This window comes from Pelecanus crispus, chromosome 6 (genome assembly GCF_030463565.1).
Source record: "Pelecanus crispus isolate bPelCri1 chromosome 6, bPelCri1.pri, whole genome shotgun sequence".
NCBI lineage: Eukaryota > Metazoa > Chordata > Aves > Pelecaniformes > Pelecanidae > Pelecanus > Pelecanus crispus.
Window position 1 is genome coordinate 59706508 of NC_134648.1, and position 123680 is coordinate 59830187.

Consider the following 123680-nt stretch of genomic DNA (forward strand, 5'->3'; position numbering starts at 1 on the left):
AGAATATCAGGGCATTAATTGCTTTCTTCTATCTGGTGGCTTAATGTGCCTCGCGCAGGGTGTGAGAGAGTTGCCCCTCCTGCACTGGTGGAGACATCCCTTCGCGGCTCCCCTGCCCCCTCATCCCCTCCCCACTCTAGGCTATCAGTAACTGCCCTGCCCTGCCCTGCCCTGCCTGCAGTAATCCTGTACCCTAACGGAGCCAGACAGGGACACAAAGCATGTGCTTGACACTAACTTAGCGAGGATGTAGGTGTTCACCTAGGGAAAAAAACCCACTGGTTCCAGCTCTTAGCTCCAACCCCTGCTTAAGTATTTTGCCCTAAGAAATTTTTTCCTGCAGCAAGGCTGGGTACCCATGTCTCCTTTTCCCAGGTAATCTTGTCTGGGATAAAAAAAATCAAGCTCAAATTCCCTCCTTTTTTTTCTTTCTTTCTTTTTTTTTTTTTTTTTTTTTAACCTAGCATCTGATGATTATTCTACAAAATTGTGTAAACACCTTTAACAGGACTGACTGAAGCAGTCCCTCCTGAGGATACCCTGAGAGTCTGTGGGTTCAAATGCTTTTCCATCTCTCCAGAAACTGAACTTGGGTCATCCCCATCCTGGCGGAGCACACTAACCACTGAGCTGTTGCAAAAACTGGGAGTGGTGAGGAAGGAAACAGGTGGTAGCACTTGCACCTCTTCTGATATTTTGTAAGCAAAGGCTGGTGTAGAAATTTAACTCCAGGACTGCTTGTAGTGCCATGATTCCCAGTTGGACTTCAGTGACTTTAAAGTCTGCGCTGTTTAGAATTTGAGTGTTGGTTTGAACTTTGCAGTTTGGGCTTCAGTCTAGCAAGTGCATATTTTAAACAAAGAAAACATTTGGCAAATAGTTGATTCTGCATGCAGGCAATGTCCCTCTGCTCCACACAATTTATTTTTACAAGGGTCTAAGGGAGACACATTTCTCTAAAAATAAAAGGCATCCACATGAGGCTGAATTATTCCTTCCCAAACACAAGCTGATCTTTTGCTTGTTTCCAAGCTATCAAATTATAACAAAGCCGCACTGTACTCCTTAAGTTAATGAGTCTACGACTGCACCTTTCAGCCTTACCCTTTCCAGCCCCAAGACACACGCATTGCTCCTCTGATGCTTTTGTCCATCAGAATTGATATCGTGACCCCTGACCTTTGAAACTACAAGTTATTGATGGCATTTCCTACACACTAGGTAACATGGTAAAGTCAGCAGCTGGTGCAAAAGCAAATGCTTGGAGAAGAGTAAAATACTAAGGATCTCGATCTTTTTTTTTTTTAACTATGGAACTTCTTTTTGCAACAAGCACAGGAAGATGATTTCCTTCAAATCACCCAAGGCCTCTTAGTGTGCGTAGCTTACAGTTTAGCAATGTGCAAGAGAGAAACTCTTGTAGATCTGTGAAAGGGACAAGAGAAACACAACTCAGTTGCCAGCACTAATTTGGTGTTTTTAATAAAGTGCCAAAAAACTTCCAGCATATTTTGAATAAGTGACTCTTCTGTTTACCTGCCCAACACAAAGCAGCACCCCAGTGCTGTAAGCACAAAATCACTCTGCCAGGTTATCTCCCTCCTTCACTCTGAGGGCTGCCCCTCAGGAGGGCACCCACGAATGACCAGCAGAAATTTACGCTTGAGCATCTTGATTCAAAACATGTAGAAAAACAGGTGAAAGAGGATGTAAATGCAAAGTGTGTTTGTCATTGCCCCCCTTTTTTCCAAGGTGTAGAACAATGAGGCCCAGATGTTACAATTGCAGGAATGCTAAAAATTTCATAAGTTATTCTGCAGGGAAGAAAAGCCACAGAAGGTCACGCCAAACAGGCTTAGGGTTTGTGCAGGGAAGGAGCTGTTCAGAATGAGTCTCTTTAGTGTGCAGTATCCATTACCAATTGATGTCAAGAGATCCTCTTATAGATGGATCATCTAATGGCGTTTTCCTACAAGGCTGTCGTGGTTTAGCCCCAGCCAGCAACTCAGCACCACGCAGCCGCTCGCTCACTCTCCCTGCCCCAATGGGATGGGGGAGAGAATCGGAGGAGTGAGAGTGAGAAACACTCCTGGGTTGAGATAAGAACAGTTTAATAATTGAAATAAAGTAAAATAGTAATGCTAATAGTAACAGTATAATAATGATAATAATAATAATGATATACAAAGCAAGTGATGCACAATGCAATTGCTCACCACCCGCTGACCGATACCCAGACAGTTCCTGAGCAGCAATCGCTGCTCCCTGGCCAACCCCCCCCCCCAGTTTCTATACTGCCCATGACGCCGTATGGTATGGAATAGCCCTTTGGTCAGTTTGGATCAACTATCCTGGCTGTGCCCCCTCCCAGTTTCTTGTGCACCTGGCAGAGCATGGGAAGCTGAAAAGTCCTTGACTAGCATAAGCAGTACTCAGCAACAACTAAAAACATCAGCGTGTTATCAACATTCTTCTCCTACTAAATCCAAAACACAGCACTATGCTTGCTACTAGGAAGAAAATTAACTCTATCCCAGCCGAAACCAGGACAAAGGAAAAAAAATATCCATGGCAAAGTTTCATCACATGTATTTGAAGGGAAAGTTGGAGTTATGGAGACAGAACTTCTGTTTTGACCAGCTAAGAATGGCAAGTTCAAGTTTTATCCTGCTGTCTTCCATTCCCATGGTAGGATGATTACTATTAAAAAAAAAGTTGGAAACTTCTATGCTGTGTAAGAAAAATCTTCTGGAGCTCTCTGTTTCTGGATGATAAGTGAACCAACCCTGCTTTCATCTAGTAGCCTGCTGTCAAGTAAGCGGGTTTGAACAGGCTTGGGTTTATTAGTACATGAAGTGCAGCATGTGTCGGTCTCTGTTTCTAGGAGAGAACCACGGTTTAAGTAAAGTTCAAGGTTATACCCAAGGCAGAACCATGTGGATAGTTTGCAAAGAATCACTAGCCCCCAGCAGCTCCCAAAAGCTGCTGGGTTTGCTCAAAACGATAGCCAAACTGCGGGCATACTGCTGTCTCCTGGCTCAAGCAGGAGCTGTGGCTCCTTTGCCAGGATGTTTCCCATATCACAGGGGTTTCCCACATTAACGTGCCTACATGCCAGTGGCTGCAGGGGTGGCTGCAGGAGCTCCTGCTGCCCCAGGCCACATCCGAATCAGAAACTCACCGATGTCCTTGGCTTCAATCCCTCTTGCGGCCTCCCCAGAAAAATTTCCTATCCCTTTTCCCTGACGTCCAGAGCAGTTTTGGGAAAAGACCAAGCAGGCCTGATGGTCTGAGATAGAGATGCTTGCACTCTGGCCTCCTCCAGGAGTGGGAACCTGGACCCACCACAGGGCTTTGGTGGCTCTTCTGCAGCACCCACCACCTCTGCCTTGGCCATCTCACTCACAATGCGGCCACGGGTGGCACATCAGCCCCTGCCCTGGAGGGCGGAGGGACCATACAACCAGGAATTTCCCCAGGGTCCTCCTCTTTAGCGTTGGCACACCTGTAAATGTCCCTTGCTTCCAGCATTGTTTCGCCATTCACAGCTCCCATTTCCAGCCCATCCTGCTCTGCCTATCTGAGGGCCACCCTCACACCCACGTCTCACACTCTCAACTACCCGCTGTCAGAAGAAACTACTGACATAGAGAAGATTAACCAAAGAGCCAACTAATGTCTTGCTCCCATTCAAAAGGAAACAGTGCAGGAGCAGAGGGCTTTTGTCTTGGCTAACTGGGATCATACACTCAGCATTTGCACCATTTACAACCATCCCTGTCTCTTTACCTTTCCTATGGCACCTCTGCACCAAGGGCTGGAAACAGGTTGTTCTCTGCACCAGAAAAGCCAGACTGTGAGCGGAGAAAGGTGAAGTTTCCCCAGTGCAAACACCTTCCCCTGGCTTCAGTACAAGAATATAGCTCTTGCTAATGTGAGCCTTTGCTGGCCACAGCCTTTGGTAGGACCAAAATCAGGGTTTAATTTACTCATGCTTCCTAGGATTTCTCTTTAGTTTGTCCATAATTTCATGTAGACATTAAGCTTTTTTTGCTATATATATCTCAAGCAGAAATCCGTTCAACCAGAATTCCCTTAATAAAGGTTAAAAGATTTGCAGTGAAGAAATGTCAAAATACACTAGCTTATAATTGCCCTCAAATATGCAGTTTTATATATTTACTCCATGGAGAGGAACCTTGGCATATATTTAATTAAAGAAATGGAGCCTGCAGGAGGTCTTGGAATGGAGCTCATTGTATTTTGGTTTGGGGTGAATTTCACAATCTACTCTATAGTTTTATTAATCTCCCTAAGCATGAACAAACTCCAGCTATTTCTGTAGAAAATGGGAAGGAAATAAAACTTAGAAGCCTTTGGAAGTGGTTTTAAACATAGCAGGAGAAATTACGGTATTTAATGTCAGAATCTAGACAATTATTACAGAATAAATGGCTGCATGCAAGAGAAATAAACTTTGAACCAAGACTGCTAATTGATACTTCAACAAAGGAGATATTTTTATGAAATAGAAATTCTGAAACAAACTTTCAGCACTTTTGTCAATTAACCAACAATAAAGGTTACAATTGGCACCAGGAAAGCCTACAATATGATTCCTGTTGACATCATCTTTTTTGATTAAAGCTAGAAAGGTTAACCTGAAGACCTGCAGAACAGGAACCCAAGAGGTGAAGCCGTGGTGAGCTTCCAAACACCAGCTACTGCATCCAGGAAAGAGTGCAGAAGTATGTCACTTAAAACGTTAGTTGGTGGATGATATACAGCCATAGCTTGACACTGCAGAAAATGGTGCCATGCCAATCGGGAGGTGACAAGACTTGTGTACCGCCTTTGGCAAGAGGTGGAAAACCTGATCCTGTGATGCAAATAAAAATGGGAAATGCACACATGCGATGCTATGTGTGCCAGGACTGGGGACATCAGTGTGTGGCGAGCACTGCTGTGAACTTTGAATCTGAAGAGGTGTCACATTGTCAGTGAAAATCACCCTCCCTCCTTCTGAAGGGAGAGAGTTTTAAGACCTCAGTGGGGCCAGCAAGGGATGGGTCTGGGGTGTTTGTGGGGGAATCTGTGACAGGACCATGCTGCTATAACCTTTGACTTGGCTTAGGGAAAAGGGGGACTCTGTCCTGAAACAAAGACTAACACTTCCCTCCTCCTCTTCTTCCTGAAATGCCAGGGCTAAAGGAAGAGTGACCAGAGTGATGAAAACAGTGAAATAAAATGTTACAAAATGTGACTAATTCTGTTTGTCAAGTAGGCTCAGGTGTCAGAGAGCTGCAGGTCTGAAAATCAAGCCCATCCTGTTATTTTTCACTGCTTTACTCCTCCTTGCTTCTACTTTTTCTCATAGGAAAGATAGTGGAGGTTAAAATGTGTTGGAATGGGGGTATTTTCCACTGAAGTAAATGTAATTTAAGTGTAAGAAGGCAGAATATAAATTTCCATGTAAAGTGAAGAATTTAAGAAACATCCCATACAAAACCAACTTGTTAATTAAGAAGAAAAAAACTTCAAGAAATATATTTACCTTTCCCTGACTGGTAACTGAAAAGCTTTTTGATCTATAAAACCAGAGTCATGAACCAGTAGGAGTACAAGCATTATATCTCACCAGCTCCCTTCAAGTCCCATACACATGGAAGAAAGTATAAAGTAGACTGAGTTTAACAGCACAAAGACCTTAAGCATATAATTTTAGCCAAAGGGAACTCCTTACAGAACATCTGAGACAAAGAGCTCTGTATCGTAGGATCACAAGGCTTGATTAATTGTGTGCATGCTTCAGCCAGAAGTACTGCTTTCCTCACTGTTCAACACGCTCATAGTTGAGGTAAAAGGAGATTTCACACCAAAAGAGGAAAACCATGCTGTTGTAATACCTAACTTCCACCTACCCCAGTGCATACTGGAATCCTCAGCCCTGGGTTAGAGACACAGGCATCCCAGGGTGCCAGGTCTAGCGTAGGGGAGAGAGTAAATCTGATACCTCAGGATGAGATTAGAGAAGCTGGAGAGGAAAAAAAGAACCTGCTCAAGCTGACAGATAAGAAATGTCTGCAAGAGGCCCTGTGGTGTGAAGTATTTAGTGGTGAGGCAATTAAGCAGAGGCAGTTACATAGCTACCGCTGGGAGAGAAGGTGGCACCTATCTCCTTTGGGAGTCCTGGCTGTAAATCCTTTCCTGGAGATAAGAAAAATACTAGAAACCAACTTACAGTCATCTCCCCCATATTTTTCCCTTACCCACATAAGAGGTAGGAAATCTGCTTTCAAGTCTTCCTCCTCTCTCCTCGCCCACATGCCTGATTAGAAAGCAGAGATTTGAACCTTGGTCTCCCATTGAGGAGAGTGGCCTCACCACCACCCTCTCAGGTATTTGGGAACAGGAGTTTCTTAATACCCTCTGCTGAATATGATCTACTTTGCCACAGATAATTAAATACCTGCACTCAATTACCAACCAAACCTGACTCTCCCACCTTTCTCTGTAAGGCCAAAGGATGAGGATATTCCCCCAGGATGTGAGAGACTCAAGTTTAAATCACTGCTCCCAAGGAGATGGGCTCAGATGGCTATGAGTTTTGAAAGGACTGGTTCGCAGGAGACCTTAAGGCATTTTCTACTCCACTAAGCGTGTTCAGAGTGTGCCAGGAGGTGATCCCCTGTGCTTTCCTGTACCACTGTAGTATCAACTATACATGGAACATCCCTCGTAGGTGCTCATGTCGCTGGTTCCTAAAATCTCTGGGGATACAGACTCCATGACCTACCCAAGAAATCCACTCCAGTGTTCCCCTTGGGGCAGCTTTGAGCAAGGTGATCTCAGCGACACCTGAACACCGGGCATAAATACGCTTTGTACAACTAACTCCTGGCTCAATCCAAGGTACCCCATTTTCAGAGGTGGCTGTTACCTATTGATGCTCTCAGTGGATGTCTGATGGGTCACATACCTGCCCAGGAAATCTAGCTGCAGTGTTGCTCCTCCTCCTGAATCACTGCAACAGTGAGGGTGCTTGTGCTCATTGCTCCACAATAAGTAACAGTGCTGGAGAAACATTTTGCCAAGGATAGGAAAGACTGGCTGTTCCTCCACCTACTTTCAGTAGCAAGGGGAAGTATTAGAGTCCTCTTAAAGAGGAGAAAATGCATGGACATGAAAATAGGGTGGGAGGATGAAACCTGTCTGCATCAGGCATCCTCCTCCCTCCGGTACTACAGATGCCCTATCAAGAGGAAAAGGTTATGTAATGAAAGAAGTCTGCCTACAAAGCCTGCTGCTACAAGAGTTTGCCAAGAAAAGAGACTCGAGAAACAGTGCGTTACAACAGCCTTAAAGCAAGACGTTGCAGGCTAGAACCTTAAAGCAGGATCTCTGACTAGTAACGTAGAAGGGATTAAAAAGATAGAAAGACCACTAAATCAACCAAAAAAACACATAACGGGGCATCTCTGGAGATTCTCGCTCATTAATGTTACTGCTACTACTAATAATAATACTGGGTTATTTCGGTTACAGTAGAGTGTGGAGGTCCAAGTGACTGGGGCTGGTTGTATCTGGAATTCAACAAGCAAGAAGAGAATTTGGATCTAACAGGATGATAGACAAATTATCACACCAAACTTCTCCAGTGTTCAGTGCCATCTCCTTAGGCCCATCTAACAATTAATACTATGTGACTCATATGACTGATATGACCATGACTCATGTAATAAATATGTTTGATATGACCAATGAACAAAAAGAAATAGTGTTGCTGCCCACTACCTCCATGTTGTCCAGGTAGTTTTGCCTTGGTCTATTTTTGTTTCAATTCTGTTATTCTTGCAGCCAGGACCTAGATATGCATTGGCACGAAGGAAGGAAAATGGAGGTGTTTAAATACTTAGCTGCCTCGTGAACCATGAAATAAAATACTCAGTCCTGGTTGGATTCAAATTTTGGTTAACAGTTTGAGATTGCCAGAGACAGATGTCAGCAAGACTATTACTGTTCCCGAAAGTGGCCAACTTCTGATACTTCACTGATACTTCTGGAACCATTTATCATTTGTACACACATGTATTAGGTATACATTGTTCTCTTCCCTTGAGCGTTGTGATTCACATGCTGATGGTATCAAGAGATCCTCAGTGAGGTGAGGGCCCACGTGGGTTAGGGGGCACTGGTGCACTTGATCTGTCTGTCTGAAAGAAAAGCTAGGAGCTAGAAAGCCCTGTGCCCCCTTTTTACACACAGAGAGCTGAGGTACAAGTGAACAGATTTACTCAAGATGCCACAGGCAATCTATGCTGGGGCTGGGAACCGAATCCAGATTTCCTGTATCCTATCCAGTGTCTTAACCTCAAAAGCGTCCTTTCTCACTAATCAGGTATATCAGACGAGTCATCAGACACCTATATGTATATCTGCTTACCCTCAGATTTGTATACCTCTGTGGTCCTGAAAACTAGTTTGTTCTCTCCTGCCTCGCCTACAGAGGTTTGATAAGGTGGTAAAACCAGCTTAAAGACTTCCTTTGTTCTGACAACAGGCGCTGCAAATAGCAACTCTGCCCCAGCCTCTGACCTTGGTTGTGAGGTCCTGAGAGATGAAACAGCTGTTGGATGGGCTAAATCCATGTGGAAACTTCCTCCCGGTTTGTGCCATTTTAGGTGTCTGTCGGAGTATCGGTGGCCAGACATGTTGTCCTAATGAAGGCAGTGTAGGCAAACTGCTGAAAGAGGCTCATCAGCAGTTCTCCAAAACCACCTTACCTGTAGACAGAAGGTAGGAAGGACATGGTCTGCTAGATAGAAAGTGCACATGTCTCAAAGAGAAGCCAAACAGTCTGGAAGCTGCCAGAAATAACTGCCAACGTCTGCAGCTGAGGATCATGTTACCTTACCCTCAGTAAATCCTACCAGATTAGAGAAGTACAGACTCAAAGAGCCATGTGAAAACTCCAGGTGAATTCGTTAGCCAAGGCTCCATTACTTAGTCAATCTTCATGAGCAGAAGATCTGTCTTTCCATTTCCTTTGAGAGCAGGTGCTGCAGACCTTGTGTCTAGGCGTGATCGAAGTCTGCCGTGTTGAAAAGAAAGTTGACAGAGGTAGCAATAGGCATGACAGGAGCATATGAGACTCCTTAAGCTAATCATTAAAGCCCAGGATCAAGAAAGCAAGTGCTTACATGTGCCTCTGACAGTCTTGTCAAGCCAAGAGAAAAAGAGGAGATGGGGGATGAACTCCTGAAAATGTAACAGCTGAAAAGTGAGGCTGGTGTGATAAGATGGCAATTCCCAAAAAAAGGTGATTCAGGCAGTAATACGTGCTGGTATTAGCTAAAAACATGAAAAGTGCGTAAGGAAAATGTTGTGAACTAGCAAACCTTATGGAATTTAAGAAGAAATCAACAGTTTTGAGAGATTAGCCTATTACCACCGGAAAAACACTTTTACTCTGACTGGAAAAATAAAGAGGGGATAAAGTTTTAGAACTGCTGTTGCTGATAGCAAAACTTCTACAGACCTCAGTGGTGCCAAGACTTCATCCCAGAAGCCTTGTCGTAGGAAAAGAAAACACCACTATTTTGATCAGCTGAAAGTCTTGAGTGGGGAGAGCCTGAGCTTTTCAGCTTTTGCACTGTTCCCACCACCCATGGATTTTCTGAACTGCCCGTAATACCAGCGTCATTCCCAAAGACTAGTATAGCACGTGGGTACAACTGCACTGCACATTATTGTGCTAAGTGAGTTAGCTCCAAAAGAACTAGCTTGAGGACGAGAAGCAATCCAGACTTATTGGCATGGTGCTCTACCCATGTTAATTTATTGTGCTAATGTAGCTATACCACTTCTAGGTATCCCTGAACAACACAGTGTTGTGAGATCCGGATCTGCCAAGAACACAGATGTGTCAGTAGGTTGAATGAGGAAGGTCTGAGACTAGCAGGTTGGTTGGTAATGTGAGGTACACCGAAGGAGGCTATTACTTTGTGCTGCTTTAATGCCTTCTAATTTTTTTAATTAAAGCTCGGTTACAATATCCCGTAGGGAAAAATCCCTTGCTGGCAAAAAGAGTAGGCCAAAAAACCTCACAAGCTCTTTTCTGGCATTAACGTCTATTACTCTAAGCAGCAGTCCAGCCCAAACTTGTAGGAGAATAAAGCTACCACACTCCTACCACAAAGACTGTTGTTCTTTGCCAGTAATTGCTGTTTTTCCATATACAAGGACCAGATCATCTACTTTCATTCAAAATGACTTCTTTTAGATTAAGGGAAAACAGCAGCGAGAAGAGGAAGGGGGAGGGGAATTAAAATAAAATGCAAGGTCTCCAAGAGAGATCAGCGCGCGTTCGCTTCTGTGACAGGCTGGAGCAGGCAAGAGGAAAATGGCTGCTGTCTCTGCACACATGCAGAATTTCTTTGAAATTCCACGTGTTGCTGGCAGGCTTAAATGTTTCCCTTATTACATCGGCCTTTCAGGGCTCCCAGTCATTTGGCTGCACTGATACCAAGTCTCACAAATGGCTGAAGTCCAGTAAGGTAGCAGTGGGATGCATCTGTGCACTTGGGAACAAGGCAGGCACCCGGCTACATAAAGGTTTGGCTCCAGAAGCCCATCTATGCTGATGCCGCCGGTGCCGTCTCCACGAGCACCCTCTGATACGGTTGGGTCTGAACTTCCCCACCTGCCCGTGCCCACGCGCTCTCTCGTGCTGTACTCTGCGACAGTAAATCATATGGGGAAGAAAAGAAGCATTTTGTTAATTCTGTGTTTGTACCCTCTCAGTGGTGGTCTATGGCCAGATCCTATCAGTGTTACTGTAATACAGCACAAATAGCAACAAACCAGAGAAATAATGCAATTGTGGTAAAACTTTTGCTGGAGCTAGTCCAGGGGCGAGCTGGCCCTGGTGAAGGCAGCGGGGCAGGGCTGCCGGCAGCTGCCGGCTCACCGCGCCGGAGGGGGACGGCAGCGCTGCAAGAAGGCGATTGATCTGCGGGGCTCGACACGAGAGCGACAACCTGATTTATGGTTATGTAGCTGCATTAGATAAAGGAGCTGTGGCCTTTTCCTTTCAGCGTAGGTGTGGTCATCACTTAATTATCCCCAAGAAGGTGGAAAGCATTAAAACCTCAGGAAACTCTTGTGTCTGTGAGTGTGAGAGTAAGAGTGTGTTAGGCAGCTAAAATTACCTGCTAAGAATTAATTTTACTTTCTCTGAGGCTCTGCTCTTGTTTCCACCCCACACGCACGTATGCTTCGGCACGCACAGACAAATACATGCACGCAAATACTAAACAAATACATTCACCTTGAGAGCATTATTGACTATTTGATATGGTCGGATTGCTTAAGTTAAAAACTCTCCAAAGAAAAGAGTTTGCAGATTTCTGTCAGCCAGAGATCTATTACTCATGCTCAACCATCTGGTATTTAATGAGAATATGACAAGCTGATTGTTATTTTTTTTTCACATGGCAAATTGAAAAATGCGACTTTTTGATCTGTATTTTAATTACACCCCCTCTGATCTCTCTCCCTTGCACTTTCTTAGTAATATGAATTTGGAGAGTAAACACACTCTGACTTTCCTTATTAGCCCTGCCTCTCAAACGGCTAAAAAAAAATTAATTTCTTTACACTTCTCTGATCCACCTGTGATCTGCGGAGGTTTAAAGAAAACTCTTTTCCTCCCAGCTGAAGAGCCAAGGAAGGGCTTCCGATGAGAGGTGAGACTGCTTGGTTCTGCAACCGCCCTCAGTCCACCGCAGCTCCCTGGCACCCTGCTTTTTCCATGTCATTGCAGCTCTCGTGAAGGGGAGTTATTTCTTGCTACATTTCGTGTTACAGGCATTGCTATTATCAAGCAGGCTCATAGTTTTTCTCGAATGCTGAAAACGTAATTAAAAAAACGCAACAAAACCCTTTTGCCACAGAAAGAGGGGAAGATGTTACATGCCCTAGAAATCAGGATTTTTATCAGACTGACACCACTCAGTTCATGACAAGTTGCTGCCTGCTTAGTTGGGCCTCATGCCTATAGCTGCAGCTAAATCAGACTATATATGAAAGCACGACTTTAAAGGGACCGGACTCAATCACATGACACGTTTTTGTCCAAGTTCCACTATCATGTGACAATCTACAGTAGATTTATGAAATTAAGCACAGATGGCTACTTTGTTTTTGTTCTTTGAACTGACAGCTGCTGGTGTAAAAATAAATTAAATTAAATTTCATATAAGTCAGACTTCGAGATTTTTTTTTTTTGGTTAAATAATCTTTAAGGTCCGTCCCCCCCCCCCCCCCCCCCCCACGCACGCACACACATTTTAATGTTTTACTGGTTTTTGCCTCTCACCCCACGCTCCTGGCAAACCCCTGGGAGCCTTCCCCAGCCGCCCTGGCAGTGACCTCCCTCCTCATCTGGGCACATGCCTCCCAAGGGACACCAGACATCCTGCCCCTGTCCCCTGACAGACACTGAGTGACGGTGGGGACAACCTGTGCCAAGCCTGGCCAGCAGGCATAGCTGAAGGAGGGCCATTTAAAGCCACTTTCCACCAGGAAACCCAGCTAAAAGAAGGGAAAACCCCATGAATTCTCCACCCTTCAAGCCTGCGGGAGAGTATTCCTAGCTCTGAAAGGCTGCATCTGCCAACAAAAGTGGGAGGATTATTATTAACCTAGCTGCTAATAATCCAATATATAGGGAAAAATGAAGGAAGCCACTTCTAGGTAAGGAAAGTAATGGCAGGTGCATAAAAGAGAATGAGCTGACTTTTAAAGAAAATAATGTTTCAGGATTAGCCAAAGGGTTCTCCTGTATTCACAAATCTCCATGGAGCACTTTAAAGTCTTCTGTGTTTGTATCACTTAAAGTGCTGCTATTTTAGGTCAGTGTAAATAAGTCATGTGTGCCGTCAGCCTTGTACAAGTGCTTTCTGCTGCTTAATAATACATGTGCTTGTCCATTATAGGGGCTACATGGGTATGTGCTGGGATCTAGAGGCAGTCATGCAAAGATCCTGTCTTTGGCATGGCTGCTTAATGCTTTGAGTGAGGACATAGGGTATATACTTGTGATGACCTAGAGCAGGGCAGGGGCTAAGCCTAGCTCTGATCACTGCACCCCATAAATAATTCAGAAGAAAGCATCCCATGGTATCACTGCTTTCCTCCCTAGCTATGCCAACAATCCAGCACTATTACCTTTTATTTTATTTATACACATATCAGAGGTTGAGGTAGCAGGGGGTTAATTGACCACATCAGAATTCCACCATTTCAATTGCATTTCAGCAGTTTGCTGGCATTTGGTGGGTGTTTGGAAGTATAATGTCTCAGGTTCCCTCACGGAGGTGCTTGGCAGGAATGATGCTGTTCAGATGCAGCATCCTACAGGACACAGCAAGCAGAGCATCTCAGGCCTGACGTTCCCTTTGAATACATGCAGATGTTGAGCTCCAGTCCCAGCTGTGGTTTGGGCATCCAACAGACTCCCACTCCCATGACAGCTATTCATATGATTGGCCTCAAGTGGGAGCAGGACACTCTGAAGCTGAGATCCACACTGACCTGATTGATATCCACAGCTCCTGTACTGTTCACTCCCTTTTGTGTCCCCACTCCCTCTGGGTCTCTTTTGCCATTTATGTAATGGATTCATCAGTATGGGGACTCTCATTAGGTGCTTATCCAGAAATTAGCACAGTGGGGTCCTGTTCTTCTGGCCCTGTAAGCAGGACAGCAGCAAACACAATTTGTTTCACTAAGGGTCTAAATTTTACAATAGCGTCATGCAACAATCTGAATACAGGACAGAAAGCGTGAACTTTCTAGACCTCAATCATTTGATCATTTTGCAAAGTTACAGTGAAATGTAGAAGTGATGGCGAAAAAGTAGGCCTGTCCATGTTGCATAATTACTGAGTCAGTGCTGAAAAAGCACTCAGGTTTTGGGGACAGTGAAGTCCTGTTAGGAAGCCTCTGTGCCACATTTTCTTCAATCCATCTGCATGTTGCTGCATCTGACCAGGTAGCCATCACCATGAATTAGATGTACGTTCTCATATTCTGAGCCAGTTGCTTTACCTTGGAGTTTCTGGGGAAAAAAATGGGTTGAAGTACCCATTTTTCCTGATGGGCATCTGCAAGAGTTAATCACCAGATATTTGTAAAGGATTTTGCATTGTGCTGCTGTGATTTTGCTCCCTGAGAAGTCAATTCATATTTGCCATTCCTCCAACAGAAGGAAAATTCAACCAATAAAAGAGCAAACTATCGTACTGGAAAAGCCAAATCTCTGAGTCTGACTTGCTGGGAGATAGGTGCCAAAATACCTTTACAAATCTGTGCCTCAGTACCAGTGTCAGGTTTGCGAGGTGCAAACGCTGTGCTTCTGAGAAAAAAATGAAGAGGGTTTTGCTAGCAAAAGGCTTGCCCAATCACACCTCAACAGACCTCCGCAGGCTACTGAAACTGAGCACAATGTCTGTGAAATTAATAGCTGAAGAGTAATTTGGTAAAAGAAAATGGTGAAAAGAAAAAAATAATTTTAGTTTAAAGTGGTACTTTTCTTTCCCCTTCAAATGTTACAGATCTGATTTCTTTGACAGAAAAATAAGTATGTGCGTGCGTCTATACGGTGAGTTTTAAGGAGAGGTTTAGAAACAAGATTTTTAATAGAAAACAAAGGCACGTCAGTTAATAAGCATGCATTAATGTTGAAAAGGCCCCGTGATAGTGTTTCTTGTGCATATGTGGGAGTGAGGGATTGTAAGAACAAGTGGTGGCTGGTTGCCTGGGTTTATCAAAGCCCAGTAGGGCAGGATCACCCCTTTGTCTTTGCTGTGCTCAGAGTCATCAATCCCTCCTGTTCCTTCTGGAGCTGTGAAAATGTCAAGGGAGAAAATCTTCCTCCAACAAAACCCAAGTGCCTTGAGAGCCCCAGCTCCAGGCAAACACCCACCGCGCCGCGCGGCTCGGCGGGGCCTGGGGGAGCCCGGCCGGCCGGGTCCCGCTGGCTCTGCGGGGCCAGGCAGAGCTCCTGCTGCCGGGATCCCACAGCCCCACGGCTCTGCGGGGCAGCGGGGCCAGGCAGAGCTCCTGCTGCCGGGATCCCCACGGCTCTGCGGGGCAGCGGGGCCAGGCAGAGCTCCTGCTGCCGGGATCCCCACGGCTCTGCGGGGCAGCGGGGCCAGGCAGAGCTCCTGCTGCCGGGATCCCACAGCCCCACGGCTCTGCGGGGCAGCGGGGCCAGGCAGAGCTCCTGCTGCCGGGATCCCCACGGCTCTGCGGGGCAGCGGGGCCAGGCAGAGCTCCTGCTGCCGGGATCCCACAGCCCCGCGGCTCTGCGGGGCAGCGGGGCCAGGCAGAGCTCCTGCTGCCGGGATCCCACAGCCCCGCGGCTCTGCTCCCTCCGGGGCCGTGCTCCCTCCGGGGCTCGCAGCCCTCTGCAAAGCAAGTAGGGGCAGGCCTGGCCTGGGTGCCATGGGAAGAAGGGGGACTTTATGTTAGCCCTGAGCAGGGGCTGGCCGCATTTCCATGCCCTGACAGGTCAGTGCTGGAGGCGGTTCTGCTTTATGGTTGAGCTCACACCTGAAACCACAGCTCCCAAACAGCCTCGAGCCTCGAGCACACCCTGCTCCTCGGGGTGCCTGCCCCTTGCTCCCCTTCCCACCACCTCATCCACTCAGTCGCAGACCCCAAAGTCTCCCCCTTTTTAACAAGCAGCCCCCAACCCGCCTACCCTTCCTCCCCAGCCCCCAAACAAAACCCTGCTGGGGGGACACACTGCTGAAATCCAGCTCCCCGAGACTGCTCTAGTGCTCAGAGAGCCCCTGGGGGGTTACAAGCCACCTCAAATACAGCAGGAGGGAAGTGGCCCTTGCTGCCCGCTGGGCACCAACGCCCCGTGGAGAGCTGTAGGTGACGGCCCGGGTCCACCCGCAGAAAGGCACGGTCCCTTAGATGCTTCGGTCGGAGGCAAACAGGGCAGACAGAGAGGAATGCAGACAGGGACAGGGGGTGGCTGGAGGGGTGGCAAGGCAGCGGGAGGGTGGCCGAGGGCAGGAGGGGAGAGGAAAAGCTGGAGGACAGGGAGGAGGGTGGAGAGAGCGATGAGGTGCGGGATGACGTGGGAGATGTAATCTAAGGCAGAGCTGTCCAGAGCCTCCAGGCTGGGAACCAGGTGACTGAACATGATCTGGGGGAAGCAGATGCCTTCACAGCACCTGCGGCACAGCCCCTACCCAGAGGTAACAGAGCTCATTAGCTCGCTGCCAAAGCGCTCTGAACCAATGCAACCCACGTGTGAAAGGCTGAACACCAAAGGAAGAAGTTCGCACAAGCGTTGCTCCATACAGTAGTGCTGACAAGCTGGAATCGGGGACTTTTTCTTCCTTACCTGGCGTGATGCTGGGACAGCAAGGTGGGGTTTATGCTGCTCGTTTCCCCAGCAGGACCGAGGCCTGAGCCGGTGGCTGAGGGGACGCTGGTCCCTTGCCACGGTGTGAATGAGTGGTGGTTTGCAAAGGCACCTGTGCAGCTCTGTGGCCTTCTTCCTGTGTTCAGGTAGGGGCTGTGGGCAGAACAGTGTTTTCCCAAGCGTGCTCAGCCTAAGAGTCAAATAATTCTCTGTCCCCCATCATTTTTTTGCAGAACAATTCTGACAAAAACATCTAGCCCAGGAAGTGATTTCATGAGGAAACAGCCAAAGATGAGAATCTGAACCAGGTAAACCCCCAGATCAGTAGCACAGGATTAAGCACAGGATTTTCCTCAGCTTGGAAGTGCTACTGTGCTTGTAATTAAAAGTCTCTTTTCTTCTGATGGCAAAGATAACCTTTTATGTGTGCTGACCATAATTCAACTCAGTGTCATATACTTAAGCCTGCATATATCCTGGAACAACAAATACCTCTGAGAAAAATATACTATCCTATTGCTGTCAACAAAGCATCATTTCTAGTGGCAACAGTTCACTGTTTAAGTGTTCAGCTGATGTGTTTTCTTTGCTGCTGCTGGACATCACGGCAGACACTGACGGTAACCTTTTCAGTGTGGTGGTGGCTTTGCCAGGAGAGCTCATGATCCTCAAATATTTTAGACCATGTGAGATCATGTGTAAGGGACAGAGAAAAAAGAGATTCTTCTTTCTCTGTAAATTCTATTTCTTAAAATTTCAAAATCTGACATCGCCTCCTACATCCCCTCCACCCCATCCAAAGCAACCAATAGCCCACAGCACTTCTCCTTTTGTCACTATGAGTATTGACAGTATAGCTTAGGAAGAAACAGACAGTATTTACAAAGTAAAATATAAAGTTTCTACAATGGCAAGTGAGGAACCAGGTGGGTTAAATGGATCTCTTGAGGTGCGTCCCACACTAAAGAATGAGGCCATGTCACACTTTTTTCCCAAGGGAAGCTGTTAGATACTGCACCTGCTATGCTCAACATGGCACATCGGTCCTAAAGATCTCGTCTTTGGGAAAAAGATCCATATTACCATATTGCCTTCAGCATTTCCAGGGATAGCAGACAGGGAGCCACTCTGCGGGGCAAGTCAGTAGCTGCCTCACCACACAAGCAGAGACAGGGGAGATAACCTTGGTGGGTGGCTCAACAACAGCAGAACTGGCCCACATCCCTTCTCTCTGCCCCTGTGCATGCTCTTGGCTGCCTCTGTCAGCCCCTGTTTCCTCCTCTTGTGCCAACCACCTCAGAGCAGGCAGGGAAATAGGTCAACCCAGTTTCCTAGAGTAAAGACATACTCCTGCACCACAACTAGCTGCTGCCACCTTTGGGAGTTGTTATCCTCCCTGCACAGGAAAAATGCAGTGAAGGGAAGAGGTTCACATCCCACACAGGTTTAGGAAAGACCTATCTTCTAGTCCAGGGGAGCAGAATGTGAGCCCCACTGTCTCCAATGGCCACTCCAGCTCAAGAAAGCAAAACCTGTAACACTACCGCAGATTTCATTGTCTTCAACAGCTCCTGATAAGCCATTAAAAGCTACTTCAAATAAATCAAACTAAAAAATAGCCCTAGATTGGCTCATGGCTTCAATACACATTAAGAATTTATGCCTGCCAGCCCAAAGTTTGTAGTAAGAAATGTTTCTTAGCGACCTGGGAGTAGGTATGTAAATAGTGAATTAGCAAAATGTCTGGATGACACAGAATTTTTTAGGTTACTTAAGACTATGGGGAGCTACAATGTGTTCCAGAAAGACTTGACCAGACAGCATGATGGAAGATGAAATTCAGTGTAGACATGTGCAAGCTAATGCACATTGCAGGAAATAATTTAAGCTTTCATACATGCCAAGGGACTGTGAATTAGTGATGAGAGGCATTATGGTGGACACACAATGCCTTCAGTGAAGCTGGCTGCTCCAAGTATAGCCCAGGTCAGAAAATGAATGAGGGAAAATTCAGCTATCTAAAGATGAGTGGGCTGGTACTTACACTGGAGAAACCTTCTGGGTCAGGCTGGAACATAATTTAAATCTACCTGGGAATGAGGCAGCTCTGGAATCAATTCTCTCTCTTTGCCTCAGCCAGGTCTTCCAGGGCTCACGTTTTACTCATCGAGAAGGTCAGAATTAGTTGTCAAGCCTTGTAAAAGATCTGGACCTCACTGAATTCTTTATCCATCTATGAAGTCCTTGAAAAGTGATAGATATCCTGAAAAAGGCTCAAGCTTGGCAATTAAATGCCCATGAGCTGGAATTAGAAAAGGTGTCCCACTTACATGAATAGATCACATAAATTGTATTTGGAGATAGTTTCAACAAGACGGGTTCCCTGGGTTTTGCTGTGAATGAGCTAAATGCCTCTACAGCTTAAGGCACTATTGCAGTATCACCAAAACCAAATCCCCGTTACAGTGTGGAGTGGGAAATAGAAGATCTTTTTTTTTTTTTTTTCCTTTAAGACAAGGGGCATAAAACAATGGCTGGGAATGAAAGCCCTTTAAATTAATTTGTATTATAATTTCTGCAACACCTTTGTATATAAATGGAAGTTATGTACATAATTTATGGAGGATGGAATATGTGAATTGGAGTCTCAAACCCCCTCAAACACACTCGTTCAAGCATGATGTGTAGAACACTAACACTCTCAGACAGTGTGCAGATTGCAATAGTAAAAAAAAATCACTCTAATACTGTGTGTTACAATAATAAATGCAGGAATTAGAGGGTTTTACCTCTCTGTAAATAAATTATGCATATGTAGTTTTAAATTAACCAAATTAAATGATTAAAGACACTCCATTCCTTCATAAACTTGTCTCTGGAGTAAGGAATGCAGCATACAAGCATAGGTCTCTGGTTCCTCTGAGCCTTGCTGTTTCATTTGATGCAATCTTAGATGTACTTCCCTTTCCTTCCAGCTTTGCAATGATAGAAGGTGTTTTATTTTCCCTTCAGCTAATTATTTGCAGATAAATGCAAGTGTTGAGATTAGAAGCACCACTTTTGTTTGCATGCCTTCGGTGGGGTGTTGCTGGTGCTGGAGAAGTACCGCATGGCTCCTCAGAAGTCAGCTTGCCCACAACCACTGGTTCTAACATTTCTGCCTCTGAATTTAACCAAGGGAGTCAAATAGGCTCAGCTCTTCAGGACTGGGCTGGTGGTACAAGTGAATGACCTTCCTGAAATGCAAGTCCCTAGTGCCTTCTCTGCACGAAGTACTGTTGTGGTATTTTGTCAGTGATGACGTGATTTGTGATGGTAATTGGCACCATGGTACGTGGTACCGTGATTCACACTTGGCTACAAACATTGTTGCCCATTTTAATGTGGGAGGGAGTTTAGGCCACCGCTCAACAGACTCATTTCTTACTCATTTCATGAAATGGCACTGTGGCCTAAACTCACCAGTCGCAAGGAGAAGAAGCTGCAGAGATTTGAAGAGTGTTTCTTTCCCAGTATTACCACTGCTGTCCTACCACCGTATTACCAAACAGGGTTTGACGCTGCTACATTCCAGATACCAAATTAGCTTGGTTCTTCCAGGGAATCTCTGGATGGTATCTATTACTCTCCCAGCGCTTAGCTGAAAATGCTGATTTTTTTATAGGTAGAGAAGCAGGCACAGAAAAACACAGCACCTTTCTCAAGGTCACAGGACAGGGCAGTGGAAGAGCTGGGACACTTGACTCTCAGTGTGCATCCTACCCCTGGGCAGCACCACCTCCGCACGCTGCAGACATTCATTCGCTGAGCCACTGCAAGATGTTGTTTAAACTTTGCTCAACAACCCCGAGTAACTTGGTTCCTAGACAGCTCAAGCATTCACAGATGTTAAAACTTCCCAAGGCTGTATTACAAGAAAGGTCTGCTGAAATCTACACGTTAAAAAAAAATCAGGAATGTCCACATAATATAGCTTTCAACTGGATTTTACACATCTCTGCTAGAGAAGAGTATACAAGCTTGTCACTGTGTGTATTTTAGTGCAACTCCCTCCACACAAATCAGCTCAAATGAGGATGCTTTAAGCAGTGTGAAAGCAGAAGGAGTTTAAGTGAAGGCAGTGCAGGTGCGTCACAGTTCACAGAGCTTGCTAATATTTCTTCTTTAATGGCACCTGTAACCAAAGTGTGCTGATATATGCTCTCATTCACTGCATTTTGACTGTGTTTTCCCTTCTTGCTATAAAACCAGCCTCAGCCTTCATGAATTGCATGTAAGACAGCAATATCTCTTGAACCATTCTTGGTGTTTTGGAGAAGAACCCCGTTTTCAACAGCAGAAGAAACTGACTCTTCACATCCACATCAACAGGGCTGCAGGAAGCAACTCCTAAGTACAGGCAGTGGGATCAAAAACGCAACTGGTTTTAAACTGTAACTTTATGAGGTTTTGAATGGGATTATAGATAAATATGAAAACCTGTAGCTTCAGGGAACCAGACTTATTAATACAGAGGTTTCTGGCTGTCCTTGGTACAGTAAGCATGCCACCCATCTTGGGAATTAGGGTAGCTGTTCCAAGGTAACTAAATACTAAGACTTCTATGTTTCAGACACAAGGTAGTTACAATGGACTCAAGTCAAGTTATTTTGAACTTTTTTTTTTTTAAATGTATTTATTCATTTGGTTTAAGCTTTGGAGGAAAGTAGGGAGCAATTTTCCTCTCAGAGTGCCAATAATGATTCTGCTTGATCCTAAGCAAATTAGGTTCAAACTTCTTCAAAGATATTTTTTAAATGCTATATAAATCTGTCATTGAGATTTTTACTGCAAGTTTCTGAGTACAAATACAGCCTCATGGTGAAATGAAGATTATTAGTTCATTTTGTTCATAGCATGAACCAGGGTTTTTGGATATTAATGAGGCATACACACTGGAAAGAGTTATGGTCTTTCATTTAGAAATTTTCTCTTCCAGAGCTTTACACCTCTCACTAGCTAACTTGTCATTAGGATTTGGAACAGCGGAATGTAACGTTCACACAAAACAATGACAGGCCATTAGGCTATGAGCTCTTTGAAATTTGTTTCCACTGTGAAGGGTCACCAATCTGCCTGTGGCATCCAGCATTAGTACAGTACAAATAATTAGCATTACATTTTCCTTTTCCCAGCTGTTTGCAAAACTTACCAGTATGCATTTTCAACATCACAAGAAGATGCTACAAGCTGACACCCATGTGCGCACGCCAAAATGTGAATCGCATGGTTGTAAAAACCAGGAAATACTCCACACTTAAATCACCTAGGTTCTTGGTTTTGTGTTTGGATTCTGTGTGTGAAGGACATATATGAAGGACAAAGACTACAGCATCTGTGATGGCCGGTACACAATTGGGTGGCTGGGAGAAAACACAGGAGGAACTGAGAAAAAATTGGCTGAAAAACAGAGGACATGAAAAGCATGGCCTAGGATGGAGAGGGGTGGCAGGCCTGCACCTCTGCTCCACGCATGTGTGGTTTGACGGTACCCAACTCAGACCACATCCCACTCTTACTTGCACGACTTCAGGTCACTCATGGCCATGGTCTTTTCTGCAGGTGAGCTTCAATACAGCAACTCAGGCAATAACACAGGGGTTGTCTATTGGAGTTAAAGAGGAACTAAATGTGTATGGGCTGAGCTTAACCATCACCTTTAGTGGGAGCTGGACAGGGCCTAATCCCACTTTTTGTGTCACTTCACACCGTGTTAGGAAGCACTGGAAATTGATAGCTGAGGCAAGGTAGATAATAATCCAGGCCAAGCTACTTTCAGCAAACACATACAAGAAAATATTTATTTAAAATTAATCTAAATATTCTATAACATGATAGAAAACAGAGAATTTAAACACTTTCCTCACTCATCAGAGCATTCCCATTCTCCTTTGCCTGGTCTCTACCCATTTCCCACTCCCCAGGAGCACTTCTGCAGTGCAACCTCAGTCCTTAACTCCAGAAACCGCTTTAGGTGAGCAGCTCCTACTGCCCTTCCAGAAGTTCCCAGTTGTTAAAATGAGATCTGACTTAGCCTTCCTCTGTCACCACAGGCCTGACACCCACTAGTCCTTCATGCAAGCATTTTTAAAACCTGCATACATTTTGAGACTTGTAAGCCAATTTGAAGGTGCAATTTGTCTTTGTGAGTCCCATCTCTCTTCTCTGTTGTGAAGGCTTGCGCAGTCCCTGGTGAGGAACCATACAGCTCTGACACAGCTTGCGAACATCTCTGCCCTGACACAACCTGACTGAGTAGAGGCATTTCTTTCAGACCATTTCTAGGAGATGCCTGCCTCAAGAATCGCCTAGTGCAGATAATCCGTGTTCTTCCTTACTGAATGACTGTAAAAACTAACTGCTGAGCATGAACATATTTAACAAGAGCCATAAACAGCCATGCTGTACAGTCCTCATTCACAATAAAAAATGAAGGTACCTGGATAGACAAGCTCTAACTCAACCCACTATTGGGAAAACTGAATTTGGAGCTGATCTTCACAAACTTTGCAAGCAGTTCTGTACTGCTTTTTTTCTAAAATTATGACTAAATGTGAAAAGTGTGGAGTTTAGCAATCTCTGTTCCAAAAAAATGTACTGGAGAACATGTCCCTATTTTTATCTACATAAGTAAAAATATTCCAGAAGACATTAAACTTGACTATAGAGCTTTTTGTCAGAACATGGCATGCAGCACACGAACTTAGGAAGATTTAAAAAACCCCAACCCTGGACTTACAGAAATAACAAAATTCATCTGAAAAAAGAATTGAAGAACACATAATAATTTCAGCCACAATGAGTGAAGATAATCATGGAGCTCTTACTTTCTTGTCCAATTGCTAAAATGGGATAATGAAACTTGAGAACTTTTTAATGCACCTGAATTCAAGCCAGATGTCTAGAAATCAGAATACAGGCTCCACCTGCAAATTGTGGAAACTGTATCATTGATAGCAGTGATTCAAACGATGAGCAAGGAACTCAATGGGAGCTTCAAAGAAGCACTAAGACAAAGACGACTACTGAAACACTTTGATATTTGACCAGGCAAAATGGCAATTAAAAACATAAATAGCACCATAAACAGCCTTGGTGTTACTAGTACCAGCATATATTCCACTGGAGGAAGCTTTGAAGAATGGTGAAAAATCGGAGGAACACAGAGGGGACACCCCACAATGACACTCAGGCTTGAGGGTACAGCTTACAATGGGAGGCTTTCTTTGCCTATTTCATCAAAGGAAGAAGCCTGGGAGGTAAACTTGATTATTCCATACAAGTATATTCACAGAGGGAAATTTCCAGGGACTAGAAAGAGAGCTTTTGCATCCAGCAAAACAAAGCAGTACAAAATCTACCATTAGGACCTGAAGCAATAGGAAAATATTTTTTTTTTTTTGAAAGTGAGAGTGATCAAACGTTGAAACAAGCTGCCAAAAATAGCAATGGAATCACCATCTTTTCCTGTCTTTGTATCAACATTGGATACCTTTGTCTTAGCCAAATGCGCGTTATGGACATGTACCATATGTATGGATGCAATTGAGGAGGTCAGAGTCAGTGATCTAGTCGACCCTTCCAGCCTCAGGGTATAAATCTAGAGTTGGAGTGGTCACTCCTAGTGCATTCTGGAAAGGGTATAATAGCTTCTGCTTGTGCTTCAGGGGTTTCATCAATCTCTTTAAAGGATCGGGATAAAGATCTTCACAGAAGCAGTTTCCCAAATCTGCAGGTTCCTGAGCTATTTGTCCTACATTTCCATTAAGCATCAGTAGTGTAGATCCTGCTTCCTTGTGCTTCATATGTCTTTTTCATGGTCTTTTTGGCTACCTGGACCATGCCTCTTCAGACATGTCCCTAGCTGATAGCAACTCACTGGGTTATGCGTGCAAGACCTCATTCCTACAAAATTATCCAAGATTCACACAGTTCAGCTTGTTTCTATAGGTGTTCCTCTGCAGTCCAGGGTTAGCTAATGAACACCTCGATTACAGCATTCGTGAGAGATGATTTACATTTTTTCATTAAAAAATGTCACTGGAAGTCCAGTCTTCGCATGCTACAATATTTGAAGCCAATGCCACAGCATACACGGCTGATATTAATTAAAGTAGAAGATGACAGCACTTGGAAAATGAACACTTTTCTCTGCTCAGATAAATGACCTTTAACGAGTGCTTGTTCTTTAGTTAGACTAGGCCATTACTAGAGATTACCAAGCATTTTCAATAAAACTGGAATCTCTGACTCATCTTCGGCTTTAAATTTGAATACTGAAAAGTGATGGAGACTCTTCTCCATGTGGTACACAGTGTTGTCTGCCACAGTCACTAGCCTGCCCCACTGCAACAGACAGCTAGTAATCCCTGAGTATCATTTTGCTCTGAGCAGCAGAAGGGAAGTGGTGAGCTTCATTCTCTCTCTCACAAGTAAAGTCTTTCCTTTGCTGTGCAGAATCAAGCTTGGGAAGATTGAAGACAACTATTCCCTGACAGTTCCTTTTATTGTCAATGCACAGGTTGTGGAAAATGGAAGAAAAGTAAGCTTGCAGTCTGTGTTGTCACAGGTTGCATCCGTGTCCAAAATACAGGCAGAGTAAACTTCCAATAGCTGCACTGCTGCACCTAATCCCTGGGTAGTACCTTCTCTTCACCATGGCTTCACTCTGGGGCAGTGAAACTGCAGTTGGTTGGAATCTGAGCTCCTGATGCCATGGTTCTTCCTGGTTTCTTCTAGGGTGCCATCCTCCTTACAACAACGGAGTTTCAGAGTGCTCTGCTGGAAAATTTAGAGAGACTCTCTGTGCTCGTATCTCAGTTGCACACAAGATCTAATTGAACTGAGGACAAGGCTGCAAGCATGACACACACCGTGCAGAAGAAAGGGCAGTCAGTCTGTTCCAGTACTTCTGGACAAGGTGGGGCGAGGGAAACAAAAATCTCCCACCCAATCTCCTTGTTTAGAGAGGAGGGCTTCCCACCACACTCCACAGCTAGTGGGCTCTGTCAAATCCTGCAACTTGCTCCTTTCTGTGCGAGACATTAAATGGAGGCTCTGGGCATACACCGTGCTGAGAAATTATGCTGCAGTTTAAGACAGTCAGAACAGAGGGCCTGCTTAGGAAGCAGTTTGAAATTATTGAGAGCAGCACTTCACATTTCCACAGCAGAAGCCTTTATAGGCTGGAAGTCTCAAACCTTGATCACTTCCAATTGAACCACTTATAAAAAATGTGCACTGCTGGAATATTTTAAATGACTGTGTGCAATGTGTACTGACTGAACATTAGGGGCTTCAATTAAATAACAGTTCAGAACATAATGAACTGAAAAATTTCACACTCTCTAAAGTGAGATAAGTATGAAATGAAGGAGAGGGAATTAAGAAATAGTGCTCTGAATGTGGCACCAGCCACAGCCTGATGAGATTCAGCCAGAAACATAACAGAAGAGGTTGTGATTTTTTTTTTTTTTTTTACCAGACCCTTCAGAGGGCACAGGTCAGGTCTTTTTTTTAAAAAAAGGGTGACACTACTTGTGCTGAAATCAGGGATGCACCTACCCTGTGAGTTTGGCTCAGTCATGTCTGAAGTTAGGTACTTCTGGATGCACATTTCGTCAGCTGTTCCCTGCTGTGGGATGAACGGATGATCTGGAGCCCATGTCTAAGCTTCTGGCCTGAGAGTCAGCTAACACTGAGTCTTTCTGCAGTTCTTACATTTACTAATGAAATAATCCTATGACCCATCTGAAGCAGACAGAAGTAGTATAACGTCTGAAACTCTGCTTACAGGTATGGAGAATGGTGCAACAAAGACTGGCCGTGCTGCAGTTTTCTCTGCATGTTAATGAAAGGACAAAGAGGGACAGCAAAGGTAGAGATCCTGCACCACAGCATGAGGTGCTTGCTCCAGAATAGTGCAGCATGCTTTACAAAGGAAAAAACGGGCAACATACTGCATTTTGGTAGCCACTGACTTCAAACAAGGGCTACTCTCCCTTTGTTCCATGGCTGGTTTGTTAGCTTTGGAGGTAAATCCCTTGACAGACTTCCCATGCTCTCTAAAGCACACTTATTTGGTTTGAAATGGAACAAAAATGAGATCTCATCCCAGTAAGTACCGTATTTATCCTTTTACCAGAGAGGGCATGGGTGTCTTTAGAGATCTTGCAAATACGGAAGATGTTAAAAAAAGCCCCAAGAAACCTAAACAAACAGGAGAATTGGCACACTTCAGTTTTTTAGGCTTATTAGGCTTAACATTTCTGTGTTTGAGGTTATGTTTTCAACTGACTCATTACTACTGCTCTAACTGTATCATTTCATCCCAGCCTTTTCAGCCACCTCAGTGGCACCTGCTCTATGCACATTCTCCTCCTTCATATTAGTAACTGGCGAGGTCCTATAGCCAAATGCCAGCTGACCAAAGCAGCTGTACTTTTCAGGAGCCTGTGAAAGCTGAAGATGACGGACAGCCGTATGAACCTCTACTGATGCTAGTATACCACTTACATGCGCTGTTTTGATTTCTAACAAGACCAAAAAGGTCAGAAAAGTGACAAGCATGTGGACCCTATTTAGTGGCTATTTCAAATGGTAGAGAGTTAACTCAATTTGCCAGCAAGTGTTGATGGGGTTATCAAGAATCAGGTGGGAGTCAGGAGCCTGGATTTATTCCAGTTTACCCGATATAAACCCAGCATACGAAAAAAACGAAGCAGACTACAAAAGCCATTTATAAGCATATGCGGTAAGTTTAATGATTTAGGAGTTCTATAAAAATTGTAAGTATGCTCTGATCTTCAAAAAAAGGTTGTCAAATAAAATAAAATGGGACAGAAACTTATGCACACTTCCTCAAGCCCCATATTGCCAAACTGATGAGTCTGTTATCAAAGACTCAGTCTGACTGGTCTTTCAAGGAATGTAGGAAATCCAGCTCAGACCACTGAACTTCCATTCTGTCATGCATAGAAAAAGCATCAAAAGCAATGCAAAACCCTTTCTCCTTAGACAACTGCGTAATTACCTGCCCATGGGATAAGTTTCTACCTTCCCCCCTCAATTTGAATCTGCTTGTAATCTTAGGGCTGAGGGCTAATTATCTTCTTAATTTTGTCTATTTCCTTTAACAGAAATCTGAAGCATTAAGACCAGTGCTTTGCCTTTTCAAACTCCTCCTGAGTGGTGGGTTTCTTGTTTTGTTTGCCATAGCATGCAGTGTCAGTGGTCAGCTATGTTTTGTTAGGTCAGTTTGAGGTTCCCTGCCCTTCAGACTTAGAGAAGGATGAATGGGGCTGGACCAAAAAGCAACTTTTCAATCCAGATCCAGGTTTATTCTTCAATTTGCAGCAAAATTCATTCTTGACCATTTGCAGCGAAGGACAAAAAGTTATTAAGCTATTGATCACTTTGAATCTTTTGCTTCAACATTTCAAAGAAATGGGTTGAAGTCTTTAAATCATACTAGCTTTCACTCTTAAATAAAAGGTCATTTCAAACCCAAATCAGAGGTTTCAAATTTAAGTGGCTTTTGTGAACGAGGCGTGGTTTTCTTCTGGCTCTCATGGTTGACCATGAACTGTGATTGGGGCTGTCTCCACGTGGTTTTTCGGTAGGCTAACAACATAGGAGTTTGTGAGGCGGGTCTGTCCCTAATACAGGGCACTACCTGGCTGGTGATTTTCATGGGACTCAGCAATCTCTGAGATTTCCACCATTTTGTCAAATTTGAAGCTGAGCAACAAATTCTTAGCACTTAAGTAACTTAGGAAACAAGTAACATGTAGGGAAATGCAAATAGATCATGTCACTGCCCAGGTTTTGTTTCTTTCACAAATCAGCCTTGAAACATCAAAATAGGGATGCTTTGACAGATTCAGTCTTTTCAGAAGTATTCTACATGAGGAAGACATGCTAGATCTCACCCTTTCCTGCAGATGTGTGCAGTTTAGACCAATACCTTCCTGAGAAGACATTTTGTCACTAAATCAACCAGATATGCCTTTCCCTACAGCACCTTTCAGTGCTTCGTGTATCTGTATCACAACTACTCTTTACCGTAAACAGCCTTCAGAGGCTCTCTCATATAGAAGCTCCACCTTGACTTTGTTGTCCATATTTGTCTCTTTATATCTGCTTGGAAATAGGATGACCAGACCATATCATTATGTGTTCTTCAGTGCTTTGCAAGCTAACACTTTATTTGCATTTACCATCACTAAACCCAGAGAAGAAGTCTCAATCAGAACAGGTACAATTACACCTGTGAATACCAGTCTGTCCTTGGGGGAGGCTTAGCACTGCTGTTACAGCATTACTTTCTTCCCCCAATTCATGGCTAGGGAGAAGAAAAAAACCCAAGGCTTAATGATCTTCTATTCCTAAAGACTAACTGCTTATTTTAGTAAACATTTGTTCTAAACAAGTAGCAGGCACATCATTTTTTCTCTTTCTAGAAAAAATCTTGTAGTTTGTTCACAGAACTATTTCACGTGATCCCAAAAACATTTAACAAAGGCATCTCTTGTGACCAGAACCACAGATTCAGGTTCTGCCACCCTACTGTAGCCCCTTCTTAATCTCAGAAAAGTACTGCAAAAATTCCTCTTTGTGAGAGCTGCGAGGCATTTGGAAACCATTGGGAGAAAACGTGCCATGAAAGTGAATGTCTTCACTGTGTGATGCAAATATATGTTAAGCAATAAAATCCTTGTTCCTAAATAGGTTTGTCTTGTTTTGATATTCAAGGATATGAAAAAAGGCACACATATTTCTCATTTAATCCTGCCAAGATATAAAACTTGCCTATTTTTATATAGTTGCCCAATATGGACAACAAAAATAGCTTTCTTAATAAAGAGAAAGAGGAGGAAAAGGCTAGCTAATTTCTTGTGATGCAAAATCGTGAGGTCCACCTCAAGTCTGCACATCATTTTTAGGCTGAAGTCCTACCTGTTGAACCTCATTTCACTGAGGAAAAATGCTGCTGCTTCTTGAAACTCAGCTTAAGATGACTGAACTGTTCTGTCAGAGAATATTACTACTCCCAAAAGTAAAATCTGAGGGAAAGATTAATATACTTTGCTGAGAGTAAGCTTGATAACTATCATTGTGCTGCGTATTTGCTTCTCGTGGCAGATGATATTTGATCATTTGAAATGATTACTTAGCTTTAGCTGAAAATCTTTTGAATCAAGTGGCTATAAATCATCTATCCCACAAGTATTGCTACTAACTAGCGAGCATTTAGACAGCATTAGCACGGGCTAATAACGCCTCTCAAAGGGAGAAGGGGCAGAGAGTTCCTCAAGTGTGCGTGTGCGTGTGTGTAAAAACCTCTGGGGACAATGCAGGAGTTTTTAAAGCAACGGCTAAACCTCTCCCATGAACAATAAGCCACATCAGTGCCAAACTGTACTGCAGTATTTTAAACTCAAAAGCCACACTTCTTTTCCAGGGGGGAAATAATTTCATCTTATCTTGAGTGATGATATTAGAATATGAATGTTGTGCAATTACATTGGTGCACGTGTTGGCAGTGGCAGATACTTCATCGCCCTGTACTTGAAGCGAGCCTGTTCAGAAGCCCAGAGCTGCAGCTTCCACAAAACAGGACTGAGAATTTGTGACAACATCTCCATTTCTAAGGCTTGGGTAATAGTACTTGTACTACTTCATGAAAAAGTTATACAGGAAACACTATTATCTTCAACACACAGCTTTTTATTCTTTGAAAGATTTGTGTATCATTCCTGCATTGAAGTGTTTGGCATCAGCCTATAAAACTGCTGCAATATTACTCCAGAAGGACTCACAATCTTAGCTGATACCTAAAAACTATGCAAAAATGTATGTGAAAAATAGGTTTCCAAAAATCACTCAACACTGACATTATACTAAAGGTGCAATGATTTTATTAACGTAGAAAATGACTGCTTCTGATTCATCTGCAAACACTTCTTCAATGGATGATGCAATTTAAAATTAATAAATATGCTTTTTGATGGATACTTTTCAGAGGTTTCAAAAATGACAACACGCTTCAGTTCTAATTTTTAATTGACAGCTTAAGGGACCCAACATACCAATGTATCCTTTAGGAACTGATGCCACAGAACCAAGGGTTTATTTTTCTGATCTCGTGGCTCATTGATACCCAGGTGTTCTTAAAATGCCATATAACTAGGCTTTGGTCATCTGAAAACACCACCACCATTTCCTTATTCACTCAGCTTGTTTATACCTTTCAGCTGTGGTTAGAGGCTGCTTTTGAGCTGTGGGAAAAATCACATGTATACATGAAAAAAATTAAAGGGACAAATTATGGATTTGCATAATTAGAAGCTAAAGTAGAGTAAGTTAACAGGGACGTTAGTGGAAATGAGTTTAAACAGCTTACTGTGATCTATACTTTTCCTGTAGTCTGTTTTACGCTATTCCTTGTACTTCAAATCCATAGCAGTTCTGGTCCTTTTGTTACTAACCGCTCAATAGTATCTTGACAGCAGAACTACATCTTCGTTCTCATTTAATAACTATTTATCATTCTGTATCTGCCCATTTTCAAGAAGGAATAAAGTTAAGTGTTCCAGAAATTGGAAAAAATTGAAACTTGACCTTTATTAAGTGGGTTAATTGTCACAATCTCAGCGTGTATGAAATTAATGACCAAAAAGTGGAACTTCAGAGTTTCAGAAGACTAGGTTAATGTCCAAAAAAGTCTAAACTCTGACCTTCTTGACATATGCCAAAAGAAACAGCCACCTTAATAAATTACTACCTGTGTGCAATTATAATAAACCATTCCTAGCATCCAATCACTTGAATTAATTGCTGCAAGGCAGTAGGGCTTTCTTACAGATATTCAAGTTAATCTAAAAATTCCTTTGCAGTTCATAGGAGGCTGTTGGTGCATGCCTGTTTCAGTATGGAGATTCAGTTTTAATATTTCATGCCTTTACACCACAAATCTGTATACAAACCCACTTATTAGTGCTGAAATTAGGGACCTTGGCTGAGTTACTAGCAGCACAGAAAGTGGTGAACCAGCATGGAATAAAGCAAAACGAAATGAATTTGCCTTAACCCACAGCATAAAGCAATTGCTGGATGCAGGACACCTACACAGTTCCCAAATTTCAGCCTGACAGAGGAGAAACAGACAACTTTTGTAAATACGAAAACAAACTGCAGAATATTTAAATCAAACAGCATTCACAAAAAGAAAGTAAACAAAAAAAACCCAACGCCTCCATTTGCACGGAACCAAGTCCGCAGTACAACGCAAAACCTGCTGACGTCCACACCTCCGTGTCAAACACGGATGAATTGGCCAGGAGGATGGCCAGTATTTCTCCTACGGATAGCAAATGCATCTAGGGAGTGGGTAGGTGGTCCCAGCTGGACACAAAGCAAGAGGTTACCTGGCCGGTAACATCTGGAAGTGAAACAAGGCACCATGCTGGAATTAGGCTACTGTTGGTCTAGCCACATAGAGGAAGAGCAGTGGGATGCTACAAGGAAACTTGGGGTTTGCCCCTGTTGATTCTATTTGGAGGGCAAATGACTTGTGTGATCAGGGCTGTTAAGTTGACCCAGTTTTCAAAAACAATCTATGCTTAATATTAAATAAAATCCTATTTCATTATCTACTTATCTAATTATCAGTTCAATTGAATCAATTCAACGGATTAATTATCAGTTCAATTATCTAATTCTGCTAGTATCTGAATCTGTGCATAAGCAATGGTGATTCAGTTGGGAAAACAACATTCCTCACACACGCAAGATTTTATTCCCTATCCTCATGCAGATTTTAAACACCTTTCTGAAGAAGCAAAGCCAAGTCTCAAAGGGCTACAGATCTGTTTTATTCCAGTTCACATTAAGCTGCTCAAAGGCACAAGCAGTGGTGGTCAGCATTACCTATTTTGGCATGTCTGAACTGGATTTAATTGGAAAACGTTTGTCTAGTTTCTCCAAATTGGGAAGTTAAAAAACAAATGTGTGTGGACATACTCCAAAATCTTTAAATACTGAAAATCAGAAAAACAGAAATAAAAGGAGTTCAGAGCACAGTCAACAGAAGGAATTACCTGGAAAATGGAAGACTCAGGTTCAAAAGCCTCTTCTCTGCTTGATCATCTTTATATGATAAAATAGTCCTACACACAACAATATTATTTGGACAAAGGCCCCCAAGTCTAGACATACTATGTTTCAGGTGAGTGTCCTGAATACAGCACTATCTTCTATTTTCATATTGCTCTGTGGCTTTGTCCAGTCCTTCCATGCTGGATTCATAAAGCCTTTCCTTACCCCCTCAGTGCTGAGTAGTTCTCACACAACGGCAAAGGAGCGAGTTAATGGACAGCAGTGACTCCAACCCAGACTTCACTCAGGTCGTCCCCAGCACCGACAGCAAGGCAAGCAGCCACTTGCACCCGTCCTTCGCTGCCAGTTTAACGCATTACAACAGTTTGTAATTCATACGTTTTCACCTGTTCCTAGGGAAAGTGAAGCCCTTGTCTAATTGTGAAATGTATGGCCTGCTTAAAAATCCACAGTAATTATAGTACCGATTGGAGATACTTTTTTTGAACACTCACTGAAATAATTCCTAAACTTCTTACTCTTCAGGATAGCAACCACTGCCTCCAAGACAAGCTAGCTTGTGTTCAGTTGTCCAGCTTTTATTTTCCACTTAAGGACATCTGCTTGCTTTCCTCCCCCATCAAGCTTAATCTTTCACGATGAAAAATGGCACCAGCTCCAGCTGTTAAGGCTTCCTAGCATGAGAGACTGTGCTGGTTTTGGCTGGAGTAGAGTTAATTTTCTTCACAGTAGCTAGCATGGGGCTGTGTTTTGCCTTTGTGCTGAAAACAGTGTTGATAACACAGGGATGTTTTCGTTATTGCTGAGCAGTGCTTACACAGGGTCAAGGCCTTTTCTGCTCCTCACACCACCCCACCAGCGAGTGGGCTGGGGGTGCACAAGAAGTTGGGAAGGGACACAGCCAGGACAGCTGACCCCAACTACCAAAGGGATATTCCACACCATATGACGTCATGCTCAGCATGTAAAGCTGGGGGAAGAAGGAAGGGTGGGACTTTTGGAGTGATGGTGTTTGTCTTCCCAAGTCACCATTACGTGTGATGGAGCCCTGCTTTCCTGGAGATGGCTGAACAGCTTCCTGCCGATGGGAAGCAGTGAATGAATTCCTTACTTTGCTTTACCTATGAAACTGTCTTTATCTCAACCCACGAGTTTTCTCTCTTTCACCCTTCTTTCCCCCATCCCACCAAAGGGGAGTGAGCGAGTGGCTGTGTGGGGCTTAGTTGTCGGCTGGGCTTAAACGACAAAGGCAGAAGTCAAATGCTTCCTAGTTTCCAACTATTCCAGTAATGACTGTGCAACACTTTCTGGGCAATGCAAACACTGACGACCAACTTGATTGCTTTTGTAAACTGCCAGGTCCAGTTTGTGCTGCTACCAATGTTAAAAAAAAAAAAAAAATTTAATTTGTAAGTGAAGCTTGATGTCTACATACACTGAAAATAAAGATAATTGTTAATGACTAAAGACAACTTAACAAGGCAAAAATCACATTTTGTTAGAAGTACATGAGTAGCCCGTACTACCCAATGTATGCTGCTACACAAACCGGCTTATTCAAGTACATTTCAAAGCCTGTTACTGATAATCTGGGAGTGTAAGTACTAGAGCACTCCATCTTCAGCAAAAGCCTGCAAAAAAAAGGAAAAGAAAAAAAAAAAATGGGTGTTTTTGTTTCTGCTTGGTACCATAGGCTAGGCACTTTGGCATTTGGCAAAATTTCGATTTGTGTTTTTCACTAAACAAATTATCATAGATTTCATTTGTATTCCTAAAGCTCAAGTTTATGTCATTTACACTAACTCTAGAACAGTCATTCATTCAGTTTTGAAATACACTGAATACACCAGTGAACCGAAGGAGGCACAAACCCCAAAAGAATCCAGGACCATTTGTGGCTTTTTTTCTTAAGCATGGATTGAGTTTTATTTATTTTAACTGAAAAATCCTCCACATGGTTTCCAAACTTGTGGCATTCGTTAGGAAATAGATGTAAACCAAGAAATGCTAAGGAAGCTCTTCTAACCATGAGTCACCAATTTACGTGCTGTACTTTGTACAGCAAGCGATGCACTCAAAGAAGGAAGCATGTAGAAGCTATTAAATATAGATGGTAATTATGTGAAAATCATGCGGTTATATCTGACTTCAACAAGGATCAGTTGGAAATCTTCTAGAGAAAAAGGAATGGGTATTGCTTCATCAGATAAATTTGGTAGAGCACTGCTTTTTCTGAACACTCCTGTTTAGCACAGAGTACGAGAAATAGCAAGGACTGACTTTCAGTCCGTAAAATCAGAAAAGAGCAATGGATTTTGGGAGCATCTTTATTGTGTCAGAGTGAAACACTTCAAATTACGTTTCATAATTACTTCACATGTCTTTCTATAAAATAAGGCTGATAGAAGTGGCAGCAGCAGGTATTAAATACTGTTTCTAAACACGTGAACTAGAGATCAGTTTGCATAACCTAAATCTTCCAGTGCACCTTTGAAACATGCAAGTTCCATGACTCCACAATGATCATTCCTCTCTAAAGGCAAATTAGCCTCAAGAATGCAGCTACTGTCGAGCTGTATAGATTTTCTGTACATACCGCCTTTTAACGATGTCCAAAGGAAGGAATACTTATTTTAGACAAGATGCTAGAACACAGCTTATTTTAGCCAAGATCCTAAACCACCTTACTTCCACAGCCAGAAGGCTCTCAGCTCTCGTGTACTCATGACAGCACGTAAGCTAAGGTTGAGTTTATATACTTTACCAGCATTTTTTCCAAGCGGAGGTTGTTGCTCAGTTTTTCTGTTTGCCTTTATCAACAGGGCTGTATGGACATTGTCTTGCAGTACAGAAGAAGTAGTTATATGTTGTTAGGGAAAATATTCCTCGGTAGGTAGGTTCACGCAAAACTCAAAAGGGCTTTTTTTTTTGTTTTGGGAGAACAGTCCGAAAAATCCAAGTGATGTCTTTCTTACAGGAATACTTCAGATAGCTAGCTAAACAGAAGCAAGATTTGGCATTTAGCCTGGGATTAGTGTGAACAGCCTCTTAACCAAACATTATGAAGAAAGTTAACTTTAAAATGCTTTGAAAGGTCTGTTTTCATGACAGATGGTAATAAGGGCTCATCAGTGCCAATTTTTTTTGTTTCCACCTCAGTTTTCAAAAGCTTAAGTTTTAGGTTAGTGCTTCTGAGAAACCACTACATGCGTAGAGGAAAAATGCAAATTACAAAATTAAATTACTCACTATTTTTATTGTGTGCAACACATTTTTCTAAATAACACTAACATATGAAGAGTAAGAATTTGACCATGTGCTTAATAGACCACTTTCCCCTTCTGTTTACTAGAACCCCTCTTTTTTTTTTTTTTTTTTTTTGCCAGCTCTTTGTCCTTTAATCTTTAGCTGTACATCTGGACAGTTATTCCTCTCCCCACAGACCCCAAAAGATACAGCAGTCGGTAGCAGGTAGAGGTTTTGTTTGTATAATACACTCACTAGGGAAGACATGGTAGAACTATATTTTATTCAAGAAAACCCACACATTCTGTCCTGTGGTGACCACAGGCTTTGCTAAGCCATAGATATCAGCAAATACTGGAACAAAATACAGTGTATCAGATTGAATCAAAGCATTTAAATTCGGAATTACAGTTATAATTTTCAGGGAAGGCTAGTTTCAGAATTGCATCATAGTATCTAGTACAATGTTGTGCAATGTAAGTGGCAGAAACAGAAATGGAATATTGGTCCTAATAAAAACTGAAATGTAATGACTTTTGCATGACATTTAAACTGTCAAGACAACAATCATAACATTCTACCAAAGGCAGCATATAGTTACAAAAATACTGGTCCAGCATCTTGTTAGTGGTGAAGCAATATCCAAGGTGCAATGGCAACGTGCCATTCTTAGTGAAATATTTTTTAAAAAACTATTTTTTCTATTTTCCCCACACTGATACTAGCTGAACACCAAAACAACTATGAAAGAAAGTCACTACTTATTATGTGTATTGCACCAAAGATTTATGCAAAAACACATTTTCCAAGTTGCAGTATAAAAGCAGCAAAATCTAATAAAACTATGAACCTGCCAAAAGACATTTTACTGCAACTGATCTTGGATGAGCAGGCTGCAACATCTATTGAGCTTTAAACAACTGTCCAAGCTTGTCTGTTCTATCCATTATCTTGAACTTAATGATATGAAGGTAAAAGACAAAGTCCTTAATATTGAGAACAGAATTAAATCACTTTATACTCCTCTCCATTCACGCACAAAATAAAAATATTCCACCCTCCTCTCCTCCCAATACCCAGGTAATTTCAAAGTCAAGCCTTGGAATTACTCTTATTCTGATATTGCACTGTGCTAGGATTGTATTGTTTCCACCTAGAAGTTAAAACATACAGTATGAGGGTGACCAAAATTGCTGGAGACAGTAGACCTGCTTAGCTTGTGGAGGTATCCCAAGAAATGTGCATAAGACAGAGACACAATCTAAATGGCAAAGCATACTGCAGGCTTGGCTGTGGTCTGGTCTTGGGCCAGAAATACATTAGCCTGCCTGCCATTTCCTTCAAGAAAACAGCATCAGTATCTTAACCAAAAGACGAAGTTGAGTAAGATCAGGTAACCATGTTACATTCAATGTTACATCGAACAACACAGAAATGAAGGAGTAGCAGACAGGAATATTAATCATATTTTCCTTTTAATAATGGTTTAGTCAAAAGTGTAGCTTTGAAAAATCTCTAGCTAGTTGTGAAAACCTGAAGAAGCTGGGAAGCGATCTCACTTTGAACAGTACAGTTTAAAGCTGTGGCTTGGCCTATCTGCTCTCAAACTTTCCAGTAGCACTGCCAACCTTGTAAATAAAAGGTACCACCTGGATATAAAAAGAAGTCAGCCTTTAAAAATTGGTGAATGTTGTATTGTAGCAGCCTAACTCTGACTGAAGAAGAAAGATGAGATATTTTTATACAGTAAACAAAAGACAAAGTAAACTGAAATCTTCAGAGATCACTTTAAGTGTATACAATTTGGATTCTCATTAACATTTAAAACTACCAATCATAAGGTTGCCACCTTACCTTTTTCTGGACTGGTATACCTGATTTTAAACAGGTTTTCCTCCAGTCTCCCAAGTTTCTGATCCTCTTATCCAGTTTTCTGCTGTACTGCTCTCCCACCTTCATGCTGAATACCGAGTCAGTCCTGCCTTCTGCTTTTCTTGGCAGGAGGCAGAGCAAGCTTTTAATTTCGGTAGTCAGAGTGACAGAACAACAAAAGCACAGCAGATAGAAGAGCTTAATTCTTCCCCAGGAAGAAAATACATTTGGTTCAACAAAGGGCTGCAAAATCTTCCAAAGGCACCTCTTTCCCCAGTTTTTGCCTGAAAGCAAGATGGCAATCTTAATTGAAAAGGGATGCTAAATCTTTTAAATAACTTAAAAATTCATTTTTATATAAAGCAGCAAAAACATTTTTCTCTGCAGAAAGAGAAATGCTAACAAAGAAACACACCAACATAAACGCACTGTTCATAAACTTCAGCTAATTTAATTTCACAAGAAAGTAAAATTTTAGGATTATTCTTTAACTTCATCAGTACTTTCTGAAGAAGATTCTTTGGCATCTTCAGTGTCTCTGTCGCTTTTCTCTTTATTTAGATTTTCACTTTCTGATTTGGTCCCATTAAATAGAGAGTTTTCACCATTTACAAACCCATTCTCTGTGACTTCAGCATGAATAGCTTCATCAATCTTTAAGTCCCCTTGCTCTTCCACATCTTCTAGGTTTCTCAAGACAATAGGGAGTCTAGAGTCTGCCACAGTGTTCTCCAGCAAGGCAATATTGCTCTCTTCATATTTAGGAAGAGGAGCTCCATCTGCCATTTGTTTCGTATAATACTCTCGGCTAGCAGCTGCACTCTTTACTGCTTTCTCCAAGATCTCTTTTTCACCTAAGCGCAGTTTGATAGCCATTATCGCATGTGAAGTAAGGTCATGGGTCTCCAAGAAGGACTTATCATCCTGTTAGGAAAAAAAAAGCAAGTTTGTTAGTAACAACCAATACAATAAAAAAAATCCCTCAATTTTTCTCTCTATGCGTTAACAATAAGTGACGTTAGGTTCTTCAGGCTGAGTCAAACAGACATATATGAATGAGGGGGTCTGCATGGAGTCCCAGGTGAAATTTGTCAAGAATTCATAAACCAGCCAAAAATTTCTCCACATAGATCAGCCTGCACAACAAGTGAAGTCAGGAGACTTCACAAATATATGAAACATGGAGGTTTATTAATACGCTCGCAATAGGAGCACATTTCTTTGCAGTCTGGAGAATGCAATAGACAAGTTCAAACTGATTCCCCATTTTACTTGCAGAGAAAAAGCAGGCAGCCTCTATTTGGAGAATCAAAGAAAAAATACATTAACAAAATTACGTTAACAAAATTTTCTTTTTTGAGATCTTATTTGATTTTCCTTAGATAATGCAAATCTGTTTCTACACTTTAAAAAGTATAGAATGAATTATGTACTAACATTCAGATTGAAGTTTATAAAGACAAGATTGGGGGACAAAATATCTTTTGCTACAGTCATAACACAAAACATATCAGACATTTAAATTACATATAATGATAATTTTACCTCCACAGTGGTTTTATAGGTTTTCAAAAGAAGGGATGCTCTGGCTTCTAGGAATGTCCAAAGTTTAACTTCATTGTCCCAGCTAACGGGAAACTCAGAGTTCCCCAGAGTGAAGATTTTGTCAATGGCATGCTCGCCTATCAAGTGTTCCTTCAGTTCTTCTGCAATAAGTATAAAACCAATCTGTTAAAAACCGTCTTATCATTCACTTTGTCAGTTGACAAACTGTAGAAAGATTTATTTTCAATAGTACAGCTTTGAGCAGCTAACAAAAAAAAAAGCTCTCCTCAAATAAGAATTATCAGATATACTAGCTATTTTTAGGATTCTCCTCAAAGAAGCAACTGGAGGTCTTGAGGTTAGCAGAAAATGGACCTTCTGCTCCACTCTGAAATAAAGATTATTTATATATCATTGCCTCTCATACACAGCATAACTTTGTGACAGCGAGATGGAACATTTTGTATAATACTTGATAAACACAAGGGAGTAATTCTTTTAAAGGGTTCAGCGAACTTTTTGATAATAAAAGGAACAGGCCAAAGAGTATGCAAATAGCAATGGAATTATTTTTCCTGTGGTTTTGGTAATCTTTTTCAGTAGCAGAAACTCCCTACAGTTGGTCAGAAAAGACATCCATCAAACAAACCTCACACAGAGTAGAAAATGTTTAATCAGCTCCTTGCCATTACACAAATTACATTAATCTTTCAATTACCAAATTTCACTCCTGCAAAGCAGCTATCACAAACTTCACAAACCACTTGCATGTAGTTTCTCAATAAACAGTTTTCTTACACAGTATTTAAGACATATGAATAATCTGAGCAGAATCATATATCAGAGTAATGCAATTAAAATGTTTACTAGCTATATTTTCTTCTCTGAGCCAAAATTCACCCCCTCATTGGCATCCTAAAATTTTCTTTACTTGAATTTACTTCTCTAAAGTGGTCAGGCAGTTGGACTAGATGATCGCTGTAGGTCCCTTCCAACTGAACTATTCTATTCTGTTTTCTTAAGTTCTAGAAGATGGATGACAGGATGCAGTGAAGGCATGACACTAAATAAGTTAGGTTGTTTTTATTAAAGAAAGCAAATAGAGCACATGCAAAAACTTAACAACTTCAGCATTCCTACTGGTATGAAAATCTATAACATCCGCACAGCATCCCTAACTGCAAGGGAATTCTCTCACTGTCATGAAAAACTGTCACATCTATAACCTCCAAAACTGCATCTAACCATCAAGCAGCTATTACAAACTTTTAATCAGAAGTTTCACATGCACAAATTAGGTGAATATTTATTAATTGTACATATATTTTCCCCATAAACCCCCCCGAACATAAGAGAAGCACTACAAAGACAGCTGGCAAATATGTAAGTTGGTTTTAGATTATGAATCACCAAAATCTTGAAAATACTCAACTTTGAAATGTCTCTTCCATATTTCTCCTACAGAACAGGATATTCCAATTCCATACCTAAATGATTCTAGCAGTGATGGCTAATATGCTATAATTTTAGGCATGTAAACCCCTAGTTCTCATATGATCTTGTTCTGTGAACCATTTTTAAACCTAAGAACTAAAGATCAAGCTCCAAAGCTCACTCATTCACAACAGCCTGGGAGATTTTTTAAAAAAAAAAAAGCATCACCTCATGCTTTTTGAGTTCCAGAAAGGCCTACATTACTGAAATAATCCCTCAGACAACATGGCCAAAGACTGGGTTTCTCACTAGCTTATAGATCCCTTTTTAACCTCAACTCCTCATCTCTTCCAATCTTCCAGCTCAGTGTTTTATATAAAAGTCTATCACATTCCTGCATTAAAAAAAAAAAAATTCTTACCTTCACTCATACAAAACACTCGAAGGAAAGCCAAAAGCTGGGCAGAGATTGGAGGCTCAGTGGAGTGCAAGGCAAAAACACTAGAACTAATAAAAGAAACAATCAAACAGCAACAGTAAATGCAAGTTCTATTGTCATACCTTTGAACTTATTTCAGCATAAAAGACCTTAAAGTATACAGCAAATACACTGTTACAAAAGCAACTTTTAAAAAATTAGGTAATACTAGTTCAAACTGAAGAAAAGCTTCCCTAACCTGTATCTGAAAAGAACAATTATTTCTATAATTTTACACTTAAAATTATTTTTATATGGCTTTCATAATAAATTCATGAAAATGCAATGTTTCACGTCTGCTTCTCCTAACAGTACCCTCCGGACTGAAAAGACTAAAGGAAAATGCTGTGGTTCACATACTGAGCATCGCAGTATGTCTGCAAGGGATAAGAAAGAACGAACAAACACAGATTGCTTCAAATTAATCCTTGCTCTGTTTTTGTTCAAATGGTTATTAAAGCAAAGGCTTTTTTCCTCATATATGGCCCAAATTAGATAATATAGCTCAGAGAACATCTGTAAATATTATTACAATAACTTTAATTTGCTATACAAACAGGAGAAATGTTACAGCTAAGAAAACTATCATAGAACAGCTTTATATATAGTGTCCAGTAGAGCATATACTTTGGAAATATTTTAAAAACCCATGGCATTGTGTTTTACTTACGTTGGGATACCAGCACGAGCTAAGACCTCTGCCTTCATAGCATACAGCCTGTCACTTTTACTCACGCCAAGCTTTATTTTCACTCTGTCATGTGAATTATTATCAAAGAAAAAACCACTGTGGATCACAAATTCAGCGTTTGACCGAGTGCCATAAAAAATGTAAATCTAGAAGGATGAAAAGAGAAGTGAAGGGACAGGAAAAAAGCTTAAGATCAGCTCACAAAACTGACATAATTTGAAAGTTATTTCCTGAAAGAGTTACTATGCTGAGTACAAGGTATATTTGGTTATATAAAGAAACATGCTTTGTTTTCTGGTATCAATTCAAACACTGTATACAGTGTGGCAATATACTTTAGAGGTAGATGTAAACATATCCATGTAACAGAGACTTTGAAAGGAGAGAAGAGGTTCTTATTCTATACTTTAAAATAAAACTGCTTTGTTTTCCCACACTGTCATAAAATATCAGTATATGGAAATAAGCTTTCAAAGATCCTATGCCTTTTAAAGGCTAAAAAAATCTGAGACAAGGAGGGCCCATTAAAACAAACTGTGTTTCTGGGGTCATTTTTCCCCCATATGTCCAAAAGGGTAACCTACACTGCTGATGGATCAACTTTGCTTTTGTTTTAACGTTACCTTAAGGCATGGATATACCAAAGTATATCAATAGAAAGAGATCTGATCTGTGTTCAGCCAGTATTTATTTTTTTGTGTTATACTCTGAACTCTTTAGATAAAGCAAATAGTTCACTTGAATTCACATTAAAAAAAGCAGTTCCTAAATATAACCTGCAACAAGTGTTTAATTCAGGGCTAGGCTGTATGAATTACATGGCATAAGAGGTCAGAGTAGCAATTGTCTTCTCCCACATCAAGAGGATATTTTCCCTTTTCGTCTGATAACAGAATTGTCAATCAGAAAAAAAAGTTTCAACAGTTACAGAACTCCCTTCTTAACCTTAGGGTACAGCAATGCTCTGGATACCTGTAAGCTTCCACTCCTCTCTAGCTGACAGAGAAAGGCACAGTGTTCTCTTAGAGCTCAATAACACTAACGATGCCATTTACTAATCTAAAATTGAAAACAAAGGAAGAACTATTTATCCTAAGCACTAAATGCTTAATATTAAATTATACTAAACATTATACTGTAACACACTTGTATAATGAACAAGTGACCTGCCTAGGTACGTTAAGGCAGTGGTTAAGGAGAGAGCTGCTAACCCTCTCAAGTTTTAAAACTACTGTGATACATCTCCTATTAAACTAAAAGTCACATGCCATGTGTAGATTATACAGTATGCTCTTACACTCTAAGACTGTTTTACAAAAAAGCCAATTAAACAGAATGAGAAAGTTGCTTTATTCAAGGACAGTGTTTGATAGATTCTGTGGACTTCTGCTGCCTCACAGTAGGAAAAGCAAGGATCATACATTCTTCCCGCTGAAACTGTAAGAAATAGCATCTGCACAGTATATTAAAAGATTGAAGCATTGTATAATAGAAGTGCTTTAATGATGTTGATAACAGTTAAAGTTTGCACAGAAATTTAAAAAAAAAGCCTGCTAAATAGCAAAGTGAAACTACTAAAATAAAATTGAAATAGAGGAAGCCTCTATAATTGAAATGGAGAGAGCAGCCAGAACAGCTATATGACACATCCATTGCCAGCTGTGGAAAATTATAAATTGGATCACTTCTGGAAAAACGGTGGACCCCTTTTAACTCGTCATACTGGTATTGGGAAAAAACAGCAAATATTTGACTACCATAACAAATTCTAAGAGCAACACAAAAAATATACAATCACTGTAAACCCTACCATAGCAATAAGGATAAATATACCTTTGGAAAGACATACTTAAAAAAATTTTTCAGACACATCTTTGTTAAAAAATAAGGTAACAATACATAAGAAAAATGAAAATAAAAATATTATTAAGCGTAAGACTGGCAAAATAATACACTAAAGGTAATAACTCAGAGACTGAATTACAAAACATTTCAGGACGTTTCATAGTCTTTTTCTGGCCATGCTGACTACAGTTGCACAAGCAGTAGGAAAAACTGAGTGTTACTACACTTGAGGGCTTAGGCTGGCTGCTGACACAGCACAGGAACCCTCCTACCAGAGTTTTCCTACACTGCTGGAACCACTGTCTTCAATGCATTGCTGGTTTTAACACTCATTTTTGTTTCTTAGCAGTTCTGAATAAAATACTGGATTCTGAACTGTTCCATGCATCTTTGCAAGATTCGCCCTTTGGTACTTTCAGGATGAAGGGATGTGTACACATGCGCATGCCTGTGTGAAAGGGAGGAATTTTATTTTTAGGTCCTTTCTCTTTTTCACTATGCATGGGAATGGCAACATGGGTAAAATGACTGGCAACTATACCGCATTTAACCTCTTGTTAAATGAAGACTAATACGAAACATAAACCAACAACGTTTTTAAGAAAGACTCTACAGTCTGCTATTGCAGACAAAGTGATACCCCAAACCTAAAATACATTTATCTTTGGTCCTTTGGATATGGCCTTTTATTAATCTCATCCAGAATACCAAACTCGGTGTCTGTGTATGCGCATTAACCTGGGATTAAACATTTCAACTAGTTCTCTAAAATACAAGGAATCAAAACTCTCCTAAAGTTGGGCTCTATAAAGAAAATATTTTACTCTGAAAAGTGTGCACTTAGTTTGGTAGTATTTTCACACAAAATTAGCTCAGCATAATAAAATTCAAACGTAGCAGGGCTTAATCCACACCACTCTGCTACTAAAAATTTGTAGGGAGTTACCAAGTGTCCACAAAACTTAATTAAAGAACAATTATGTAGATAATTGTTCACACTACCTGTTCTCCAGCCTTGAAATCTTGAAGCGCTACACATTCACACCGGTCATCTTCTAAATTGTAGCCTGTAGTGATCTATCCAAGGAAAGAGTAACAAAAGCACCTTTAGCATTTTATATCTATCTCCCCCACCATTGACAAAACACTGAAAATAGGTATTAACAATAGCAACTGCATACATTTCTTTCTCTGCACAATATAATATAGCTGGTAGTAACTGTTTTATGATTCCTGAGCAATCTCTTTTTAAAGAAAAATCTCTGCATTAAAGAAATCTAAGGGAAGAACGAAGTTACCTGAAGTGAATGGAAGGCTCTGAGGAAAGTACCCTCCATAGACCACAGACAGTCCTGTGCTAAAGCTGGCAGCTTGTTATAAAGTTCTGGAGTTTTCAGTCACTCCCATGAGGCCCAAGGGAGCAAGGCACTGACAGCTTTATATGTTGTGCTTATCCTTCAACTGCCAGCACATTTTTGATCTCTCAATGAAAAAGGATTAGATAACTGTGGATCTTTAGGGGATACAATCTTCAGAGAATTATAATTTACTTGCAAATAATCCCTTTATCTAAAGTTAAGTAATACTCTTAAAATGCTAAAAGGATTTTTTTTGATGGTAGCAGGCAATGGAAGAGGATACATTATCTTAATAAACCTGTACTTCTCCGAAAAAAAATTCAAAACTGTAAAGTGGTCACACTAACAAGTAAAGCTATCCTAGAAATGTAATACTTTTTTAAAGTGACAAACAGCATGTTCTTGAATAGTATGACCAAAGATGCAGGCACAGATGCAGCCACAGGATGGACCATAAGCTGCTGAACAATCAGGAAGCAACTTTTATGGCAGGTGTTCTGAATTCAGTACTGACAGAGCTAACTTACAGAAAAATATGCTCTGGGCCTGGGGAAAAACCCAGAAGAAGCCAAAGATTCTCTCTTAGCCTTTGTAAATGAAAACATACTTGTTTATGAGCTGACTTACATGCGAGTTGCGGTATACCCCGATTCCCATCTTGGATGCAGTTTGCCCAAAGACAGAACTTGGTGGATTATTTTGAAAGCTTGGTTGATGGTTTATACGTTAAGAGTTTTACACTGCTTGCATCGTCAAGTGTGCATTCGTCAGCCAAAACAGTGCTTTTAAAGTGAGCACGGGGAACTTGTCTACAATGCAGCAAATCCAAAATGGCAGCCACAAGCACGGCAGCTTGGTCCTGCGGCGGCTTGCAGATCTGCTCTGCATGCAGATGCCATCACTTCAGGTCTATTAATGGGTTTGTGGTACGTTAAGATCAGAAGAGAACATGAGAGTCATGCAATACGGCCTACTGCAAAACACAGGCTGTAGTACTTGAACACAGAAATTCCTGTACATTCACATTTAACAATTTTTAATTAAGATCTCTCGTTTAGAAGATTATCTAATCCTGAATTGCAGGTTGCAAGTGCTAGAGGATTGACCTTCACTATGACAAATGTACCTTCTAAGATCAAATACAGTAATCTTGGGAAAAACTGTAACTTCCATTCAAAAAAGGGAACTCTTGACAGCACTTGACCTATCCTGAAATTTTCTTAGTGAGTAAACTCAATGAAATACTTCTGAATGTGAAAACTCCATTCCAGTTTCTTGAAATGCCTGTGGAATAGGAGGCTTTCAAGGACTGGGGAAATTCCAATACGTGAAGAAAAGGATTCTGTCAGTTTAAGCATGCTTCGTTAGACTACTGCTCATTTTGGGGATTGGTTTTTATTTAACCCCCCCAAAAAAACCCAAACCAGCAGCGCTTCTGAAAGGCTTTTCTATAAAGCATAATGGAGTGCTAGACTCTTTATTTCCTCTTTCTTTTAATAGCAGTCATGTAAGAGAATTAACAGCATGTTTACTTCTCTTCCCACATGATAGCTGACAAATTGCATCCCTTCAGTTTTATTTCTGAAGCAGACTGATACATGAATTTCAAGTTGTGTATAAAGCATGCAATAGTCTGCTTGGTCAGTGATGAAGGATGGACCCAGCCCAACAGGCAGAATGTAGCTTATTTAAAGCTCTGGCAGAACTGGTAATCAACCTCTGACTGTCAAAATACAATCCCATTGAAGAATAACAATGAGAAATGCATGAAGACAACCATTTTGATATAGTTCTTAGAGGCAGGTTGATCTAATTAATAGTGTCAGAAGCAAGAAAAAGCTGGATGGACCTAGCTCCAGTTAAAACCCAAAGAGCATTTTATTATCTAGCTCATGGAAAAGGGCCCTGTGGAATAAAGCAAGATCAGGGATCTATAGCAGCTGATTGACTCAAGTATTTCAGCCCTACATTTGGAATAGACTAGACAGGGGCGCATAGAAGGCCATCTTTTGTTTCTTACTTTAGTGCAATGACGAACAATTCCCTTTATGTATTTTAAAGGGATGCACTATGATCAGAGCAGAACCCAGCCTCATCTTGCTCTACAATAATATAAACTACAATACAGACAGCTTACAGTTATCTTAGTAGCTTACAGTTTTCTTAGCAGTTTTTCCCTGTTTCTAATAGCACAAGAAAACTAACACACAACAGAAATAGGTTTAGTAGCTTTTCTTAGCCCATTATCAATATTACTGTTGTCTTATTCTTCCTAAATCTATAAATGTCTAAACTAGTTTCTGTAGAAATATGAAACGAGTAAAGGCTGTATATACACACGAAATATTTAAGTTCAGCACACACACACACCTCCCCCCTGCCCTTTAGGATACACTTCAGCACAAAAAAATGCTTCCAACCCTGATATACTACTGCACTAGCAGGTTTGGCTCCAGAGGCTGGCTCCATATCAAACCCATTGTTAAAGAGCATAATAAAAATAAAAATTACTTTATCAATTTAAATAGAAGTTTGAATGATTAAAACAACATAACTAGCTGCTCTTTTAATATAGCCTACTTAATTTTTTCCCTCCCAGAACCTTAATTCTCTTCCTCTTTCCTCTAATCCCAACTTTGAAGGCATTCATTAAGAGTTGCCTAATGAATACAGACAAGTCTCTGCAAAAGCATCTGAAAGAGATGCCCAGCAGGAAAAGGGTACAGGAAGTACTGATACTTGCAGCTAAGACTTATATTACAAAAATATACATTCCTGAATTTTAAGCAATTTTCTTTACATTAGAGACTCTCATACAAGCTTTATTGCTAAATCAAAGTTACGAGTTTGCATAACAAATAGTAAAAGGCAAGAAACACTGTTAAAGAACAACATGTAATCACCCTTTAATAGGGAAAAATAAATAAATAAAAAACCCAAACACTTGCAACTTTGTAGCCTAGCCTACCATGCTGTATTTGGTACAGTCATAGTAACAATAAATTAGCTAAATGTCAAATGAAAAACAACTTGCTTTACAATTTGTTCATTTAAACCAGGCTTTTCTTATACCAATACTAATGCATGCTGCTGTCCTAACACTCAGGTCAACTCTCCCACAAAAGAACCAGATTACTTGAATAGTATGGTCATATTCACTGCTTACAATAAATAATACTATCTACTGGAGACACAATTAGAGGGTATGAATTTTGAAGTGTACATGAGACTGGCTAAATGACACTGATAAACCATCCTCTTATGGGTTTCCATTGCCTCACTTCAACATTAACTAGCCTGTTAATGAAATCAAGACCTCATCTTCTGAACTAGCTCACATAAGCCAAAATGTCAGCAGGTCTGACTTTCTAGATACATATGTCACCTTTTAAATGTTTAATATGCCCTAAAGTAGTATTTTTGCATTTTGTTTCTTTGATGTAGTAACAGATGTACTGTTTTTGTTGAACTAGGCTTTGTTCTTGTTGTTGCTGTCTCCACAAACAAGGCTCTCTGGGCATGGTTAGGAGAGCAGGCAGTATTTCTTAGTTGCAAATTTCTAACCACTTTCCCTAGTGGTAGCTACAAGTGGCAACCTCCATCATTGTCTGCTTTCCTGTTCTCAGAACAAATCTGTCCAGTATTGTGAATCTTTTTCAGCCCATCAGAAACAAAACTCCACGTCAGAAGAATATTCAAACTTGGCTGGGAAAAAAGGTATCATGTAGCTGAAAACTTTTAAAGGCACATTCTACATATATGAGACATAACCGTATGCGAGTATGCAATCACTTCTAAAGTTGAAGTGAAGGTGAAGAAAGTTCTCCCTGAAAAGCTACCGTAAGACCTTTAAGAAACTTACAAATCTTTCTATTAGTTTTTTAGGGTCCCTTAGGAAGATAAAATACCTGTGTTAAGAAGCATAATGAAAAATGTTGTTAAACTGTTCTACAGCAGTTGAAAGGCTTAATACTTAAGCCCTAAAGCCTTTCAGCAATGCTGAAGAAATCCTTACCAGTCCATTAGTATGATTACACATGTCCCATAAAGGTATTAGAGCCAATGTAACTCTGGAACCATCTTCTGTTGGAATCTGGTTCTGCCGTGTCATAACAGAGGAAACCGCCCATCTACAAAAATGAAAAACATTAGATGGTCAATGTTCAAAACGTCAATATGTGATTGGCTGTAGTCCAACCTGAAGCAATCGTTTAGGCTAGGGGTTTCCAGACTTAGTTTTCTTAAAGATCACACTGACTACAGTAACAGTAGAAGGCAATACCACTTGCAGGAGAAGCAGCAGCTCCTAGGTTTCCAAGACATGCACATAGACCAATGCCCAAATCAGGATTGCAATCCCACCCCTCTTCTGCACTCTCTGCAACAGAATCTTCATACCTTCCATTACCTCAACCAGGACCCATTCCCATGTCACATTCTGCTTCCCCAACCCTTCACTGCACACATACCTCTCACTACACATCCCAAACCTGGGGTCAGCTATTCCTGCAGGCTTCAGAGCAGTTCACAGTTACTGCTTGGCAGCAGTAGCTCTCATCTATGTGCAGACTCTTGTAAGAGCCAGGAGGTATTTTTCCCCTCGCTCCCTAAAAAGCTTATGAACTTATTAAAAAAAAAAAAAAAAAGAAACCTTATGAACTAAAAAGCTTATGAACTGAAAACCAGTGTCATCACCTGATACACGCATGATATTTTGGTAAGCGCTCCTCTTCAGTTTGTGAACTTTTGCCTTAGATCAGTATTGCTAAATTTTCTGCTTAACAGAATAAAGGGGAAAAAAGCCCCAATACCCCAAACAGATATCCAGGTAAAAAGAATGAAGTAAGCATAACAGAGTTTATCACACAGATATAATTCAAAACCCTTCTAACTCAGGTTAAGCAAAGGAAATGCCAGCTACCTATTCAAACTTACGAATCTTCAGAAAAGCTTACCATTTCAGTATTTTCTAAAACTTCATTTTTGTTTCAGACAAAAATAAATATTAAATACCAGAGGGAAAAGAATAATCTTAGTTTCACTATGTTCTGGCCTTAATACATACATTTGTTGTGGGGTTTTTGGGGGGGCGGGGTGGGGAACCACCACCAGGAGAAGGTCAAAATAATTTTAACACCCACTGACTCCACTACTAACAGGTTTTAATACACAGAATTAGACTTTGAGAAGGACTAGAGATTGCTTAGAAAGATACCATCAAATTGAAATCTATTTAATTTCTAAAAAAAGCAAGTAAAAATTGTAGATAATTCTGATATACAAACACTGTATGAAACATCACAATAAAAATGTTTCTTTTTAATTGTTGTACTTTATCTGCAAAATTTTACACCATTTCACATGGAAGTTGGCGTGTTCCTCTGTGACCCTGTAAGTGAAGGTGGCATGCTTTGGAAATCCCACTTTCATAGACTTATCCAGAAGAACAACTAGGCTAAAAAAAAAAAAAATCCCTGTAAGACCTCATGAATGCCTTTTATTTATGCTATTTTAATCACTTAATAGAATTAAAGCTCTCGTTATCTTAATTATTCTTATTTTTATCTTATGTCACCCCCTATAGCACCTCCAAGTGACACCCATGCTTCACTTGTACAGCTTAAGTTCTCCAGCTCTCCTGTTCAACAGCCACTGTAAATACTAGTTTTTACTACTATGTGCTAGTAAAGCCTTTTATAAAAAAAAAAAAAATAAAAAATCCCCAAATCCAAAACCCAAACTCCTGCAACGTCACCTGAATTATTTTCTTAAGAAACAATGAATTACCTTACTAATCTCAGACCATGTGTGCCAGTTGGCTGAATTAACCGCTCATAATGACTATTCCTTTGTAACAATTAAAATATGCATATTTATTTTACTTACTTCTTCATTAAGAAAGTGTATTAGTATCAAATCCTACATTTAACATTTCAATAACAATAGGGCTTTCCCACCAATGAAGCATTTCCAGGGTCCCACAGTTTACTATATTAAGGAAAAAAAAAAAAAAAAAAAAAAGAGACAGACCAACCTGTAGTCATCATAAGTGAAAGAATCCTTTAAGGGCAGTTTGCTGGCATTAGGATGGGTCTGGGAAATGCAAGTTTCAGAAAAAGGTGAAAAGAGAAAGAAAAGAGAAATCAGAAATCAGTCAGCAGAATTTCATTATTTAGCTGCCTAACAGATCCTAACAAGAGCCAAATGAAGCAGGAGGCGTCCAGCCGCGCTACAGAGGGATCATCATGCTATTATGCTCTCATACATCACTGTCAACTTAATTTGTTGTGCCCAGCAGCCGCCATAAATCTGTTTCTTCATATTTCAAGACTGGAACCCACAGACATCGTACAAAAATAAAAAATTTAAGGTGGACTGAGTATGTGAAGGTAAAATAAAATCCAGCCTGTGGTGCAGGGTGGGGGAAAGAAATCAGACAATAAACACATTAGGTTTCACCAACTTCCACATTTTTCCTTTTCTTTGGGATATCTGTAAGGTTTTTCACAAATGCAAGTAAAAATTATACAGACAAGATTTTCAATTCTTCCTCGATACCTGTAAAGGTTCTGTTCAGTACAAGATGCACTACACCTCTGAAGTAAAACAGATTAAAATATTTAAATAGTTTTGGTGACAAACGTCGATTAGATAGTACCTACGTTACGCCATCTACACATACTCCCATCGAAAAGTGGAGCAATGCCATTTGAGAACGCATACTGTCATTGTCATTAACAAGCACAATATTTAGATTTTAAAAAGGCTTTAAGGAGCTGTAATACCTGTTACTTTTCTGATCAATTAACTTATTAAAGTTTCCAAAATACAGGTACCTTTAAGCCCACACTCACACACTTTCAGAACTTTGTCCCAATCCACAAATGGAAAGCCATAATAGCATAAATTTTAATCTTCAGGTTCAATTAGGTCTCAGAGACGAATTGAAGGGAATGATCAAATGGTTATTTCAGAAGATACAAATGATTTTTTGCATAGCTCTATCTTTGCGACACTCTTAATGCATGAAGCTGCATGTAGTATGCAGTTTTTTACTCTTGATGCATTAGCATCACAAGTGCATGGTAATTTATCATTTCTCACTGTAATGTACTTGCTGGCACTGTGTGCAGGACAGTAGGGGATGAGGTAAAAGTGGCTCAAACCGTAAATCAATTAGAAAACAAAAGCTTGTGCTCGGTGCGCAATTTTAGGCAAATTATATATTACAAAAGACTGCCAGTTGGGTGTTAGGTCCCAGGTGCCTGTTCTCCCTCGGCCCCTCCAGTTAACCCTTTGGATGGGCTTTCTCTGAAACACGACAGAAGTCCGCAATTCCAGCGACTGCTGCCCCTCTCCCTCTTTTTTTTCTTTTTTTTTTTCTTTTTAAAGCACTCCACATTTCCATATGCTTTTCATTCACATCGATGATACGGTCATTGCCGAACAAACTCCCTCGCGTCTAATTGTAGCAACACATCGTTTTTCCTTTTCACAAAACCATTCAGTACAAAACCAGAACTGAAACCCAAACCAATGGATTTCGGGAGGTATCGTCGCTGCCGTAGAACAGTTCAGACTCGATTCCAGAAATGAACGTAGAAACTTCGCCTTCAACTGGAAATACGATCCTTAAACCCAAACACCACCCTGAATTACTCCTTCATGACAACTGGATTTCAACTTTTACCGCTGGTGTTATTGAGCTGTTTTACGGTAGCTCGAGATAACGAACTAAGCCGGGAAAGTCGACACCAACAGCGAGACATACACGCCTATCCGTTTCACTTGGAAAATATTACATTATTTTTGGCCGTTACATTTCTATTGGTCGTGAAAATCCGCACCTCAAGTTTTTCAAGAGGAGGGTGTTTTACAGGAACAGAGGAGTTCGGATCCCTTAAAAACGCGTACCGCCACCGTCCCGTCCCTTCGCAGACCCCGCGCTTAACTTGCGCAGAAGGGAGCCCTGCCCCCCCCGCCCCGCGCCTTTCCCGCCCCCGGCCCCGGCGGCCCCGCGCGGCCCCGCACTGCCCCCTGCCGGCGCCGCCGCGGCCCCGCGCCGCCGCCCGGCCCCAGCCCCGGCCCCGGCCCGGGAGGGCAGGGAACACGACGCTGAGGTGAAACTCCTCCGGAGCGGCCCCTCGACATTATTCGAACGCTCCGAAATGGTGGTTCCGGGTCACCTCCCCTCGGCGGACACAAATGCTGACTGCCTTCAGGCGCAGGGCTGACGGGTGCATGGCAGAGGGAGCCCAGGTGTGCACACGGGTGACCCCTGCTTTCCTCTCTGCCCTTTTCTGCTCTCCCTCTTCCCAGACAAAAACTTTCAACGGAATAAATTATTTTGCAAACGGCAATAACTGCTATGGTCGTGACGCACGACAAGTAAAAAGGCTTTTTGTCAGCTGAGAGGTGGTGTCTTCAGGTACTTCAGCCCTCGCTGCGAGCAAGTGCCTACAGGAGACAAGATACATAGGTGCCGCCATCGTCCTCTGTGAGCAGAGCGATCGGTAGGAAACCAGCAGATTGCCGGAAGGTTCCTTGTTCATTTGACACGAGTAGCCCCTCTGTAACGAGTCCACTTGAACACGTAACCCATGGGCAAAGATTCTGGATGCCACCAAATGCTCATTTGTAAATCTGTGGAGCTTAGGGACTGCCCCTACGTGGAGACCATCCAGACGTAATTCACATAAAACCACTAGTAAATTACAATAAAGGACAAAATATATGGTCTTAAAAGACACAAGGCAGAATAAAACCCCAGTGTACATAATTACCGTATTTCTAATATTCTGTGGTACAATATTCTACTAGCTATTTTAAAGTTAAGATACGTCAGCATATTTGATCATCTTAGATTTCTGACTTGGACTATTTTGCTGCCTAACTTAAAAACCCTATAGACTACAAGAATCTGAAGACACACACAAAAAAGAACAATATTCTAATTAAAAAATTGATTTAGCATCCAGCTTCTCTTTATAGTCCCTTGGTAAAAATGAAATCTCCCTAACAAACACTTAATAAAAGCTGTCAATATATCTAGAAAGAAAAATGACACAAATGCATTAAGTATTAAACACCCTTGAAAAAAGTCACATATTCCATGAATTTTTGATGTACTATCTTGACATTAATGTAAAACCTTGATATTTATAATTGACAGATATTTAATAAAGTATAGAAGATGACTGCTGCATAGCATGCAAATTGCTCAGGCTGATCAAAAAAGACACAGACATATTTAAACTAAACAAACACTTAATACGTAAAAAAAAAATCATATCTAGCTTTTATAGGTTCACACAGCTAGGTGTCTACAGATTAGCTTTGAAATGTGACATTATCTACTACATGAACCCTAATTTTAACTTACCAAGTCTGTATGAAGTAGTTTCAGAAAGTTAGGAGGGGAAGCTTTAAACAAAAAATGGGAACTGGAAAATGTGAATATATTCATTTAGATGCAGGTCCTGACATTCTACTGAAAGAGTTATTATAAAGAACAAATACCATCTATTTAGTTACCCTTTCTGTGAAAATATTGTCAGAGCTGGCAATCAGGGTGATGACCACTGCAAAAACAAATAGTGGCATGCTGAATTTCATTTTCCTCCTGATGCTGCTATTCCTAAAAAAAAAAAAAAAATTTAAAAAAAAAATTGCTTCTTCCCCTTCAGCGTTCCAAGCCTTCTTTGAGACATTTGGAGGATATCTCAAAATAACCAGAAATATTAAAAAGTAACAGTGATCGCTGCCAGATTGTCTGCAGCCACTGCGGAAAGAGACAGACTGTTATTCTAGTCACCTAAAACACTATCAGACTAGAAGCCAGTTACTCAGTATGGCAACCAGAGAAAAGGGGGGGTGGGGGGAGGGAAAAAAGAGGAAGAGACACTTTCAGACATTTTTCTCATTCTGGGAAGCAGTAATATCCAGTGGTTTGTGTCTCATGTTCAGTGTTTCACAAGAAAGCGCAACTTCCGACGCCCGCATAGGGGCCTTTGCGCTGATCATTTCTCCATCGCATTTTTGGATGGACATCACAAAATAATGATTCTCAAGTCTTACAAACTAGATGCTAGAGGACTCCTCCACTTTTGAGAAGGCTTGTTTTGATTTGGACAGCATGAGGGCTTCAATGTAGAAAGGGTGGGTGCCTTTCCAGATGAGAAGCCATCCTAACCTTCACTTCTGCTATCCAGCCTACCAGGGCATTAACCTCCTGTAAAAGATTGGTCAGACTGTCAGACGGAGTAACCCCTTACCCCACTCAATCACAAAATGCCAAAGCTCATTTATCAGAGCTCCTAATCTTGACAAGGAATTTCCATTAAAATTAGCTTAATATTTGCTTGTTTACCAAGTGATGCAAAGTACAAGTCCTATTACTGTAACATGCAATAAAATGCCCGAGTAAAATTTACAAAAGTTTACACAGTGTTAAATTTCATATCTATGCTACTAGGTGTCTTGAAAAGAATTGATGTATTTTGGTGTGAAGTCATATTGGACAGTACATTCCTTTGTACCATTTGCCCTTGTATAGTCCGAGTAAGAAAAAATTAATTGAATCACTGGATGTGATTGAAGTTAGTGGGGTTTTTTTTGAAGAGACACCACCTCTCAGCTGACATAAGCTGACCATCGAAGTCATCTACTACTCCACTGTAATATGTAACTGTCCTGGTTTCAGCTGGGATAGTTAATTTTCTTCCTAGTAGCAGGCATAGTGCTGTGTTTTGGATTTAGTAGGAGAAGAATGTTGATAACACACTGATGTTTTAGTTGTTGCTAAGTACTGCTTATGCTAGTCAAGGACTTTTCAGCTTCCCATGCTCTGCCAGGTACACAGGAAACTGGGAGGGGACACAGCCAGAATAGTTGATCCAAACTGACCAAAGGGCTATTCCATACCATATGACGTCATGCTCAGTATAGAAACTGGGGGGGGTTGGCCGGGGAGCAGCGATCGCTGCTCGGGAACTGTCTGGGTATCGGTCAGCAGGTGGTGAGCAATGGCATTGTGCATCACTTGCTTTGTATATCATTATTATCATTATTATATTGTTGTTATTATTATTATTATTTTACCTTATTTCAATTATTAAACTGTTCTTATCTCACCCCAGGAATATTTTTTTCACTCTTACTCCTCCAATTCTCTCCCCCATGCCATCGGGGTAGGGGGAGTGAGCGAGCAGCTGCGTGGTGCTTAATTGCTGGCTGGGGCTAAACCACGACAGTAACTTAAAGGAAAAAAAAAAAAAAAATATCCTTGTTTTTGTTGGTTTCCTGAGTTTGTAGACACAGAGATGGTTGGATTTCTGTGAAGAATATTTCAAGTACTCACAAGTCCAAGGCAAAGTTGTGGGCAATCACTGCATCAATATTACTAAATCAGATTTCAATATTCTCAAAAACCTCTTGTGTGCCATTGAAGTAGAGACAGCTCCATTTCTGTCTCAGGAAAGCATCATACAAAATGTTGAGATTATACTGAGGCCATCACTCCGCCCCGCTCCTAGCCCCCAGAACTCTAAGGGTACTTGAAACAGTTAAAGCCAAAACCAGTTTAAGCTTCCACCTTGTTAACTTTCATTCCTTTGAACATAAAGCCCAAGGGTTCGTTCCTTTTGACCAAACAATTTTTTCCTCCCCTTCTTTGCAGATTCTTCCCTCTTTCCAAGGTACTCATTAACATGGGGAGATTTCGTTATGAGCCTTGTTGGATGCTACTTGATGGTTTCAGGCCAATGTGTAGGTGTACAAAAACACAAACACACACCACACATACACACAATTTCAGGGCCAGAAGCAGGAAGATCTGTCAGCATTTTCTGGTTACTGTCCCTTTCCCAGCTCTGGAAATCCTTTGAAGCAGCAGCAGCCTTGAAGAGAAACTCCTCTCTGTGGAGCTGCTGAGGCTTTAACTGCCCTAAAGCTAAGTAAAATAAAGAATTCAGAATGGAGGATCCTAGCGATCTACAGGGAAACAAGAATTCGCTTTTTCCATTGGACACATGCTGCCTAACCTAATGAGGGAAAGCCAGTTCACTGTACGGGACAGGAGAAAAAGCCAAAGATTATTTTACTTTGTAATAACAGTTTATAACTACAGAGGCATGCTCTGGAATTTTCAAACAGCCCAATTCACAAAGCGCTAGGAATTACATCCACAAACCTGTGCTGTTATATGACTTTTCTAATGGACGAAAGATCATCCTACTCTCCAAAACCTAATAGAATGAATCTTAAGATTAAAAAGGTACCACAGGATCGAAACTTATTAAATCTAAATAACATTCTTGCTTATTCTTTGTCAGCAATTTTTATTTACTTTCACGAATATGCACAAGAAAGCACTGTTCCAGACTATTAGGGGATTCATACAGAGGAAGCATAGTGGAATGACTCCTCCTGGTGCAATGGAATTTAACTGCACAGTCCCTTTTTCTGTACCTTCTACCTGCAAAAACTGCTCTTAGTTAATCAGACAGCAGTGGCATAACAGGCAACTCAAACCATGACATCAGCTACTAACTCAAGGGTCTGAAGGACTGTGACTTCACATGCAGAGTGGACATTAACATTTGGCTGACAGAGTACACAGAAATAATTTTGGACTGACTGCAAACATTTACCCTGCCTACAGTCCTGTGGCATCTCCTTTATTAAATACAGGCAAGACAGTGATGGATTTTTTAACATCCACTTCTTGATCAGTCCATTTACAGAATACTTCTTAACATACAGAATTCTGAAATACTAATCTTTCCCAGAAAAGAAGGCACTCAGACATGACATTTAAATTAGTGACCAAGTTTTCTATACCTTTCCCTGTCCTTTCCCAAAATCAGTTAGGGCTGAATGCAGGCCCACTAAGGGCTGAAGGGATGAAGAGGGAGAGCAAGCTGGGCTGAGACTGGACATGTTTTGCAATGCGACAGCCTCCCCAGTCCCTCCCGACTCCGTTCATGTAACAGACATACTAGGTCCATTACCTCCTGTGGTAAATCTCCTCACGAAATATGTGTTAAGTGCTCATGTTGAGCGTTAGATTGATAGGTTCAGTCTGTAGTACTACATTCACACAGGTACAGTAAGATAGCTACAGTAAAGGGTTTCCTTGCAAAGGTCTATGCCTGTCACTTACTCTTTAGGCTCCTCATGACGTACAAGGTTTACCTTGTTCATTTGGTTTCGTGCAACACACATGCACTATGTTCATGCACAAATTCATCACACAACTCTACCATTAATTCAGTGAATCACAAGCCACAAATAAAGTGCAGTGATGGAAAGCCTGAAGTGAACTGTTTCAAAAGGACAGGGACGATATTTCCTATTCCCAACCACTCCACACCCAAAGAGTTTCCTAGCAAGCATTAATATTATGCAGTATGGCCAAAGTTTCATTACCTGTGAATGCGACTACTCAAGTTTACAGATAAATCGTACCAGGAGCCACTTAGGTGGAAGCTTGAATCACGATCATCTTATAACCAAGGTACCGCGCTGCACAACCGGTGTGGCATGCGGGGCATGGTAAGCCCTGGAACCAGATGTACTGGGACTATGGTGTACACACATCCAAAACTAAAAACTTACCACTTCCTCTTCAACTCACATTCAAACCATAGTACAAGAAAATAAACTTTGGTTTACTTAGCAACATATCAATCTCCTACTGTGCAGAGTATTAGCATTGGGTCTGACTGAAGAGGATAATCCACTTTGTAATTTAGTTAAATTACTAATTTTAACAAAGATAAGTCCCCTGTATAATTTTGCAGTGCTTAAAGAATACATCCTTTGAGTATTCCATTCTAAGAAACATCAGCTTGTTATCATATTTTAAATTTATGGAACATTTGTAACTGCTGTTATGTCAGGAAAAATATTAAATCTGCACAATAAGTACAAACTTTATATGAGAAAGTATACTTGTAAATGCATGATGATCTCCTGATGCCTGCTGAGGCACTCACTTCCACAAAAGACACAGACAACATCTCTGGGGATAAACTCAACTGCCCCAGAAAGTGCAACTCAGTTAAAAAATAAAAATAAAAGCAGCTAACAGAAAAGCAAACAAAAAACCCTCTCTACTCTATTGGCTGTAAAACCAGATGCTTATCTGCATTCTCAACTAGGAGAATGGTTGAGAACCATCTTCCCAAAAAATGCTTTAAAAACCCATAATACTAACAAGAGAATATATTATTCCTCCCAAACGTGGTTTAAACTGTGCAGAAACAAATTTTGTTTAGCACTGGCATATACGCTTTGAAGTACACGTCTGTTTCTCTAGAGGAAAGAGGGCATTCAGGCTAGTATAACAGAATCCAAACCATTCAGAATATAAAATAAATTAAAACCTACTGATTAGATCTTAACAATGAATGTCCAGAGAAAGATAACACCTATATCTAAAATGAAAGATATGTTTTATCCTGCCTGTCCTCCTCCAACTTTAAAATATTCTGACTGTAAGGAATAGCAGACACCAAGTGGGACGTGCCTGTATTTCGATCTAGGCCAGCACGGTCCAACTGGCGCCCATCGGCTGAATCTGGACCACAGGATGCCTCCATATGGCCTGCCACCTTTTCCTTGGAGGAGATAGGGAACAGCTGTTTGAGGAGCAAATGCTGCCCGAACAGCCAAACACCTCCTCCTGTGTCCGGCTGGCTCAAAGCCCAGAGCTGTCACTGTGTTCCTGTGGAAAGCAAGGAAGGAACGGGGGAAGAAGGCAGCAGACCTCCTACCCACACAAGGACTTGAGCTCTTCATTTGTCTGAGACAGACAGACGCAACCCAGCGAAGCCTGTAGCTGCTTCAGCGATGGAGAGGGGCAGCCAGAGGAATGGCCCAACGAAGCCCCAGGATCTGCCATTACTGTCATCATAGCTGGGAGCGGGATATACCAGAAGTGACACAAAAATCAGGAATTTGGCACATGTTAGCAAAGTCTAAACCACCTAACGGTAGATACACTAAGTGGTACAGTACAAGCATACAGTCAATCTTCAGTTTGCTGCCAGCAAAACGGATTAATATAGTATTTTGCCCTCATAGAGAGGAAAAACACAGAAAGGTATAAATATATTCCATTATTAACAGCCTATTGATTTATTATTGATCAAGCAGAACAACTCAGGCATTGAAATTCAGACAAAAAGCAAATTAAACAGCAACACTATTTTACCTTTGTAACTGCCCACTCAATGGAATTTTAAATCTCTCCTTAAGGTGACATGTATAGTAGACAAGTAAACAAAAGGGAAAGATTTTATAGGGTTTACAACTGTGCCAAATTTCTTCCACCCATTTTTTACAGCTTTTTTCAGAAGTGATGTCAGTGACACTATTTGATTGGCATGCCAATGAGTATAAATCAAGTATATGGGAGGGAAACCGAGAACCCTAAGGACCTATCTGGTACATGATCAAAACTGTATTCTGCTTCCAAACACATATGCTTTTGACTGCATATTGGTTGAACTCTTTAGAAGCATTAGAACATTCTCTGTTATATCAACTTAAAAATAATAAACAACTTCCAAACATTTGAATAGAGTGTTTTAAAAGGCAGTATACTTGTCTGCATTCAACTCAAACATTATTTAGCACATGAAATGGTGGTATCTTAAAGCCAAGTACAGAGAGACACCAGACGTTCTACTTCACGCTGACCTGGAAAATCATATGCTTATTGGAATAGGATAGATTAGAAACAGTACAGAAAAATAACGTAAGAGTGGCATAAGTCATATTGAAAGTACCATCACAACTTAAAAAAATTGGTGTCAAAATTAAGCTAGAGATGTGAAATCTCACCTAATATACCCAATATTGAAGAGTCAAATGTGATACCAGATTTTAAAGATGCTATAACGTTATTTTGAGATCTAGAACTTAATGTGTTAAAGCGTCCTAACTAAAATGATATTCCAGTGCCCAACAGCTAATAACTGGATTTTAGAATTTCATTCACACTAAATCAATTAGTCAAATTTTATATGAATAATATATCAAATTTAGTATCTGATCAAACGGGATTACAGCCTCCAGGAAATTAAGTTCTCTGTCCAATAGTGCACACAAACAGATCAAAACATCTGTGGATAGATTACTGCAAGGATTGTATTCACAATGGGACTAGAATAACACTTTCACAAGCACTGTCCAGATGTCAACACACACTAGTCAAAAAACTGGTATGAAAGTGTTCCTGTGGAACACTGGATACAAACCAGACTATAGATACTATCTAAAAGTATTAATGACTTCTACCAAATAGATTCTACTAAAAACAAAACAAAAAAACCCAAACACAAGTGTGATTCATGGGGCAGCTTCTGCCTTTTTGAGTAACAGCTTGACAAGGCAAAGAAAGCATTTGCAAGTATTTGCTCGCTAACTCAGCAAAGAAACATAAAACTGAGTCAAAGAAAATGAAATTTACTTCCTAAAATGTTACTTAAACAGGTGACTGCTTTCTCCATTCAGCTTAATGCTAAAATTCTTACTTGCCAATCTCTCGTACTGGGGAGCCCAGCACTAGACACAGTATTCTGGGTATGGCCTCACCAGCGCTGAGTAGAGGGGAAGGATCACCTCCCTTGACCTGCTGGCAACACTCCTAATGCAGCCCAGGATGCCATTAGCCCTTTTTGCTGCAAGGGCACACTGCTGTCTCATGTTCAACTTGCCCTGCCACGTATTAATGAGATTGTTCCACCCCAGGTACAGGACTTTGCAGTTCTTGTTGAACTTCTTCAACTGTCACCCCATTTCTCCAGCCTGTCAAGGTCCCACTAGATGGCACCTTCCCAGGGACTGAAGTGAGGCTGACAGGCTTGTAGCTCCCTGGGTCCTCCTTTCTGCACTTACTGAGGATAGGAGTGGCATTTGCTTTCCTCCAGTCCTCAGGCACCTCTTCCAATCATCATGATTGCTCAAAGATCACTGAGAGTCATAGAATCATAGAATGCTTTGGGTTGGAAGGGACTTTTAAAGGTCATCTGGTCCAACCCCCCTGCAATAAGCAGGGACATCTTCAACCAGATCAGGTTGCTCACAGCCCTGTCCAACCTGACCTTGAATGTTTCCAGGGATGGGGCATCTACCACCTCCCTGGGCAACCTGTTCAAGGGTTTCACCACCCTCATTGTAAAAAATTTCTTCCTTATATCTAGTCTAAATCTACCCTCTTCTAGTTTAAAACCATTACCCCTTGTCCTATCACAACAGGCCCTGCTAAAAAGTTTGTCCCCATCTTTCTTATAAGCCTCTTGTAAGTACTGAAAAGCCACAATAAGGTCTCCCTGGAGCCTTCTCTTCTCCAGGCTGAACAACCCCAACTCTCTCAGCCTTTCATAGGAGAGGTGTTCCATCCTTCTGCTCATTTTTGTGGCCCTCCTCTGGACCCCCTCCAACAGGTCCATGTCTTTCCTGTGCATAGAGCTCCAGAGCTGGACACAGTACTCCAGGTGGGGTCTCACCAGAGCAGAGTAGAGGAGCAGAATCACCTTCCTTAACCTGCTGGCCATGCTTCTTTTGATGCAGCCCAGGATATGGCTGGCCTTCTGGGCCGCAAGCACACATTGCCGGCTCATGTCCACCTTTTCATCCACCAGCACCCACAAGGCCTTTTCTGCCAGGGTTGCTCTCAATGCCTCCATCTCCCAGCCTGTCTTGATACCAGGGGTTGCCCTGACACAGGTGCAGGACCTTGCACTTGGCCTTGTTGAACCTCATGAGGTTCACATGGGTGCACTTCTTGAGCTTGTCCAGGTCCCTCTAGATTGCATTCTGTCCCGCAGGTGTGTGAGTGACCTCACAATAATATCAGCCAGCTCCCTCAGCACTTGTGGGTGCATCCCATCAGGGCCCATGGGCTTGTGTATGTCTGGTTTGCTTAAGTATTCCCTGACCTGATCCTCTTTCACCAAGGGTACATCTTCCTTGCTCCAGCCTTTCCTCCTGGTGTCTGGGGACCTGGGATTCTTGAAGGCTGGCCTTGCTAGTAAAGAGTGAGGCAAAGGCAGCATCCGGTACCTCAGCCTCTTCTGTGTTCTGTGTCACCAGGTCCCCTGCCCCATTCAGCAGCAGGCCCACATTTTCCCTAGTCTTCCTTTTGTCACCTATGTACTTATAGAAGCCCTTTTAGTTGCCTTAGACATGCCTTGCCAGGTTCAATTCCTGCTGGGCTTTAGCTTTCCTGACCTCATCCCTGGATGATTGGACAATGTCTCTGCATTCCTCCCAGGTTACCTGTCCCTGCTTCTATCCTCTGCATGCTTCCTTTTTGTGTTTGGGTTTTGCCGGGAGCTCCTTGTTCATCCATGCAGGCCCCCTGGTATTTTGCCTGACTTCCTGCTCATTGGGATGGACTGCTCTTGAACTCAGAGGAGGTGATCTTTCAATATTAACCATGTTTTCTTTCTTGGGTCCCTCTTCCCTCCACAGCCTTATCCCATGGGACTCTTCCAAACAGATCTGTGAAGAGGCTGATATTGCTCTCCTGAAGTCCAGCATTGTGATCTTGCTTTCTGCTCTGCTCCCTCGTCTCAGGATCCTGAACACCACAATCTCATGGTCACTGCAGCCAAGGCTGTCTTCAACCTTCACATCCCCAACAAACCCTTTCCTTATTTGTAAGTATGAGGTCCATGAATGCAAGTAGCACCTCTCTTCATTGGCTCCTCTATTGCTTGAGTCAGGAAGTTGTCATCGATGCTCTCCACGAACCTCCTGGATTGCTTATACCCTGCTGTGTTGTCCCTTTAACAGATATCAGGGTGGTTGAAGTCCCCCATGAGGACCAGGGCCTGCAAATGTGAGGCTATTTCCAGCTGTCTGTAGAAGGCTTCATCCCCTCCTTCCTTCCTCCTGATCAGGCAGCCTATAGCAGACACACACTACAACGTCACCCATATTGATTTCCCGCCGCCCCCCCTCCCCAAGACAGCTAGCTTGCTGGTGCCCTTCAGAAAAATCTGCAGTCCCCCCATGGTCCAGAGACTACAGGCTGAAAACACTGTCTAAATCAATGCCAAACTGCCATCCTGGACAGTCGTGCAAAACTGATCCTTTTTGCAGCGCATGAGGGGCAGCTACATACAGATACTACTTACACATAGAGCACCACTGAATGCATACAGCTGGCTACCATGGCAAAAGCTATGGCTAGCTGATGGGCTCTGCTAGTTTCAGACTTACCACTTCAAAGACTAAAAGTTAACTAAAATTATTGTAAAATTATCTTTTAGTAAGGCAAGTAATAAAAGCCTTTACTACACCTTGGGAAAAGATACAACACTGCTTCAGACCCATAGTGTCCAAAATGTAAATAGAGGTTGGGTGCTTCCACCTTCTCTAAGAGCACTCCTTGTCTTGGTGCCTTGTTTTGATTTACAAAACCTTCTCTGTAGTAGACTACAAATGGGCACACAGATGCAACTGAAAGTTGAACACTGAAGACCACTGCATAGTCTTTTAAAAAAGGTTCAAACTTGGTTCTATTTTCTTTAGGAATATAATCTCACTGTGAATGTCTGTAAACTATATGGCTCCCTCTTGTGCCTATTATACCACATTTCAGTGTACAAAAAAAATTTTAACATTAAGCCATAAATATTTGGGCTCTGTTCACCCTTCAGTAGGCATGCAATACCCATAAATGTTAATTGAAGTCACACGCATACCTTACAGGGGAAGAGAAAACCCTGCAGTTTACAAAATTTCTTTCTGGAACAAACTACAAAAACATCTTGCAAACTACAAGTCTGCTGTGATGAAAGTACTCTTTTGACCATTTGCTGTATTTTGATAGCAATGCAGAGGCCAAATACGCCTTTAAAGTACAGCTGTAAGAACTTTTAACTATTGTTTAGTTATCAAATTACATCTGTTTAGTAAGGTGTCACTGTGGTTTATAGAGCCTGGCTAACATGCTCAAGCATTTATTTTTGTCTACTCAACATCCCACCTGTTTCTGCTTATCAAACCAGACTACAGTTGAGCTTGCAACAGCTGTGAAATTCATAAATCTGCTTATTCTTCATGTGTATCCAAACTAAGCACTTGGAGAAAGAGTTAGAACTGCAGTGTTCTGAGAAAGCCACCCTTAAGGAGAAGCTAGGGAAATAAAACAGACCAGCGCTTGTCAAACAATGTTTAAAACTGCACACCTATCAGAAGCCAAATTATTTTAATAACAGTCTAGCAATCCTATTTGGAAAGAAAATGAAACATTTGACTTAATTATTTGTTAACCCCTTTATTCCCCCAGCCATTAGAAACATTTTGCAGACTAAAAATGCTGCAAAGGAATGCAAATATTTTGACTGCACAAAATATTCCCTTTTTCAGTGTTTTCAAATATCAACAAAACAGCTTTTATTTCAAGATGCTACTAGTTTTACTTTCTGCAGTAGAATAGCTATCAAGAAAGTAAATATAAGATTTTTGTATTACAAAAAGTTTATCTGTAAATTTAAAAAAATATTAGTCTTCATACCTGAAGCGATATCAAAATCCTGGTCACACAGGACAGCTTTCATTAAAACACTTATGCTAAAGCAGTAGTAGTACTGAATAAAATGATGGTGTACAAAAATCTAACATTCACTTTCATAAAACTTGCAGAGTACACTGCCTTTAATAGGAAAGTGGTTTTGCTTTGCTTTTTTTTCATTTATATGATGAATTTTTCTCTCCCCACCTCTTCTTCCCTTTTCCATATGCTTATGAATTACCATTAGCACTAGTATTCTGTGGGTCAACTTTGTTCATAAAATGATATGACTGCATGCAAGATGATACTAGAATTCAATTCAGCTTTTCTGAATAATGAAAAAAGGTACTTTGTTTTAGGGAAGAAGCTTTTTTTTTTCTATGAACTTTTTTCCTCTGCCATTTCGTAAATTACAAGCTCTTATTTTTGAGAGCAGAAACAGAAATCAAAAAGTTGTAAAACTTTTCCATGAGTTTTCATCAAAAGCATTAATAATAGATACCCAGTACATTCACTTGGCACTCCTGGAGCCAGCTGAAATTATATGTCTTCCTAATGTGACATTTACTGAATACTAGTAAAGAAACATTCAGCTGAAATTCTGGTTATGTGGCAGTGCTGAAGCATGGCACCAAACAACCAGAACACACCTAAAATTTACCTAGTATTTATTACCACTCATTCTCCAGAGAACAAGTAAATAAAGCAAATGATTCCTACCTGATCTACATTCATGCTCACACTCAACATGAAGCAGCAGCTATATTATACAAGAACATAAAACAAGCAATAAAAGCATTTGAGAATAAAGAAAAAAAAATCTGGTCTAGATTTCTGATCACAAGTGACCAGAACCTACATTTTAACAGTTCATACAAAAGGCAACAGGGCAGTACTAAACACTTTCTTGGGTATACTAACATAAAGCTCAAAGAGAAGATAGCCATTTGTTTAAACACTATTTCCACAAAGGTTTCCCACTGCTGCAGATCAAACCAAACTGAATCAGTCTCAACAATATCAGACCCAGAAGTCTTCCTCCATGAGCTGCCTTATCAGCTTCCACAGAATTGCAAATGTAAAACAGAGAATGTAACAGTGCAGAATATCAAAGGCTTGTTACCATGTACAGCACATCACCATCACTGGGGTTCTAAAGACAGTCTGCCCCTAAAGCCATCTCACATACGTTATTTTCTTTGCTCAAACTGTAGCTTTTCTTACTCTTAACAGTCAACAGCATGGACCTTGATGCGGAATATAAATTATTTTTTAGTGAGACATTACTTTGACCACGTTAGCTTAAATGCTATACAAATGATCTTTGATTAGCTTTAAGAGGCAGTAAGAGAAACAGCATGTTTGCCATCCTAAAACAGATTATGTGCCATGTGAAACTTTCATAAACAAAAAATGTTTTGTCAAACATTTAAGCTGCTTTTCACATAATAGATATCTTGTGCTTCAACTGATGTTACACCACTGCATTTTATATACATTCTTCAGTTGTGCTTGCGTCACTTTGATATCAGTCTACATGTATTCATCAATCACTGAGAAGCAGTTCTGAAATACTGGACACATGGCAGTCAAAATCCAGGGTTTCATTCCAGATCTCATTTCTCTGTAAAACCGTATTTCAGGGTTTTTTTTAATTAATGTTATGACCACATAACCTCTCACATAATACTACTAGTGCAGGATTAGTCAATGAAAATGATGGAACTAGTCATAGTGATAGTTTAGCTATCTGGTTAAGTACTGCAAGAGCATGAATAGCAGTTGGAAGAATTGGATAACATTACATAATATTCTGCTAATAACTCTTTAAAAACAGTAGAACTATTTAGGGGTAAAAAGATATTCTAAAGAAATAAAATTTAGGAGTTCTGTTTGCTCAGGCAGTATATTTTGAGAAAAAAAGTAAACAGCTGGAAGGTCAAGTGTGGACTGGCAGCCTAGAATAGCACATGGCAAGAAAAGAGTTGGCTAAACTATCATTTCCTGAACTGTGACACCTGGAAGGAAGAATTTTGTTCCTTTCCAATACTAAAGCCATTGTTCCTACCCTACTCCTTGCCTCAAAATGAAGTGCACCTTATTTGGTTTTCACCCACTATGTTCAATGACTTTAGTTTTCAAAATGTATCCCTCTGCTCCTCATACTTGGTAAATTGACACTGTGTTTGAAACGTACGAAGTTCTTCAAACACCAAACAGCTACGCAAAATAATTTAACTTTTGTTGACTTAAAACAGTTAATAGAACAGCTTTGGAACTCCAATAATGTTAAAGGAGAGTAGAATCGCTTTATGTGTTCTGACCTCTCCTATGGCCAAAAAAAATGTCTCTAGATCACGCAACTGTGCAAATACAGTACAGAGAGTCATACACTTTTTACACAGATTGCGCCACAAAAAGCTTTGGGTGTTTGGACATTCAGCACTACCTTGACAACAACACATCACTATTCACTTACAACATCAATTATGTCTAGACATCAGAATAACAGTTCTATCTCAAACTCAATTTAAATCATTACTTCAGAACATGATGAAAAGTTCACTCATCTCAAGCCTCCCCATACTCAAATTGTTACCAGATGGATTTATCTTTGTATTTGAAAGCAATCAAAATAATTATGTTAAATAGAATAGAAAAGAACAGTTAATGCACGGTCATTGGAAATACAACATATGCAATGGTTTTATTCTGTGTCAATCAACAATTACAATTTTACTTGTTTACTGCAAACTATACATTTTTCAAAGGGTCATAGAGGCATAGGTTGTAGATCTCTGGGGGTCACCTAGCCCAACTTCTGGAGTTTGGCTACCAGCAGCAAGTTGAAAGCAATAATTGGATCATCCCTTATCTGCTTTTCCCCAGAATAAACAAATCCAGCTCCCTCAGTCTCTCCTTGTATGGATAAAGAGCTGAAGCAAAGGACGTCTTAATAGTCCTCCTCTGATCTCATTCCAGTTTGTCAACATGTCTCTTGTACTGGTGGGCCCAAAACTGTACAGTATTCCAGATGAAGCCTCACCCAGTGCCAAACAAAGGTCAGTAACCACTCCTCTCAACCAACTAAATATGTTCTTATATATTCATAAGCCTACTGAGCTGCAAAATTTTAACAGCAGTTCAAAAAACACCAGGAAATTGCTTTAATGATTCAAACCTTTAAGAGCAATACACTTGCTCTATTATTTAGCATCACTGTTTTCACACCTTTCACAATAATCGTCATGAGAACATATACTATATATTACATTTAAGATGCTTACCTGAATAACTTTGTAGAAATAGGCATACTGTCGAGCTGTATTTTTATATTGGCTAAAAACATCATGTATGGCCTGAGTTGACTGAAGATACTGCACTTCATCTTCTTCAAAATAGAGAGGAGTGTCATATTCCCTGGGAAGTGTCTGGATGTAGGGCAGCCAGAAAGAGTTGGGGTTGGCTCGCTCACAAAGAAGATGGAATGCCAATGTTATATTGCCCATGGCTTGAAGAATTCGATCTTGAGAATACAGGGATCCTGAATTAACGCAGAAAGGTGAGGCACTAAATTAATTGTCCATGGAAAATATAATCTTAGATTTACTTGAAATGAATATGATGAGATAACATGTAAGAATTTTCAACAACAACAACAAAAAAAAAGCACTTTTCAGGTTTATAAAATATTTAGCTGCCCACATTGTATTATGCTGCAAGTTATCTGAGACAGTAAATGCCTCGTACAATTGCATGACAGAAGACAAAGAAACTAGAACAATACTCCCAGTACCTCAGAACATTTTATCTCCAAGTTTTGCATAAGCTACATGATATGTGTTCAAAATAACACACACACACACTTCTGGAAGATATCCAGCGTGCTCAGCCAGAAACAAAGAGGAAAATGAAATTCCTTCCACTGACACTTCAAGCTTCTAGGTATTCCAAACTTGATGGTCAGCATGATAAGCAAGTCCTGTAATAAGGAGGATCAGCTAAAAAAAGAAAGTCTCCTATTGAATGATCCCATACATATCAACTTCTTGCTTAAGAACTTCCTTAAGCTCTTACCTAATACTGAACTTTTAGCCGACTCAACTGTCATCAACAGTTTTCTAGGAACCCACAGAAACAATTCTTCAGCCTACAGAAGGGAAAAAAATGCATAGAGGGACAGTTAGCATTATATGATACGCCAAGTGTCTCAAATATACGTTGTCTTTCAATTACAGGTTGTTTTCAATTTTTTTTTTTTTAAAATCAAAATTATTCTGAATCAAAATTCTTCCTTCTCTTCCACTGCAAATTAAACAAACATGCTATATTTCATATTGTGGTAACCAAATGTTCCAACCTGCATTACACAAAGCTTAAAACAAAGACACTTTACAAAATAAAGTGCTTCAGTTTGGAACTGCTAACATGTACATTGCCCACACAACCTCAAAGCTACCAGATACATTATACTGCTATTAATTACGTGATCAAACATTTTTTCCCAGTAGAGGTTCTTTCACATTGCCCATTCTTATTTTAGAAGAACTGTTCAGGATTTTTATCAACCAGTAGTGCTAGCGTTATTAACTATGTGCTACTAAAGCCCTAAAATGAATATAATATACTAGTTTTCTAATATTCTTTCTACAACAGATGATTGTTCTTCAAAGCTGTTTCCCATCTGTAAAATGGGAATGGAAAAAGGCAATCTTAAATGCTTTCCTTTTAACAGTTAGCTAACTGTGACTGTCTATATTCCTTACCTGATGATCAAAATATATTCTTTACAATTATCAGGTAATTTTGTTTTTTTCATTTTCACTGGAAAATAAGTATTGCAAATACCTCTTTCTGAGGCAAAAAGTCCAGTGCTTTAAAAGAAGGAACATGAAAGAAGAGAAGAGACTAACTAAGCAGTCAGAAAACATGGAAAAGAAGGATACATCAATGGCTAAAGGGCTCTGGTGATTAGGTAAAGAGTAAAGGCAACATAAAGAAAAAAAAAAAAGACTGATTAAAAATTCACAGTACTATCCAATAGTCATAAAAAATACACAATTTTATCAATAATTTTATTTCTCAAGTACACAGAGTTGAGAGCGTTTCAGAACAGCAGTTTCATAAGCAGTCAAAAGGGGAAAGGGAAGGTGATGAGTGTTTCAGAGCTCTGCAGCTACATTCCAAACATGATTTTCTAATCTATGTCAAATGTTCACATGCTCACCTTTATCTCTCTTGTTGCTTTCAAACCAAACCCCTCCTCTTCAAAGTTAGCTATTTCAAAACCCTCTGTGGATGCTCCATTTTCAGTTGCCCACTTTATCAATTCAGGGAAATAGTCATCTCTTTTTCCATCAAAGACAACAGACAAACCTATATACACAATTTATTAAAAACAAATACAGAAATAAGAGGACTAGGAAGATAAAGAAGTTCAATATAAAAGCACATGTAAAAGGTATCTACTATCCCACCGCAGTTCTACTTTGAAGTAGCTGAGTCAAAACTGGTCTTTGTTAAGTGTTACTCAATAGTATACAAATGTCATACCCAATTTTCATCAACTTAAATATTCTGCCAAACTGGGTTATCAGTCATCTTAAAAACCACCCAAACTGAGCTGTGATGAAATATGAAGCTCCCCTCCTCTTTCCCTTTTAAATAACCTGATCAAAAATATTTCCCAGCTTAATATTCATGAAAAATGTAATCACCACAACATGTTAATACACACACAAGGAGAAATTTGAGAGGCAAGCTGCAGTTTCATTAATTCAGCACTGGAAATGATGATAAGCAGATCTCAAGCTCCTTCTCTCACATACAAGGCAGTTAGCTTTTTCCTGTAGCATACAGATCCACTGAAATAACTAAAGACTAATCACCCTCCTGACATCACGGAGCTCATCCCAAATTTTACACTTGGCTTCTCCAACAGGCACGTGGTCCACCAGTGAAACCGCAACTCTCATTCATTTCCTCCGCTTTCCCCTTAACCTTCATCTGATTTGAACTTATGCATTACGGTTCCCAGCTATACTCTGCCAGATTTTTCTGTACCTCTTTGCCTCTGTGTTCTCTTCAACCCAAACTGTAGTGTCAGATCACATTAAAAGTGTCCAAATGCCCCTGAAATGCTCAGGCCATTTTGTGAGTGACAAAATGTCATCAGCAAGTTGCTTATATCCAAAGATATTTTGGTTAAGCACAGGTGATAAATACGTCTTTAGATTAAAAGGATTTTAAGAAATTAGCATTAGTGTACTTGAAATCTTCCCCCCACTCCGAATCACGCATTTCAAGTCCCAGAACCAATCAAATCTGCAGTTAACATAAAAGTGCAAGTATCATCTAAAACTATAGCCTTTGATGATGCAGTATAAAAACCCAATATTGATAAAGTATTTTTTTGAATGCAATGAGAAGGTCGTGCACAGTGTTTTGGCTTGCTTTTCTTTTTAAAAGCTGGCATTTCTCCTCCATTTCATTCTCCCTTCAGTATGCTATTTTCTGTGTGTTATATTTAGAGCTAAGGCTTCGCAAATCTAGTAAGACTAGTTGCATAGCTCTTACAGAACTTGATAGGTGTTTATACTGTCCAGGACTTTGCTCTTTTGATTTCCAGCATTGACTACTGTATAAGGCTACTGGAAGCTTTTAACATCCAGCTTGTATTTGGAACCATTCTGTAAGCATCTCTGAAATTCTACTTCTGTTCCTTATATCTGATGTGATCCAATACTTGCCACATATTTCCAAATTAAAGAGAAGAGCAGCTCCTTTAAATTACAAGCACTATTGGGGAACAGTTTATTTCTATACTGAACAAAATACAGCTATACTGGTGAAAATATGTATTGAAAAATTAGCTTCATTGAAAATTTTGCTAATGAGTCAAACAAGGAAAAGTTTTAGAAAGAAAAAAATACGCAGTTTTCAAATTAAGAGGTTTCTTAATCTTTAGATAACCTTAAAAGGTTATCTAAATCAAGGTAGTTTTAGTTCACATTCTGCAACCCAGTGTTCTATTCAAGAAAAGCACTAAGTATGACACTTTAGGCAATATATATTCATTTGTACATCTTAGAGTTCCCAAAAGCAATTTATATTTCCTTTGCTAATTGTTTAAAGCTTTTATTAAGCTAGAAAACTGTGTAGTATAAATTACTACGTTCCATTAAAAAATAGTTTTGAAAGACACTATACTATTAATACTCACTATGTATGTAAAAATGTTACATTAAAAACCATTTGTATGTCAACAGTGCTGTGGTTAGTAGGTTTTGCATCTTTCAGGAAAAAAATATGTCCTATTAACATAATACTGTTATATTAATTCTACCACTTCTGCCAGCAGCCATTTTCCCCATGAATGTTTCAATCTTTCTGGCACAGCAGAAAGATATAGTGAACAGCCCAACCCCAACTCCAACTCTGTTCTTGTTAACCTGAACTATGTTTTACCATAACACATGTATTACATCCTAAAAACCAGGACATGTACCATACATTTATAGAAATCACAGAACAGCAAAACAATGAATCAAGTTCACCTCTACAGAGCTACAGGATGCAGTCACTCAAACAGTATCATCTATTCTTCCATAAGCCCTCTGCCAATAACTGATGTTTAGAGGTTTAAAACTCCTTTCATAAAGTAAGATTCTTATGTGTTAGTCAAAATTATTAAAAACAGGTGTGAAAAGGACGTGTCAAGTGTCTAAGTACAGTCTTCTGCTTTTTCAAGCAAGTACATGAACCACTCAAGCTCCATTTTAAATGTAGTCTGGCTTTTTTGCCATCACCATATAAATATCAGAGAAGAACGAATTGTTATTTCTTTGCCATTAAAATACAACAGTCATAAAAAAAGGTTAATTTTACTAAAATTACAAGAAAAGCGTATTTTAGAGTATACCTCCAAATAAAAACAAAGCTAATGTGAAAATAAATTATCAACAACAGTGAGCTGTTGCAGAATATACCAGAAGAAAACTGTTCTAGTCTGAAAAATAAGCATATCTTAAACTTAGGAAAATTGGCAATAAAACTCCATATTAACTGTGGCACCATAAGCATTTCTTTATTTTAATTATGTGCTTGATTTATAGCAGTTAGATTTATTAGCTGATGTATTTTGTGCATTTATATATTTTTAATTTGTCATAATTTAATGTCATGATGTTGAATTGCTGAAACTGTTTCCATGTCCAGTAAAGTGTTCAGGTTAAAATAAAATAGTTATAAAGTTAAATTAGAAATGTTCAGATTTATAGAGGCAGAGGGGCAGACTATGCAGTCAGGAATCGAAGAGGCCTATTCTCAAAGGATTTTTACTTCTAGTCCTTCAGATTGTCATCTCATCAAAATCTCAAGCTCTTTTTTTCTACTTATCAAACAGAACTATCACAGGATCACCGGTCTGTGATATTCACTCAGAATTGTAAGTATTAAAATGGTTAATGCCAGTGGTCATGGCCACCAGAGTATTTCAGAAACACTTGCAAGTGTAAAAAGCAACTGCATGTCAGAGAATTAAGATTTTTATTCCAAAATAATAGGATTGCATAATACTTATATAATAACAACAACAAAAAACGTTCCTTTTAGCTGTCAACAGACAATTCTTTAGGCAAATCAATACTCTGAGCCACCCTTATCTCACAGTCTTCCACATATACCTTTTTGCTTTTTGCGAATTTTCTCAACAAGTGAACGAATCTGTACATATTCTTCCCATTCCTTACCAGGACCCGGGGTAGGACTGCTGCATTCTGGAAATAAAAATACCAAATGAAAATGTTTTCTTTAATGAAGTGTGTGTGTGTATATATTTTTTTTTTAACATCAGAGAAAAGGTCATGGTTTCACAGCAACTTTAACTGAACTGTAGTACCACTTGTCCTTCTAACATGTTTACATGGTAAACACTATAATCTCCATTGTTATAAATATCCCATTCTTTGAAATGTAATCAATAGACACTTTTAAATTTTTCACAGTATAACTTGCCTCAAGTTATTTTCTTTTCTTTTTTTTTAATATTCTTCCAGATTTAAGAAATATCAAATGTTTAAAAAGCTAGGAAGAAGAAAAGGTAAACAACCAGACCACTAAGTAGATAGTCTCTCAGATAAACAAACAAACAAAAAGTCTCTTTTCAATAATGCAAGCAAAACACTCTGTTTACATTAGCTTGCTTGCAATCGTTCGTACTGTAATGAAAGCAGATGATAATAGCACAGAGCTTACCTTAAGTAATTGAGAAATTTGCTGGTACATACATTTGACCTGCCTAGTCAATACTGTTTTCATAGATGCATGTGTACTGGAAGGACAAGCAAAGGAACACTTAGCCAAGCTTTAGCTTTACATTATATCCACAGTGTCTCTGACAATATTCTAAATGCCAGTGTGTGGATTTCTTGATCCAAGCCACATAAATCCAAGTGGACAGCTGAAGATTACCTTGCTCAACTGATTTGAAAAATCTTTGCGTTGAATAAAATATGGAAGCTTGACAAAAAGAACAGCTGATATTCGCCTTTGCTTAGAAATTAGATCTATGTTTTATTTTTGGTAGCAAAGCAGAGGCCAATTGTAGCATAAGCATCAAACTGCTTTGCCAACTCCTTGTCTCCTCTTTGTAAGCAACGCTAAGAAAAATTCTAATTTTTCTAAGGCAACATTTAGATGTGTCCAGGAAATTTGGATTTCTGTTTCAACAAGAAGTATAGCTCAGCACAGTTACTAATGACAGTAGAAAAGATTGAACAGTATTTTAGCATCATTGTATGAAATTATGCTCTGCTTTTCATATTTACTAGAAACAATGGATGAGTTCCAAGTTCTTCAACAACTGAAACAACCTTTGGTCTACAAGCACTACAAAAAGTTTCCAATCAACAACAACAAAAATTTTATTTAAGCAACAAAAGTATCAGCACAGTTGAACTGAGTAGTATTGCTGCTTTCCACAGCTAGTTTCTCTACTCTGATATCAGTTCAAAGTACTGTTCAAATGATAAACAGAAACAGTGCAATTTTTGAGGTTTACAAGAAAAACATTTTTGACAAAACTTCAATGTCAAGTTCTCTAAAGTAGGTTTTAATCTGATCTCCCCCATGCTTGTGTTGAGATGTAAAGCCAAAAGCTGCCAGAAATATGGTATGTTCAATACATACACATATAAATAAGACAATAATGGTGTATACTAACAGAGATACATACTATACTATCTTAAGCAGGCTCAAATAGCAAGCTTGGCCACTTACAGAAAATTAATAGAATTCACTGGCTTCAACAAGAGAATGTTTTTGAGTGGTCTGCACACCATCCCTTTTCCCAGAGAGGCATAAAACCAAAACTTACTTTGCAATAACTCACTAATTAGATTCAACATTTCCTTTGGAGATACTGTCGCTGTGGCTCCTGTACCTGACTTCTGAGTTTTTACTCGGCTCTTCTTCCCCATCTTCCAACTAAAACAGATTAAGACACACACTATCACCAATTACTAAGAAACAAAATACAATAATGATGAATGGACAAGATCTTAATAGTCACTTTAAAAAAAAAAAAAAAAAGGCGGGGGGGTGAGGAGTTGTTTCTGGCACATATATACATGCAAGTATTATTTGCATGGCCTGAGTGTAAGACAACCACATAGTGCAATCTGAAGCAATATTTCATGTAGTTGCACATTAATTACCTCAGGGTAATTAGGAACGAGAAATCTTAGAGGAAAAAAAATTTCAGATCACTTACAAATTCATTAGTTGTGAACAAATATTATGGACACCAAAGTACCTATGCTATATAAAACCAGGTTATTTTACCTCATCAGCTGCACTGCGGACATCAGCTGAATTAGCATTTGTGACTGCACTAAAATAGCTCAAAATGAATTGAAAATTAGTATTCCATTTCAAAATAAAAATCAAAATATCATATGCTTATCTTCAGAGCAGTTTCTTGTGATTCAAGACAACTAGTTAAGGAAAATTCTTCAGTTACCACAATAAATGGAACATCATCCTAGGCTGGTTTTCCAGTATTCAGAGCCCCTTGTTCTCATGGAGGACTTAAATCATGCAACATCTACTGGAAGGGCAGCATAGCAGGGTGTGAAATATCCAGGGAATTTCTTGCATGCACTAGGAGCAATTTTTGACACTGGCGCTGAACAGGCTGCTAGGGACGGGGTTGTGCAGCACCTGGTACTCATGAATAAGGAAGCAGTTGCTCATGCATATGATGGCCAACAGCAGCCTTGGATGCAGTAATTGTGAAATGGTAGTGTAAGATCTTGAGGAAAGAAAGGAAGGAAAGCAGCAGACTAAAGACTCTGGACTCACAACAGTAGAGCTGGGGCTTGCTCAGGGAATGGTAAACAGCATGCCCTGGGAAGCCCATGTCAGCCAGCCATCTTCCTGAACTCTCGGAGCACAAAAACAAGCCTTCCCAACATGGGAGAAAATCAGCAGGCACAGCAGGAAGCCAGCTGACTGTACATGGGACTCCTCACTGTCTCAGCTCAAACGAAGCAGAAACATATGTAACATGGAAGTGGGGACAGGCAACCAGAGGAAAATACAGATGCACTATCTGGGCAAGCAGAGACTAAATTCGGGAGGCCAAAGCTTGTCTGGAGTTGATATTAAAGAGGGATGTGAAAGGCAAGACAAAATGGTTCTACCGGTACACCATTAGCAAAAGACAGATCGGGGAAAGTATAATTCAGCTGCTAAATTGGGAAGCAACCTAGTGATGAAAGGTACAGAAAAAGCTGAGGTACCCAACATTTTGGGCATGGTCTCTACCAGCAAGGTCTGCTATTAGGCTTCCCAGGTTTCTACATCTAGTAGCAAAGCTTAAGGGAGAAAAGATATCAACTTAAAGACTATTTAGGTAAGCTGGACCTACACAAGTATGTAGGGCCAGATGGGAAACATCCAAGGTACTGAGAAAGCCAGCTGATGTTGCTGCAAGGCTGCTGGCTATCACCTTTGAAAAGTCAAGGTGATTGCCTATGACAGGAAACAGGTAACTTACAAACAAACAAAACCCAACAGAAAAGCAAGGTGGGGGCAGGAGAGGATAGAGGATCCAGGGAACTAGAGAGTAGTCAGTCTCACCTCATTTGCTGTACAAAACATAGAGCAAGTCCTAAAGGGAAGCTATTTCCAGGCACGATGGACACGGATCTGACTGGGATCAGACAACAGACTTCTAAAGGCAACCCAAATACAACTAACCTGACTACCTTCTGAAGAAATAAGTGGCTCTGTGGACCAGGGAGAATTGGTGGTTGCCAGTTGCTTTGACTTAAGCAAGGCTTTTAACACTGTTTTCCATAGCATCCTGGTTGTCAAACTGAGGAGACATGGACTGAATAGGCAGGCAACAACATGGACAAAAAATTCCTTGGACCATGAGGTTCAAAGAGTTGTGGTCAATAATTGTATAATAATAATAACTGCCAACTGGTTAGACACAGTATTCCTCAGTGGTCAATATTGGTCAACACCTTCATCAGATTTGGATGCTAGGACAGAAAGCATCCTCAGCAAATTTACAGATGATATAAAACAGGGAAAGCAGTCAACATGTTGGGAGGGCAGGGCCACCATTTAGAGGGACCTCAACAAAGTGGAAGTGGCGGCTATAAAGTTGAAGACAAATGTAAAGTGTCCTGCATTTGGGAAGGAAAAAAACCCTATACGACATTACAGCTGCAGACTGGACAGACAGCAGCTCTGCAGAAAAGGACTTGGAGATTCTAGTGGATAGCAAGTTGAACATAAGCCAGCAGTGCACCCTTAAAGCAATGAAAACTAACTGCAGTTTGAGCTGCATAAGCAAGAGCATAAACAGGAGGTCAAGGGAATTAATTATTCCCTTCTGCTTGGCACTGGTGAGGCCACATCTGGAGTCCTCTACAGTTCTGGGCCATGCAGCACAGAAGGTACTGGCAAACCGGAGCACGTCCAGAGGAAGGCCACTAACATAGTGAAAGGGCTGACACATGAGATTAAAGACATGAAGGAGGGAGCTGGGTTTGTTCAGTCCAGAGAAGAAAAGGAGCCCACTAGTGCCTTCACCTATGTAACAGGGAGTTAGTTACACAGAGAGTGGAGGCACATTCTTCTCAGGCAGGCACTGCAAAAGGTCAACAGGCAACAGTCACATGACACTGCAAGGGAAATTCCAAATAGACATAAGGGAACTCCTCACCATGAGAGTAGTTAAGCACTGAAATAAGATGGAGATTTAACAGCATCTCTAAGCAACCTCGGAGAATTTAAAAATTTGACTTTGCAAGGCCCTAAGCAACCTGATTTAACTTTGAAGTTAAAGCCAAAAATCGAGCCTCTCAATCTCCAGAGGTCCCTTCCAATCTACATTTTTCTATGATTCTACATGTTACTGTAACGATGTTTTCACCTCTATATGGACAGCCTACGTAGTCTATATGGTATAGAATATCTTCCTGTACAGTACAGAAGATTCTATGTCCAGTTACTTCGCAGTGAGAGGGGAGTCAGACACATTCAGGTAACTTTGGATGTATGAGAGACTTCAACTGCCTGAGTCATCAAGATCACCTCAGCCATAGCAGCTTTAAGTTATCACACACTGCACAGTAAAATCCATAAAAATGCTAAAAAATCACTGTACAGTAGTACTACTTTGGATTTCAGGTCTTCTGAGCACTCTGTATATATAAAAGGGATCCTTTTATCCTTGGTCAGTGTGGCTAGCTTACGCAAAATGAAATGTTTCCTCTCATACTCTATCAAAAAGTTTTGTTCTTTGGCAGCTGGTATTAATACTGGAACGTGTTGACCAGCAGCTGAAAAGCTGCTTCTCCGCACTGACCAAAGCTGAAACAATTGCAATCCGTATGTTAAGTAACTGTACAGGGCAGATCTTTTAAATACAAATGCTCTATGTTAGAAAACTTCTAGTGGGAAAGGTACATAATCTGGCTGCTTTCATTTTCCCTTAAGATTAGAGTGCACAAGAAACTGCCAAGCCCAAGGCTTTTTATTAAATACTAACTTTGATGAGGAAGCAAATTAAGGTTAACAGTGTTAACTTATTAACTCAAAGGAGCCCAAAACTGACTGGAAAGGCATCATCTTACAACAAAAGGGAAAAAAAAAATCTAGGGCAAAACTATAAGGTGTTTTCAAAAAGGCAGGCAAACAAACCAAATTCTTTCATCATATGACACTAAACATAGTGCAAGGAACAAGACTATCCCTGAGTACATAGAGACTGTGAAGTCCTGGGGCATAAACCCCCCTCTCCTCAATTTTAGCTCTCTCTAGCAGATATCACAGGCTCAAACAACCCATTTACGTGTCTTAATTTTATCAGTCCCCCTTGAGTTGCATAACTTACTTTCCCAATACAGCTGCTACCATGAAAAGCCCTCATATGCAGGCTGGTAAGGAGAGGTCCCACAGCTTCAATGTAATCACAGTGGCTGGTCACACCCCTTGAAGTTTGTAAATTAACAATGGACATCCTCTTGAAACACGCTGCTCTACCACAAGCAATTACATTTGATACGAGATTTGATAACATTCTTCAGCTCATATGAAGCAGGGAGTAATGGTCATTATTAGATCCATGTTGAATTTATAATAGTACCACTTGGAAATAAGATCAATATAAACGGCCAGCCTGCCATAATAAGGGTAAGACAAAGCCATAGAAGAACAGTATCAACAAAAAAAGAACTTTGAGAAGTTTATTTTCATGGTCTTCCCATTACACACTTTTTCCTTCTTTTTTTTCTAGTAATGCTGTCATACTTGTAAAAAGATAAACAGAGCTCTTGGTACAGGAGGCCACCTTCACAAAGACTTTATTTGCACATCACCTATTCACTTGAGTGTTCCACTCCCCCCTATGCCATCCTGTTACATTTATTTTAGACTCTTCTGCTCTTAAGAGAAATCAAGTCAGACAGGTCTGTAATGGATCCAACAGCAGGTTTGAGGACAGAGTCCAAAATCTTCAGGGCAAGAACAATGCAATTCTGTGGTGATTCATATAAATGGTTTTCTACATTCCCTCTAAGCACGATCCCCTGCATCTTTAGAATCATCAGAAAATTAAAGCACTCACACGGTGCATTCCATGTTACAAGTTATAAATTACGATGACATATAGTTTGTATCAATCAAGATGCTCGTAAATATTAAGATAAGTTGAACAACTGAAATTATTTTGAAGGATTTTGGTTTCTCATTTCTTAGAACAAAGTGTGCTTATCAACCAATAAATTGAGGAAAAGCAGTCTAAGTAAATGTTTTATATACATAACTACCAAAATACTGCAGGCTATTGTTTTTTTTTTTTTGAGTTGTATTTAGAGGAAGGATCTGCTTGGAATATAAACATCCATCAGTAGATTTTATAAGAAAACACCCAAAGACAACCGTGCACACATTATACATGGAGACATGAAAAGTGCCACCATACAATCAGAACAATAATACACCAATATATGAAGCTGTATGAATATGGTACACGGTCAGCACTACATTTTGATATTTTCCCCATATGAAACATGTTAGTAGTGAGAATCTATTTTTGCAGTGAAAGCATTGACAAGGGTTACATCTAAAGATAAAGCTGATCATAGAGTATGTGAACTTCAGCGTCCCAAACATCACAAAAAGAAAAATTTGAACAACACTAAAGTATTTGCATTACTTTCATAGGTGAATATTGTTTTAGAGGCCAAAAAAATATTCTCTAGCTAAAATCTGCTCTATGCAAGTAAGAAATTCAAGGCTAATACAAGATCTGTCTCAGCTCCTACTGCTCAGTTAATATGCCGCAAACATCTCGTAGGAAAAACCAAGTTCGGGGAACACAACTCATTAGATTGATGGCACCGTAATCAGAAACGCATTTTTTCAGTAGGATGCTACCAGTATACAAACATGAAATAAGCTCTGGAAGTATCTTCACTCTCTCCTTTGATGCATGTATCTTGTCTAAACTACTGCTTCTTAGTCATCAGAATTTCTATAGAGAAAATATTCTGCATGCATGATTAAATCAGCAAGTCTATCTCAATCTCACACAAAAAAGCACAACCAGCAGACTGATATCTTGAGGTATCTTGTTATGGAAGTATCTCCTTCTACGGAATCATCTGTCTTGATCGAAACTGTACTTTGTTATCTAATTACCAATCAAAAAAATAGGTCTCCACTTCCTACATTACTTATCTCCATTTACTGCTCAGTTACATCAAACACATATAACTATTTAAAATCTAATGCATCTGACATGTATTCTTTAGTAAAAGCCCGTCATTTGAAAGGAATTGCTGCTATACATGGTTGTCCAGAAAACATTCCAAATACCAATCTAACGGAGCAGCATAGTATTAAGCACACCCCCTCCCCAATATATAAAAATATATTATGAAATTTTTTTCAAAATTTCTGGAAACACATAACAATCGGATTTCACACTTGGCAAGAAGCAGTTTTAGTTGAGCAATGCTCTCTGCCACATTTAACCAGCAAGTGATGAGTTATACTGATAACATGAGACCAAATATGGAGAAAGTAAGTGTGGTTCCTTTGTGAAACTATTTTTGTAATTAAAATTAACATTAACAAAATTAGTTAACGAAACAGATTTTAGAGATTTCAATTCTACATAAATCCCTGAAATTCCAAAAAGATTTTTACCTTCAGAAAAAACAGTATTTTACATTTGAAATAAAATTTCAGATATGAAGCATCTTTTTTTTGCAAGTGACTAAAACCATTGTTTAGAAAGAAATAAAGTATGAGCCTGCTTCCCAATACCGCAATGAAAGGGCAGGCTGTTTGCCAGTACATGCATAACAACAGAAGCAGCAATATAAAATATAGTTGCATGACATGCAGAGAAAAACAAAAAAATCCTTCAAGACTGAGATGAACTGCAGAATTCATAAATATCTGAAGAAGCAGCAATAGGCATTTCAGTGGAAAAGTGGCTTGGGCTTTTTTTTTTTTTTTTTTTTTGCAAGTTTGCTTTTCTGATTGTCTTCTGGTGAATATTTTTAAGTACTATGCCATGTTTCCTTTCAAATGAACGTTGTTGAAAATTCCTGAAAGCATTCTGCAAAGAGAGAGTACACTGACAGCAATGATGAACAAGCTTGGTAACACACAACACAGCCACATTTCCAAATATAGTGTATCGGCTGGCTTGGCAAAAAGAATCATGCCAAAACTGCCAGGGAGGGGTGTAAATGACCCATCTCCCCCCTCTAATGCTGCTGTCAAAGAGCAGTTGTGTTGTGTCAGACATTGAACTTGTTTCCACATCACACACAAATAATATTTTAATGAGCTGTAAAATATTCCCCCCCCTTGACTTACAGCTTTAAAAAGTGAGCATGTTCATCTAGCAGTTTTAGAAGGTAACCATGAGAAGTCTGTACAAAAATCCCTAAAGAAATACTAAAGAATTGCTACAAAGTGTGTGTGTTTGGGTTTTTAACGAAAAAAAAAAAAACCCAAAAAACCCATGACTGCTTAAACATTTTATTTAAGAAAGCTATTACTTATGGTATTAGAGAACTTGATGACATCACAGGGCCACATTTCCATATGGGAGCAACTCCAAGCTTGGATAATAAAATATGGATTTTCCCGAACAATACTTCAGAAAAAAAAAATCAATTTAATCATTAACAAACCTCCCCAACTTTTAACATTTGTATGAGCACCAAGAAGTTCATCGCAGCACTACGCAGAGCTGCAGTTAAGTTTGACAGGAAAAAAAAAAATCAAATCCATCATAAGGAACTATAAAGATACCCACTTCTCACTCACTGGGTAAAAATACAAGCTTGCAACCTTTGTCACAACACTGTGAATATAATCATTGTGCTAAGCAAACACCATATTAATTTTTAAGTATTTAACTGTATTAGTTTAAAAGAATTTATCATACATGATTGCAGAATATATGAAGTCTGATGTCTTCTGGATGTGCATCTCCCTTTCTTATACACGCCTTTTCCAATGGTCCCAGAATGCCTGCAGTGTTCCCAGCTACCCTCCTCATCTCTTCTGGGACTCCACACTGCTTTCAGTTCCTTCCCCACATGACCTTACTAGCCCAGCAGCATCTTCTTTTGCAGGTTTTGATGTAAATGCGCATGTTGGGTAAAAACATCAGCACACATGCTGACTAACAGGCCAAGCAAATAAACTGTTCCCAATACAGCTTTTTCTCTATCCAGTGGACCAACTTATGTTTTAAGTTCTCCCACTCTGTCAAATTTGATTAAAAACATCCAACAAGTCGATGAGTGAAGTGGGAAGAACTGGCCAGCAGACAGACCTGACATGATCCTATAAGCCTTATTTGCTTCAGCTATAACTTTTTGCTTTAGAGAGTAGTAAACCAGCTTCTCAAAAATGCACTGAGCTTTTACAATAACAACCAAATTAGGAATTCCCACAGCAAGAGTTATCCATTCAAGTTTAACTTTGCTTCAAGGACTCAGTATATTTCCAATGCAGTATCTTAACATTGTATCTTCTGTAATTCAGATCTTTGTAGATGCTAATTACATTATGTTTTCATTACATAACAGTTCCCACCCCACGCAACTTCTTGGCATGTACTAGCACAGAAGGTGAGGGGTGCAGAGCTAGAATCAGTATTAGAAGGACAGATAGGGGTCGACAAGGGCAGACAAGGAGAAGACGAGGGAATTCTCAAGCCGTGCAAAGAGCACAGAGAGGTGAGTATAGTAGGTGGTTGCGGGATATGTTCCTTGGCTGCATCGAGAGGGAGGACAGATGAGTAGGATGTACACAAATCAGGCTTGCAATGTTTTTTCTAGTTTGATTGCCTAGACTAAGTAATTTTTCCATCTACTTCAGAGAGAGAAGTGTATCATCTCTTGTATCAACATATGTTGAGCAGCCAGGGTCTCAAGGGACAAGCTTAATGCTTATAGGCAATTGACAGGAGTTCTCCAATCTGTATGTAGGAGAACATAATTTTACACTTGATATGACCAGGTTTACGGGGAATGTGATCTTTTGCTTCCACTGATCAAGTTTTTTTTCTCCTAAACTTGGATCTTATGACTGCGGGTAAAAAGATAAATACATTTTATAGCAAATAGAAAGCATGAAATCAAGAAGTGTAAGAACAGTGTGGGTGGAGGAAGAGATCTGTGATCTTTAAGAAAAATTCAGTTTATACATTTACAATGAACACTATGTTTGCTTGTGAAAACCACCTACATCATGTCACTTGGAAACCACATTAACACTCTCATCACTCCTAAGGTATTAACCTAGACATTCGCACTAAATAAATGACTAATTAGTTACTGATTCAGCCCCTTTCCACCCAGCTCTCAATCTTTCACCTTTGCTGTACTTCATTCTCTTCTCTTCCTGCTATTAATTCTCCTTTCCCACCATTGCCCTTTCCTTTTTCTTCCGTTTCTTCATTTCCTCTATAAACTTGCCCCAAAAGCTCTACTAAATACAATGTCATTGCAGTTTACCGTGTTTGTGTACTTTCTTTCTCCAGCATGTTTCTGTTCTTCTATTTAAGCTGTGAGGTCTTTTGGAAGTGGGACCTCCTGTGATTATAGAGTGTTTATAACAAGGCAGCTTTTTTTTTTTAAAAAGAACAGAATCTGAAGTATTGCCATAACACTGATGACAATGCTGACAAAAATAACCTATAGAAAACACTAATTAGATTAATGATAGAAGAGCCCATACTGTTTCCACTTAGAACTGCATTCCACTTAAAATCCAATGTAAATTTATGTTTCCCAAGAAATCCCTTAGCCATAACCCACACTATTTTCTCCTTTAAGAGCTAGCTTTGATACACTTCCTCCTTGTGGCAAGATGCTGTACTCGGAAACAGTCCAATGCACAGCCCAGCGAATACAGAGTGCCCTACGTTCTTCTGCTCGTCCAAAACAACTTGCACCCCTCAAATGCAGTTCCTTCCTGCTAGTTAAGAAACTGTGAACTCTCTCCTATATAAAATATAAGGACTGCCATGCTTAGATTTTTCATCTGATCATTAAGTCAAGAATGCAGTCTCCAGCAGCAGCCCACAGCTCCAAACATATTCTGCAGGAAGAGGGAGATCCTGGCACACACATATATTGGTTACACACTGCAGTTTTCTTCCAGTTCCATCTTATGAGAATCTGCTTACCATTCCTCCCTCCTTTTCTAGTGTCTGCTCCCCAGATTCAAGACCCCATAAAGTCACAGGGCTTCTTCCTCAGTCGTCTTGATTAAAAAAGACTTACCACATCCCTTAGTATCTTCCCATCTCTAAAGAACAGCACTGAGCACCATCCACCATCTCCTGGAGGAACAGGGAGAACAGAAGTTGCTCTGCTCTGTTTCTTTTTAAACTCTACAGTTTTCATCCTCATCTTAGTCTTCTTTATTTCTCTTCTCCCCCCACCCTGTCTTTTACCAGAGGAAAAATAACAGGGACAGCAACCAAGAGCAGGAAAAACACCACAGAGGGATTTTCCTCCAGTAGGTTCACCCAGCTTGTTGCAGCCCAAGCTGCAATGTAGTAAGCTTCCCTTCTTCATGAGGTTGTGAAGTCACCCAGGTCAGCTTCTCCTACTTCATACAGAATTTCAGTTTTATTTTCCTTTCAAAGACCTGATTTAGCCACATGGCCCATTTGTAACTCTGCACGTTTCCTCTCTCAGGTAAAGCAAATGAAATAGGTTGTCCCCATCACTTCTTAACAAGAACAGTCTTCCTGAGATAAACTCTCTGCAAGCCTCATGTTTTTTGATTCAGGTATTTCTCCCCACACTTTTTCCTCTTCTTTCACAATCAGTTAACAGATGGATTTTATCCCGTTTAGGTTCCTTTTACCTCTGTCTCCACTCTCTGGGCTACTTGCTTCTCCCAAACATCTATTTTCTTCAAGAAATCTATCAAGCCAGTGGTTGTAAGCTTTGCTATTCCTTAAAGTAGGCACAGTATCATATCAAAACTACAATCATCTAAAATTAACTGATTAAGAATAAAAGTCTTAAACACTGAATGAGCAAAAACAACCAGAGGAAAAGAAAAAAAACCACACCAGTACTGAAAATTTCTCGAGTTTTCACTAATGAAAAGAACCTACTGGCAAAAAAAAAATCACTAGAAATATATGTCTATATTCTTAATGCTTCATTTCTCTTCCTACAGGATGGGTTTGAGTACAATTACAGTATATGCATTTGTCACTACTTTAAAAACAGTTAATGTCAACTAAGTACATCAAAAAACATCGAGACAACATTTTTGCTTTTGTACTTACACAGAAAAATCCAGTTCATGCAAAGCATCTGTTTTTCAACAAGATCCTCCTTTTACTTAATTCTACAGCTGAGCTGTTTACTAAGGCATAAGACAGTCACATGATTGACTTGTGTTTCAATAAACTCAGATGTAAATTACATTTTGATTGTTTGTGAGAACACTGGTTACATGTTTTATGCTGGAAGAGCTGTGTGCTATGACTGTGTAATCCCCAAAGCAACCCTTGCAACATATACAAGAAACTTTAAAAAAGGTTTGGTCCACAAAACGAATGATTTGACAACAACTCATTCACTAAGGAATTAGTTGACAACAACTAATCAGTTATTGTCAAGAGCTACCCTCCCAACGCTCACATAAGAAAATTCCCCCAAACTGTAAAACCATAAATACATAAATGTTAATACTGCCCCAAATTTTTATTAGCCAGTACATCATAGCTATGTAAGACTTATAGTTAGAAAGTTACTTTGGTTTTACCTATTACCCTGTAAACATACATCAGGAAATAACATACTACGAAATGTTTAATTTCAAATGTTCATATGCTAAGACATGAACTAGTAACTGAGTGCTACCTTTGCCTGTACTTAAACTGATTTGTAAAGATCCAAAAATTACATAAATTTCTAAACTAGCTCCTGTGATGGCTTAACACAACCTGATCTACTTTCCATTGCAATGTGCCAACAATGCTCAAAATCACTTTAGTGCATCATTTCAGTGACTTCTTGAACCATGCTAGCATGCTCACAGTGTACTCACTTCACAGGGTAAATACAGGATAGTCACTAAAACTGCTTTTTGTAAACCTTAGTATCAACGATGACTTAGGTGATCATGAACTCGGACCTTTTATGACCATTTCCAGTATTTTGCTTAGAGACAGACTAAGTTTAAACAGTAAGAAAATAAGTCATTCCTGATAACTACAAAGACATGAGTAAGAGTTAAAATTCAGCAATATTATGTTAATAGAGGTGCAACAAAACTATATAGCACTCATTACATTGCTGCAAAGTGAACAACTAAGAGCAGAAGTTCAGTCCCCATTCAAGACAGCTTGTGCTTCGAAATTTTGACAGAGCCTTGGACGCAATTAAAAAACTTTAGGATGATGGTATCTAAGCACACATCATTTCAATGGGAATTGTTTTTTTAACCCAAAATGTACATTTCACATGGATCAGCCCTCACTGCAACTGCTTCTAAGTCACTAAGAATCATAATAATTTTAACCACCAAAAAAGAGGCAGCACCTCTTTAAAGGGGTGGAAAAACTTCTCCTAACAAGAAGTTAACCCATTCCTCCATGTGTTACTGAAAAAAAAAAGTGTGTGTATGTAACATCAGATACATCTTTTGTATGTAAATTCTCTAGGATGCACAGAAAAGACTGGATGCATATTGGATATATATCACTACATAGAATCATAGAATCATTGAATCGTTTAGGTTGGAAAAGACCTTTAAGATCATCCAGTCCAACCATTAACCTACACTACCAAATCCACACTAAACCAATCAAGGGTAGACTAGACTAAACCATGTCCCACAGTGCCACATCTACCCGCTTTTTGAACACTTCCAGGGATGGTGACTCCACCACCTCTCTGGGCAGTCTGTTCCAATGCTTGACCACCCTTTCTGTAAAGAAATTTTTCCTAATTTCCAATCTAAACCTCCCCTGGCGCAGCTTAAGCCCATTTCCTCTCATCCTATCGCTAACTACATGGGAGAAGAGACCACCACCCACCTCACTACACCCTCCTTTCAGGTAGTTGTAGAGAGCGATAAGGTCTCATATTACTGCATCTGCTTCATGTAACAAAGCATAAGAAACTAAGCCTGGCTGAACAGCAAAAAAAATTTCTTGGGTATCACTGCATAGATTTTTTAAGTCCTTTTTTAATTGCATTATAGTCAATGGCATAAATAATACAAAACTAGGCAATTACATATATTCCAATTAACTGGACTGTCTCCAAGGAAGAGATTTAAAGCTGAAGATGCTTAATGCCAAGGACTACTGTTTAATTGCAACAATAATTCCACCTAAGTGGAATGCCCTCAAGCAACCTAGTAGCAATTGGGCTCATGATTATTTCTATGCACTGAAAAATCCTCCTATCAGTTCTTTTTATTTTTTGTCTTAACACCTTTGCCTACCCTCTGCTTCCTACACATATTGCAACTCCAATATGATTTACTATTGCTTGCTAGGCTGCTCCTTTCCAGGCAGATAATTATGTAGAGCTATCATACTGACAACCCACATCTCCAATCACGACATAGGCAGCAGATCACCACAGTTTCTGGGCCCTTCTAATGTAACTAATCCACGTTGAAATTTCTCCTCCAAGCAGCTAGGTGATCTAAATGTAACTGTACATCAGATACACCACATCCCTTTCATTCAAAAGGACTTCCTACCCACAGTCCTTGCAATACTTACATGAAGTGACAAAAAACATCTTGCAAATCTCCCTAACAAAAAGGAGGAAGACCAGATGATATCCACAGCAGAAAACAAGTTTCTACAAGCTTTAAGACCTGTTCTATGCTATGTGGCAGCATTATTCTTGCCCTCAAAATGAGTTTCATTATACATTCATGTCTTGTAACAACTTAAATTGGCTGAATGTTTCAATACCACTGCTGGAACCAAAAAAAAAAAAAAGCTTAAGGACCTATATTTGGACACTGAATTGACACTACCCAGTGTGCACAATTAAATTGTGCCTGAAGTTATAAATATCTGAATTCAGCTACAGTTTTGTGTTGTTTCCTGGAATACCCTGTCCTTACAGAAGAGAATCTAAGCAGTTTTAAAATAACTGCTGTATTTTTCTATAGCTAAGAGTGAAGCACAGCTGTTCCATCAAGCTTCTGCCCACAGCAGATTAACTCCCTAAAGGTGTGCTCAGAGATGGCACTGCTAGCACTTCACCCTGACCAGCAGTGCTTAGGATCACTATCAGACCACAAACAACAAAACACACCTGAACAGTACAGAAGTGTCTATTCAATGCATAACTGATGCCAAGGACTTCCAAGCTGCAGCCAGGAACTGCACTACAAACTGGTGTGAACAAGGAAAATTCTCCACACAAGAGTATGGAGAATTCCAGTGGGCATTCATGTGCATTTTCTTAAGCTTTCTAGGACACGTGGGAATACCTACACCAGTTAATGTGCTTGCTGTTAAATGATGTTGTGTGCCTTGTACAATTCTGAAAGATACCAGACAGCTTATGTTGAAAGAGGACCGAGTTCATGGTAGTAGGGAGGAAAAAGAAGTTTGGAGCAGCACGCCATCTCTGTGAGAGCATGCTGCACTTTTTCACACCCAGATGGTACACCTGCCTGCGTTCCTGCTGTGGGTACAGAGTGACATCAGCTAGATGTATTTAAAAAAAAAAAAAAAAAAAAAATCGCTGGCCATTCTTGGAAATAACAAATCAGCATTACCATCATTCATTCCACATGTACCCATGTGATGTTTGAGGAAAATTGAGCTCTTCGTTTCTACGGTAAGGTCGTGCAGTGGCTGCCAATGTATAAATTGTAGCAGTGCACAGATTTAATGCAATGCAAGTGATAAAAAGAGCACCTCCAAAGTATTTCTTCATAGCTCAAAGGAAAAACTTTCCCAACAAAATTATTACAGACCTGTCCTGTGGCAGGTGCTAATGATTAGGGGCTTTTTTTGCTGGGGAACCCTCACTGAAGACATCACAGCCCTCAAGCCCAGTTACAACTACACTTCAAGAGACTGTAATTTTAGGGTCCTTGGAAAAGACCCATGGCAGACCAAGCACTCAGCATTTCTAAATCCCAAATGAATACTATTTTGACAGTTTGGAGAAGAACTTCTGACAACACTTAAGTGCTATGCACGTTGTGAAAAAAGTATTTAAGAAGTTTCTGCAATGAACGCCTGATAAGTGATGTAATTGAGGGCTTACCACCAGTTGGAAAGCCTTCCAAACCCACTTGCCTTAAGCCCACTCCCTATCTAGTGGTTAAAATGGTGACTGTTCTAGAAAGTGTGACTGGAAGTTTCAGGCAAAATACTGGCAGTTTTCTGACCTTTTTATTCTAGACCTTGAAAATGAAGGAGCAGGTTCTTCCAAACCCCTTTTTAATCTTCTGGCATTCATAGTTGGCAACTTGAGTCCTTAAGAATAAGTTTACTTATTATTTATTATTTACTTATTATTTATTATTTACTTACTCCATGTTTACTCAAACTAGTGACACTGCAGTGGTTTGAAATAAGAAAGCTTTTAACACAGGCATTTACTGGGCTGTCAGGAACAAGAAAGATGCAGCCATATTAAGTATTACTTGGCTTCACCCCCCAAGCTTTCAGATGTTTGGGAAAGTAATACCAAAATGTATACAGACCACAAGGTACTGTAAACTGCCATCAGCATCTCAGAATTTTAATCCTCACAATTCAGAAGAACTATGGCAGAACTGCTTAGTAGCACTTTTTTTTTTTTAATATGTTTGCAGGTGACAAAACAGACCAAAGCAGAAATATTTTGAATATTTATTTTAGCACACACACTACAGTAAATGCATTGCCCCCTCCAGTCGCAGAACACATCCAGGAAGGCCACACCACTTTCTGAACAAAGCCCTCTTCTCTGTGTTAAGGGAAATGATCGAACAGCATCTTTTCACAAGATAGCTGCCTCAAGTATACTAATGCACCGATAACATGGGTGCTGAAAATCAGTTTTCCTACCCTGCCTTATTTTGATGTAAACCACTAGCCATGTCACCAACCAATCCCTCTGATCCCCAGGCAGGCCGTGCACCAAAACCCCGAGTAGGGCTGACCAGACCCTTCAAGCAATATTCTAAAGTGTTCAGATAAGGAGCTGCAACCATATCTGTAGTCCCCGTACAAACCCCTAGGAAGCCTGGGTATCTCTTGCCTCTGACCCCTCCAAACTGGGACTTCAATATTTCTAACTACCTACATCCCTATTTTCCTGGGGCTATATCATTTTTGCACAGCCAGCATAGATAACCCACTTTCCTCAGATTCCAATGGTTTGGACTTTCAACAGTCCCAGGCCTCTGGAGATCCAGCACCTTTCAATCTCATCTTACACCTGCACGGCTTCCTGTGCCGCAGCAAGGAGCCACAGCTCAAGAAGCAGCTTGAAGGCCTGCTGCCACATCTAGAGCCCTGTCTCCTTCACCAGGAATACTGCTGTTTCTTCTTCACCAGTAAAGGACAGTGAACTAGACATTGCATTAACAAGCAAGTCACACCTGAAACACCTGCAAGATGAAATTTATATAGAATCATAGAATCGTTTAGGTTGGAAAAGACCTTTAAGATCATCCAGTCCAACCATTAACCTACACTACCAAGTCTACTCTAAGCCAATCAAGGGTAGACTAGACTAAACCATGTCCCACAGTGCCACATCTACCTCCTTTTTGAACACTTCCAGGGATGGTGACTCCACCACCTCTCTGGGCAGCCTGTTCCAATGCTTGACCACCCTTTCCGTAAAGAAATTTTTCCTAATTTCCAATCTAAACCTCCCCTGGCGCAGCTTAAGCCCATGAATCATCAGCCCAGAATGAAAATTTGTTCCTACTTAATATAATCTCAAGAACAAGAGAAGAAGCAGCAGAATGACTCCTGACAAGAGTGGCTGGTACTGTTAATATTCTGCTTCTCAGTTCTTGTAAGCTAAGTTTCCTGCTTCCACAAATAGAACCACTATCTACTAGTCTGGCAAATTTCTAGATAGAGAGAGATGACTTCCACTCTGACCAATTCTTCGTTACGGAACACCAGGGACCAGAACTGAATACAAACACCATGACTATTATCACAGAGAAGCTGCTCCTGACATCTTGCTGCAGGTGATACTGGTAAATCTCTATCCACCAGAGAAAAATGCATTCTGGGAGAAGCAGTACTTTCCAAAACTAGACTGCTCATGTCCTATGCCTTAGGCCAATGTGTCATATACTGTCAGGGTAGAAGTCTGCAGAAATGTGCTCAAACCAGCTTTTTGTTATTAACCTGATCTGGCATTTTTGAGAGTTTTCTGGAAAAGATAAAGTTGTATCTTTACAGAAGGTAAAATGTTCCTTAAAGTTGCACTTCACAGTTTTGCTTTCTTCAAGTAGAACAGTAAAACCCCAGTAAAACAAATTAAAGCTGCATCACTGCACTAACTTCCCACCTTCAAAGTAGGCATACACTTTACCTTTAAGACACTGACCTTTGTTTACTAGAGTTTGCAAGTTTTTGGCTGCTCATATCTTTATATGAAACTCTGCACTATACCTCCAAACCACTCGCAGAGACCAACTACAAGACACCACAAAATAAAGTGAGCAGTTATCGCATTAGGCTATCGTTTCATTCTAGTCTTCTAAATGCCCAAACTCAAAGTGCAATGGGACAGTTTTTTATATTCAGGCATTGATTCAAAGATTTAATAAGCCAGAGAAACAGGCTGTACAAGCCAGGCATCCTACAGTGACAGAAGGAAATCACAACATTATCTGTCATTGTCCTGAAAGCAGGAATTCTATTTTTTAATAGAGCATTGAGAAATGCAAAAATTGTAACTTCATGAACCCTTACAGAGCTCACTATTATTCCCAAGCATCAGCCAGGAACAAAGTGTGAAATAACTGTTTGAATGCTAACTTTTAGAAAAAGGGGCAGAGAACAGATACCAATCTGAATCTGACAACCACAGGAAAAACCAACAGTTATTTTCTGCAACTCTAAGCTTTACATTTATATCAGCTTATTCACTGTATCAGCACACAAAGCCTCTCAAATTGGCCTGACAACATCCATTTTACTTGCTCCTGACTGACAGAATCAGGTGCAGCATACTCCAGAGGGAATGGATGCTTCTCTATTTTAAGGAGAGTTAATATATTAATATGCTATCAATGCAACTCTGCTTAGCAAAGTGGAAGATGAATGTTGTTGCTGGTCATCCAAAGTAGACAGCCATTTTTCCTTCTTCACCAGCCAACCCTTCCTGCTTTCTGCAAGTCTAAAAATATTATTCCAGCGAGCAAAGTTCCTCAAGGAAAGAAATTCATCCATACACAGCTCAGCTTCCTGCTGAGACCCACTTTATTTGGAGAAGGCAGCTTCCAAAGAAAAGATTATCCAGTTGCAAGATCACAGATATATATATATACACAACTGGCTCCAAACATTAAGACATACCAGGAACATCCAAACCCAGGCAGTATTACTCTCCACAGTGAGCAGTAGTAGTTATAGAAGTGCTGCTGCCTTAGAGAGGTTAGCGATGGAGTACCACAAAAAGACTGTTGAAATGTCTTAGTCTCATCAAGTTCCTGAATCCTAGCAGCTCTAGCCATACCACCTGGAAGCTCAGACCACCAAGATGCCACAGCCTGTACAACAAGGCAATGGAGCATTGACTCAGAAGGTTGTGAGCCTATTTTGAAAAGTCAGTTTGGTTTATGTAAAAAAAACCCTAAAAACTGGACAAATGGGTCACACCAGTAGCTATTTCCTAGTAACATGTTCAACACAAAACAACCTATGCAGATGCATTAAAGAAATGCTTTTGTATCAAGGGTTCAATTGGTAGAACTTAATAAATTAACCTGTAAATAGGAGCAGGGCATCAGTGAAGACTAAAAGATCTAAACATTTTATCGCTGGTTTTGAAGAATTAAGCCCAACTTTGTGAACATTGATATCAACCTCTATTCCATTCCATCAATAGTCAATGGAAGACCATATTGACAACAACTCATTACATCCCAGTGAAAGTCCGGAAAATCAATTTTAAAAACAGAATAAGGTGTCGTGTCTATCAAAGCAGTAAAACAGAACCATTTTGATAAGCACTGAAATGCTGCCTATAACAATATTAAAAATGTAACAAAAGTCATCCATATGCCTAAACACAACACTTTTACCTTTAGACAAAAGTTTTCAAAATGATAGATCATAGTCTGTTGTACTTAAAAAAAAAAAAGTAGCAGCATCAAGTGCTCCAACAAATCTTATATAGCTTCCTGGAACCAGAGATTTGATACAAGAGGATAACTCAGTATTTGCTAACTCGGGCATCTGTTCTTAGTTTCACAAAATACGCTCTAGTGGCCTACTACTTTCACCTCTTCTAAGAGCATGCAATTGAAAACTGAAGGATGGAAAGAAAGCTATTCTGCTACTACTCTATCATTTTTAAGAACTGTAAAGAGGTGATACTTTCAATGATCACTTCTCCAAGCTCAGGAATGGCCCATCCCTATGTGCAGGATGTTAAGCAAAGGTGGCAGGAGTGCATGAATGAACAAGATGCTCCTGAAAAACTCAAACAAAGAAACAGAATAGGTGGAAGCAGGGCCCAGGTGACCTAGGAGGAAGCAACACACTGAGCACGCAGGGATGCGGTTAGGGAAGCCAAAGCCCACTTGGGAGTTGAATCTGGCAAGGACATGAAGTACAAGAAGACAGACAGTAAGAATGGCTTCTACAGGTGCATCAGGAGCTGAAGGAACATAAGACTAGGCACAGTGTGAGCCTTCTGCTGAATGGGGCAGAGGACCTGGTGACAAAGGACACAAGAAAAAAAAAAGACTTTGGTACTCTATGCCTTCTTCACTGGTAAGACCTGCCTTCAGGAATCCTAGGCCCTGGTGTAAAGAAGATTTATCCTCAGTGAAAGAGGATCAGAAAAAAACCATTTAAACAAACTTAAAAAAACCACTCACAGAATCTCACATTGGAATGGATGGCTGAAGGTCAACTTGTCCAACCCCCCTGCTCAAGCAGGACCACCTAGAGCCAGCCACCCAGGACCATGTCCAAATGGCTTTTGAATATCTCAAAGAATGGCGACTCAGTCACCTTCACCGCGAACAAGTGTTTCCTGATGTTCAGAGGGAACCTCCTCTATTTCAGTTTGTGCCCATTGCTTCTTGCCCTGTCAAGGGGCACCACTGCAAAGAACCTGGTTCTGCCTTCTTTGCACCCTCCCTTCGGGTATTTATACACACTGAGGAGATCCTGCTGAGCACCTTCTTTTCTCTAGGCTGAACAGTCATGGCTTGCTCAGACTTTCTTCATATGAAGAAAGCCCCTTAATTATCTTAGTGGCCCTCTACCAGACTCCCTCCAGTAGCTCTATCTCTCTTGCACTGGGGAGCCCAGAACTGGACATAGTACTCCAGGTGTGGCCTTACCTGGTGCTGAGTGAAGGGAAGCTGTTGAAGCAAGTAAACCTTGAAACCATTCCCAAACATATGAAGGGCGAGGTGACTGGGAATAGTCAGCATGGATTTATGAAGAGGAAGTCATGCCTGACCAACCTTGTAACCTTGATGGGAGAGCAGCAGATGCTGTTCATCCCTACTTTAGTAAGGCTTTTGACACTGGCTACCATTGTATCCTCATAGACAAGCTGATGAAGTACCAACTAAGTGAGCGGACAGTGAGGTGGACTAAAAACTGGATGCACTGCTGGGTTCAAGAGGTTGTGACAAATGGCACAAAGTGCAGCTGGGGGCCAGTCACAGCGGTGTTCCCCAGGGATTAATACTGGGACCAACACTGTTGACCATTTTCACTGATGACTTGGACAATTGGACAAAGTATACATACAGATTCACAAATTATATAATTGCAGACACTAAGACACTGTTCACTTTAATTACCTAGAAGCAAATCTGCAAAACTAGATCTTTCAGAAGTCCTTGTCAGAAATATTTCAATACAAAAGTTCTTAAACCCGAAAGCTCCTTCTCTCAGTACTTGAAGTTATTATGTAGCTACATCTATAAACTTTGTCATCAAGTTAAGATAACCAAATGGCTCCAAAAGTGGCCACAAAGACAATTAATCCAACCACCCAGAAGGCCTGCCAGGGGCAGGAAACAGCCTGCACCTCATGCTTGGTTGCCACTATCCCCTCCCCACAAAGTACCTCATATTCCCTTATATTATCATCATATTCCCTTATATCTATGGGCACACTGAGCAAGACCCAGCATATGGGAGGTACTGGACCAACAATGCAGGTTCCATGGAAGTAGAAACCCACACATTACATCCTCTTCCCACTCCACTAAAACAATACTGTGTGAAAGCTTTGGGTGCTAGTACTATAAAGCATTAAAGACAAAGGAAGATTCTGCTCTTTCTATTAACTATTTGCTAAGAAATACAGGCAGCATTTGCAATGTAAGAGACTTAGTTTTATTGAGTTGCATAATTCCATTACCATATATGATATCCTGAAATATATACAAATACATATAAAAAGCAAAAGCTAGAACCTGATCCACATGCAAAAGGCTAGAATCAGACTGCTAACACTAGAGCCCCAGAGATGGATTCCCCTCCTTTCAGTGCAGTTTGATCACTCTTAACAGAAACAACTGAAAAGCAACATATTGGAACAGATATAGTTTACAGTCCACCTTCAGCTACAAAGACAATTCCAGCCTACATTAACACCCTTGCTGAAAACCATGGTGGTTCAAGCACTGCTGTTCAGGCACTTCCAGGACAGGTCAGCCAATTCCTTCAGAGATATTAGGAAGACATCCAAGGATAAAATAAAACAGGAAGTAGATACTAATCTGTCATCCCCTAATATATAACAACCTTTAACTTTGGGCTCAAAAAAATCCTTCTGAAAAGCAAAAGAAATCTCTCAAATTAGAAGTTATATTCTATTTTGATTCTTGATAGGGTATTAGCAGCTACAGTCTCAGAAACACACCTTTTGCTTTATGTCTGCCTTATGTATTACTTAGATGTGACCAGCTTCAGAGCGTGTAAACACCTGTTTGCATGTACTCACTGGAGATAAAACTGATCTCAAGCACAGTCATTCACATCTCTGCATGCTTCAGCCCAGGCTAGAAAGACAGGTGGTATCCTCCCTGCAGCTGACAGGTCTGCTGCTCTACCCTGGTAACAGATCCCAGAATTGAAATGCAAGACTTTGGTGCTAATTATTCCTTACCTCAAAGAAAGAAAAAGCATTAGCAGACTTGCTGAACAGTATGGGAATTGGGAAAGGACAGACAGAGATAGATGGAGCAACTGGAATAGTCATTGGTAGAAGAGATGCAGGCAAGAGCCAATGTAGGGCAGAGTAGCTAAAAACAGAAAAAGGGAGCAAAGAAGGTTACAGCAGAGGAAGGACAAGAGCAGGAATGCAAAGCAATGTTAAAACACTCTTGGGCACTGAACTTGCCTTTTAATTACTACAACACAAGCCTCTTCAAAGTCTAGCTCCAAATACACAGGACTAAAGCCAGACAACAGTAATGGGGTGTTTTTATGGTACAATGAAGAACAACTATTGTACTTTATTTAGATTTGAGAGGTCCTTTCTTATATTTTACACTTAGTAGTCTTGCTTAAAACATTATTAAACATCTAAAACCAGGCCTAGGAAGCTGAGGCATCTCTAAAAAGTTAGCTAGCAAAGGATGGCCGGAATTAAATTAGTAATCCCCTGTTTGCTATAAAAAGCTATACTGTCACAGGTTTGCCAACATTAGCACAAGTCTAAAGCATCTGGAAAAGAGGGAAGATTGAACCACTGCTGTATACACTGCACGAATCTACCCTGCAAAGAACAAACTTTATCAATCCCATTTTGGTTTCCGGTTAAGGAAAGAATGATGGTATATAAATATTACTGTGATACCAGGAAGAAGCACCTCTGCAGAATAATATCAAAATAACTTACTGAAATCAACTTAATGTTTATTTGATGCACTTATAAAAAATACCAACTCCAACAAATTTAGCTAATTGTCGGGAAGCATCTTCCAAAGACATTTAGTCTTATAATTAGAATCAAAGTGAACACGTCTAGACAATATTCTGACATGGGATGCTCAAGATACTCCTAGATCTACTAAAAAAACTACATAAGTACTGTCAGTGTGACATTATTCTCTCCCCCCATTGCAGTTGAACCTAGTTAGATACTAAATCAAGACTGCCTCATAAATTAAATATAAACTTCTGGTAAGAAATTATTAATTTGAAGGTAACACAAAATGCTGAAGGGCAAAGAAAAATGGCTACATACAATACAACATCCCAAAGTATTTATTTCATAATTACTATCACTTTTATCAGCTTGCTTATTTGGAATTATTATATTCATAACTATACGATTGTCCCTATGTCCCCCCACTTTCCATTCCAAGCACTCCAAGGAGCGCTTCTTACTATAAACACCTCACTGATCTTTTAGGGAAGATAGCTTACTAACTGCCCTACAGGAAACAACTCAAGCACTTTCTTAATGATTAATAACCCCCTTGCCTCTCTTTTGAACCAGCTCCTCAGGCAACTATTTGACCAGAAAAGAAAAAATATTTACTCTTTGCAGAAAAGAAGCAATAAATGGACTGTTAAACTCTACCACTTTGCCAACCTACTTTTGTAATTTCAGTTCTTTGCTTGAGTTTAGCTCCTCCTGAAGACCCCCACTCTTTTTGTTCCGAATTCCTTTTGAGCAGAGTTAATTAAAAAAACTAACATACTGTTCTTATTTGCATGTTTCTAAATATGTTCTTCATTTAGAAAAATATTAACCTCACTTTATAAAATATAACTCCTAATTGAGAATGAAGCAAGTCAGTCTGACTTCAGTCATCAGCACAGACAGACCTAACAGAACAGCCAAGGCCTCCAAGAACACTCGATGCTTAAGCCATGGGCATCGCGATGCGTCCTTTAACAAGCACTGAACACTATGACGTTCTGGTAGTAAAGATACAGATCCACCAAGATCGCCAGTACCCTTAAACTGCCTCTTTCTTTCAAAGAGCAACTGCTAGAACACTCATTTGCTGAAAACTACCCAATACATCAGTTTAACTGTATAATCGGCACCTCTATGACAAAGTATGTAATACTTTAGATACCGTAGACATGCCCAAGCTCATTATATTTATTACAATAAAAATATCAAGATGTACACTTTTCCACGCAGAGAGGCATAATATGGCTTATTTCGAAATTACGTGCAATATTGAAATTAGAAGTTTATTTCAAGACTCAGATCTGACTTCAGCTACACATCAGGCCATCTCTAACTGGGAACAGTAACGTACAGATTACAAATTATTTCAGCGTTTGCGGCATTTCTTCCCCCAAAACCCTAAATCTATTTCTAGGCCCAGCACGCCAAGGATGTATTTTCAACTGTACTTCAACATATACTTCAATCTAGCTTGCCAAACATAACTGAAAGCTCTATTAAAGCACAAGCTGGCACGCTTGAATCTCTACCATATTAAATTACTTAACTGACCAAAAATATCTGGAAACACCCCCGCCTTTGTGCCCATCACGCCATTCCCTCCAACAACTTGTATACTGGCTTACTATTTTACACCAGGAACCAGATACCGGACATGCAGAATGCTACAGCTGTTTACTCCCCTACAAAATACGATGTCCCACTTTCATAGTTACCCGCTTACAACAACTGAAAACAGAAAACACTTGTGAGGCATTAAGCTCACATTAGTAGCAATTTTCACAGAACGAAGCTGTCACCTGAAGAGACACCTGCTTATGTTACATGCTCTTTGAAGGGACAAAAGGCAATTTGCTTTCCACTTTATCTCATGAGCAAGCTTAGGTTCCAATGACAAGTCCATCCAAAAGAGCAGATACCCAGCTTGGGAGAAAAGCAGCCTTGAATTAAGCTGTGAGGGACAACTTCCAAAAGGAAGAACTGAGCTTGTCCTGACCGCTAAATATTGCCTTTGGGTAAAAACCCAAACGCCACTTTAATTCAAAATTAGGAAGTTGCTAAGAATTAAAGACAAATGCAAAGCACAGCCTCAGCTTAAGCAACTCTAAGCAAGTGTTGCTGGGTAAGAAGGAAGGTGAGGAAGGGTTCACCAGAAGTTCCGTCTCAGCAGCTGCTGTAGTAATAGGGGGAGGCTGAACCACCCAGGCTGTTTCAGGAGTAACACCTCTGTAAATACACAGTTTAAGTGACTTATTCTAATTTTCCCGCCCTTTTTTTTTTTTTTCCCCTTCCCCCCGCCGCCCCTTTACTAAAGCAGGTTGCAGACAGGGTGAGAAAAAGTGAAGAAAGCAGAGCACTCTTTTCCTGCCAGAGGAGGACTCCGAGGAGCCACATAGCAGCAGAAACGCTCCTGAGCCAGAGCCCGAGAGCTGGAGGGCCGGCTGGCTCTCTGGAAAGCTGAAGTAGGAGTAGGGAGTATTCAAAATGTGTCACACGCAAAAAAAAAAAAAAGGGAATTACATCACGGGGAAAGCAGTTTTAAGGCATTTGTTTGACTCCGGTTTCTGATCAGCCTCTCGGGGCGGGGGGGGGACAAGGGAAACGAGCGCGAAGAGGCGAATGCCACCGCCTGGCTCGCTCGAAACCCGCGCAGAGCGGGCTGAAACGAGACCGACCCACGCACGGCGGAGCAGGAGCGCGAGCCGGCGGCGGGCCGCGCAGCGCACGCCAGCCGCCTCCGGCGAGCCGGCGGGGGGGAGAAACGCCGCGGCGAGTGGGCGCCGGCCCCCGCTGCCCGCCGGCCCCCGCTGCCCGCCGGGGCAGGGGCGGGGGGGGTGCGGCGCTGGGCGGGGGCGGCCCCACAAGCCGCGGGGCGTGGCGCGTGGTCCCCCCGCGCGTGGGGTAACGGCCGCCCAGCCCGGCCCGTCAGGAGGGGGGGGGAGGGGGGTGGAGGAGGCCGGGGCCGGCGCCGCGGGGGGAAGGAGGGGGCGGCGAGGCCCGGGCCCGCGGAACGCGCCCCAGGGCAGTGGGGGACGGGGTGTCCGGAAGGAGCGGCGCCTCCCGCGGGCACGGAGGTGGCGGGGCCGGCCGCGGCGGGGCGAGGCCCCCCGGGAGGGCCGAGGGGAAAGGCCCGGGCCCCGCCGGGGCGGGGGCGCCTGGCCGAAGGGGCGACCGGCTCAGGCGGGAGAGGGGGCCTCGGGCAGGGCCCCGCCTTACCTCCCGCGCGGCGGCAGCTCCTGCCTCGCCTGCTGGGAGCGGCGCGGAGCCCCAGCCCCTGCCGCCGGACGCCGCTGCCCGCGGGTGGGGAGGCAGCGGCCGAGCTCGCCCCAGCCCCGCGCTCCCGGCCCAGCCCCGCCCGCCGCCACGCCACGCCCCCTCCTTCCCCCTGCCGCCGCCATTGGCCCAGCCGGATGGCCCCGCCCCCTCCGGGACCTATGGCGGCCAATCCCCAGCGACTTCGCCTTCGCTACCGGTCTTAAAAAAGGGCATGGCAGCTCCCCCATTGGCCGGGATTTAACCCATGCCTTCAGATTTCTACTGGCTACTGCGGCTTGCAATCTTCTCCCTCCGGCTTTCTGATTGGTCTGCTGCAAGACTACGGGAGCGCGTCGCCCGCCTGCTTCTCGCGCTTCGTTGCCTCTGAAGGAAACGGGACTGGCCGGCGGGTGGCAGCTGCCGCTTCTCATTGGCCGCTAGGCAGCAGGGGCTCCGTCCTCGCGCGCGATGCCCTTGTGACGCCGACGTGATGACGCAGCGAGCGGCCTGGCCTGCTTCCCAAGATGGCGGCGCGCAGGGCGCGGAGGCTGCGCTGTCGTTAGAGGGTCCGCGCCCCGCTGGGGTTTCCTCTCCCGCGCGTGGCCCGTGAGTGCGCCGCGCCTGCGTGGGGCTGCGGGGCGACGGCGGCCGGGGCCGCCCGCCCTCCGGGGCCGGCCGCTGGCGAGAGCCGGGGCCTGGGGAAGAGAGCGGGGAGGCCGGGGCGGGCAGCGAGCGAGCGAGCGAGCGCCTCCCCGGGCACCGGCAGCCTCGGCTGCGGCGGGCGGCCGGGCCGGGCCGGGGGGGAGCTGAGCACCCCTGCCGCTTTGGGGGCTGCGGGGGATGGAGCTGGGCTCTCGGCCGGCTGGTTCGCCTAAGGTAGGATGTAAAAAAGCCGGGATCGAGCTCCTGAAACCTTCTCTGTATTAACGGGGTGCGTTAAAAAAGCAGAAGAAAAACTTCCGTTATTCTTTTCGGTCCTTACGGTTTGGATTGGCATGCTTGAGGTGGCTTGTTTAGGATGTTTTCGGGTTGGTGGTTTTTTTTTTTTTTTTCCCCTGATTTTGTATTCGGAAATGCTTTCGCTGCTTACAGAAGCAGGTCGCGTCGCTTCGGGTGATTTTGCTGTTAATTGAGTTTTAAACTGTTCAGAGCGTTAGGAAGCAAAATAACTGGTAAGGAAGGAGAACCACAACAGTTGTAAAAAATAACGCTTTCTTGGTAAATACGATGGGAATGTGTGGTGGTGGCATGGCGCTCTTTTGTTGGTTCTGGAAATAGTTTTAAGTAGCCATTCACTGATTTGTGACAGAGTTTGGATTTGCCTGTGACCGGTACCATTAGTTGTGAAGGTTCTTCCAAAACCAACGTAGAACAAAGACTCGTTTCCTTTATTCTGAAAAAGAGAAACTTCTTGAAGTTGAGCAAGATGCTGATTGCAGGCATCGTTTTCCTGGCGGTTCATGTGATCCCCTTCTGTTTTCAGAAGGGAAACATCTGGAAAATTAACAGCTTAATTTTAAGAGTTTCAAGTTTGGGTCTTCCTCTTGACTGATTTGCTTAGAGCAAATATATTGCATCATATGTTAGTCATTATTTGTTATGCAAACCTTTGCAGGTGACTGTAGTAATTTGTGCATAGTATCTGTAGTTTAGTGAATTACAGTAGAAGTGGCTTTGTGCCTGAGAGAAATAAAGGCAGGAAGACAGTCCTCATCCTGTCTTTAAATTCAGGCATGGCTGAGCTGAGTCAGTTATGACTGACTTGAAATTCAGTCATAGCTCAAACACCAGAAAGTTGCCTACAGAGCTTTGTGATGTAAATATACATACCTTAGTGCTGGTAAACACAGGAAAGTAGCGCACTCATTGAGTATAATCAACTGCCTTATTTTGGGGATGATTTTAGATGCCGCCTTACCCTACAGACTCATATCAGTTGTCTTGATCTTGGTATGTGGAAGAACACTACTTTTGTTACCTCTTTTTCTTCAAGTAATATAAGTACAGACCACTTCATGAAGCTTTTTGCCACGTGGTTGCTGCTATCTTACCACCCGCGGATATTTGGGAGACCAAGTGGGTATTTAAATTGCCATTCAGACTGATCTAATGAATGTGTTTCCTAGTTATGAATAGTGAGCTGGTGTTTCCCCCACCACACCACCACTTTTCAAATCTTGCTGCTACCATCACTGAATTGCTTTTCCTTATTTTGTGGACGAAGTAGGTGGAAGTTGTTCTACTAAGAATTAGCAGATATTGTTGATAATGCATTCTTAAATTTCTTTATTAAACAGGTAATAGCAGAGATAACCAATGGCTATTTCTTTGAATTGAATTTGCAGTATATGGGGAGGATAAGGGCAAGGCTGATTATTACTTGTGTTTGAGCATAGAAAAAGTCCCTTCCAACGGGCGAGATTAAACACTATTCCTCTTTACTCATCTTTGAGCGGGAGGGGGAAGTCCCCTCCATTTTTAAAGAAATCCTTTTGTCTTTTCTTTAAGGTTCTGAAGCAACTATCTGAAGACTTCCTTTTTGAAAACTTAAAATCAAGAACAATTCTGTTTTAATAAATGAAGGAGAATAAAGAAAATTCCAGCCCTTCTGTAAACTTGGCAAACCTGGACCATACAAAGCCATGTTGGTACTGGGATAAGAAGGATTTGGCACATACACCATCACAGCTAGAAGGGCTTGATCCGGCTACTGAGGCACGATACCGCAGGGAGGGGGCCAGATTCATATTTGATGTGGGAACACGTTTAGGGCTGTATCCTTTAAACTCATGTTGGTATGAAATTTCTTTATGAATGGGGATTTTCAGAATAAAATGTACAAGAAATGTTATGTGCTTAGTTAGGTGTTCAAATGTTTCTTAATCATTAATCAAAAATCTTTTTGAGTTTACTTGCATTTTGATGTGATATGTTCCTACACAATGTTTATCCATTCATTGGATAAACAAGGTTTCAACTGAACCATTTTGGCAATAGAGAAGATGATACAGACTTGCCAGTTAAGGATAACTTTTGGCAGTTACAAAACTTGGTCTCTTACTACATGAATCTACGTAACTTCTCAAATTTTGAATTCTGCATTCATTTTTCTACATATTTTGCCTCTGAGACTTTTAGCCTCTGCCTCCCCACTCTTGGGTTCTGTGGGTTTTTTGTTTGGTGGTTTTTTTTTTTTTTTTTGTTTAGGTTGGGATTTACAACTTTGTATCTATTAGCAAGTTCTCCCCACTGTCCCACTCTCCCACAGACTGCCACTTAAACTTTTTGCTTTCTGTATTCGTATGCTTCTTTTAATGTCCTCAGTTCTTTGTTTAATAAAACCTGGTGAAGATGGAATTTTACTCTTCTCATCAAAGAGAAGAGTAGGGAACATGTTCAGATTTTATTTGCGTTTGTAGGTGTGAATAGTTAGTAACTTTCTTCCACACCAACAGTTTAATCTGAAGTGATAATTGTTCTGTTACTTCATTTACCATCTGCTGGTTTTGACCTTCTCTGAAGCAGGTGTGGTTTGACATGGGGATGACTTTGTGTGGATCCTCTTATATACATGATTGGGACTTTGCACACTTCCAATAAGTGCTTTAGGTATCAACTGCGTCTGGGCTGAATCACAGTAATTACACACCCCTAAGGGGTTTTGTGGCCTTTTCTCCTAAAGCTGCTGTTTTGCTTGCAATGTTCTCTAACTGGTCACTGAACGGACAATTACGTGAGGTAGTTGATACAGCAGAATGTATCTTTTCCTTTGTGCATGTTTGATTTTAAATTTTTTATGCCCTGTTTGAAAGTCCTTATTCTGCACCACAGACATTATGATACTCTAGCAACCGGAATAATTTATTTCCATCGGTTTTATATGTTTCATTCCTTCAAACAGTTCCCAAGATATGTAAGTATTTACAATATTGATGCCTTAATACAGTGACTGTGCTAGGCATAGACTATTTGAAATGGTGATAAGTGACTTGGGTACTACTCCTGGCCACCACTTTGATGAAAACTAAACATTTTATCTTTTAATCATTTTATCTTTTAATCATTACACTTTAAAATACGCTGTTCTTGCTTGTTTACACATTTCTATTTATGCTTAGAAATATATTTATATTGACATTGCGGTTATGTCTTGCTGATACTGTTCTTTCGAAAGAGTAACAGCTATAGTTCTGGCACTCCTGTATTGGCTAAAAGAAAAAAAGTAGTGTAATACCATCTTAAAACTGCCTGACAGACAATGCTGAACCAGGACAAATTCTGCTTTGCATTTCTGACCTTGAAATAAAGTTGTATAAAATGGACAGTCCTCCGAATTGTGTATTTTTCCTTTGAGAAAGTAAAAGTTTAAATTAACACTATAATAAAATTAGAAATTAATATGCGTATTAAGTTTTTCCTGGGAAACTTCTACAGTACTGTTAATGGAAACTGACAGTGCTTTTACAATGCTATATTGTATTGCATATATACATGCAGACAACTTCTTGAAAGCACTTTCTTTTTTAGGTGACAGGAGCCTGCTGTCTCTTCCTAGCAGGAAAAGTTGAAGAAACACCTAAGAAATGTAAAGATATAATTAAAACAGCTCGTAGCTTGCTAAATGATGTACAGTTTGGACAGTTTGGAGATGACCCAAAGGTAAAAATGCTCATGTTGAAATTCATACCATCGTATTGTACTCCAGCAAAGTGCCATACATTCATTAGAGCACTGACTGATTTTCAGTTGTTTTAAATGAAATTGTATGTTCAGCATGCATTTATGGCTCTTTTGGGTGATGTGATAGGTAACTATGAAAATAATTCTTGCTAATACAAGTAGCTTTGGGAGCATACTGGGGTAGTTGTTCGTATAAAAATATTTACATTTGATTTCATGTAAATTCTGATGTTATTTTGCAAATTAAAGTAAACTTGAGTAATGCCAGTCAGAGCTAGAAATGTCATCAAGACATAAATCATATTGACAGTCTTAATGTCGTTTTAGGAAGCAATTAATAGCAAAACTTAAGTAAGAGAACTACATCTCAAAAGTATTGAGAAGTTCCCTGTTTAGCGTATTTGACTTAGCAAAACTATGCTTCTCTCAAAATTTGCATATTATAAATAGCAGAAGGATCTGAAACTCTGGAGAGAAATGTGGTGAGCGCTTACCTTTTTGTTGTGACTTTGTATATTTGGCACTTTCATACTGTGTCTGGTTCAGTTCTTTCCTCCATGGAGGAAAAGGAATTTTAAACACCACATCCCCTCTCCTGACTCAAATGTGAAGAAAAAGTATCTGGGTTTAAAATAATGTTTTAAGTTGGAGAGAGTTCTGTTCTCCTTGGAGACAAACCCTAATCAAGGAAAAGCAGACAAACATGTTTGCCTGGAGATACTATGTACTCATGCTTTATACCAGCATAAAATATTTGTGAGTAAAAGAAGGAATCATATTGTGGTTACCTTGTAACATTCTCTAGGAAGAAGTGATGGTCCTTGAAAGAATCTTACTACAAACAATAAAGTTTGATTTGCAAGTGGAGCATCCATACCAATTTCTTCTCAAGTATGCCAAACAACTCAAAGGTAAAATATTACAGGGTGAGCAAGTAATGCCTGTTATTAATTTTCAGAACTTAATTTACATTATCAGTGCAAGAATATTCTATTCCAAACTGTTTGTCCTTTCTAATTTTATTTTTTACAACTTTTCTGGTTGTTTTTCAGGAGACAAAAATAAAATTCAAAAGCTGGTTCAAATGGCATGGACATTTGTCAATGACAGGTAAGATACTTCTAGGAAACCTTTTGAAAGTGCGATAGTTACTGTTGCTTACTTTATTCTGGGATTAGATATTTCCTTGACAAATGTTTGTTACATGTTTTCTGTTTGTTATACGTTTTCTGGATTGTGTTCATCAGTTTTTCTTTCCATCATTACCATCATAGTTCCATTGAGCAGGGAATCTAGGATGAGTATAGAAGGAGACCATTAAGACCTTTGCAATTTTGTGGTAATGATTTAGTGCTGCATTAAAAAAAAGTTACTGTCTGAAAGGGCCAAACCAAATTACAGATCTCCAGGATACAAGCTGGCTTCTTGCCCAATATATGTGGCACATTCTGAGAAAAGAAGTAATTTCCCAATTCCATCATGTTGGTCAATATTTTTTTCTTTGTAAAGTGATATTTTGGTAATAATGAAGTAGCCATTAAATTCAGTGAGGAATACATTAGTGCTAGACGTACAATTTCTTGAATAATGGATTAGCAATACAAGGATCACATCAATTAACAGGAGAGTGTGTAGAAGCACTTTTCATGTGTAGGGTGGTATTGGGGGAAAAAACCCAAAAGAACTCGATACACTTTAGTCTTGTTAAGGAGGATTCTGCAGAGCTGGGCAAGTTAATTCACCAAGGACAGTTAAATGTAATTTTTAATTTCCATAGCAAACCCTTAAGAAAATGTGTAAGTGGCTTGAGTATTCAGAAATGCTAAATACGTTGCTTTCAGTCATACCTACAGCAGTAGAACACCGTTAAAAGAGGTGCATTTTTATTCATATGCCTAATTTGAAGTAGCACAGTGTGGGTCCAGATTCTGTAGGTATTGCCTAAGCTCTACAGGTTAGTTTGAGCAAAAGGTTGCTTTGCGTATTTGGATGTCAAGAGATGTTTACTTCAGCTGCTGTCAGTCTTGCAAGTGATGATCTTACAGGTGGGACTAAAGTACGGCTTGACTGTCACTGTTTGTCAGGGAAAACTTGTGTTATGTATCCATCAAACTTTGGACACTACTGTACTTGGAATCAGATGGTGTTTAATAATTAAAGAAAATGCACTTCAGGAAAACATTAGTATGAAGTCAGAGTGATTGTTTCAAATAATACTTATCTCTGTTCTTGAGAGGCTGTCTTGTGCTTACTTAATAGGCATCATATTAAAGTGTACTTGTTTTCTAAGATCCTGGGAAAATAATTCTGTAGTTAGCACTACAGGCCTTTAGAATAGGGGGTTCTGGTTTTACGCAGCCACAGTACACCTCCCAGGTAAATGTCATGAAAGTAATACTAAGAAATTGGTGTTTTAAGAGCTAATTCTTGTGTCTTTTTTACTGTTTACTGCTGACCTGATACTGCCATTGACCTTCAGTTACGTGTAGCCCACTGGAGAGAAAATGGATTTAAACTACTGTCTAGGCTACTATTTTGATGCATTTAAGGACATAATAATGAATTCATCAGTGAATTCACAGAAACTTAGCTGGCTAGCTGGATCTAAAATTCTTTAAGCAGATCCTGTTACAGAATCTATGGAGGAAAAAGAAAGAAAAAAAGGAAAAGGAAAAAGAGAAAAATTTTGTAATTTTGAAATTAATATCAGGAAACAGTAACTTTGATTATCATAGGGACTTAGGTAATATCAATAATACCAATAATGTCAGTTATTATAGCATTGGGTTTAACAAAGTCTTTTCAAGAGATAACCTGTTACAGTTTTTACAGCTTGATCTAAAACTTGCATCGTGCTTGACAAGTTGCTTTACAGGTTCATGTTGGCTGTTCTGTGGTGATTTTTTTTTTAGTACTTATTTACATTTTATTGAAAAACATTTGGAAACTCCAAAATCCAAATGGGGGCATCATTCCTTAACCAGTGTAATGCAGTGACAGCACACTTGTGTAGCAACGAACATGGACACTTTATTTAGTTAATTCTGCAGATGAGACTAGAGTGGAATGTAGCTGCCCATACTCAGAGTACAATGCTGTCTTTTCCCTCCTCTTCCACACCCATATAGTGTTAGGTTTTCTATTTTTGAACTCCAAACTTCTTGTTCCTATGTGGTGTATTGCTTCTGCAGGCTCTCTGTATTATCTGTGTAAAATTAGCTCGTTTCATGATAGCAGTAGTGCAGAAACAGTTTAGTTTTGTAAGCTCTTGTGTTTAACAAGGCTCTTAATTAAAATTGTCTGAGATGTTTAAGTGTGGTGGGATTTTATACCCTGTTAATTATAGCTGTCGTACATTGAAGTGTTGTACTTTGACAGTTAGAATAATCTTCAGGGTTGTGTTTTGCTTTGCTTTATATTCCAGTCTCTGCACTACACTGTCACTGCAGTGGGAACCTGAGATCATAGCTGTTGCAGTTATGTACTTAGCAGGCCGTTTGTGTAAGTTTGAAATACAGGAGTGGACATCAAAACCAATGTACAGACGATGGTGGGAGCAATTTGTCCAGGATGTTCCCGTTGATGTTCTGGAAGGTATGAAAAACATTTGCTGCAAACAAGGGAGTATTTCCTTTAACTGTGTGATCTAGGTCATTGGTAAATGCAAATTGCTTTCTGTCTGGGTTTTCGTTAAAATAATTGTGTGGAGTATGTAACTCAGGACATAGGTGCTATGCCTTAACCAGGTTTTTAATTAAACTTGTAAGACTGGCTTAGTCTGAAAGCATCTTTAGTTATCATGATTAGTCTTCTGGTCAGTATTTGCTTTACTACTTGTTTAGTTTGTTAGATAGACAGCTAATTAGCTGCTAAACTGTCATGGTGTGTGTTTTCTTTTTTTAATGATTCCCTTCTCCCCATTTTAAATAAGCAGCTCTATGCACACTGGAACTAATGGAGCCTGGTTTGCAGTGGTTTTCTCATTGATGGTTGACCTCTTTAACCAAATTATGCTAAGGTTGCAATCACATTTTATGGTGTACCACAACTGAGGAACAGATTATGGGGGGTGAATTCGGGGGGTGGGGGGGTGGGGGGGTGGTGAATTCTGGTAGAGGATGAAGTATGGATCTTTTTCATCAATACAGATATCTTAATACTATTCCCTTTGTGTGTATATATTGCTCATATTTACCTGCTGCTTCTCCTCTTGAGAGAACCCCAGGAAGTTCATAAAATAAAGCAGGACCTTTCTTGACTCTTGTTAAGTAAATTGTGGTTATGTGGCCACTAATTTGTCTTTAATAAAGTTTTTACTAACTTACCCGGTACAAATGTCAGGCTAAGCATAATTCTAGTTCCATAAGTTGGTTTAGAAACCTTCTTCAAAAATTGATGCTTGTCACAATCCAGTGTTTGGTTCTAAGGAAGTTTTAAATGAAACAGTATGTGTTGCTGTTCAGGTGGTTTAGCCTTTGTTGCTCTTAAAGCTTTTCGGTAAATACCATACAGTTCAGGTGATTTCTTAAATGGTTACTTGCTCTGTTTGTATCATGGCTTTTTTCAGAGTTGCTTCAGTTTCAGATAGATCTCTGCTGAATCCCTGCCAAAGAGGGTTATAGAATGGGAGTCTCTCTAGTTGCTGCTACTGCATCAGTGAATGCTCATTGAAAGAACTCATTTAGCTTTTCTAGAAGGGTTTTCGTTTCCTTGAGTGCTGCTTTTGCACCTGGTTGTCAGTTGGTCCTACATGTTTTCTGACAGACCTTTAGCTCCCAACATGGTGGAAGAAGAATTTAGTACTAGTCCTTTACTTAGTTTCCTTAAACTTTTTTGACTGGCCTAACCAGATGTATATGTTTTTAACATTCCTTCACCCTCTTACTATATTACTATCCTGTTGTTACACTGTTACCTGACTCTCCAAGCACACAATGATAATGTATGGTATATCAATACCAAGACACTTTGTTCTTCTTCTGGAAGGTGTGCATATACATCTACATATTGTTTAGCACGGACAGAATAGACTCAGAAATGCAAATATAAATCAAAAAACTCTGCTGCTTAAAAAATCAAATCTGTGGTCATTATTATAACAATGAGTAATATTTACAATTAATTTTTCTGAAGTTGAGGTCCACTAAAAAGCTGAGTTGATTATAGTGTATTAAATGTATAGTTGTACATTATGGGTGTGTAATCTTTTTGATAATTCTTTTTTTTTAAGATATCTGTCATCAGATCCTGGATCTATACTCACAGGGAAAACAGCAAATGCCTCATCATACTCCTCACCAGTTGCAGCAGCCACCATCTCTTCAATCTACACCGCAGGCACCCACAGTACAGCAATCGCAGCAATCCCAGGGTTCAGAGCAATCGCAGACTCAGCAGCAAAAAGAGTCGCAACAGTCAGCACAGCAACAGCAGCAGCAGCAACAGCAAACACAAGCACAGCAATCTAAAAAGCCCTCGCCCCAGTCAAGTCCTCCTAGACAGATTAAAAGACCAGCAGTAAGTTTAACTTTGAACTTTAACTTGCATTTTTATTTTCAGGCTGATCTGATGTCCATTTGATTTAAAGGCTGCAGTGTGCAGCAGACTTGTGTTTGCTTTAAGAATGAGCCTGGTAGTTAATTTTGTATGGTAGACTTCCATTGGTTATGTGGCAAGTATGTTAGTGTAGAACAGCCTTTACAGTTTTGGCATACCACATTCTCATTCCACTTGAGAGGCAAGACCAGTGGAGCATGAGCTATTAAGATTCTAACTCTCCTTGTGGTTCTGTGCTATCAAATGTTGTTGTTTTCGCTATTAAACAGGCTTAATTTAAGGAAGATCTCTTGTGCCGCACCTGAATGGAGAGATGTGCACAATGCTGATGAAGATGTTATTTGACTTTGTGGTCTTTGATTACAAATTTAAGAGAATGGTGGCTTCTCAAAGTATGTCAAAATTCTTAGAAGTCTTTCAAAATAATCTAATAACAGTAGAAGCCTATAAATGTATCATATGTTAAAGTCTCACTTTGTATTGAAAATACAATACATTGAAAATAAGAAAGTACACTGGCAGTTGGATAATATCACAAGTACTCTGAGTGCTTTTTCACAGTCATCAAGTCCAAATGAAGCTTTCAGACCTTAATCTACACTTTTTGTGCTTTTTTCACTCTTAAGTTATCCAAAAAAAAAAAAAGAAGTGTTAAAGTGTTACCCAAATCTTCTTGCATGTACTTAGTAAGAAGAGTGTTTTCAGAACTAAAATCTTTGGAACAAGTCCATTGAGGAAGTAAATTTTGTACAGCTTTTACAACTTCTGCTCTGACTTGTAATTAATGCATGCCAAAACTAGAGAGCAGACATCAAGGGAAAAAACAAACAAACAAACAAAACCAAAAACTGAGGAAGAAGCAACAAATGATAGAATGAAATGGAATTGGAAGAGTGCAGCATCTTCATGATAGCAGCCTCCCAAAAAAGAGGAAAAATGAAACTTTAAAACCTCGGTCTTGTAATTACAAGATACAGCCTATGACTAGGGGAAACAATCTGCACTGAAATACATAGTTCTTGCACTGAACTTTAGAGTTGTTCAGGATAGAAATCTGATAAAATGTGTTAATTAGCTTAAAAATTGAGCAAGCTCTTTATAGGCAGTATGTATTTCTTTTTCATACTTTTTCTACTGTCAGCACAAACTCAGCTTGGGTTGTCAGATTGGTAAGGTGGGGAACTCTTTTTCTTATTTTTCTTCAACAAAAATGACTAGGACAGTTTGGCACATCAGAAACTGTAAATAACAATTTGGATTTTTCTTTGTGTGTCCATCTGATTATAAGTTACAAATGCTTGTTAATTCATGTAAAGGCTCTACCTTTACAGTACTACTGATTTCATCCCATCCCATGCATTAATGAACTACCTCATTGAAAAAAGTGGTGCCTTTTGCATGAATAGTATCTGTTGTCCTTTAACAATCACCTCTGGTCAAGCCCTCAGAGCAACTTACCTGTTCTTGAAATTAAGAGTTTGAGGTCCACCACCTAATAATTAAGGAAGTGAATAGTTCAGATAAAAAGGTAAGTCCTGGTACACCACAGGCATCCAGAACAAATATAAAGCAAAGGGTGACTCACAGGAGGAGTTTTGTAGGAGAACAGCACCAAGAGCATGAATTTGAGAAAAGCAAATGTGATGATCTGAAATCATTCTTTCTCCAGAAAGCAGTCCAGGAGAACAAGATGTGCAGTGTTTGAAAGATGTGCTTGGTGCTTCTAAAATGTTCTTCAGTTTAGATGTACTGTAAACATTACTTAAAATGTTTGCCATTTTCTATAAATAGGGCTTTGCATGACTTCTCCTTTGGTTTGTACAGAACATAGATACACTTTGTTCCTGGAGGCCAGATTTTCCATTTACATGAACTCTTAGAACTCCATTACCTTCTACTGAGCCACGATACTTTCAAGCAGCTGAGGCATTGGCCCATGACTTACAGACCCATACCAGATGTCTAAAGCATCTGTGCATCCTCTGCATCTCTGGTGGTGAAGAGCACTTGAATGTTCAGTTGACTTCACTAAAAATATACTGGTGAATCATTAGATGTAAATAGTGTATTTAGTTTGATTAAACTAAAAGTTGTTAGTGGGAACAATTTTAATGCACATAGCACTAAAAGCAGTTACATTGTGGTGTGAATTGAGCTTATGAAAGTATTAAATAGCAATCAATGTGCTAATAAATCAGTAATGTTGACCCTGGGATGTCATGACTGGAGCAATACAAGCTACAATACAATAGAATAAGAAAAAAAAAAAAAGAGGTCGTCTGTATTTTAGCAGCTGCCATTACTAGAGAAGTGATTTAAATTCTAACAGGCTTTGGTTTTGTTGCTTCTTGATTCTTTTTTTTTTTTTTTTTTTTTTCTTTTGTATAAATACAGTTTAAACTGATGCTTGTTTTTCTGTCACACGACCTATTTGGCTCCAGTTGCTTGTTCTGTTCTAATGGTATACCTCGATGACATTATTTTCTGAACATTGCTCCATGTTAACAAATGCACAATAACCAAATTGCTTGCAACTTGAAGTGATCAACTGACTTCACAGAATGAGTCATTTTTGAAAACGTCGCAAGTAGTGGAGACTTGCTTCTGCTTGAAAGTGCAGGGAGATCTGATGTTCGCATTCACTTTTAGACAGAGAATTTAGTGCTAGAAAATTGAGAAAAGACTCGTGCCCAAGTAAAATGAAGGCAGCAGATGAGCCTGTGAGAGTCACCAAGAACAGTATGTATGTTTGGAATGGGAAGATAAAGACTGTCCTTAGAAGGTAGAAAAGCAGCCAGAAGGTGGCTGAAGATCAATTGAAATGTCTGTCAAAGGAATATAAGAATGAGGTAGCCTCAAACAGGCCTTGGGTACCTTTGTATTGGACAGCAGAAATCTTGAGAATACCAATCAGAATTAAGTGAATTATTGGAGTGAAATGCAAGTCCATTCTTGCTGCAGAAAGTAAAGTGATGGGAACTGAGCAACAGTCGGTGAAGGTAAAGCCGCAAGAGGTAAATAGTGCCTTAAAAAAAACCCCTTTCTTTCAAAAGACAGAGAAGCTATGTACCATTCCCCTCTGACTTTTATAATTAATTTTAAATACATTTGTAGTTAAGCTTATTGTACTTAAAATTTGTTAGGTTTTCTGCTTTTCTGAAAAACCATCAGCTACCCGTATCAGTTGGACTAATTAAGCTAGAAAGATTTTTCTTACTCCCTTGTCTGTGATTCTATTAAAAAAAACGCACAATAACAAAAACAACCAACCAAAAACTTGTGATTGGAAGGATGATATGAGGTTTTGTGGGTTTTGCTCAGTATGCATAGTTTTTTTTTTCTGGCATAACATTTGGCTTTTATACAATGCTTTCCATCTGAAGGCTTGTGAAGTGCTTTACACTGAGTAACACTTCCACTGACCTCCTGTCCTGGTAAATAAAGCATAAAGGCCTGAAGTGATTTTGGCAAAGGTTGAATGACAGGTCAAAGCAGAATCAGGAAGAGAGGCCAAGTCTCTTGCTTTCAGCTCAGTGAGCAGTGTACCGGACCATGACGTATGTGCAGTGGGTGATAAATAAATTAAATTAGATGTAATACTCAGCAGTGAGAACAGCAGGAAATGCTGTATCTAAAATTGCTGCTATTTTTTCAGTCTTTTCATTCTGCCAGTTAAGCTGGGCTTTCCCAATGGAATTTGACTTTGTTCAGTGTTTGTGTTGTATCTGCCTAAAAAGACCGGACATTATTAGCCTTCTAATAAAAATATAGGAACAAATAAAGGGTTTGTCCTGCCTCCTTTTAGAGGAGGGAGGAGGTAACTGGTTCTGGTTTAGTCAGATCTGTACAAAAGCTCTTCAGCAGGCTGTAAGTTTTTTGCTCATGTGTTACTATTTTAAAATACTTTGTATTTTGCAGTGGTCTTATTTCCATCTTTTTTTTTTTTTTTTAAAGCAGGCTGTATCTCCAAAAGAAGAAACAAAGACATCAGGTAAATGTTAATATTCTATTCATATTGCTTTCATTGTATTGTTTTAACCAGAATAATCATTTGCTGATGTGTGCTTAGTTAGTTTAGAACTGCCAAGCCTGTAAGCAAACAATTTTGAGCCTAATAATGTGTCTTTAAATATATACTGTACCTATTTTTAAAATGTTCCTAATGGCAAAACTTGAAAAAATGGAAGTATAACTGTGCCCCAAGAGTCCCTTAATACAGTCTGTTCAGTAGAAGTCTTGCTAAACTACTCAGCTCTCAGTGTATAACTCTGTGCATCATTTGGAGTAGTTCTTCAGCAAGCAGTGGAACCTTGAAGTGACTGAAGGTACCAGGTCATTAAATAGCTGCACTAATAATAAGTCTGTTAGTAATCAGTGACATTTGTAACGGGTTGTTGGCATGGCTGCCAGGAAAAAGGCATTTTGTATCAATATATAGTCTAGCTTAAGAAATGCTTCACTGCAGTGATCGCATCTAGTTCTTTTTGTTCGTTTGGGGTTTTTTTCTTCATTTTGCTTGTTTGGAACAATGCATTTCAGGATAGCTAGGATGTGATTCTGTAACCTTTCCTAAGTGGCACTTCTGCCTCTAGCTCTGCAGATAGATTCCAGAGAACTCTCTTCTCCCGCCTCTGTACTGTGCATTTGCTATTTTGTTCGATTTCTAGACACACATTCCCCTAGCAGAGCATAGTTCAACTCTTTCTGAGATTCGTTTTAACTATTTGCAAGTTACAGTTTTGTGCTAGAAAATATACACGTCATCTTCACATACATACTGTTACTGGGACAATTTGTGTCTAGTTATAAAATACATACATTGAACTTGAAGGCATGTGTTCTTTTGGAAGACTTGTATGTGATACTTCATGCCACTTTATTTATACACAGGTCTTGATTTTAATTTTCTTTATTAAACATACCTAGTATATAGGATTTACAGTGTACTTTTGCATAGTGTAATATGATAGGATAATCATTAGCATGAGACCAGAGTTGGAATTTGAAAACTATTGCAGAGCAATAGCCAATTAGGAACTTCCAAATGTTTTTTAGAACCACCACCACCATCTAAAATTCCTAAAATTGAACCTTCACATCCACCAATACCTCCTGCACATCCACCTCCAGGTAAGCTTTTATTTTCTTAAACATATGTACTGTTGCCATTAATTGCCTTGCTTTTCATTCAGATGGTGGTAACGGTGTGGGGGCAGGGGTTGTTGCCTTGATTAATCAGCTTGGCAAGTAAAAGCATTAGGTAGATAAGCTCCAAAGGGAATTTCATCTTAGTGGCACAGGCTTTTCCAGACAGAAGCAAAAAAGTTACGATGGAAGCAAGACTATCCTAGGTGGACAAAAGCAAGACAAAGCTGTGGCTGTTAAAGGCATAGAAGACTAAAACTAATTGACACTAGCAGGCAAAAAGGGACTTGTGTTCTCAAAAGGATGGCAGGTGCCCTATTGTATTACTAGAGTAGCTTCCAAGTATCCTATGTAAGTCCTCCATGTTACATCTTTAGTATAGAAATTCTGCAGGTGTGTAGCTTCTGAACAGTAAGGGGGACACTTTCTTTGCTGTATCCCAAAAGAGGACTTTCATCTGCCAGAGAACTTCAACACTGCACACATGCCTTATGTTAGCAAAATAAACTGTACTGTTGTAAAAATGTGCTTCCAGTGCCTTGATGCATTAGCTGTCCTTCCAGTGACCCTTAAATATGACATTAATATTTTATAGATCACAGTCCATAATGTAACTGTAAGATGACAGCTTCTAACAGGGAACTACAAGAGAGAAAAACAGTGCTCTGATACATAGTAGGACCGTTTTTCCCATTTGTTAAAAATCTAATTACGAATGAAGGGGTTATTCTAAATATCATGTTCGTTATTCCTTCAGTTGTTAAATCTTGAATGCACATCCTGCATCCAGAATGATTCTGGAAATGAGCAAATGGGGAAATTATTGTCTCCTATAATTTAGGAGCTAGAAGTCATTGAAATCACAGGTACCACAGCCAGCATACCCATGTTGCATGATCTAATTATGTAGCTGTCCTAGGGGACAATTTTGCTGTTAAAATTATGACTGCTTAGATAAGGTGAATTCTGTTTAGACAGGTAATGAATTAGTTTCCTTTGTTATCTAAAATTTTCCTCTTAGAATTTGTTTATACAAGTAAATCATTGTATAAGCACTGAAACATTTTAAGAACAGTCTTTAGAGGCCAACTCTTGTGTTTTGGGGCTCTGAGGAAAAATCAGGTGAAAACTAAGAATGTTTATCGACCACATGTTCATTATCTCAAATTCCGTTTAGCATTGCCAGTTTAGTTGTTGCATGTAACTGGAAATGACTGCCCTATACCTGCTTCTAAATAACTTCTTACTGAACAATGCTTTAGGTGTATATATAAACAAGCAAGACAGATGTCAAGATGCCCCAAACTCTTTTTTGTTGGGCTTTTTAATACTGACTGTATGACCATACAGAGATGTTGCCATTAGGTCAGTCTTCGTATTGTGGTATTCCTTACTTTATAATGTCTGCATTAAGAGAGGGGGGAAATCAAGATTCGTATTTAACGAGAAGACAGCTTAAAGCACATTCTTCCCAGAAATGGCCAAGTAGAATTCTGTAAAATTCTGACCTTTTTATGAACTTCCCCAGACTGTCAGGTACTGAGTTCCTTTAAAGTAATCAGTGGAACAAAGCTGATCAGACTTCATGTCCCAAGCAATCTATGGCAATTTCTTACTTACCCTCCAGTTTTCTTTTTTCTTTCATTTGGTAAACAGGTTTAGAACTGAGTGTTAAAGACTTGAGACTTTGGCCTGTATTCTCAAATAATATTTCCCAATGTGAGAAGCAAGTGAACTGCAGAGGGTAATCCCAGGCCATCTCCTGGAGTATAAAAGAGGTAGAAGGGAGGCCTGGACTAAAGAAGATTGAAGCACTGATCAAAAGATTTTTGGTATCTTGGGTCCCATGACTTTTTATATCTGCTAGTTGTGATTCTGTCCATCCAGTCTGCTAATTTCTGCTGATTGTAGAACAATATTTAAATTACAAGAAAATAGTAGTAAGAACAGAAGATGTGTTTAATTTTTATAACGGGAAAAGCTGAACTGTGAGCTTTGTTACGCAGCTTAGTTATTTTCTAGTGATAGAAGAAGGTCTGGCTGGATACCGTGTGGCATTCAGAGACTTAGAGAATCAAGTCCTCTTTTGATATGTTCACTGGAAGGAAAATATAAAGTACTCAGAAGCTGTTATTGCCACCATCCTTCAAAAAAATAAATGAGATTTTCTCTTCCAGAGCGCAAGCCTCCTTTGACAACTGCAGTTTCAATGGGAGAAGCAGAGCAATCTACTACTGTGGACTCAGTAGATATGCCAAAGGTCCAGATTCCTCCCCCTGCTCACCCTGCCCCAGTACATCAACCTCCACCTCTGCCACATCGTCCCCCACCCCCACCCCCCACCAGTTATATTACAGGGATGTCTACTACAAATTCTTACATGTCAGGGGAGGGTTATCAAAGTCTTCAGTCAATGATGAAAACAGAAGGACCAACTTACGGAGCTTTACCACCGGCCTATGGACCACCAACTCATCTACCATATCATCCTCATGTCTATCCTCCCAACCCTCCACCACCAGTTCCACCTCCACCCCCTACTTCATTCCCCCCGCCCAATATTCCACCTCCTACTCCTGGATATCCTCCTCCACCTACATACAACCCTAATTTCCCGCCTCCAAGACTGCCTCCAACTCATGCAGTACCACCTCATCCGCCTCCGGGGCTGGGAATGCCACCGGCTAGTTACCCCCCGCCTACTGTTCCCCCAGGTGGACAGCCACCTGTACCACCTCCAATTCCACCACCTGGTATGCCACCTGTAGCAGGACTTGGACGTGCTACATGGATGAGATAGCATGAGGTAATTTGCACGATACACCTTTATGTTGACTAGGCAGGAGTAGCTAGCCAAAACCTACTTTGTAAAGATGAAGAGGAGGGTAATTTGTATAATTTAGATGAAGAAATGAGGTGGTGAAATGAAAATTTAGCTGATCTGTTTGCAGTATTGTTTATGGTGAGTTATATAGGCTTCTAGATTTTAATCAGCTCTGCAGTATCTATTCTAACTTTATACGTTTGACTTAAGTTTAAATTGTCTTGAGTTATTCCAGCACTGGATTACTTTGTACTAGCAAAACCAGCCATATTGGCTCAATTATATCAGTAAGAAGAAAATTTCCTTCTAGAAATTAGTGCCTATTTTTGAGTATCAAAATAGCCAGATACAATGAAATTTCATCTATAGTAAGAAACTTCATTTTTAGTAATAATTAAAACAACACGATGTCAAGCATAAAAGCTACTTTATTTAAGAGAGATTCTGAATGCTAGCTGACTGGAATCATTTTGAGGTGTTTGCCTTGCTGATATTTTTGTTTTGGAATGTACTGGTATCTTAAAGTATTCTATGTTTACACCTATTTGCAAATTCCTGTACATAATATATATATTTTCTAAGTGTGAAAGTCTGAATGTAACAGCCTACTGTGATGTACATCCTGGTTATAAATGGGACTACTTCGTTCACATCTATCCAAATAAAATTTGTTCTGAATTTAGTGGATTTCCAGGTTTTTTGTATTAGTTCAGAATTCATAACTGTGGTACTTACTACAAGGTATTTCAGCAGTGCTCTCCCAAATCTTATCCATCAGTTTATTTAAAAAGAATGTATTTTATTTTATTCAACTAGAAGTATACACTATCACAATCAATCTCTTACTTCATTTTTACTAAAATATTTCAAATGAATGTTTTACACACATTATCAAAAAAATCTGTACTATTACTTTCCCTCCCCAAAAAAGCCAGAGTGGTTCAATAATAGGTAAAAACGCGTGCTAAGGTCTAAAGAATTTTGCTATATACACAACAGCAGGTGCTAAGTTTTCCAGTTCTTTGTAAATCATATACAGAAAATATAGCAGGGCTGTTAAGATCACAGGTTTAACAGAAATCAAACTTTAAACTGATTTCTAAAGCAGCACAAATAGACTTTCCCCACATTATGAAAAATATACAATTTTATCACTTTACAGTCATGCACTTTGAAAAAGATCAGTAGTACTCTTCACCCAGTTTCTAAAAAGATAAAAGGTCACTTCAACACTGAATTATTTTAATATCTAATATTTGGATAAAAATGTGCCATTCTCAAACAAGGTTGTGCTCAGCAGTCTTATCAAGGTGCAAAGAGCTAACTGAAGCTGGTTACACCGCAGCATTTCAGCAACTTTTATGGAAATGCCATTCACTTCAGTCACTCCAACAAAAGCCAAGGATGTGATTTTACTTTCCTTAAGCAAGCAAAGTCCATTTGTAAACAGTGGATGCTTTCTTTGCTGGAGGATTGCAGAACCCAGGGCTTCAATCTTGAGGAAATTAACTTGGACTATTGGCCCAAATATATAAATTTAATGGCCACTATTTAAAGAGATGCTCCCCTCCAACTTAATGTACAAAGCTCCTCAGGTAGTTTTCAGTGAAGACTTAGCGCATGGGTAAGTGAATTTAAATATGCATATAAAACATCTTTTTAGACAACTGAAGATTCACCACCCAAGTCATCCTGCAAAGTCATTGAGTGTCATTTCACCCCAGGAAGACACTTTACAGCTCAAATGGAGCTAAGTATGAAGAGTAGCAAGCCTAGCCCCCACCCCCTGCCCCAAATAACACCCCAACGTACAGCACTGTCACGTTCTTCTGCAAAATCGATGATGCACATCTTACATTGAAGATTTATGCTGCCCAACAGAATCTTAAAGAAGCAGGATATACCTTAAGAGTATCAAGACTGTTCAGCTGAACTACTGGCTACCCTGTAAACCGGCTCTTCAGGATTTGCAGCACTAATGGACCTCAGTTGCACCACTATCTCCCTTGCAGGTGAGATCTGCAGGTGGAACAAAACAAGCTTTTGCTTGAAGTCACTGAATAGATTTTGAGAGAGATCTGATAGCAGGGAATATATGAATGAGACTTACATAGCTGGTAAGACTAGTAATCTGATTAGTATAGCTCTTGTCGAGTGGACCCGCTAGTCAATACACTCCGAAAATAGCAAGCACGTCATCAACACAATTAACTCTCTACAAGTGCTGCCAACATTTGCATTGCTTCAGTTAAAATTCACTGATGTAAATTAACCTTGTTCCCAATATGCTTAAATTCTCTGCTTAATCCAGTGATTAGATGCCACCAAAATTAAAATGGGCTTTCAAGCAGATAGACTGAAGTAACCCTCTCTGTTCGACATTAGATGTTAAGGAAGAATGATGCCTCTGCTTTACCTCACCTTTTCTGGTACAAAAATCTCAAGGTATAAATTGTATAGGAGGAAGACAAGTAATCAATGGTGGCTAGAAACTGGAGGTCAAAACAAAAAAGCGAAGAGGAGGAAATCCGGAATCCTCTAAAGATGCCATCTTTTAGAGGAGACAGTCAGACTCTAGAATGGATTTATTTCTAGATACGCTGGATGTAAATGTTATTTGACACAGAGTTAGCTAGCTCAGCGGTCGCTGACTGAGCAGCATTAAGAAACTGCTGGTGAGTGTGTGAGTGAGAGTGCCTGTGTGTGTTCTGGGGGTGGTTCTTGGTTTTTTTTTAAATAACTGACTCGACTGTTACATTTTTATTTCTGCACTGAACACTGACGTGGTGCTGACTGGTTACTATGTATTTTGGTTGTGTTCCTTCACTGTTTTTTTACTAGTTACAGATCTTGGCTCTGACACTCCACATTCTTTACTCAGGCAGCTAGATTATTGTATACCATGGGACCAATTTCCTTTCATAACTTGCAGCATGGGCTCCTTGGTATTGTATTGGTGCTCCATGTTAATTTAATATAATACCACAAGTCAAGAACTCAACTGGTAGAACAAATTGATTTAAGAGGAGGAACCTGTCCAGCTAATTCAGCTGTCTGTAGCTGTGACTGATTATTACGGAGAATAAAAATAAAGTGATGGTGTTTGAGGTCATTAAATCTTTGAACTAATCACTAAAATAGATGCAACTTTTGAAGAGGAGGCTTTGATCTTTTCACATGCCTGTCTTTAAAATTATTTTACACCAATTATTTTAATAACCAAGCCCTGCTTCCTTAGAGTATTGGGAAAGAACACCTAATAAAATGCAGGGACAGCTGCTGTGACAACTTGGAAAAGAAGGGGGTCAAATTCTTACAACTATACAAGCAGCTACTCCACAATAGCAAAATATAAGTCCCATTGTTTTATATACAACCATTAGAAGAAGGAAAAACCCACTTGTTTTGGTTGATTAACAAAAATAAAGCTTGAATGGCAGGAAGTAGTCTCACCCAAC

General features: G+C 40.3%; 2 protein-coding genes across 11 annotated transcripts; one reads left to right on the top strand and one right to left on the bottom strand.

Annotated features, from left to right (window-relative positions):
- Positions 1–36697: 36697 nt before the first annotated feature.
- Positions 36698–102011, bottom strand: SETD3 (SET domain containing 3, actin N3(tau)-histidine methyltransferase). Of its 4 annotated transcripts, none has more exons than XM_075712754.1 (13): positions 101979–102011; positions 75983–76092; positions 74292–74384; positions 70835–70983; positions 69685–69757; positions 68895–69151; positions 51109–51167; positions 49090–49204; positions 44719–44793; positions 41851–42017; positions 41124–41209; positions 39269–39429; positions 36698–38647 (listed from the first exon to the last, which is right to left on the bottom strand). In XM_075712754.1, exons 2-13 carry the CDS (start codon positions 76083–76085, stop codon positions 38204–38206), a joined length of 1782 nt encoding a protein of 593 aa, XP_075568869.1. In that variant the 5' UTR covers positions 76086–76092; positions 101979–102011; the 3' UTR covers positions 36698–38203. The 4 variants fall into 4 exon arrangements, with proteins under 4 accessions (XP_075568869.1, XP_075568868.1, XP_075568871.1 ...); XM_075712753.1 differs by lacking the exon at positions 101979–102011 and adding an exon at positions 85947–85980; XM_075712756.1 differs by lacking the exons at positions 36698–38647; positions 39269–39429; positions 41851–42017; positions 101979–102011 and adding an exon at positions 85947–85980 and having other exon boundaries at positions 41172–41209.
- A 530-nt stretch (positions 102012–102541) lies between these two features.
- CCNK (cyclin K) lies at positions 102542–120904 on the top strand. Of its 7 annotated transcripts, none has more exons than XM_075712388.1 (11): positions 102542–102623; positions 104526–104791; positions 105849–105930; positions 106545–106676; positions 107503–107608; positions 107750–107807; positions 110122–110291; positions 111928–112214; positions 116208–116244; positions 117309–117383; positions 119576–120904. In XM_075712388.1, exons 2-11 carry the CDS (start codon positions 104595–104597, stop codon positions 120196–120198), a joined length of 1767 nt encoding a protein of 588 aa, XP_075568503.1. In that variant the 5' UTR covers positions 102542–102623; positions 104526–104594; the 3' UTR covers positions 120199–120904. The 7 variants fall into 7 exon arrangements, with proteins under 7 accessions (XP_075568503.1, XP_075568504.1, XP_075568506.1 ...); XM_075712389.1 differs by lacking the exon at positions 102542–102623 and adding an exon at positions 102878–102893 and having other exon boundaries at positions 104502–104791; XM_075712391.1 differs by lacking the exon at positions 102542–102623 and adding an exon at positions 102913–102948.
- The last annotated feature ends 2776 nt before the right edge of the window (positions 120905–123680 follow it).

Bases quoted from the DNA above. Each gene is read 5' to 3' on its own strand.
- SETD3 (XM_075712753.1), bottom strand. The intron at 74,385-75,982 runs GTAAGTTTTGGT...TTTTATTTCCAG, and splicing joins AATTAGTGAGTTATTGCAAA to AATGCAGCAGTCCTACCCCG. The intron at 70,984-74,291 runs GTATATGTGGAA...TTGTGTATATAG, and splicing joins AATTCGCAAAAAGCAAAAAG to GTTTGTCTGTTGTCTTTGAT.
- CCNK (XM_075712388.1), top strand. From the start codon at position 104,595: ATGAAGGAGAATAAAGAAAATTCCAGCCCTTCTGTAAACTTGGCAAAC. The intron at 107,609-107,749 runs GTAAAATATTAC...GTTGTTTTTCAG, and splicing joins GTATGCCAAACAACTCAAAG to GAGACAAAAATAAAATTCAA. The intron at 110,292-111,927 runs GTATGAAAAACA...TTTTTTTTTAAG, and splicing joins TCCCGTTGATGTTCTGGAAG to ATATCTGTCATCAGATCCTG.